Source organism: Anomaloglossus baeobatrachus, chromosome 1 (genome assembly GCF_048569485.1).
Source record: "Anomaloglossus baeobatrachus isolate aAnoBae1 chromosome 1, aAnoBae1.hap1, whole genome shotgun sequence".
Taxonomy (NCBI): domain Eukaryota; kingdom Metazoa; phylum Chordata; class Amphibia; order Anura; family Aromobatidae; genus Anomaloglossus; species Anomaloglossus baeobatrachus.
The window spans coordinates 794,739,983-794,884,161 of record NC_134353.1 but is presented as its reverse complement, the minus strand read 5'-3'; the positions used below and the strand labels follow the sequence as shown (position 1 = coordinate 794,884,161).

General features: G+C 44.0%; 1 protein-coding gene across 1 annotated transcript; it reads right to left on the bottom strand.

Annotated features, from left to right (window-relative positions):
* Positions 1-59,435: 59,435 nt before the first annotated feature.
* Positions 59,436-133,996, bottom strand: PGGT1B (protein geranylgeranyltransferase type I subunit beta). The gene is made up of 9 exons (XM_075324996.1): positions 133,783-133,996; positions 112,738-112,856; positions 99,565-99,632; positions 91,713-91,864; positions 88,741-88,873; positions 81,787-81,832; positions 65,372-65,556; positions 64,318-64,426; positions 59,436-63,823 (listed from the first exon to the last, which is right to left on the bottom strand). Exons 1-9 carry the CDS (start codon positions 133,905-133,907, stop codon positions 63,642-63,644), a joined length of 1,119 nt encoding a protein of 372 aa, XP_075181111.1. The 5' UTR covers positions 133,908-133,996; the 3' UTR covers positions 59,436-63,641.
* Positions 133,997-144,179: the final 10,183 nt, after the last annotated feature.

Genomic DNA, 144,179 nt, shown 5'->3' with positions numbered 1-144,179 from the left:
AGGGCCCGCACCGCTGCAGTTGCGAATAAAACTTCAAGGATGGATTTTTCAAAAAATAATCCAACACAATACTACAAGCAAGATATACTACAAACAAGGTATTAATGCAAAAAGTATTAAAAGGACTTTACACTCATGACTTTAGTTAGGGGTTGAATATCCTGCTCAGTTAGGGCCTCTTCAACTATACTATGTGTGCGAATGCTGTGTTTGTTGTTCCAATTTTCTATCATTAAAAAGCTTCATTGAAATGACACGTCATCATATATATGACCCTGTATGGAGCTGAAATGCTTCTATTAACGGTGGGAACCTCAGCAGAAATCCAAACATATTTTCAGGGAAAAAATAAAGATTGAAGTACAGACCTGAAAAATGCTTGAGTAAACACACTAGTATTCACAGCTCCTCGACAACTTAGCCATGAGAACACAGGTTTAGGGACGTATGCCTGCACCCATCCAACAGTTTTAGGCCTCCTTCAAACGTGTGCACACAAACCGCACATGTAGCACGTTCAGTTTTGTCCATCTACGTGACCATCTGTGACGCCCTGGCCGGGCCAGGTAGTCACAGGTAAGCCCCTACACAACACCGTTCCCTCACAAGGTAACATCAGCCGAACATAAACCCTAGTCACCCCCCCTTAGGGAAAGATACACACCAGTGGGCATGGCCAGGCGGTTGGTGCACGCCCACCCGGGGGTCCAGACAGCCCGGGGCGGGAAAAAGTAGCAGATCTGTTTAAGTGTTTTGAGTTCAAGGTCAGGCCTGTGTGTCAGGCCTGAAGCTGACTGACAGGTACTAGGGTTGGAGCCCTGGTGCCACTGGCTAGGAGGCAGACGGCGGTCTCCATCTGCAGGAGCCGGGAAGATGGCTCGGTGGAACCGAGGTGGACCGGGACAGGGTAGTAGCCCGCCGGTACCGACCCGGGGAACCGACTCGGAACACAGGGGGGTGCTCTGACCCTGAAGCCAGGACTAGGTGCGACTGGAACTGGTTAATTAACAGATTGAGGCCAGGACTAGAGGTCCTGTGCCACCCAAAGTCCCTCATAGAAGACAACAGCCCACCGAGGGGGATAGAAGGTCACCACCAAGGCCCATAGATCCCACGGGCCAGCGTCTGTGGGTACAGCTCCTTAGGCCACATCCAGCCAGGAGCGAACTCCTGAAGTTTCACACACAGGCAGTCCACCTTACTAAAACAGTGCAGGAGAAAAACAGAGACCACCAGCCGGGTGGAGGACCAGAACGCAGCCGGCTGCGGACACCGACCACCATCACCTTGGTTTACCAGAGACTCATGTGTTTTCTTAACACTAAGTACACCAGCACTCTCTGAGGTCGCCCTTCTCCCTGCACCAGCCCAACGGGTCCCGGGGCCACCATCCCTGCCCACGGAGGGGTTAACAACCTGCTGCACAACATCTCCCCCGGGTGCCCCGTAACTGCAGCGGTGGTGTCCAACCTCACCACACACCGTGGGTGGCGTCACAAACTTAATACGGCTCAGCCCGTACATATACATCCTACATCCCCCCATTTCATTCGGAGTGTCCGCAGGACCCCCGGGTACGCAGACCCTCAAGCCACCACCCTGGAAGGTCCGGATCCGAGCAGCGGCAGGCTGCTGGCACGGGGGCGGCACACATCCGTGTGTACATGTGTGTCATCCGTGTGCCATCCATGTGTACATGTGTGCCGCCTGTGCTACACGTACCGGGAATAAAAATGTATGACACCGAAATTAATGTTTTGGGTTTTTTTTTAATCTAACTGAAATTAATGGTTTTTATGCGTTAAAGATGTGCAAAGATAGATAGAGAGAGAAAATGAATAGATAGATTGTACAGCTATTACAAAATAAATAAATAATTAAAAAGGGAAAAAAACGACATGGTGTCCCCCACATTTTTTTTTTAATAACCAGCAAAGGTATAGCAGACAGTTGTGTGCTGATATAATCAGACTGGGAAGGACGATGGTTACTGGGCTCTTCCAAGCTAAAAATACCAACCCGCAGCAGCTTTAGAAGCGGAGCTTCACGACATGCTACAATTCTGACACTTCGCCTCGACTCTTCCCGATGCTCTTGTGTAATGGTTTTCATTGCCCTGGTGTTGGCAATGGAAAGGTGTCTATGAGACACTCCCAGTACTAGACCAGTAATACAAAAAGAAAAAGACACACAACACACACACACACACACACACACAAAAATACTTTATTAAGATGAACACTAGGGTGACCGGATCTCATAAGGGGGGGGGGAAATGTCGGAATCTTGTTCGTCTGGCCCCCACAAAACGATTCCCCTTTCCAGATATTGAGATAGCCAAAATTTGAGCTCCATCAAACGACGTTAACCCGTGCCGCTCGTCGCTCAAAGTTTGAAAAATCCAAATTTTTGGCCAAAAAGCTGACATATGGAGCCATAACTCCAGAACGGTAAATAATAAAAACACGCTTAATATCTCAAAAGAAAGCTAATGTTGTTATTCAAAATTTATATGGTACACACAGGGTGCATGTAATTTCTATTTTAGGGATGGTGATTTTATGCGTCCTATTGGAGCAAATGTTAGGAAGAGAATTGCTACACCTAGCTTTCCGTCACCATATCTTGGAAATTGTGTTAAGAGGCGTATTCGACACAAAAATGGGATCAACCACTGGACCTCATCCAGACATTTTCAAAAGATTCCTCACTGTGTGGCCCAAGATAGACAAAGGAAAATAGGACACAGGTATCAGTGACAATCTAATACAAAAGCAGCTAACTCCAGAAGTCATTGCAAATGTTACTGCTGAATTCGAGACCAAATTAACTGAGAGCCACCCCAGAGATGACTACAAGGAGCTGTTGCAGTTGGTTCTCGTATTTGTTGGATCACTACACGGCAATGTTGTGGGTTTTAGAACTCCAGGAGCCATTCATCACGCTAGGTGGATGGCAAAGGCTATATACTGCTTAAAAATGTTCATTTTTCGTCGTCAATTTAAGCTGTCTAAAGAAGAAGAAAGTTCTGTGCGTGCCATTTCTGTTTTCCTAGTTAAAATTTATTGTAAAGCTTGGTTCAATGCTCCAAAAGCTCATCTTGCGCCAAAGCAAGATTTAGGTATTTTGCATAGTCTGTTAGACTATAAAGAATGTGACAACGACATTGCAGAAATAGCCCTGACCAAATTTTCGAACCATTTGTGGTATTTGAATGCAGAGTTGGTGGGATTATCGTTTTTTGATCCCACCATTACAGACGATGAAAAGTTGTTAATGGCTAATAAATTGCTCCGTAGCACAGATGAACCATCAGAGCACGCTAGGGTTGTAAATCCAAAAGTTAGGAAAGAAAAATTAAAAGAGGTAGTTGATGGAGGATTGGTAAATTTACTTACCAAAGAAACATTTACATTCTTTGACCGATTTAATATAAAAACATATTTCCTAAGACAAAATCCAAACACCTGGCCTCAAAATAATGACTTCCAAGAAGGATTGAAAATTGTCAAAACATTAAAAGTAGTTAATGATATGGCTGAGCGTGGTGTTAAATTAATAACCGACTTTAACGACCTTCTGACAAAAGATGAAGAACAAAAGCAATATGTCCTGCAAGTTGTAAGCAAATGCCGAGCATTATATTCTGACGTTTCAAAAACTACTTTAACAAAAGCTCTAGAATAGATTAGATAACTATGTAAAATTATCAACTCCTGTAGGTACTACGTCTGTATCTTTTCTGTGTCTGTTTTGTATGTATTATATACCTCATTTTTATATTTTAAAATAAAAAATGTCATTAGACTTATCAGTATTACTTGTTTTTTTGTTATATTTCTACTTTAAACTCAAATATACCAAAAAAAACCAAATTTATCACTTAATAACAAAATATACGAAGTATGCTCCTAGTGGTACCAGGTCACGTTCTTGGGGCTAAAAGCTGTTGTAACTCAATTTGACTTAAAATATCAACAATTATGTATAAAATATAAATTTTGAAGAACAACTTTAGCTTTCTTTTGACATATTTAGCGTGTTTTTATTTTTTACCGTTCTGGAGTTATGGCTCCATATGTCAGCTTTTTGGCCAAAAATTTGGATTTTTTCAAACTTTGAGCGACGAGCGGCACAGGTTAACGTCGTTTGATCGAGCTCAAATTTTGGCTATCTCAATATCTGGAAAGGGGAATCGTTTTGTGGGGTCCAGACGGACAAAATTCCGACATCAATTTTTTGCGGTCACCCTAATCAACACTCCCCAAAACTTTCCCTCTTTCTCCACTTTATTACAAATAAAAAAAATTGCATAAACACCCCAAGTATGCCATAGTCCAGGGAATCCATCATAGTCCACGAAAACTGTTGTAGTCAACAAATGGAAACCTAAAAAACACAGAAATAAATCAATTAAAAATTGCAAAAAAAGTCACGCAGGTTTGATGTAGTCCAGCGATTCCGACAAACAAAGTCTATGGAGCATCTTTCTGATGCTCCATAGACTTTGCTTTCAGGGACTTCCAGGTGATGCTGCGCTGTGCAAGATCCAGCGCCTCTGAAGGGTGGTGACATCAGTAATGTCACCAATCTTCAGACTTTACAGGTGACGCAATGCTGTTCATGACTCGGCCTCTCTGTGGAAGGATTTTTTTGTTTTTTTTAATCGTCTGAACGTATATCTTACCATCATATAAAGATAAACACTGGACAATAAACAACGATTGAAAGTATCAAAAAGGATAAAAATCAAAGTCGGATATCCAGGTTTTCTATGAATGCAATAGCATTATCATTTACAATATAAAAATCATTCTTGTCACCATGGTAGGATCTAAGGGGGCTTTCCTCAACATGATGAAGGGTAACGTTACTGATGTCACCACCCTTCATAGACCCTGAGTCTCATGCAGCGCAGCATTACCCAGATGTGCCTATAAGCAAAGTTTATGTAACTGTCGATGGGATGTGATGGAGCCACTGCGCCACGAGACTCAAGTTTACATTGTATGGAGGGGCATAACTAAGCAACTACCTGGCCGTCTCTAGAGCCTCTGGTGGTGAGGTTAGGCTAGGCTACTGGTAGTCGCCAGGTACCACTCCAGGGCAGTCCCCGGGTGTGCAGTAGCTGACTGGAGAGTGTGAGTGCAGAAAATGTACCGCTGAACCAAAAAACATGGGCAGACAAAAGACAAAACAAGGATGGGACGAACAACACAGGTGCAGAAAACAGACATGTACTAAAGAGGAGAGGTCAGAAACAAACAGGAGGTAAGCCAGGGTGAAAATGGGCAAGACGAAGCAGAGACAAAAAGGAACTGAGAAAAAAAAATTATTCAGCTCACCCGTATATGTATCCGCTCAGTTCAGGTGGGATGCAGGATGTCCACCGGACAGGCAGGTCCGTAGAGGCAATAGCAAGGAGACAGGATGGGACTCAGCACCAATTCCAGGATAGCAAAAATATAAATCCAACGAAAAATATATAAAAGTGTAGAAACTTTATTCAATGATTAAAAATCCAAGAAAAACATCATCGGTTCCATGAAAACATCATGGCTTGACGTGTTTCGGACAGTTGGAATATAGATAAGTCCTTAATCATAAGCATAAAAATACACAGTGGAACCAAACATATAAAGCTTACCATGGAGAATGAAGGGCTGACAAAAGGTGGGTGTAGTCCCAGGAAAATGCAAATGAGCACATGATGGGATTTAACCCTTGCATAGAAGGTAAATACCTGTTTGGATGTGGAAGAAAAAAAAAAAAAATTGGAAAAGTAAAGAAAAAGTGAGAATAAAAATATGTAAATAAGAATGTATGTGAATAAGAAGTATTTATGTGCATGAGGTATGTTCGCATGGGACCCATATGGGAGGCTGTGCAGAAAAGCACTAGAAACAAAAAAAGCAGCAAGAATCAAAAAGTAAGGTGAGAACAAGCACCTAAGCAGTAAAATGAAAAAGTAAAATAAAATAAATTAAATAAGAAATGTATATATAGAAACATGAGGAAAAGGAGTGATAATAAGTCACTAAGCTGCCTGTTGTTATATCATCCCAAAATAAAGGGAAAATATGAATTTTATGTTTTGTTTTTTTATATATATTTTTTTATTTATTCATTATCATTATTTCTTAAATGTAGTTGTATATAAACTAATATTATTTGTTATTGATTCATAAAAAGGACGTATTATATGAGCGTCCAAAAATATACATTTATTTATTTGTGTAATTGACGAATAAGGATAATGATTCCATAATATATCAAAATGTATTTTATGTTAGATTCTAGTGTATCATGAAAACTGAAAAAAATTGAATTCTATGGGAAGGTAGTAGACTGTTCATATAGGTGCGTTATATTCGGGGTTAGGGGAAACATTTCTGAGCAATCCCATGCATGAACAGATCACCGTGTGTGGCAAGGAATACTCCTAGAATCTAATTGCAATATGCAGTAAGAACGATCAGGGAAAAGACAGGATCTTATAGGAGATCAACCGTTTTTCTATGAAATGAGTTGCATCTGAAAGTGGGCTAAGGATTGGGACAAAGATTAAATGATCCCATGTGCACAAGGGTGTATGTTAAAATATATAGGTAATAAGATCATAGTTTATATAGGAGAAAAAAAAAAAAAAAAGGGGGGGGGACAATGAAATGTTATCAAAGGTCAGCTTCCTATTCACAAGGTGCGTTATATATGGAAGCATAGGAGCATAGGAGATATATATCTATATAAGGGAAGACATGCACATGATTATATTATATATGCAGACAAATATCAAATAGTGAGAGAAAAAAGAAAAAAGGGGGGCGAGGGGCGGGGGGGGGAAGCAATGAACTAATAAATACAGAACACTGCTATATGTATGGAATGATATGTGAGGAAAATATTAAATATTTTTATCTTTTTGGTTGAAATATTTATTTAATATTTATAGATTTGTATTTTATGTGATTTTAATTTGATTTATTATCACTCCATAATCAGAGATAAAACATATGTGATGAATGAAATATGCATTATTTGTTATATGTAATGTTGGTAGTTAATTCTGAAAATACCTATTTGGAGAAAATTCCAACAAAAAATAAAAATATATTTGCAATGTGGTATGTAGACAACTCAGTGGAACACGTGTGATATAAAAATATATTTTCATTGTTGATCCCTTCATGTTCGTGCTATAATACGTAACGAAGGTCAGAACGATAATTTAGTCCCATTGGGAATCTACTGTCCATCTTAAGGATCCATTTTGCTTCGGTTTGGAGCAAAAGTCGAAACCAATCTCCACCACGTATAGGTTTACATACATATTCAATTCCTGTAATGCTTAGAGTAGAAAAATCCCCTTGATGCATGTCCAAAAAATGTTTTGTTAAACCAGAAACGGAGCGTTTGTATTTATTTTTACCAGTAGTGGGATCAAGATATGATGCTACATTAGTATGCTCGGAGATTCTTCTCTTGAGGGGTCTTGAAGTACAACCAATGTAATCTTTAGCACAAGTGTTACAGGTAGCCTTGTAAATAACATGTGCTGTGGAGCAATTGATAAAAGTTGAAATTTTATAGGTTTTGTTAGCACCATAGGTAATTATTTGGGTCTTCTTCATATACTTGCAAAGGCCACAGCGTGGAATGCCGCATTTGTATGAGCCCTTAGTGTTTAACCAGGTGCCGGAATCAGTATCTGAGGAAGCAAAAAATGAGGAAGGAGATATTAAATTTCCAATCGTTCGGGCCTTTTTAGCAACCACATTTACTCCTTTGGATAGTATGTTGGCCAGATCAGAGTCCTGATGCAGGAGAGGAAGATATTGAAGGAAAATTTCTTTAATTTTAGGGAAGTCTCTGCTGTAAGGAGTTGAAAAAGTGATGCGATTAGAAAAAGTTCTTGATGATGTTTTTGATTGGTCCCTATCCTGTAGCAGATTATCACGAGCTCTTGGTCAGCAAGATTGTTAGCTCTATTAAGAATTTTATTAGTGTATCCCCTATTCCTTAGGCGGATTTCATATTCTCGACTTCAGCTTTGTAGGTCAAATCAGTGGAGCAAAGGTGACGTGCCCTCAGGAATTCGCCCAAGGGAAGGTTTGAAATAGTATGGGCCGCATGACAGCTATGGGCATGTAGGGTGGTGTTCCCACTAATAGGTTTGCGATATAGTTTGGTATGAATCAAACCTGAGTGTGGATCCCCAGACAGCCATATGTCAAGAAAGGGAGCTGAGTTCTGAAATCCCTCCACAGTAAACTTTAAATTCATGGTATTATTGTTAATATAATAACGAAAATCTTCAAGGAGTTCTTTTTGTGGGGTATTTTCGTCGAGCTGCCAGATCATCACCAGATCATCTATGTATCTGGCATACCAGATTATATGACTCAGGAAGGGGTTATCAAGAACATGTATACGAGATTCCTCCCAAGTGACCATATAGAGGTTGGCAAGAGCACAAGAAAAGCTAGCCCCCATGGGGCAGCCCTTTATTTGTATGTAAAACTGTTGGTCAAATCGAAAGAAGTTGTGCTTCAATAAGAAATCACATACTGTAAGAATGTACTCCTTTGTGACCTCGTCCAAGTTGGATTGTTTAGTCAGATGGTAAGAGAGGGCATTAAGAGCATCCGCATGAGGTATACATGAATACAAAGCTTCCACGTCACTTGTCACCCAAAAATAGTTATGTTTCCGCTGTAAATCAGGAAGACATTGTAAAAGGATGCTTGGTATCCTTAATGTAACCGGTTGAGTTTTTTACCATGGGTTGGATCATATTGTCCAGCCAGGCAGACAAGTGGCTGGAAAGCGAAACTGTACTGGCCACAATAGGGCGCATGGGTGGAGGGAAGCGACCTTTGTGGACCTTTGGCAGTCCATGGAAAACCGGACAAATAGGAAAGTCATTAATGAGGTACTCAGTAGTACGTTTATCCAATATGCCGATGCCCTGTGGGTAGATGCTAGAATGTACGGGCTCTCTCCAGATCCTGACTTCCAGGACCTGACTGCAGCCCATACATTCTAGGCTTATCCCCGGCCTGTGTGCTCTGGTGGGCGGGTAAGCAGCACGCTGCGATAAAGTCACACAGAAGAGCTGCAGCAGGTTTACCAGCCTCCTGGACCTGCTGTGTGTGTGTGTGACTCTTCTCTCCCTCACTGCGAGTACTCAACCCATCGCTGCCCCCTCCCCCGCTCAGTGCTGTGTACCCCCTCGTACTGTGTGTACCCCCCAATGCTGTATGTACCCCCCAATGCTGTGTGTACCCCCTCGTGCTGTATGTACCCCCCAATGCTGTGTGTACCCCCTAGTGCAGTGTGTACCCCCTAGTACAGTGAGTACCCCCTAATGCTGTGTGTACCCCTTAATGCTGTGTGTACCCCTTAATGCTGTGTGTACCCGTTAATGCTGTGTGTACCCCTTAATGCTGTGTGTACCCCCTCGTGCTGTGTACCCCCTCGTGCTGTGTGTACCCCCTCGTGCTGTGTGTACCCCCTCATGCTGTGTACCTCCTAGTACAGTGTGTACCCCCCAGTGCTGTATGTACCCCCCAATGCTGTGTGTACCCCCTCGTGCTGTGTACCCCCTCGTGCTGTATGTACCCCCCAATGCTGTGTGTACCCCCTCGTGCTGTATGTACCCCCTAGTGCAGTGTGTACCCCCTAGTGCAGTGTGTACCCCCTAGTGCAGTGAGTACCCCCTAGTACAGTGAGTACCCCCTAATGCTGTGTACCCCTTAATGCTGTGTGTACCCCCTCGTGCTGTGTACCCCCTCGTGCTGTGTGTACCCCCTCGTGCTGTGTGTACCCCCTCATGCTGTGTACCTCCTAGTACAGTGTGTACCCCCCAGTGCTGTGTACCCCCAGGTGCTGTGTGTACCCCCTAGTGCTGTGTGTATCCCCTAATGCTGTGTACACCCCAGTGCTGTGTACTCCCTCAGCGCGGTGTAACCCCTCACTGCTGTCCGTGCCCCCCCTAGTGCTGTCTGTACCCCCTGGGTGATGTCTATGCCCCCCCCAGTGCTGTCCGCACCACCTAATGCTGTCCATGCTGCCACCAGTGCTGTCCATGCCACGGTGAGTGCTGTCTGTGCCCCCCTTATGCTGTCCATGCTCCCCAGTGCTGTGTGCTACCCCTCAGTGCTCTTAACTCGCTACTGCTGTCTGTACCCTCCCACTGCTTTCTATGCTCCCCAGTCCGTGCTCTCCTGTTGATGTCTATGTTCCCCCAGACCTGTCTGTCTCCCTAGTGCTGCCACCCAGTGCAGTGCGTGCTGCCACCCAGTGCAGTGCGTGCTGCCACCCAGTGCAGTGCGTGCTGCCACCCAGTGCAGTGCGTGCTGCCACCCAGCGCTGTGCGTGTCCCCAGTCATGTCTGTGCCACCACCAGGGCTGTCCATGCCCCCTACTGATGTATATGCCCCAGCCCCTCCTGTGATGTATATGCCCCAGCCCCTCCTGTGATGTATATGCCCCAGCCCCTCCTGTGATGTATATGCCCCAGCCCCTCCTGTGATGTATATGCCCCAGCCCCTCCTGTGATGTATATGCCCCAGCCCCTCCCCTCCTGTGATGTGTACTCCCAGTGTCTCCTGTAATTTATACGCCCTGGCCCCTCCTGTGATGTGTATGCCCCCAGCATCTCCAGACAGAGACAAACCTGGAAAAGCAGCTGTGAGAAACAAGATGATCAATATCACCGAACATCACAATCGCACCAAAGAGAAGCAGCTCCGGCCACCACAATAGGGGTGAGTTAATTAATCGTTTGACCAAATATAGCAGGGTTATTTTTCAGGTTGATAATGTTGTGCGGCCCCCAAAGGTTAGTAGGAAATTCCAAATGGCCCCCGGCAGTAAAAAGGTTCCCCACCCCTGTGCTACAGGATAGGGACCAATCAAAAACATCATCAAGAACTTTTTCTAATCGCATCACTTTTTCAACTCCTTACGGCATTCCACGCTGTGGCCTTTGCAAGCATATGAAGAAGACCCAAATAATTACCTATGGTGCTAACAAAACCTATAAAATTTCAACTTTTATCAATTGCTCCACAGCACATGTTATTTACAAGGCTACCTGTAACACTTGTGCTAAAGATTACATTGGTTGTACTTCAAGACCCCTCAAGAGAAGAATCTCCGAGCATACTAATGTAGCATCATATCTTGATCCCACTACTGGTAAAAATAAAAACAAACGTTCCGTTTCTGGTTTAACAAAACATTTTTTGGACATGCATCAAGGGGATTTTTCTACTCTAAGCATTACAGGAATTGAATATGTATGTAAACCTATACGTGGTGGAGATTGGTTTCGACTTTTGCTCCAAACCGAAGCAAAATGGATCCTTAAGATGGACAGTAGATTCCCAATGGGACTAAATTATCGTTCTGACCTTCGTTACGTATTATAGAACGAACATGAAGGGATCAACAATGAAAATATATTTTTGTATCACACGTGTTCCACTGAGTTGTCTACATACCACATTGCAAATATATTTTTATTTTTTGTTGCAATTTTTTCCAAATAGGTATTTTCATAATTAACTACCAACATTACATATAACAAATAATGCATATTTCATTCATCACATATGTTTTATCTCTGATTATGGAGTGATAATAAATCAAATTAAAATCACATAAAATACAAATCTATAAATATTAAATAAATATTTCAACCAAAAAGATAAAAATATTTAATATTTTCCTCACATATCATTCCATACATATAGCAGTGTTCTGTATTTATTAGTTCATTGCTTCCTCCCCCCGCCCCTCCCCCCCCTTTTTTTTTTCTCTCACTATTTGATATTTGTCTGCATATATAATATAATCATGTGCATGTCTTCCCTTATATAGATATATATCTCCTATGCTCCTATGCTTCCATATATAACGCACCTTGTGAATAGGAAGCTGACCTTTGATAACATTTCATTGTCGTCCCCCCCCTTTTTTTTTTTTTTTTTTATATATTATATTATATATTATATATATATATATATTATATATATATATATATATATATATATATATATACTGTTTAAAAAAGTAAAGGGGTCACTAAAATACCATATCCTAGATCTCAAGTGAATGAAATATTCCAGTTGCAAATCTTTATTCATTACATAGAGGAATACGGTGAGAAAAATAAAAATGATCAATGTGAATCAAAATTAATATCCCATGGAGATCTGGTTTGGAATGGTACTCAAAATCAAAGTGGAAAATCTCAAATTACCAGCTGATTCCACTTCAGTGTAAATGCCTCAAGACAAGGAAATGAGGCTCAGTAGTGTGTGGCATCCTCCTGACTGTATGATCTCCCTACAATGCCTGGGCATGCTCCTCATGAGGCAGCGGATGTTCTGAGGAGCGGAATCTCCTCCAAGACGTGGATTGAAGCATCAGTCAACTCCTGTACAGTCTGTGGTGCAATGTGGCATTGGTGGATGAAACAAGACATGATGTCCCAGATGTGCTCAATTGGATTCAGGTCTGGGGAATGGGCAGGTATTAATACCTTCATCATGCAGGAACTGCTGAAACACTTGACCCACATAAGTCCTATCATTGTCATACATCAGAAGGAACCTAGGGCCACTGCATCTACATATGGTCTCACTATGGGTCTGAGGATCTCATCCCAGTACCTAACGCCACTCAGGGTACATCTGGATAGCACATAGAGAGCTGTGCAGCCTTAAAAAGAAATGCTTCCCTACATTATTACTGTTCCACTGACAAACCGGTAATACTGGAGGATGTTCCAGGTAGCAGAACATTGTCCACGGCATCTGCAGACTCTGTCCCATTTATCACATGTGCTCAGTACAAACATGCTCTCATCTGAGAAGAGCATAGGGCGCCAATGTCAAATTTGCCAATCTTGGTGTTCTGGTGTTCTCTGGCAAATGCCAATCCCCCGGAACAGTGTTGGGCTGTAAGCATAACACCCACTTGTAGACATTGGGCCCTCATACCACCCTCATGGAGTCTCTTTCTGACAATTTGAACAGACAACTGGATATTAGTAGCCTGATGGATGTAATTTTGCAGGGTCTGGCACTGCTCCTCCAGTTTCTCCTTCCACAAAGAAAGAGGTTTCAGTCCTGCTGCTGAGTTCTTGTCCTCCTATGGCCCCCATCCTGGTGTACTGGCCTGTCTCCTGGTATCTGCTCCATGCTATGGACACTGTGCTAACAGACACAGCTAACCTTCTTGATACAGCTCGCATTGATGTGCCATCCTGGATCAGCTGCACTACCTGAGCAATTTCTGGGGATGTAGACACCACCTCATGCTTCCTCTAGGGGTGAGAGCAATGGCAAAGTGCAAAAGTGACCAAAAGAACAGCCAAAAAGGATGATAACATGAAAGTGGTCTGTGGTCACAATCTGCAGAATCACATCTTTATAGGGTTGTCTTGCTAATTGCCTATCATTTCTACCTGTTGTATGATCCATTTGCACAACAACAGCAGGAATTGATTCACAATCAGTGTTGCTTCATAACAGGATAGGTTGATTTCACAGAAGTGTGATTGGTAAGGATGTAGTATAGCAGTGCAGTTTTTCCAAGAATGGTGGTGGGACTGTGAAAGGTTTGAGGAGTGGAGGTAGAGCCTGGGCGGAGTTTCAAAGGGGCCTGAAATTTTGCCAGTTTGGGGCACTGAAATTCCTAATGGTGGTCCTGGACACAATTATATAAATTCCAGCAGAGTGCCATGCCATGCTGGCTATGTGGTCTGTGGTCAAAAATAAACTCATAAGCGCTCAGAAAAAGACACATAACAGAGTCGCAAATGTTCCTGTCAGATTATTAGAACAAACTCACCATCAGATATTCAGGTAAAGGGATTAGCCACTTGTTAGTGCAGCTTTCCTCATTACTAGAGCTGGATAGAGATGGTAATTTTAGGTAGGGCTGTGGAGTCGGTAAGACAAACCTGCAACTCCGACTCCTCAATTTCTCTTGCACCGGCTCCACAACTCGGAATCCTACATATATTGCTTATATTTAAGTGAAAAATGAATTGTAGTACAATGTGAACATCAGACAATTAATCATCTATAATCAAGATATTTAGTCAGAACATAAAATATATTTATTGGAATTGGAATACAACTTTAGAACACAAAAAACTTATAAAATGTAAATATGTAATGCACATGGGCAACATCTCAAACAATTTCCGGCTATAGAGGAATTGCCTCATGCACAGTCCATTTTGATGAACGGTTGAATTTTTCTATTTCTTTGAGAGCAAGTGAAAAATTTTGTTGAAATATGGTCAATCTGCTTGCTATAGCAGCCGGAGTGAAATCTTTTTCCTTGCGGCAACGCTTTGCCTGCTCCATGTCATCCAAATACTTGTCAAAGTTAAACACCTCATCTGATAAGGATGAAGATATGGCAGCAGTAGCACTGTCAGGACCCATGTCCTCTTGCACCTGACAGGCCTGTAGGCTACTTATCCTAACTGCTACATCAGTCAGAGCTTCTTTTCCTTTAGTAACCTTTTGATCATAAAGCAGTATACAATGACTTGGGTCCACATAAACAGCTGCCAGAAGAATTTTATTTTCCAATAGCGGTGTCTCTCTCTCCGTTTCATTGAAGCAGAAATGCCATCTGTGATTAAACCTCCTCTTTGGGACAGACAAAATAGCAAGTTCTTCTACTCCCTTATGAAAATGCCACGAGTTAAATCCTCATCTTGTAATTTTTTAGTCACAGTAAATGGGTGATTAAGCAATTTCTTCAATTCAGCAACCTGTGTCCATTGACCTTCATTTAGGATTACATGAGGGTTCGCCATATCTATAAGAAATGGTTTTAGTTCAAGCAATCGCTCAATCATTAAATAAGTGCTGCCCTACCGAGTGGCTTCATTGATACTTGCCCATTTCCGAGCACGTCTCTTCAAGATGGAATAAATTTTAGGGTTTCTAGTGGCAATAACCAATTTCCTTACTTTTCCAATCAGATTTCCAGCATGTCCCTCTTGCAGACTATCTCTTATTGCCAGCTGCAGCGTGTGCACAACACAGCGCATGTGATGAATATGAAAGTGTTTTGAAGCAGCTTCAACAAGATCATCTAATTTTGACGTATAATTTTGCTGTTCTTCTGTTGTAATATCTGTTTGTTCCTCAGTTACATGAACAGCACTGTGGCCTTCCATCTCAAACATACTGAATACTAAATTTTCTTCTAGCGGTTGTTCATTACTCTCATTCATCAGTTTAATTGTACTTATGTTTGAAGCATTGTCAGTTACAATAGCAAAAACCTGTTCTTTTTTGAGTTCATAATCTTGCAGAACTTTTTCCACTAAGGTCTGGAGAAATTGGCTGGTGTGATGAGCTTTAGTATCTTTTACTGCCAGTGTCTTGGTAACAATTTCTTTGTTACAAACATATCGAACATTGATGGCAAAATAGTTCACTTTGTGACGTGTACAGGCATCCATTTTAAGAAACATGAAGCATCTTTTGAGAGTCTTTTTAAGATCTTTGTTTTGTCTAAAGGGCTTCTTCAATCACTAATTTTCTAATACTTTCTCTTTCCAGAGAAACACCAAGTTTGAGGGCCATTTCTCCATTAAGAGCTGTAAACGCTGGTCATACAAATAATGATAATGGTACACCGTTTTTCATAACTAGCTGTATGCGCTGTCTTTTAAACATATCTGCTGTCATGGTTACAGTAATTTTGTCACTTACAAAATATCTTGTTAATGATGTTTGAGATGCTCTTTCCTCCACCTTTGTCTGTCAGGAAGTTCTGGGCACCAGTTTCTTGGTGCTGGTGTTATCTTTCTCAGTTACAGCTTTGAAAACTTCTGGGTGGATGCATTGTAAATATCTTTTTAGATTGGAAGCTCTTGTAGGAGCATTTTTTATCACTGCCCAAGTATGCACTGCTTTTGGCATCACAGCATTTGTTTTCATCTGGCTCACTTGTCATACATTGGCACACAAAATATTTTTCATCTTGAGACTGTGAAATGCTCAAATACAGCTGACTTCATAGGGAGCTTCTTAGACATTTTGTAATCATGTCGCTTAGTGAGACGTGGCCTTAAGATTAGTACTGGCCTTCCTTCTTTCTGAGTGTGTTTACTTTTTACCCTTGCCTGTAGAGGAGGAGCTTCACTGCTGATCAAGTGCAGCACAGACTTATCTCAGCTAAGATAAAGCCTAGTTCCTCAGTCTACATGCATTCACACACAGTGTTTTTGCGGATCCGTTTTTTGCAGTGAAATGCAATGACTCTGGGCATCCCAGCAAAGTCAATGGGTTTCAAGATATGACATTCAGACACATTGTTTTGTGAGGATCCGTTTTTGGGCTAAAAAATGGATCCTCACAAAGAATGAGCATGTCCGTTTGTGTGGCGTTTTTCTAATCTGCTTTTGCTATTGAAAACATTATCTATGAGCTTAAAAACCTTTCAGGTGATGCAGTTTTTTTAAAAAGCTGATCTGCTTTTGCAGCTGAAAAACGTATCCTCAAAAAACGCAGCAAAAACGCTGTGTGTGAATGTAGCCTTAGATCAGGAATAGAACAGCCATTTATAGGACATTTCATAACTTTCCTAAATTCCTATGAAAAAATATTCAGCACATTCTGCATTGAACTACTGTACCCAATTTATTATAAATTATACGAGTCAGTCGGTCTATTTTTTACCGACTCAGACTCCGCCAAAATGAACACAGACTCCGACTCCATGAGGGGGGGAGCGGTGAGGGAGAGCTCAACGGACGACGGCTGTTTCACGCCGACCAGGTGCTTTCACGGGTCCACTTCGAACCCGTTGACGCGCCTAGTTGGCGTGAAACAGCCAAAGTACGTTAAGTTCTCCCTCACCGCTCCCCACTACCTTGCTGTTATCTGTTCTTGTTACTTCATTTTGAACAATAAATCTTGGACTGAAGGCTGAGTGCTCCTTGACTTCTACCTTTTTTGGAGATATTTAAAGCTACTGGTGCTTCTGGAGTCCCTCGAACCTCAAGGTGTAGGATTCTTCAAAGGCTTGCTGTGGTGCATAAACCTACTATTCGGCCACCCCTAACCAGTGCTCACAAGCAGAAATGGTTGCAGTGGGCCCAGACATACATGAAGACTAATTTTCAAACAGTCTTGTTTACTGATGAGTGTCGAGTAACCCTGGATGGTCCAGATAGATGGAGTGGTGGATGGTTAGTGGATGGCCACCATGTCCCAACAAGGCTGCGACGTCAGCAAGGAGGTAGAGGAGTCATGTTTTGGACCGGAAACATGGGGAGACATCTGGTAGGCCCCTTTAGGGTACCTAAAGGTGTGAAAATGACCTCTGCAAAGTATATAGCGTTTCTGACTGACAACTTTCTTCCATGGTACAAAAAGTAGAAACGTGCCTTCAGGAGCAAAATCATCTTCATGCATGTCAATGCACCATCTCATGCTGCAACGAATACCTCTGTGTCATTGGCTGCTATGGGCATAAAAGGAGATAAGCTCATGGTGTGGCTACCATCTTCCCCTGACCTCAACCATACAGAGAACCTTTGGCGTATCATCAAGCAAAAGATCTATGAGGGTGGGAGGCAGTTCATATCAAAACAGCAGCTCTGGGAGGCTATTCTGACATTATGCAAAGAAATTCAAGCAGAAACTCTCCAAAAACTCACAAGTTCAAAGGATGCAAGAATTGTGAAGGTGATATCAAAGAAGGGTACCTATGTTAACATGTAACTTGGCCTGTTAGGATGTTTTAGATTTAAATAGCTTTTTATTTCAGACAATGTGACCTTCTAATGCTGCAAATTCCACAAATGAGCATTTTCAGTTCTTTAAAACATATAAAATGTTTAGAAACTCTACTATGCCAAATAATTTGGAACAGTGCATTTTGAGGGTTTTTTTTTTACATTTTGAGGATTATACGGTTATCATTGGGAGGTTTCTACATTAAAATTCGATTTAATTTCTAACGGGAGATGACTTTTATTAGGCTGACTGTCATTTGCACTGACCATTTAGGAAAATCAGAGAAAAGTATAATTTGCGTAATAATTTGGAACATGGTGTAAAGTGTGTTCTGTATTCTAATTACAGTTCTTCCTAACCTGAATGGCCATGAGCCATCATGTAGTTACTATAGAGTTTTATAAATGCTCTTTAAAGAGATTTTGTCATCATTTTATAGCCATAGCTCTGATTAACGGCCAGGAGCACACTGGAATCCTGAATTTTTATTGTATGTTCAGATTGCTTTAAAAATGTTTTCTTTTTATGCCATAACTTTTCTGACATGAATGCAAAAAACCCCCCTAAAATCAAAGTTTCTTATCAATATGGAGAAGTGAAAACAGTTGCCTGTTCCTCTTGTGCGTTCTGTGATTGTGGTGACCTGCCCTGCTTTTTCCTCCTCCTACATTAGGCTGGGTTTTGCTTTGGTCTAGACATCCTAGCAATAATGAGTCATCAGTAGAATCCTGGTCGCCTGTCATAATTACAGGCTGGCTGGTCCTTTTTCCTCTAGTAATGTCATTGCCACGCCAGAACACTTTGCCATGTATTTATAAGGTTATAAAATAAAAACTTGTGCAGCCATGATGTCCTTCAGCTGTTCCTCTAATTTTACCACCTTCAGTTTCAATATGCTGAGTGGAAGTGCCAGAAAGATGTCATTTTTCTTCTTGTCTTGTATGTGGATCAGATGCTCACTGGAGTTTATTTTATTTTAACAGAAACTGTTTGCAGGAAAACGTACAAGATTTTCCATTTAGGAACTTGCGCTCCCAATGGTCTCAATAAGAAACAAGATGTAATGCTATATTATTGAATAATGTATTTAGAATTATTTTACTCACCTATATATTGTTATGAATTCTACAGATCTTTACAAGCAATATTGTCACTGTCCTCAGTGGGGCTCACAAACTAAATGCCCTATCAGTATGACTTTGGAGTGTGAGAGCAAGGCTGGGGCTACATGGCCACATGACTGGTCCGAGAATCACAAGTTCAAAACATTGTTACCCTTTTGCTCATGACTGTATCAAATACTAAAGTTAGTTAAGTGCTAATAATAATCCTCCCTTGGGGGCATGTGTAGGATGCTGAACTGAGAAGATGCTAATGACTGGAGCTCCAGACGCTGATAGTCATCATCTATTTCAGCACTGCACTGGTCAAATAAAAGATCTCCTGGCTTGGGCCCCAGAGGGTGAAGTCTTCTGTGACCGCTGGCTCCTCTGCAGCAATGCCCACCACAGCACTCAATGCCTTTTTCATCAAAGAGCCGGTGGGCTCTGTCATCCCGGCGCCGCCTTGCCTCATGTCAGTAGCCCTCACTAAGGACAATCCTGCTGGGATTTCTGAGGTATGAGAGGCTTCTGTCCCTTTTGGAGGGAGAAGATCCAGAGGGTTGCCATGCTCTCAGCTCTGAATCTGACTTATCACAGTCAGAGCTGGGACTTGGTGCTTCTGAGCCTGTCTCCAAGGTGATGACCAGACAGAGCCCACAGGCTTGGGACAGTCAGTATGCAGGGATTTCTTTCAGTTGTCTTACTCCACTTCCCCCCAGAACCAAGAGATCATGCCCTGTTAAAAAAGCCCACATTGATGGGACTCATAGAGAAGACTCTGACCTTAGAGGTAATATTCTGAACTCAGATTACATTAAAGTTGTAGGGGCTTGGAGCATGTCCCTGTCACGTAAGATACAGGGAAGTACCAAGCGAATGGGAAAGGGCTCTCTTTACCACCTCAGATAGGTTCCGCACCTATGCGCCGAGCAAGATACCAGACTCTGAAATAGGCCCTAGGTAGGGAACGGATGGGATGAGTGCTTAGTCAACCCCACTAAGCTCTAAAGAACACACAGGAAATACACACAGGTAAAAGTAACTGAATAACTTATCTCCAGATGACTTAGGGAAAGGAACTGCAATAACAAAGTTTCTCCAGATGAATACAAGCTGACTACTTGCACTGAAGACTTGTAAAGGGCTGTTAAGCCTATCATCAGCAGAGAGCAAGGGGGAATGAAAGTATTGGAAGTGCTGATGATTAACACCTGAAAAGGAGGAAATCCACAGGGTCCTAAAGAGAATGGGATTAACACCAAACAAAAAAGGGAAAATCAGAAAGTAGCTTGTGTAGCCAAATGCTGTTACCTTCTACAGTCGTACACTATAGGACTGACTATCAAGCGTGACACACCCGTGACAGTACCCCGCCTTCTAAAAGTGGTCTGCAGACATTCAAGATCAGGTTTATCCAGATGGGAAGCATGAAATGAATGAACCAACCTTGTGGCATTCACATCCAATGCTGGAATCCACATCCCTTCTTCTGGAACCTCTCCAGTGCAACAAGTATTGAAGAGAATGACGTAAAAGCGAGAATCAACAATCTTATCTATTTGAAACTCTAACTTGCCATCAACCATCATTTGGGCCGGTGGCAAAGATGAAGACTCCAAAGGTACCACATACTTTTTGAGCAGTGACCTGTGGAAAACATTGTGGATCCTAAGAACCTGAGGTAACTTCAGACAAAATGCTACTGCGTTAATGATGGTGGTTACTTTATAGGGACCAATAAACCTTGTTCCCAGCTTTCAGGAGCGAATCTTCAACGTAATATTCCTGGTAGACAACCACACAGTCATTCACACTTAGGTCTGGACCTGGCAAGCATTTTTTGTCAGCCATATGTTTGTATCTGATTTCTATCAGCTTCAAATTACTCTGAAAAACTTGCCATACTGAAGAAAGCGATAAGACAAAACGCTCCTCCTCAGGGGACTCTCTACTACCAAAGGTACCAAATTGCGTATACAAATAATATGCACTAATGAGTGCCAGTAGACTCCTGTGGCAACTGTTTAAAGCAAATTTAGCAAATGTAAGTAAGATGCCCAATCCTCCTTGTTCTCAGAGACAAAGCACCTAAGGCAAGTTTTGGAAATTTTCCAAATAAGTTTCCAAATTTTGGTTTATGCGCTTAGTCTGACCATTCAACTGAGGATGGAAGGCAGAAGAGAAATACAACTGCACCACCAGTTGCAGAAAAAAAAGCTTTCCAAAATTTGGAAACAAACTGGGTTCCCCGATCTCAAACACCATCGCAAGGAACCCTGTGAAGCTTCATGTTCTCATTGATGAACACCTGAGCCAGAGTCTCGGCATTAGGAAGTGCCAGTAACACAATGAAATGTACCATCTTACGGAACCTATCCACAACTACTAAAACCACAGTGTTTCATTAATGAAATCCATGTTTAAGTGTGTCCACGGTCTATTAGGGATAGCCAATGGCAGAAGAGATCCCGACGGACAAATAGTACCTAGGAACGTGCGCAAATACTGCAAGCAGACACATGGTCAACCTCATGCTGATGCAAACTCGGCTAACAAAAATGATGAGAAAGGAGGTCCAAGGTTGCTTTACTACCTGGATGACCCATAAGTATAGTATTGTGATGTTCCCCAATTATTTTGCGGCGCAAATTAGGTGGCACGAATAACCTCCCTTAAGGGCAAGAAGCCAGTGCGTCCCCCTGAGCCTCCAGCACCTCCAGGTCTGGGCACAAGGCCGAGAGGGGACCACCCCTTTCTGCAAAATAGGTACAGAGTTTTCATAATCACTACCACCAGGAAAGCTCCGGGATTATGCTTTGAGGTTTTTAAACCCTGTAAGTGAAGCTAAACGCCACTTTACACGCTGCGATATCGGTATCGATATCGCTAGCGAGCGTACCCACCCCCGTCGGTTGTGCGTCACGGGCATATCGCGGCACAATATTGCTTACACCCGTCACGCAGACTTACCTTCCCTGCGACGTCGCTGTGGCCGGCGAACCACCTCCTTTCTAAGTCGATGCGTGTAAAGCGGCCATAAGTGACAGTAAAATTAAACCTGGTAAAAAAAAACCAAAACATCTAGTCTACCTAGGATTGAGATGTTTGGCAGACTCGAGATATGCTTTGCTTATTTATTTATTTATTTTTTTAAATCCCCATCTTACAGGTGTATGTTATGTATTTAAATATTACAGTTTGAACATCGTTTCTACTTTATACTTTTCCTAACGTGTGTGCCACATCAAGTGTTCACCATCATTGTTTTTAACTGTGATTTTATCATACGTTTGTGATTAGATGAGAGAACTATATCCCAATCAAATATGAGTTAAGGCCCAGTCACACACAACGACTTACCAGCGATCCCGAAAACGATGCGACCTGATAGGGAACGCTGGTAAGTCGCTGAGAGGTCGCAGGTGAGATGTCACACTGTCAGACCTTATTAACGATGCAGAAACTATACAGGTCGCAGTAGCGACCTGTATAACAATCTCAGCAGTCACTGTGACCTTGTCCCTGTCACACAGTGTGAAACACAGTTTCCTGCTGAAAATGGCCTGGACCATTCTGCAACGACTAGCGATCTCACAGCAGGGGCCTGATCGCTGGTAGATGTCACACATAAGATCGCTAACGGGATCGCTACTGCGTCACAGAAACCAGCAGCGATCTCGCTAGCGATCTCGTTATGTCTGACAGTACCTTTACTGACATCTACGTCTGAGAACAAGAATATTTGGTGTAATGTTTGTGTCTGCTTAGATCTTAAAAAATGTACATTAAAGCCTGAAATTTAAATGGTTATTCCCATCTCCAAGATCCTATCCTAATGTCTACTAGGTGTAATAATTATAACATTAAAAAATACCTCCAATTAGAAATGTAGTATAGTTCTCCTGATATACAGTTAGGTCCAGAAATATTTGGACAGTGACACAATTTTCGCGAGTTGGGCTCTGCATGCCACCACAATGGATTTGAAATGAAACCTCTACAACAGAATTCAAGTGCAGATTGTAACGTTTAATTTGAAGGTTTGAATAAAAATATCTAATAGAAATTGTAGGAATTGTACACATTTCTTTACAAACACTCCACATTTTAGGAGGTCAAAAGTAATTGGACAAATAAACCAAACCCAAACAAAATATTTTTATTTTCAATATTTTGTTGCGAATCCTTTGGAGGCAATCACTGCCTTAAGTCTGGAACCCATGGACATCACCAAACGCTGGGTTTCCGCGTTCTTAATGCTTTGCCAGGCCTTTACAGCCGCAGCCTTCAGGTCTTGCTTGTTTGTGGGTATTTCCGTCTTAAGTCTGGATTTGAGCAAGTGAAATGCATGCTCAATTGGGTTAAGATCTGGTGATTGACTTGGCCATTGCAGAATGTTCCACTTTTTTGCACTCATGAACTCCTGGGTAGCTTTGGCTGTATGCTTGGGGTCATTGGCCATCTGTACTATGAAGCGCCGTCCGATCAACTTTGCGGCATTTGGCTGAATCTGGGCTGAAAGTATATCCCGGTACACTTCAGAATTCATCCGGCTACTCTTGTCTGCTGTTATGTCATCAATAAACACAAGTGACCCAGTGCCATTGAAAGCCATGCATGCCCATGCCATCACGTTGCCTCCACCATGTTTTACAGAGGATGTGGTGTGCCTTGGATCATGTGCCGTTCCCTTTCTTCTCCAAACTTTTTTCTTCCCATCATTCTGGTACAGGTTGATCTTTGTCTCATCTGTCCATAGAATACTTTTCCAGAACTGAGCTGGCTTCATGAGGTGTTTTTCAGCAAATTTAACTCTGGCCTGTCTATTTTTGGAATTGATGAATGGTTTGCATCTAGATGTGAACCCTTTGTATTTACTTTCATGGAGTCTTCTCTTTACTGTTGACTTAGAGACAGATACACCTACTTCACTGAGAGTGTTCTGGACTTCAGTTGATGTTGTGAACGGGTTCTTCTTCACCAAAGAAAGTATGCGGCGATCATCCACCACTGTTGTCATCCGTGGACGCCCAGGCCTTTTTGAGTTCCCAAGCTCACTAGTCAATTCCTTTTTTCTCAGAATGTACCTGACTGTTGATTTTGCTACTCCAAGCATGTCTGCTATCTCTCTGATGGATTTTTTTCTTTTTTTTCAGCCTCAGGATGTTCTGCTTCACCTCAATTGAGAGTTCCTTAGACCGCATGTTGTCTGGTCACAGCAACAGCTTCCAAATGCAAAACCACACACCTGTAATCAACCCCAGACCTTTTAACTACTTCATTGATTACACGTTAACGAGGGAGACGCCTTCAGAGTTAATTACAGCCCTTAAGAGTCCCTTGTCCAATTACTTTTGGTCCCTTGAAAAAGAGGAGGCTATGCATTACAGAGCTATGATTCCTAAACCCTTTCTCCGATTTGGATGTGAAAACTCTCATATTGCAGCTGGGAGTGTGCACTTTCAGCCCATATTATATATATAATTGTATTTCTGAACATGTTTTTGTAAACAGCTAAAATAACAAAACTTGTCACTGTCCAAATATTTCTGGACCTAACTGTAGCTATATGTCTCTTACCTTATGTGAAGGGCATTGTAGGACTTTAGGTATCCATGGTTACTTCCACCAATATAGTGACAGTTAGTTGCTCATGGTTGTAACCATGGATACCTAAGCTGCAATGTCCTGCACATAAGGTAAGAGATATGGCTATATCAGGAGAACAAGACTACATTTCTAATTGGAGGTATTTACTAATATAATTACTATACCTACTACATAGGATCTTGGAGATGGTAATAACCCTTTACGTTTAAATAGCTTTTTGGCGAAGATAGACTCCCATTAAAGCAGAACTTCAGTTCTCAGGACTGGAATTAAATCTTCCATTACGTTTTAGGATGCAGATCAAAAATAAAATATGTATATAATTCATTTTAACTGCTACTGCATGAAATGGATAGATAAATAGATGCAGAGGTGAAACTATGACAGTCAAAAAGTGTGATCCCCTATCCCTAGATATGTCAAAAAGTGTGCGACCATGACCAGATCAATGCAGGAATAGTGCCCACCAATGCCAGTGCTGTTTTCAGTTGAACATGTGACTGTGGACGCACATTCAGTTAATACAGATTGCAGGACATATGCATGGTAGCTAAAAATCTAATTGCATCATACTGGAGACAGGTTTTGATTCCCGCAATCACCGAGGTAATTGACAGAGTTACCCTGCATAACGATCTCAGACAAGGCTATGCAATTTATAACAATTCATTCTCTGCGTATCATAACAAATGGAGCACTTAGGTTTCTAACAAACAAAATTCTTTGTAGCCTCTGGTCCATGTGCTTAATGTCTGATTTAAACTTCACAATCCTTGAAAATTGAGACTTTTATGCCTGGAATTTGACTTTTATATTCAGCATTTTATCTTCTTTATGTATACATACATGAATTATAAAGTTCTCTGTTGTTTCTTACCCTTTCCAACTCTCTTGCCTCTTTTCCTCTCCTCCCCAATAAAGTGCTCATCTTTCATTCCCATCCCTTCCTCCCTCCCCACCCTTTCTCTTAGGTACAGTCATATGAAAAAGTTTGGGCACCCCTATTAATGTTAACCTTTTTTCTTTATAACAATTTGGGTTTTTTCAACAGCTATTTCAGTTTCATATATCTAATAACTGATAGACTCAGTAATATTTCTGGATTGAAATGAGGTTTATTGTACTAACAGAAAATGTGCAATCTACATTTAAACAAACTTTGACTGCTGCAAAATTATGGGCACCCTTATCAATTTCTTGATTTGAACACTCCTAACTACTATTTACTGACTTACTAAAGCACTAAATTGGTTTTGTAACCTCATGGAGCTTTGAACTTCATAGGCAGGTGTATCAAATCATGAGAAACGGTAATTAAGGTGGCCACTTGGAAGTTGTTCTCCTATTTGAATCTCCTATGAAGAGTGGCATCATGGGTTCCTCAAAACAACTCTCAAATGATATGAAAACAAATATTATTCAACATAGTTGTTCAGGGGAAGGAAACAAAAAGTTGTCTCAGAGATTTAAACTCAGTTTCCACTGTGAGGAACATAGTAAGGAAATGGAAGAACACAGGTACAGTTCTTGTTAAGCCCAGAAGTGGCAGGCCAAGAAAAATATCAGAAAGGCAGAGAAGAAGAATGGTGAGAACAGTCAAGGACAATCCACAGACCACCTCCAAAGACCTGCAGCATCATCTTGCTGCAGATGGTGTCAATGTGCATTGGTCAACAACACAGCGCACGTTGCACAAGGAGAAGCTGTATGGGAGAGTGATGCGAAATAAGCCATTTCTGCAAGCACGCCACAAACAGAGTTGCCTGAGGTATGCAAAAGCACATTTTGACAAACCAGTTACATTTTGGAAGAAGGTCCTGTGGACTGATGAAACAAACATTGAGTTGTTTGGTCATACAAAAAGGCGTTATGCATGGAGGCAAAACAACACGGCATTCCAAGAAAAGCACTTGCTACCCACAGTAAAATTTGGTGGAGGTTCCATCATGCTTTGTGGCTGTGTGACCAATGCCGGCATCGGGAATGTTGTTAAAGATGAGGGTCGCATGGATTCAACTCAGTATCAGCAGATTCTTGACAATAATGCGTAAGAATCAGTGATGAAGTTGAAGTTACGCAGGGGATGGATATTTCAGCAAGACAATGATCCAAAACACCGCTCCAAATCTACTCAGGCATTCATGCAGAGGAACAATTTGTTCTGGAAAGGCCATCCCAGTCCCCAGACCTGAATATCATTGAACATCTGTAGGATGATTTGAAGCGTGCTGTCCATGCTCGGCGACTATCAAACTTAACTGAACTGGAATTGTTTTGTAAACAGGAATGGTCAAATATACCTTCATCCAGGATCCAGGAACTCATTAAAAGCTACAGGAAGCGATTTAAGGCTGTTATTTTTGCAAAAGGAGGATCTAAAAAATATTAATGTCACTTTTATGTTGAGGTGCCCATACTTTTGCACCGGTCAATTTTTGTTTAAATGCGGATTGCACATTTTTCTGTTAGTACAATAAACCTCATTTCAATCCAGAAATATTACTTGGTCCATCAGTTATTTAGATATATGAAACTGAAATAGCTGTTGCAAAAACCCAAATTGTTATGAAGAAAAAAGGTTAACATTAATAGGGGTGCCCAAACTTTTTCATATGACTGTATGATGGTTTACTCACTTGATACGTTAATGTCTACATATATTGCTAACTATTGAGTATCCTGTATAATGTTACTGTTTGTTTTGCATTGATTGTTTGTATGAAAATTCTTTAATAAAAATTATTTTAATCAGAAATGTATTGCAGGGCAGAGAGCCACCAACTCCCTGCACCGCATTCACAATACATGTCACCGGCTACTTAGGGGCTGGCACATGATATCACTGCCATGCACTTCCCTGCTTATTGCTTATTTTTCCAAGCACATAGCAGTGCTATGTTTACCAGTTTAGGAACTTGAAACAACCCTTTTAATGCCATTCTGCATGGCCTCCAACATGTATAAATACTGGCCATTCTCCAGTAAAAATACAACAGGCCTACGTTGAAAGAGTCTAGGATGAGCTTAGATAAATTTGTAACAAAAGATGCAGTCACATTATACACCTCGATTGTATCTTGTAACAAACGGAAAGGAGATCTGCTAACATGTCCTACTTCTTCACAAAGGAAGATCCAGTTTCACATTATACTGTGATGAAGGAGGTCCAGATGATATTTCTTCACTGTAATGTAGGGGGGGGGATAGTGTTAGATAGAGGATACATTCGAAAAGGAATTTGGACAATAAAGAAGCAGCTTTTTATCACAAATAGGATTAGGATCTACCTAGATCTTGATGCAAAAAACAGTGCTTTATTTGCCTAAAACCATCTTTGTGCTAAAAAAAATATTAAAAAAATGACTAAACGTAAGCAAGCTATCCAGCCAATTTAAAGCTGCATGAAAGTGGCAGAGGAGTGTTCAAATCCCATCACGTGAACATCTGCTAGGAGTTTTCTATGTTCTCGCCATGTTTGCTTTGGTTTGGTCTGGGTTCTATGCTTTTCTCCAACACGCCAAAGACATATAGAAGGGAATTTAGATTGTGAGCCCCAATGGGGACAGTAATATTAATGTCTGTAAAGGACTGTGTAATATGATGGTTCTATAATAGTGAGCAACATAAATACACATGAAATAGAAGTAGGTTGATGGTTTAACAACTACTGTGTGTATGATCATCTTTTGAGTGACAATTACACAGATACAAAAATACACATTTTAGTCCATGTTGGTTTAAAGATTCCCATAAGTAACAGACTTTAATTGACAAAGGCGGAGAAGTTCAACAAAAACAATAGCTATTCATATAAAGCTTAAAAACAAATGATCATTTATTTGACCAATCACAGTGTGTTATTTTCTGAAATTAAGTCAGCTATGTTTATGATTTTGTACAGTTGTCGTATGAAAGCTCTTCGTCAAACAAAACATCTTTCAATCATGAATTATCTCTCTTCGAAAGAATATTTCAAAAAAGATTGTCGGTTCACTGCCCAGTATCACTGAATATGTGTGGCCTGGATAAATGTCTGTAACAGCTAATCTAATATATAAAGTGGTGTGTGTGTGTGTGTGTGTGTGTGTGTGTGTGTGTGTGTGTGTGTGTGTGTGTGTCCGGGATTGGCATCTGCACTGTCGCAGCTACAGACACAAAATTTTGCACACACACGTCTGGACCCCGAGAGCATTATAGACTATTTTGTGATGCGAAATTTTAACCCCGCGCGTTCCAATTTACCAATCAATTTTGCCTCTATCTACATAATGGGGAAAATGTGAAACTAAAAGTGTTGGAGGCAAATTGACAGCTGCCAGATGTGAACAAGGGGGACTTAAAGAATGAGAGCGATGGCGCCAAAGAGTATATACCGTACAGTTGCTAAGGTGGGGCCCCGACATGGGATACTCACCACACTCGGGGATATGAACACACACACAAAATGCGCCACACACTACCACGTGCTTGAACACATATACCACCCTCAGCACACATTTCAGCACACTTACACCAACCTCGCCACAAAATCGCTCTAAAACACACACAAGTCTGCTACATATACCACCCTCAGTACACATTTCACCACACATACACCAACCTCATTTGGTGCAACAAAAGAAATGTTTACAACAGGATTTATGCTAACAGGATTTTTGTTAATAGCAGTTATTAACCCGGGCGAAGCCGGGTAGTGTAGCTAGTACGAAATAAAATTTGTAAAGCTGTGACATCCTAATCTTCACTCACCACAGAATCAGTTCAATGGTTCTCCAGCAATCAAGCCACTTTTATCCAATGTTTATGTCACCTTTACAGTCCTTCAAACTGACTATACATGTTGTATGATGACCAACGGCAAACACACAAGCTTTCTGAGAATATTTTTTCGTTCCTGCTCCAAAAGATCTTTCAGCTGATTATAAAATTAAAAATTCAAACATGGACGACTTCATTTCATATAATAATCAACTTATCAGTTGGCTAAAATGATAGTTCATTGTTCTTAATATTTGAAACGGTCCATTTTCATCAGCTTTAGTCAAATATATTTAGTCAATATTTGAAAACCACTAAAATTATGTCCAAGGATGCAGCTCTCAGCTTTCTCCATTCCATAGGTGATATACTGACACGCCAAAAGGTTAAGTAAGGTTATTACTGTAAACATTAAAAATGATCTAAACCAAGTGAGTAGGAGGGAGTTTCAATGAGGAGATGGATTTGGTTCCAGCAGTTTTGGTATTGCTTCTATGTTAGAATATCCCCATATACAGTATATGGCATTCGACAGAACCAGTATGGCAGTTTGTGTAGGACAGGCAGGTCAGTAAGAAGGAGTACAAGTTCTGCCCTTTAGGCTCTGTGCACAAAGTTTTTCTGAAATGTTTCAGTATAAACGTATATTAAATATTGAAGGCACGTTTCATCTTTCTATTGATCTATGCAACATGATTTATTTTCTCTTCATATACATTGTTACTTTCAAAATTCTGCAATTTGCCCTTGACACTTCATTTTCTACTTCGCTAGCAGAGATACTTCTACTTCTACAACAAAGTACAGAAAATGCTGAAAGCCAGAAGACTGAAAGGAAAAACCAAACCAAATGCAAATTAAATAAATGTAGAATAAAATAAATGTAGAATAGACTTGTACAATACTCAATATAATACAAAACCATGCAGAGTACAAAACATTTGAAAGAGGTAATCCTCAAAATAACCTGAACCTTACAGAGGAGAAGCCAAATAACAAGAATGTTACAAATAAATCTCACTCGCCCGGTCATAAAGACACCATGGTGAATGAATTCTTTAAAGAGGATCTTTCACCAGTTTGAACAAGTTAAGGTACCGTCACACTAAGCAACATGGCTAGCAACATCGCTGCTGAGGCACAACTTGCTAGCGATGTTGCTGTGTGTGACATCCAGCAACAACCTGGCCCCTGCTGTGGGGTCGTTGGTTATTGCTGAATGTCCTGGACCATTTTTTAGTTGTTGCTCTCCCGCTGTGAAGCGCACATCGCTGTGTGTGACAGCGACAGAGCTACAACTGAATGTGCAGTGAGCAGGGACCCGGCTTCTGCGGACGCTGGTAACCAATGTAAATATCGGGTAACCAAGAAGCCCTTTCCTTGGTTACCCGATATTTACCTTCGTTACCAGCGTCCGCCGCTTTCAGCTCAGTGCCGGCTCCCTGCTCCCTGCACACATAGCCAGACTACACATCTGGTAATTAACCCGATGTGTACTGTGGCTAGGAGTGCAGGGAACAGGGAGTGTGAGAGCGGCGGACGCTGGTAACGAAAGTAAATATTGGGTAACCAAGGTAAGGGCTTCTTGGTTACCCGATGTTTACCGTGGTTACCAACGTCCGCAGAAGCCGGCTCCCTGCTGCCTGCACACGTAGCAGAGTACACATCGGGTAACTAACCCGATGTGTACTGTGGCTAGGTGTGCAGGGAGCCAGCGCTAAGCGGTGTGCGCTGGTAACTAAGGTAAATATCGGGTTGGTTACCCGATATTTACCTTAGTTACCAAGCGCAGCATGCTTCCACGTGTAGCGACGCTCCAGCGATCCCTGCCAGGTCAGGTTGCTGGTGGGATCGCTGGACCGTCGCTTAGTGTGACATCTCACCAGCGACCTCCTAGCAACTTACCAGCGATCCCTATCAGGTTGTTTCGTTGTTGGGATCGCTGGTAAGTTGTTTAGTGTGACTGGCCTTTAGACTGGCCACATAACAGAATATAGGTAAAACCAGTGAGCTGTCTGAAGACCTTTGCAACCTTATTGTCACAAAACATACTGATTGCATTAGTTACAGAAGAATTTCTAATCTACTGAAGATGCCAGTGAGCACTGTTAGGGCCATAATCCGAAAGTGGAAAGAACTTAATTTCAACATAAATCGGCCACAACCAGGTGCTCCTTGCACGATTTCAGACAGATGAGAGAAAAGAATTATCAGAAGAGTTGTCCAAGAGCCAAGTACCGCCTGTGCAGAGCTCTAGAAAGACCTGAAATCAGCAGGTACAATTGTTGCAAAGAAAAAAATAAGTAATGCACTCAACCTCCATGGCCTGAATGCACCCCTCAAGACCCCATTACTAAACAAAAAGTATGATCAAGTGTTTTTGAGGTTTGCTCAATAACATTTATAGAAGCCTGTGACAAGCAAACAGCAAAGAAAACTAAATTGGTTTCAGAAAAAGAAAATAAAGCTGCTAGAATGGCCCATCCAATCAGGATTTCAAGAGTGTTAGTGTGGAAGAATGAAACAAAATCAGACCTGACCAATGCATGCAATTAGTTTTCCCAAACAGGAGGCGTTTTGAAACGGTCACCAAGAACAAAAGCTTTTGTACGAAGTATTAAATTATTAAATAAATGTCATTAAGCATGTTCAATACTTTTTTCCTGCGTCTTTACTCATTTCTGTGTGGATTAGATAGCTTGTCACTGGCATCTGGTGAGAATTTCATGTCAATAGCACCTTTAGAAATATATTTACTTACAAAATTGGTGACATGGTCAATACTTATATAACATTCTGTACATTATTTTGAGAGAAAAACTGTGGAAAAAGAAGCGCAATAGGGTCTTACCCCAATATATACAGGGTGAGGCAATGAGCAATACTACTCACCAAAGGGGGTTGTGAAAGTCACAACTCCTATAACAGCATGTAACTCCAAGTCCCGGCAGCGGTCCCCATTAGGCAGATAACAGAGAGTAATAGAGGTGGGTTTCAAAGCCGCGCCAAAGACCAACGGATCATGTAAGCTTAAGATTAATGTTGCTTGATTTCATGCACAGGTCAGGTCTACGCGTTTCAGGAGACACAGCTCCCTTCCTCAGGACAAACCAACAAAGAACAACAAATCTTTGTTCAGATTTGTTGTTCTTTGTTGGTTTGTCCTGAGGAAGGGAGCTGTGTCTCCTGAAACGCGTATACCTGACCTGTGCATGAAATAAAGCAACATTAATCTTAAGCTTACATGATCCGTTGGTCTTTGGCGCGGCTTTGAAACCCACCTCTATTACTCTCTGTACATTATTTTGAAACAGAAGCCAAAATGCTTTTTTTTTCTACAAAATTCTTCTTGGTTTAATTAGAAATCAGGATTCAGCATTTCTAGTCAAAACCAGGACTGGAACAATCAAAGGAAAAATATAATAGAAACACATGCACCACTTCTACATTTTTTTTTACCCGCTCCTGGTTTTGGCTTACAAATGCTAAAGTAAAAAAACAAATATTTAAGGTGTGCACAAGGCCTAAGGGTGCATTCACAGGACCATATTTTTAGAGTCACAATTTCCAATATGACCCTGGGTCTCCTGATCTAAATGTACAGCATCATAGGCATATATTAGGATGTTATTTTGGCTTCGGTCCGCCCAGACTCTAAATAAAAGTTCGGTTTGGAACCCAAACTTGACCCCGGATGCCGATCCCCATATAAGTCAATGGTGACCCGCCTAAGTTTGATAACCAGCATGGGAAAAGCAGCAGCTATTGGCTGCAACCCTCAGATGTCAACTTTACTTTGACGGTTTATCAAAAATAGAGGGTGAACCTATGTAGTTTTGTTTTTTTATTTAAAAAAAAACCCAGGCATGGGCTCTGCCCTATTTTTGATAGCCAGCCAAGGAAAAGCAGAAAGCTGCGGGCTTATATTATCAGGGTAGGAGGGCCCATGGTAATTTGGCCCCTCCCAGGTTGAAAATACAGCCCACAGCCACCCCAGAAATTGTGCATCCATTTTTAACTCTATACTTGCTGTTTTTCTATGTTTTTTTTTTTTTTTTTTTTACTACTTGTCGGGTTAGTAATGAAATGATAGACACCTACCCATTACTAACCCCTGGGCTTGATGTCAGCTATCAATTCACAGCTGACATCAACCCCAAAAGTATTACCTCGATTACCACCGCAACAGGGCAATCGGGAAGAACTGGGTATAGCGCCAGAATTGGTGCATCTAATAGATGTACTATATCTGAAGCGGTTGCGGGCAGCTATTTTTAGGCTAGGAAGGGTCCAATAACCATGGACACTCCCAGCCTGATAATACCAGTCTCCATCTGTCTGATTTTCCTGTGGCTGGTTATCAAAAATAGGGGGGACCCCACGCCATTTTTTAAAATTATTTTTGATAACCAGACAAGGTAAAGCTGACAGCTGAGGGTTGCAGCCCACAGATGTCTGTTCTACCTGCACTAGTTATCAAAAATAGGAGGTAGCAAACGTCATTTTTTAAGTTATCTTTAATGTTCACATCAGCATACAGGCATCTTCCACATGCAAAAAAGCTTGTTAACTGGCTACGGGGGTTCTATATACTCTGTATATAACATATAATTGCAATAGCCGTTTTGCCTCGCTCAGAGATATTTTGATGACATATTGCAAAATAGACTCCCTTTTCTCCTCCCCAATTTCTCCCAAATCTTCCACCCACCTTGCATATGCCCCAATTTGTTGCCTCCCAACCGACATGGACAGAAGTCCCCTGTAGACCATCGATATACATCCTGCCGTCCCTCTCTGCGTCCCTAATATATTAATTACACTCTGATTACACATCCGATTGTATAACAATTGGTGTTATTCTGTTCTGCGATTCAAATGCGTGACGTAGCTGCAGGTATTTATAAAACATACTATGTCCCAGTGGGAAGTCTTTTAGCAGTACTTCAAAAGTCTTAAATATGTTTCCATCCATCACTTGGGAGAGGTACCAGATACCAATTCTCCTCCATTGCCCAAATTCTTTAAGGGATAAAAATTCCGGAATGTTGGGGTTGTCCCACATGGGGGTATATCTAGTGAACCCGGTTACCTGTCTCATCTGTTTGATCTTACCTCATACTTTATCTATCAACTGTATAGTAGGATATAATGCAGAGTGTGGACGAAACTTTTCCGCCTCCAGACTTGCCAGCAGAGGACCTTTTCCGATCACATACTGTAATATTTTCCCCGCCGAGGTCTCCAAACCTGTCACACCCCACCCCACCATGTGTTGGCTCTGGGCAGCTAAGTAATAGCACCAAGGATTAGGTAGAGCCAGTCCCTCTTCAGCTTTTGGTCTCTGTAAATATTCTAACCTCATCTGTGGGCGCTTCCTTCCCCAGATTAAGCCTCGGAAAATAGAATTTATTTTATAAAACCTATTTTGTGGTAGCCATACCGGGGCGTTATGGAGCACATAGAGCAGTTGGGGCATTAGTATCATTTTAGCTAAGTTGACACTCCCCACCACCGAAAGGTACAGTTTGGACCAGGCCAGAATCTTTTGTTTGAACTTAAGTAAAAGGGGGGTGAGATTAAGACGTTCATAGTCAGTTTATTGGATATCATAATTCCCAGATATTTAAACTCTGACACCACCTGAACTGGAGCACAAGTCACCACTACATTGGAAGGCGTTTCATCTAGTGGCATCAAAACCGATTTGTCCCAATTTATCGTGAGCCCTGATATCCTTCCAAAGTTAGATATGACCCTCATTACCGCCTCCAAGGAACTCCCTGCATCTGCCAGAAACAATAATAAATCGTCCGCATATAAGGCCACTTTCTCCTCCACACTCCCATATCGGTAACCCACTACACCAGGATTCCGCCGCATCACCGCCGCCAGTGGTTCGATAGCAATAGCAAACAACAGGGGGACAGTGGGCACCCCTGCCTTGTGCCCCTATAGAGAGAAAATCTATCTGACATGCTGCCATTTGCCCTAATTCTTGCCGTAGGAGCAGAGCACAACAGCTGCACCCACCTAATATACACTTCCCCAAACCCCATTGATCGCATCGTAGCCCCACTCTACGCAGTCAAAAGCTTTGGCCGCGTCTAGGGAGAGAATAACCTGCCTCCCCTTATTTTCCACCGGTATCTGCATATTCAGGTACAGTCTCCTAAGGTTAGTTGCCGTGGATTTGATCTGGGTGTATTAGGGATGTAAATGACTTTGGTGAGCCTATTTGCAAGCATCTTAGCCAGGAGCTTTACATCTACCGTCAATAGTGAAATCGGTCTGTAAGAGGCTGGCAAACCCGGGTCTTTGCCTTCTTTAGGGAGTACCACAATTATTGCCTCCTGCATAGACGGCATAAGCTCTCCTCTTTCCAGACATGAATTATATACCTTAAGCAGAACCGGCAGTAAAACCTCCCTATGTTGCTTATATACTTCAGCCGGAAACCCATCTAACCCCGGCGCCTTTTCATTCGCCATATGACTCAGAGCTAGCTCTAACTCTTCTAAGTCAAATGGCTCATCTAGTAACTCTCTAGATTCCCTTGAGAGGACTGGCACCTGAGCTCTGCCTAGAAATTCATCCACCTCCCCCGCCTCCGGGTGCACCTTGACTGAGTATAGATCAGAGTAGAATGTTTCTAGTACTTTTAGGATCCCCGAGGTGTCCGTGACAACTGCCCCATCTACTGACTGTGACCGTGCAATATATGTCGATTCCCTCTGTGCCGCAGCTATCAGTGATAATAGGTGACCCGCCCGTTCTCCATTCTCAAAGGACTGCATGGTTTGGAACATTTTCTTTCTCTCCACTGTCTGTATGGTCAATCTATTAACCATCTTTTGAGCTGCCTTCATCCTAGCTTTTGCCGCCGGCGTGGGGTCTAATATTAAAGCATCTTCCGCCTCGCCCAATTCCTGAAACGCAAGCTGATTCTGCCTTCTTGCCTTCGACTTTACCTTAGATATACCCCCTATATACAATCCCCTCAAGTACGCCTTCATTGCCTCCCAAACCATTCCAATAGATGCTGATCCTTCATTGAACCTAAGGTATTCCCTTAAACTATCACTAATACCCCCCCCCTTCTTCCACTAATTGTAACCAAAAGGGATTTAATTTCCATAAGGGTCTATTTTGGTTTTGTTGTTCCCCCAGGTCTATTTCTACACACAGGGGCGAATGATCCGATACCGTCCTGGGGAAGTATTTAGTACCCACTACCAAACCTTGCATTGCTTCATTGCCCAAGGCCAGATCAATGCGAGACAGGGATGAGAACGTAGCCGAATAACAGGAGTATTGATACACTTCCGGATGCCGAGTCCTCCACAGGTCAATCAGCGCCATTTCTTTAAGTAAATTACCGAATGGTGTACAGTTACCCCCCATTTTTCGTACCTCATGTCTCCCTTTGTCCCAATGTGAATTCGGAATATTATTAAAATCTCCCATTATCATAAAGGGAACCCCCGGAAAGTCTGCCAATAAATTTATCAGACTGTGAAGTAGTTTGCTGCAATATGGCGGAGGGATAGGGATATATAGGGATAGGGATGTATAGGGATATAATTACTACGGCTCTTGTCCCCAGCCTACAGGAAAGACATACATACCGCCCATCTTTATCCACGATGACCTTTAGAAATTCAAACCGTGCGCCTGAGCGTACTGGTATACTGGCCCCTCTAGAGTATACAGAATATGTAGAATGATACCCCTCCCTGAGCCACCTTCTATCCAGTAGATGCAGCTTCTCCGGTGTCATGTGTGTTTCCTGCAAGCAAATTAGGTCAGGTTTTTCTGTGCGTAAAAGTTGAAATACTGCTTGCCTTTTGATGCTAGAGGCTAAGCCCTTAACATTCCAACTAATTAGCTTAATGTGTCCTGCCATATGATTAATTGACAAATTCTCGTTCTCCCAGAGCTCCTTAATAGGCCAAATGAGACTGTCGACCGGCCCACCCTCCCCCTACCCCCCCAATATATACACCCCCCACAACAATAAACATAGTAACACATCGTTGCCACCAGTCCCCTTTGTATCAGGGACGGAGGGCATATGTTTGCCTTGACAAGTCTGCCAGATACCGTGTCCATCTTTTGTCGTGTTTCCTCTTTTACGATGGACAGGGCCCTATCAACCATCAATAACACCAGAACCAGGACCTCCAGAAGGAGGGGCGGACCCCGCCTGTTTGTCGTGCACGGTATCCGGCTGTCCATCTGATCAGTATTGCAGTCCTGCCATATTTTCGCAATGCCCCTTTTTTTTTTTTTAATATTAAGGGGGAAGAACGAAAGCAAGTTATGGGAAAGAAGGGGGAAAAAAAAAGGGAGAAAGAAAGGGGAGGGGAAGTGGGTAAAACAAAGAAGAGAAAAGTAGTATAAGAAGAAGACAGAGGGTGGAATAGGAGGAGCGAGAGGGGAGAAAAAGAAAAAGAAAAAAAAAAAAAGAGGGGGGGGAGAATAAAAATTAATTCAGTATTTATGCATTGCGAGTCCAGTATGAGTTGGAAAGTCCCTTTCCATAGCCAGGATTCTATTTCCTCCCATCCTCAGTGGTGTTTGCAGACCCCTTTCCTCTAGAGTCCATTAAATGTAGATTTAAAAATTTAGATTGCCGAGGTAAACAAAAAAAAATAAAAATGTTTTTTAAAATTTTCAAACAGGAACTCCTCCCCGGCAACCATAGCATAGTATTTTTCCTCTACACCACTGCATGCGATGAGGAGAGGTAGGGTGTCCCCAAAAGTCAGTCTCCAGCTAGCTTCCCCTTCACGACCCTCCCACCGCAAGCGTTCATTGCTATCCAGCCATCTTAGCGCTTCCTTAGTATCCAGGAAAAAGTGCACTATTCCTCCAGCTACCACTCTGAGTTTCGCCGGGTACATCATGGAGTATACCAGGTTCAGTTGTCTCAGCCTTCTCTTGATGTCAATGAACTTGGCTCTTTGCTTTTGCACTTCTATGGAGTAATCTGGAAAAATGGATATCTTGGAGCCATTGATGATCAGGTCCGTGTGTCCTCTGGCATACTTCAGGATATTATCCCTGTCTCTGTAGTGCAGTATTTTGGCCAGGACAGGTCGCGGTGGGTGTCCAGGAGGCAGGGGGCAGGTGGGAACCCTATGGGCTCTTTCCACCGCATATAGAGGGGTGAGATGCTCAGATCCAATTTTACTTTTCAGCCATTCCTCAAAAAATTCAGTTGGGGATGTACCTTCCACTTTCTCTAGAACGCCAATTAATCTCAGGTTGTTACGCCTTGATCTATTTTCAAGGTCATCCGTTTTTGCTAGGAGTGTTGCTATTTGCTGTGCTGCACGCTGCCAGTCTATGTCAGATCCTGCCATGCGGTCCTCCATGATATTGACTCTCTGCTCAACTTCTCCTGGTTTCTCTTTCACTTCATGAAGCTTGTGCCGCATGGATGCCATGTCTTCTCTCAGGCTCCCCAGCTGCAGGGTCACCTCAGTAATAGATGCTCTGCAGAGCATTACTGCTGTGAGGATGTCTCTCAGTGTGGGCTCTTCAGGGATATTCTGTGTCAGCTCTCCTAGCTGTGCTGCCTGAGATCTGGGATTTGTCTCTGCCTTGCAGGCCTGAGCTCCCTCGTTGCTCTCACCCCTCCCTCCTCCTGCACTCAACCCCATGCTGTCTGCAAGTCCCATATTCATCTGCAGCTCACCTCTCACTGTCTCTCTGTGATGGGCACCGCTCTCCTGCCTGGCAAAATGCTCCAGCCGTGTTGCAGCCTGTCTTCTGGTCTCCTCAGCGTCTGCACCATTATTTTTTCTCTGCTCCATGCTGCCCACGGCACCATCTTGATTCTGCTCCTCCACTTCTCCCACCTGCTTTTTCGGCCCCCTCCTTGTCATATCTGTGGCACTAAGCAATGCAATCAGGTCAGGGGGGGGGGGGTCAGAGGGTCGTCCAGCTGCAGCCTGTGACTTCTGAGAGTGTTTTTTGGGTTTCTTCCCTAGGGATTTTCTAGATGCTTGGCAGGAGCTACAGGATCTGCTTCCACTCAAATACTGAGCTAGGCCACGCCCCCAGATTTTATCTAGATGTTTACTGAACACTTTGAACCACTGGAGGCTTCACAAAAGTTTAGAATGTTCAGCCGTGAAAATATATATATATTTTTTTTACCATGAAATTGTTATTTCAAACAAGTAGCTTTTTTTTCGACAAGGGTATCAGGAAAAAATGCACCATAAAATGTATTGTGCAATTTCTCCTGAGTACACAGATACCTCATATGTGGTGGAAAGTAATTGTTTGGGCACACGGCGGGGCTCAGAAGAGAAGGAGCGCCATTTCACAGCAAAATTGGTTGGAATTATTAGCGTACGCAATGTTGCGTTTGGAGACCCCTTGAGGTGCCTAAACAATGGAGCTCCCCCACAAGTGACCTCATTTTGTAAACTAGACCCCCCCATGGCATAAATCTAGATGGGTAATGAGCACTTTGAACCCTCATGTGCTTCATACATTGAGGCATAAAAACAAAAAAGTACTTTTTTTTCAACAAAAATGTTATTTTAGGCTCAATTTTTTAATTTTTACAGGGGTAACAGGATAAAATGGACCGCAAAATTTGTTGGGCAATTTATTCTGAGTACGCTGATACATCATATTTGGCAGAAAACCACTGTTTGGGCGCACGGCAGCGCTCCATAGGGAAGGAGCGTCATTTGACTTTTTAAATGGAAAATTAGCTGGAATCGTTAGCCGCACCATGTTGCATTGCATGGCATTCCATGATTAAGACCTATTCAGGTTGAAACGCGTAGGAAACAGCTCCTCTGTCTTGCCTCTCCATTTTTTGTCTTGCTTGGATGGAATATTAATATTTTTATTACCAATAAAGAAACTGTTTTTTAAGAAAATTCTACTTTCTCCTGAAGTTGCTGGAATTTCTTCCTTTCTTTATTTGTATTTCTTAGTTTACAGGAAAAATAATCAGGACGAACGCACGGATGTGCTGCAAAAAGGGGGGGACTAGGTGGGATGAAAAAAAAAGATGGATGGAGGATGGAAGAGGGCGCAATGGATGCAGGAGCAGCGGAGGATGGGTGAGAGCGCGGCGGATGGAGGAGCGGCGGAGGATGGGTGAGGGTGCAACGGATGCAAAAGCGGCGGAGGATGGGGGGAGGGTGGAAGGGGAGTGGGAGGTGAAATTGGGGATAGCTACCTTACAGAATGGATCTAGATAGCAGGATTGCAGCAAATCCGGGAGGGGGAGAGGTGGGAGAGGGGGCAGAGGATTAAGGGTATGGGAGAGAGCAGGCAGCAGATCAGGGAGGGGGCAGAGGCTGATGAGGGAGTGAGGTGGCAGATGCAGGGGCTCAGCGGCTGATGGGGAGACTGCGGTGGCTGATGGGGAGACTGCGGTGGCTGATGGGGAGACTGCGGTGGCTGATGGGGAGACTGCGGTGGCTGATGGGGAGAGTGCGGTGGCTGATGGGGAGAGTGCGGTGGCTGATGGGGAGAGTGCGGTGGCTGATGGGGAGAGTGCGGTGGCTGATGGGGAGAGTGCGGTGGCTGATGCAGCGGCGGATACAAGGAGGCAGCAGAAGGAAGCAGCGATGTATGTTTCGATACCCGGCTTAAAAAAAAAGCCGGGTAGCGAAACGTACGTCGGGGAATTGGACGGCCGCGGTGCTCTAACTACGCTAGTTCCAGGTAATTATTGCTGTTGGTGGTTTATTGTGGCGGTCGCATTATTTGTTAGACGCATCTGCGTCTAGTACATTGCGGGACACTGCATGTCTGCGGACATGTGGTGGACCGGTCTTTTGCATGCACTTAGTGCAGCTTTAATAGTAGTGGTTGAGCCGCAGCAACGCCCCATAAAGTAACTGGGTTTCGGCACATGATTGATTAATAAGTGACTGGTGGTGCTTGTTTCAGAGTATGAACATCTTGTATTTTGTAATACATGGATTATATGCAATATTTGACACGTGGACACTTTATTATCTAGTAAAATTGGAACAGTATTTCTATATTTATCAAGATGCACTTTATATATGATATTAGCACAAGTCATTTTAAATGTTGTAATATGTGCAATGTAATACCGCTTAGTCCAAAAATATTTTCTTAACTGCAACTATCTTTTTAATTGTGTGGTTTGTGTTTTCTATTTTTTTGACATTAATAAAATATCAAATTTGATTTATTTGGACTGTTGTATACTCCTAATTTTTTGGGGGAAAAAATGCGTATTTCCTTCCATGTGATAAACAAATGTTGCAGTATGTAGCATTTTTCTGAGTCAATTTCATTAGTTTTCAACAGGATAATTTGCAGATGATCAGATTTTGCATAATCAGATTTTTGAGACTTCAGAACACCTGCCTGTGTTCCCATGCTCACAGCGTAGCGTCGTCTTTTATTAACAGAACAAGTTCCATCAGGCAGCTAAACAAGCTTTATCAACCATGCTACCAAATGAACTTCTCTAAAGCTGGGGTCACACTAAACGACAGCGACAACGACGTCGCTGTTACGTCACCATTTTCTGTGACGTAGCAGCGACCTTGTAAGTCGCTGTTATGATCGCTGCTTAGCTGTCAAACACAGCAGCCGAAGGAGCGATCATAACGACAGTGCTGCAACATGTGCAGAGAGCAGGGAGCCACGCACACTGAGCGCTGGCTCCCTGCTCTCCTAGCTACAGTACACATCGGGTTAATTACACGATGTGTCCTGCAGCTACATGTGCAGAGAGCAGGGAGCCGCGCACACTGCTTAGCGCTGGCTCCTTGCTCTCCTAGCTACAGTACACATCGGGTTAATTACATGATGCGTACTGCAGCTACATGTGCAGAGAGCAGGAGCCGGCGCTGGCAGCGTGAGAGTGGCGGAGGCTGGTAACGAAGGTAAATATCGGGTAACCACCTTGGTTACCCGATGTTTACCTTGGTTACAGCTTACCGCAGCTGCCAGATGCCGGCTCCTGCTCCCTGCTCGCTTCATTTCGTCGCTCTCTCGCTGTCACACACAGCGATGTGTGCATCACAGCGGGAGAGCGACGACCAAAAAATGAAGCTGGACATTCAGCAATGAGCGGCGACCTCACAGCAGGGGCCGGGTCGTTGCTGGATGTCACACACAGCGGCAGCGACGGGACATCGCTGCAACGTCACAGAAAATGGTGACGTAGCAGCGACGTCGTTGTCGCTGTGTGTGACACCACCTTAAGAAACCTCAGATTGGCCTCATTTAACATCTTCAAAGCAATTGCCTTACAATGGATACAACAGCAACACAAATAAATGTCAGTCGTAAGAAAAAAAAAAAAAAGGGTGCGTGAAATTGAAACTTTCCCATATTACGATATAGATAACATAGTCCTTATATAATTACATTCTCTGACACTGTACTCCCAAGAGGATATATAAGAATTGCCAAGCACTCAAACTATATACCGTACAATTTTTACCACCAAATAAGTTTATAAAAAATGATTGTGAAGTTTGTATCAAGGTTATGTGATGTGCCCGATTCTAATGACTTCCTGTATAGGTGTATGATTTTTTTGTTTCATTAGATAAAAAATATATTATATATATAAATTACTGATCTGATGTTGAATGGATTTTTTTTTTCCCTATTAAAGGTAAAGAGGAAAAACTCCAGATTGCTTTAAAACCATGCAATTTTTACTCATATTATGTAAATAGGATTTATGAAAATGACTAATTAACGTGAATCTGTCCGGTCCGATAACGCTTTTAACCTGCGGATATAGGGTTAATCTGCAGGATAATAGAGTTATGTGGGTGTCAGGCCACTTGTACACCACTGTTCACTTATAGCTTGATAAAGGCTTTATGCAGCCGAAATGTTTAGGCTATGTGCTCACGGGACTATGTACATGCGGATATATCCGCAGGAATGTCCACAGGTTTACTACAGCTGCTCGCCAGAATCCGCAGCCATCCATTGCTGCGGGATTCCAGCGAAATATCTGTGGTAAACCTGCGGACATTCATGCGCCTTAAATGTGGAACTCCCGGCCCTCTCTCCATAGTGGAGAGGCGGGATTTCCGCAGGTAATTCCGCAGGAATAATTGACATGCAGTTACGTGCGGCTTTGGGACATCCGCAGCATATTCCGCAGTCGCACATTCCGCAGCATGGACACAGCACTCCCCATGTCCCATAGAATAACATTGGGGAGTGTCTGTACTTGCTAAAACCTGCGGATTTATATAGAAAATCCAGATAAATCCACAGGTTATCCGCGGGTACATGGTCCCGTGGGCACATAGCCTTAATGTTATTTGCTCTGTGTATGCTGTAACTTAATAAAGCGATTAATTAGAGGACAATGTCTGGTGCCTTGAATTTTGCACATTTGGCTTTCAGTTCTAGAGGCGTGCCTGGAGCAATGTCACCCCTCACATCACTGAGAGCGGCAGATGTAAGCATGTCCCGGCACTGACTGACAGACTGCTCTGTACTGATTGACTGACAGCCAGAAGTCAATGCCGGGACGTATTTACACCTGCCGTTCTTAGTGCAGCCGGCACCTCTATAATGCTATCAACCTACAGAGTCGTAATATATCTGGAGGTTAAGGCTATGTGCGCACGTGTGCGCTCTGCACCGCACCGAAAATGTGCGCTTCAGAGCGCAGCAGAAAAGCTGCGTTCTGAAGCGCATGGTGCCGGCAGATTCGTGCGCTCTGCCTGCTGCCTCTCCCTATAGACAGCATGCAGAACGCACGAAAAAAGTGACATGTCACTTCTTAGAACGCAGCGATTCGGCAAGCAGCCGAATCGCTGCGTTCTAACATGCCACGTGCACACGGCCCCTGCGCAATCTCCATAGACTGTGCAGGGGACGCAAGACGCATGCAGTTACGCTGCGGTGCAGAACGCAGTGTAACTGCATGTAATACGCACACGTGCGCACATAGCCTAATAGCGTTATTGGACCTGATAGCCTCCCTTTAATTCACTGCAAAGCCAAAAACTATATATTAGGAGTGATTCTTTAAAGGCAATCTGTCACCAGGATTTTGCCCCACCATCTGAAAGCTGCATAATGTAGAGACAGAGACCCTGATTCCAGCAATGTGTCACTTACTGAGCTGTTTGCTGTCATTTTGATAAAATCAATGTTTTCTCTGCTGCAGATATAACAGTTATAAAGAGCTCATGAATATGCTGGACTACCTGGCAGCACACTAAGTAGTCCTCTAATGATAATCTACTGCTGATTAAATAGTAGTTTTATCAAAACTACACAAAGCAGCCCAGTAAGTGACACACCGCTGAAATCAGGATCTCTGCCACTATGTTACGATACTTTCAGATTAGGTGGCAAAAACCTGGTGACAGATTCCCTTCTAAATCCACAATTACAATTCACAAATACAATTAAGCATCATGCCAGCCAGTTCTGACATATAGAAATTATTGGTTTTGGCAGTGTACGTACATACTAGAATTCAGCTAAAAAAAATGAGATGTGTGTAAAGATGCATCGAAAGGATGTGAGGAGACATTTGATAACACAAAGGAAGATATCTATATAGCACAGCGTGAAACAGGAAGCTGAAGTCAAGAATTACTCATCCTGTCACTGGTCACCACAAAACAAGCCTTAATCCACACAAGTGTTTGATATTATGAATTACACACAAGTTATGGGTCTTTATCAGACTCCGAGTGTTGGTCATTAGAGTGGAAAAAGTGATGGGATACATATATTCACCAAGACCTTTACAGGTTAGTAGGATTGTACATGCACCTTTCAGGGTTTGTGCCAACGATCAGGGTTATGTCACGTTCTGGACTTGGACTATTTTCACTGTGTTCTCCCGCGTAGGAGGCGCAAGCATCTCCACAGGGGAAATTGACATGTTGCGAATGGGAAATCCACAGATCAGTTTATTCAGCGTTAAAAAGAAGCACAGTGGGGATATTTCTAATAATCCCATCCACTGTGATGGTACTGTGCTATGCTGCATTTTGGATATAGGGAAACTATGCTGCCAACATGGATCGTGGGCACATATCCTAAGTAACACTTCATACAAAACTGATCTATTGGCCCTGATACATGACAGATGCCTGAGATCTATCCACTGGCATGAATGCAGCAGGATTAAATATCCATTCTGCGTCAGTGAGGATTAGAGGCAGATATGGAGTAACATATTGTATTTTTCATATTGTCAGAGACACCAGATTATAAGAGGCACCTTAGATTGACACAGCAGAAAATGGGGAAAAAAAAAAAAAAAAAGATGTAAGAATTTTTAAAAGGTCACTGGTGGTCTAAGTGAAGAGGTTAAATACTGTAATTTTAGTGGTCTAAGTCAGCAGAAGGGGTTAATATTGTATGTTCCCCTTGTCATACAGGACAGCCATAGGAAGATTGTGAAGCCTCCAGCTGTTATTGTAGAATTCCTGAGCAACGAGAAATAATAAGCAAAATTCTGACAAGGGTGGGGGGGGGGGAAGAGGTGTATTACAACTATTTTATTGATCAAATATTTATTACTATATACAGTAATCTTGGTATACTAGTGGTGTAAATTGTGAATATGAGGTCAAAGAAGCGCAACTCCAGTCTATTCACACCTGCTTGTGAAATTATTGGAAGGTCTCTGTGGTTAGGAATCCCCAAGTGATCAGATCTTTAGAAGTATCCCGTGGACAGGTGTTAATGTCTGTATTGGGCATCAGTATGAGTTTGCAATAAGATTTTAACATTTTGTTTAAATGGAAGCAAAAAAATTAAATATTTAGTCTTACCAGTAATTCGGTTTCTAGGAACCCTCCACGACAGCACCACAGGAGGAACTCTCCACCCTAATAGGGACAGGAAATACAAAAAGAGGTTAAAAGGCTCCTTCCCGCTTCCCTCATCAGTGTTTTTTCAAAGACCACACCGTTCTGAATGGTTAAATCTTTACTTTCAAGAAGTAAGCCTGATAAGTCTGATACCACTTTAGGCAGGAAGGATGGGTCAAGACGAATGACGATCCTGTCTTATAGAATCTGGAGGTACGGTTCTCTGGTCGAAAGTCTGGAGTTCGCTAACTCTCCTTGCTGTGGTAAGTGCTACCAGGAAGGCAGCTTTCCATGAGAGGATCTGTATACTTATAGAGGTGATGGCTCAAAGGGTGGCTGCGTCATCCCTTTGAGAACAGTGTTGAGGTCCCAAGGGGGAGTCAGACTGGGTTGTCTAGGTTGAAGCTTGATAAGAACCTTTTAATCCACTGGTGGTTAGTAAAGTTTACTTCGAAGGAGCTTAAGGCGGAAATCTGTACTTTTAGAGTTCTAGGTTTAAGGCCTAGTTCGAATCAGTTTTGCAAGAAGTCCAGGATCTGTCGTATACAGGGATGGAATGGATCCGGGGGTTTAAATTTGAAAAAGGAGATAAATACTGTCCATATTTTGCCATAGATCACGTTGGTTCCAGGTTTCCTGCTCCTCTGCAGACTTCCGATTATGTTGTTAGAGAGGCCTCTGGCTGTTAAGATGGCGGCTCCGGCAGCCATTTTTTGTCTCTAAGGGTCCGGATGACATAGAGGACCCTGATGGAAAAGTTTGGTGATCTGAGGAAGTGTCAGGGGACCTTCTTAAGCCAAGATGGTTAGAGCTCCGAACCAGCTTCACCTATGGCCACATGGGGGCAGAGTGGTGGTGACGCCTTCTGCCCGGATCTTTTGGAATGTCCTTGCCAGTATGGGAATTGGCAGAAAGGCGTATGCCAGTTGGACGTTCCACGTGTGAGCAAATGCATCTACCGCTAGACACTTGTCTCTTAGATTTAGGGAGAAGTTGTGATCTGGCTTCGTGTTCTGATGGGATGCGAACAAGTCCACTTGTGGTTGGCCCCACTTTTTGGTCAGCATCTGGTAAACTTCAGGATTCAGTGTCCAATCTCGTGGGTGGACGTCTTGCCTACTGAAGAAGTTTGCTTCAATGTTGGCAGAACCCTTCAGATGAAAGGCTGTTAGTGACAATAGGTTTTGTTCTGCCCATGAAAATATTCCTGCAGAGATCTTTTTCAAATCCTCGTGTTTTGTGCTTCCCTGGTGGCGTAGATGAGCAAATGTTGTCACATTGTTAGAGTAGACCCTTACGTTTGACCCTTGGTTTAGGGCTGCTGCTGCCGCCTTGAGGGACTCCTCTACTGCCTTCAGCTCCCTGAAGTTTGAGGAATGACAGCTGATTTCGGCTGTCCAGACTCCCTGAAAGGTTAACTGTGCTACCAACACCCCCCAGCCTGTTGTAACTGATGGTTGCGGGGAACAGATTTGATTTGCGTAGGTTTACCAACCATCCCAGGGGTCAAAGGATCTCGAGGGTTTCTTCTATCTGATCTCAATGCGATGGATGTATGGGCACATGATAGTATGCATCTTGTAGATCTATAGTCGCCATGACAAAATTTTGACGTATCAGAGGGATTGTGGATCTGATGGACTTCGTTTTGAAGCATTTGTAGACAACTTACTGTTTCAGTGGTTTTAAGTTTATTATTAATCGGTGGGAGTTGTTGGGTTTCTTTACTAGAAAGAGGTAAGAATAATGACCCAGTTTGATCTCTGCCGTAGGGACAGGGGAGATCACTCTGGACCTCTGGAGGTCCCGAAGGTTTGCGTAGAGTAGCGCACAGGAGTCCAGTGTTGGCAGGGAGGTTACTTTCAAGCAATGTGAGGGGTAGGTGAGAAAGTCTATCTTCAGACCCTCTTGGATCGTGTGTAGGATGCACTGTTTGGAAGTTATCGACTGACACAGGGGAAGGAATCAGGAAATCCGACCTCCTAACTAGTTAGCGTCATTTGTCCTGACTAGGGGGAGACCAAGATGTTTTTACTCTTATGGGTAGCTCCAGCGTCCGGTTTTACCTTTGCCCTTGTATGCCTGGAAGGATTGGTGGGCTGGTAGATTTTTGGGGGGGGGGGGGGGGGGGGAAACCTTTTCTTTAAGGCTTTGTGCGCACGCTGCGGATTTACCACGGTTTTTGCTGCGGATTTGCTGCAGAAAATGTGTCTAACATTGCTGCAGTCATTCCCCAGCAAATCCTATGGGTTTTAAAAAAATGCTGTGCGCACACTTTTTTTATACCCGCGGATTTTCCGCTGCGGAATTAATGAGCATGTCGCTTCTTTTCAGCAGGTACCTGCGGTTTTTGCCATAGATAAATGGTAAATATCTGCAGGGACCAACCTGCGATAAATCCGTGGCAAACCGCATGCGGATTTCGCTGCGGTTTTGGTGAGAATTTTACCGCGGGTGCGGGATTCTTTAAGAGGGCCCGTGTTTTTCTTAAGAAAAAGGCACTTTCTAGTGCGCACATAGCCTATGGGTTTTTGTTCTGGAAGGGACTTCTTTTTGTCAGCAACTTTTTCAAGAAGTTCACCTAGGGCAGGGCCGAAGACATTCATGTTGAAAGGGAATGGAGCACAGCTTCATCTTAGATGTCACATCCCCACTCCACAGCTTAGGCCTCTTTCAGACGTCAGTGATTCTGATATGTATGTGCTAGTTTTTATACGTACCAAAATCATGGACATATACAGACCCATTAAAATGAATGGGTCTGCGTACACATCAGTGAGTTTTCACTGCCGGTGTCTCCGTGCGGCATACACACGTGTCCGTGTGCTCCACATGGAGACATGTCCATTTTTTTTCTAGCATCACAGATGTCCCATGAACCACACTATGATGTGATCCGTGAAACACGTACCAGAAAAACAGACATTGAAAATAAAAAGCATTTTTAACTCACCTTCTCCAGCAACGCTCTCTCAGGCCTCTGCTGGCTGCTGCGTCGGAGCCGGCTAATTACTGTCATGCGTATTCAATTATGCACGGCACAGCCGACCCGGCAGTAGCTGCTGCGGGGGTCAGCGGCGGCTGGATACACAGCAGAGCCGAAGAGTTCAGCACCACGGACAGCAGGAGCGGGGACAAGTGAGTATACGTCCATGTGCTATCATGAATGACTGATCACGTATCACGGATAGCACATAGACAACCGTGAATCATGGCACACGGAGGGACATATGCGTTTTTAACACATCAGTGAAAAACGTCTGTGTTTACTAGGACCTGCGACTCTGGAGGAGCTATGGGGAGTGATGGGAAAACCTCCCCTAAGTAGTGACCCACCCTGTTTTAGACTTACTGAAGCAGGGACAGTGCTGGGCTTTGCAGAAGCAGAGTGGGACGACCGTTCACCTTCCATACTGGGAACAATGTGATCCTACCTGGAGGTGTCTTCAGGGCCGGGTTCTTCTAGCGAAGTGCCGGACCCACAGTGCAGCGTCCAATTGGGCCCCTCCTCCCTGGATCACAATTGGAATCCGGAGCACACCAAGCGGAGTTTCATTTTCAAATTTGCTGCCATGTCTCGGCCGGGGAGAGCAGAGCGCGGTGAACGCAAGGAACCAGAAGTGACGAGAGTGGAGATTCGCGGTCACTTACGGGAATGCATAGACACGACCCCTGGCACGAGGAGGGAGGTGGTGCCGGAGAGCTCAGGGAGGCCTCCAGCAGGGCGCCTCATCCAGCTTTACCCCATGGGGAGGTGCAGAAGGATGGGGAGAGGTCCCGAATCTAGGGAGACGGGAGCAGCAGTGGAGGAGGGCAGAGCCGACAACCTCAGTTGCCCGGCTAGATAAGGTATAAGAAGGTGGATACTCCGTTCGCCGGCCACGGAGCATCACAGTAACCTCTTCATCCCGATAGGGACAGGAAAAAACACTGACGAGGGAAGCAGGGAGGAGCCTTTTAACCTCTTTATATTTCCTGTCCCTATTAGGGTGGAGAGTGAACCTCCTGTGGTGCTGTCGTGGAGGGCGACTGGAGAAAAGAAGCTAATTGGTGATATCAATGTATTTAAACACTAAAGCCCTGGAGTATTGCAGAGATTGTTGTCCTACTTGTTGCCCTATGGCCAATGACAATACATTTCAACTGTGATACACACTGAAGCACACTGCAGACACCTTCTCACTTAGGGCAGGTGCAAACGACCACAGATTCTCTCATCCGAGAAATTTAGGTTGATTATGCAAATTACACTCTGATCAGACTCTGCTCAGAGTGCGAGCATAAGGTGCTCCCAATGCTCTCGGATGATATGGAGAGGGAAAAAAAAAAGTCTCCACTTTCTCCATTCAATCAGTCTATGGAAATTGGATTGTACTTAATGTCAATTGAGTGCAGTCTGATGGTTTCCATTGACATACATGCGGAGTGTGATTCAAATTTCGGGGAAAACTTGGCCATACAAGTCTGACAAGTGCTCAGCTGCATAGGAAAACACTCAGACCAATGTTAGTCTATGTTTTGTCAAATCACACTCAGACTGGAAATACGCTCATCTGCACATGTCCTTAAGAAAAACAAGAGCCCCACCCTGACAATAACTCACTTTGCAATTTATAAAGGTTACTTACGAGGAGATGATGCCAAAGTGTATTCCTGCCAGCTGGAGGTCTGCTTCCATAGCACACAGTATGGCCCAGATTTATTATGTTTGTGTTTGTGTTTTATTGTCTTGTTTTGTTAATTTTGGCCTTTTTTTTTTTTTTTTGCTCGAAATCCATTTGTGCCTTTTTTAAAGGTACCGTCACACATAACGAGATCGCTAGCGAGATCGCAGCTGAGTCACCGTTTTGGTGACGCAGTAGCGATCCCGTTAGCGATCTTGTTATGTGTGACACCTACCAGCGATCAGGCCCCTGCTGTGAAATCTCTAGTCCTTGCCAAATGGTCCAGGCCATTTTCTTCAAAGGCGACGTCCTGCTGGGCAGGACACATCGCTGTGTTTGACACAGTGTGACAGGGTCACAGTGACTGCTGAGATCGTTATACAGGTCGCTACTGTGACCTGTATTGTTCCTGCATCGCTGGTAAGATCTCACTGTGTGACATCTCACCTGCGACCTCCCAGCGACTTACCTGCGATCCCTATCAGGTCGCATCGTTTTCGGGATCGCTGGTAAGTCGTTGTGTGTGACTGGGCCTTTAGTCTATCTTTTATCTTATGCTAATGAATGCGGGGATTAGTCCCAAGGGTGTTATATCCGACCTCTTAGCATGTTAGCACGCCCTCGTGGGGAATACTAACATGCTATTCAATGCAGCATCGCCAGCTCATTAGCATAAGATAAAAGGTCTTCATGGTAGTCTATGGAGAACGGATCCATTAATGGGTTGCTATTTAAGCTATGTGCGCACGTTGCGTTCTGCCGTTACAAATAGTCTGCAGCATTCTGTCATTGCATGTGCTTTTCAAAACGCTGTGTTTTGGATGCATTGTGAATGCAGAATTCATGCGTTCTGGATGCTTGCTCTGCCATAGACAGAGTGGGAAAATCCAAAACGCACAAAAGTAGTAACATGTTGCTTTTTAGAATGCAGCGATTTGGATCAAAATTTCAGCATCCAAATCGCTGCGCTCTCAAGATGGATTATGCACAATCTTAATAGATTGTGCTGGGGATGCAGGACGCATGCCTTTACGCTGCAGTGCAATATGCAGCGTAAAGGCATGCAAAACGCACACGTGCGACACAGCCTTAGTCATCCATTATTCTTTCATTCGTAACAGATCCATTTTTTTTCTTAAAGGATCTGTTTGAAATGGAAGATAAATTGCAATCCATAGACTCATGTTAAAATAAACAGCTCTCTGCTGGATCCGTTCTAACGGATGATTACAGGACAGGTGAACTCAGCCAAATCAGATTTTACGTGTCATTGTAATCCTGCCTCTGAAGATAAGGAGCCTGATGGAAACTCTTCCTGAAAGGACATGATGAATGAATCTCAGAGGAAGGTGTGAAAACAACAAGAATACTAATTATGTTTTTTTATTATTTAATAAAAATCATGATAAATGGAAAAAAAAATTACCCCAAAAATATACTTGATTTAAAGAATAGGGAATAGGTCATTGGAAAATAACCTACCACCTGAACAGGTCTTGTCATATCACACCCTAGCCCTAGAGGGTTGTGCTCCATGGGTGCAGTATCACCTGCGGGCACAATTAAAGTGCGGATTCTAAGAGCAGAATACAGAAATTCTCAGTGACAGATCCGGTTTAATTATTTCCAGGTTTATGTCTATTTAAAGAGATGAACCATAACTTCCGGTTCTGGAGTAAACCAGGACACTATATAGTATAATGGACCACTTCTTGGTTATAATGTAGACCAATCGAATAAAAACAAGTACTCACAGGCAGCAGCTGTACAATTATATTTATTGTAAAAAATGTATAAATCATTACTACAGATTCATTAACTTGATTAAATAATGTACCTGTAGTAAAATGCAGCGCATAGCACACATTCTGTGGTCAATACTTGGCAATATTGTGCGATGAAGCAGGACATGATCAATGTTTCATAAAAATATTACTATGTGAGACATGCAAAATGCGTTGTTTTCCTGTACAACAGATATTTTATGCTGACCTGGTATTTAGTACAATGAAACAAGTTTTTCTTCTGCAGATATGTCATGAACTATATATAGATATGTTGCTTTGCTCAGAGCTTGCCAGGCTCTGTGATAAATGGTCACCATCTCATAAAGTATTTGCTGGCAAAGATCTTTGTTACAGAGCTTGTCTGACTTTTATTAAAACCAAGTGGAAAGCTCCAAATTGCTAAAAATAACAAAAAGACACTACACAGTACTGTGAAAACGTTTTAGGCAGCTGTGGGGGAAATGCTTTAGGCTATGTGCGCACAGAGTTTTTCGTGGTGTTTTTACCCGTTTTTCGGGTGCGTTTTTGGGCTCAAAACTGCATGACTTTGCTTCCCCAACAAAAATCTATGACTTTTCATTTTTGCTGTCCGCACACAACTTCTTTTTTTTTTTAGCTGCGTTTTTGAGCTAAAAAAATAAATAAAATAAAATATGGACATGTCAATTCTATCCTGTGTTTTTCACCCATGCAATGCATTGGAAAAACGCAGCAAAACGCAGCCAAAAAGTCAGAAAGCCATGATAAAGTTCCTTACCCCCTTTTTCCTAAGTTCTGAATACCTTTCCCTTCCCCTCTTTTTATTGTTTGTTAGTGTGATGCTATTGTTTTGTTATTTTTTTCTTTCCTGTAAAAAACTCTCAAAAAACTTTGATAAAAATTATTGGAAAATAAAGAAGGGAATTTTGTTACTTACCGTAAATTCCTTTTCTTCTAGCTCTTATTGGGAGACCCAGACGATTGGGGTATAGCTACTGCCCTCTGGAGGCCACACAAAGCACTACATCAAAAGTGCAAGGCCCCTCCCCCTCTGGCTATACCCCCCCCGTGATATCACGGGTTCTCCAGTTTTAGTGCCAAAGCAAGAAGGAGGAAGCCAATAACTGGTTTAAACAAATTAACTCCGAATAACATCGGAGAACTGAAAAACCGTTCAACATGAACAACATGTGTACCCGCAAACAACAAAAAAAATCCCGAAGGACAACAGGGCGGGTGCTGGGTCTCCCAATAAGAGCTAGAAGAAAAGGAATTTACGGTAAGTAACAAAATTCCCTTCTTCTTCAGCGCTCTATTGGGAGACCCAGACGATTGGGACGTCCAAAAGCTGTCCCTGGGTGGGTAAAGAAATACCTCATGTTAGAGCTGCAAAACAGCCCTCCCCTACGGGGGTGTCACTGCCGCCTGCAGGACTCTTCTACCTAAGCTGGCATCCGCCGAAGCATAGGTATGCACCTGATAATGCTTGGTGAAAGTGTGCAGACTGGACCAGGTAGCTGCCTGGCACACCTGTTGAGCCGAAGCCTGGTGACGAAATGCCCAGGACGCACCCACGGCTCTGGTTGAGTGGGCTTTTAGCCCTGAAGGAACCGGAAGCCCCGCAGAACGGTAGGCCTCTAGAATTGGTTCTTTGATCCATCGAGCCAGGGTGGCTTTAGAAGCCTGCAACCCCTTGCGCGGACCAGCGACAAGGACAAAAAGTGCATCGGCACGGCGCATGGGCGCCGTGCGGGAAATGTAGATTCTGAGTGCTCTCACCAGATCTAGCAAACGTAAATCCTTTTCATACCGGTGAACCGGATGAGGACAAAAAGAAGGCAAGGATATATCCTGATTAAGATGAAAAGAGGATACGACCTTAGGGAGAAACTCCGGAATAGGGCGCAGCACTACCTTGTCCTGGTGGAACACCAGGAAGGGAGCCTTGGATGACAGAGCTGCCAGCTCAGACACTCGCCGAAGCGATGTGATCGCAACAAGAAACGCCACTTTCTGTGACAGCCGAGAAAAGGAAACTTCCTTCAGAGGCTCGAAGGGCGGCTTCTGGAGAGCAACTAGTCCCCTTTTCAGATCCCATGGATCTAACGGCCGCTTGTACGGGGGCACAATATGACAGACCCCCTGCAGGAACGTGCGCACCTTAGAAAGACGTGCTAGACGCTTCTGAAAAAACACGGATAGTGCCGAAACTTGCCCTTTAAGGGAGCTGAGCGACAAGCCCTTTTCTAACCCCGATTGCAGGAAGGAAAGAAACTTGGGCAATGCAAATGGCCAGGGAGACACTCCCTGAGCAGAGCACCAGGATAAGAAAATCTTCCACGTTCTGTGGTAGATCTTAGCCGAATTCGACTTTCTAGCTTGTCTCATTGTGGCAACGACTCCTTGAGATAATCCTGCAGATGCTAGGATCCAGGACTCAATGGCCACACAGTCAGGTTCAGGGCCGCAGAATTCTGATGGAAAAACGGCCCTTGGGACAGTAAGTCTGGTCGGTCTGGCAGTGACCACGGTCGACCGATCGTGAGATGCCACAGATCCGGATACCACGACCTCCTCGGCCAGTCTGGAGCGACGAGTATGATGCGGCTGCACTCGGATCTGATCTTGCGTAGCACTCTGGGCAAGAGCGCCAGAGGCGGAAACACGTATGGGAGCTGAAACTGCGACCAATCTTGAACCAAGGCGTCTGCCACCAGAGCTCTTTGATCGCGCGACCTCGCCATGAATGCCGGGACCTTGTTGTTGTGCCGGGATGCCATTAGGTCGACGTCCGGCACTCCCCAGCGGCGACAGATTTCCTGAAACACGTCCGGGTGAAGGGACCATTCCCCTGCGTCCATGCCCTGGCGACTGAGGAAGTCTGCTTCCCAGTTTTCTACGCCTGGGATGTGAACCGCGGATATGGTGGATGCTGTGTCCTCCACCCACATTAGAATGCGCCGGACTTCTTGGAAGGCTTGCCGACTGCGCGTCCCTCCTTGGTGGTTGATGTATGCCACCGCTGTGGAGTTGTCCGATTGGATTCGGATCTGCTTCCCTTCCAGCCACTGTTGGAAGGCCAGTAGAGCAAGATACACTGCTCTGATCTCCAGAACATTGATCTGAAGGGTGGACTCCTGCGGAGTCCACGTCCCCTGAGCCCTGTGGTGGAGAAATACCGCTCCCCACCCTGACAGACTCGCATCTGTCGTGACTACTGCCCAGGATGGGGGCAGGAAGGATCTTCCCTGAGACAATGAGGTGGGAAGGAGCCACCATTGTAGGGAGTCCTTGGCCGTCTGGGAAAGCGAGACTTTCCTGTCCAGTGACGTTGACTTCCCGTCCCATTGGCGGAGAATGTCCCATTGAAGTGGGCGCAGATGAAATTGCGCAAAGGGAACTGCTTCCATGGCTGCCACCATCTTCCCTAGGAAATGCATGAGGCGCCGCAAGGGATGCAACTGGCCCTGCAGAAGAGATTGCACCCCTGTCTGTAGTGACCGCTGCTTGTTCAGCGGAAGCTTCACTATCGCTGCTAGAGTATGAAACTCCATGCCAAGATACGTTAGTGATTGAGTCGGTGATAGGATCGACTTTGGAAAGTTGATGATCCATCCGAAAGACTGTAGGGTCTCCAGCGTAGCATTCAGGCTGTGCTGACATGCCTCTTGAGAGGGAGCTTTGACCAATAAATCGTCTAGGTAAGGGATCACCGAGTGTCCCTGAGAGTGCAAGACTGCTACCACCGCCGCCATGACCTTGGTGAAGACCCGTGGGGCTGTCGCCAGACCAAATGGCAGAGCTACGAACTGAAAATGGTCGTCTCCTATCACAAAACGTAGAAAACGTTGATGTTCTGTAGCAATTGGCACGTGGAGATAAGCATCTTTGATGTCTATTGAGGCAAGGAAGTCTCCTCTGGACATTGAGGCAATGACAGAACGCAGGGTTTCCATCCGGAACTTCCTGGCGTGCACATGTTTGTTGAGCCGTTTTAGGTCCAGAACAGGACGGAACGAGCCGTCCTTTTTTGGAACCACAAAGAGATTGGAGTAAAACCCTTGCCCTTGTTCCTGAGGAGGGACTGGGATCACCACTCCTTCCGCTCTTAGGGAGTCCACCGCCTGCAGCAGAGCATCTGCTCGGTCTGGATGTGGGGAGGTTCTGAAGAACCGAGCTGGAGGACGAGAATTGAACTCGATTCTGTACCCGCGAGACAAAATGTCCGTCACCCACCGGTCTTTGACCTGTGACATCCAAATGCCGGAAAAGCGGGAGAGCCTGCCCCCGACCGGCGATGCGGAGGGAGGGGGCTGGAAGTCATGAGGTAGCCGCTTTGGAAGCGGTACCTCCATTTGCTTTCTTGGGGCGCGTGTGAGCCCGCCACGAATCTGAGTTTCTTTGCGTCCTCTGAGTCCCTTTGGACGAGGTAAATGGTGTCTTGCCCGAACCTCGAAAGGACTGAAACCTCTGCTGCCACTTTTTCTGCTGAGGTTTGGTTGTTCTGGGTTGTGGTAAAGAGGAGTCTTTACCCTTGGACTGCTTAATGATATCAGCCAATGGCTCGCCAAACAGTCTATCTCTAGATAAAGGCAAACTGGTTAAACATTTTTTGGAACCAGCATCTGCTTTCCAGTCCTTTAACCACAAGGCCCTGCGCAAAACTACCGAATTGGCGGACGCCATTGAGGTGCGACTGGTAGATTCTAGGACCGCATTGATAGCGTAAGACGCAAACGCCGACATCTGCGTGGTAAGATGCGCCACTTGCGGCACTGCTGGATGTATGATAGCATCCACTTTTGCTAAGCCAGCTGAAATAGCCTGGAGTGCCCATACGGCTGCGAATGCCGGAGCAAACGACGCGCCGATAGCTTCATAGACAGATTTTAACCAAAGGTCCATCTGTCTGTCATTGGCATCTTTAAGTGAAGCGCCATCCTCCACTGCAACTATGGACCTAGCTGCGAGTTTGGAAATCGGGGGGTCTACCTTTGGACACTGTGTCCAGCGCTTGACCACCTCAGGGGGGAAAGGGAAACGCGTATCTTTAGATCGTTTAGAGAAACGCCTTTCTGGGTGAGCGTCGTGCTTCTGGATTGATTCTCTGAAGTCAGAGTGATCCAAGAAAGCACTCAATTTACGCTTGGGATAAAGGAAACGAAACTTCTCCTGCTCTGCCGCTGCCTCTTCTGCTGAAGGGGCTGGGGGAGAAATATCCAACAGCCTATTGATGGCTGAGATAAGGTCGTTTACCATGGCATCCCCATCAGGGGTATCCAGGTTGAGAGGGGTTCCAGGAATGGATTCCTGATCACTCTCATCAGACACATCACAGGGAGACTGATTGCGCTGAGACCCTGAGCAGTGTGATGACGTCGAGGGTCTTTCCCAGCGAGCTCGCTTAGGGTGGCTGGGGCTATCATCTGAGTCATAATCCTCGGCCTGTGAAGCCGGGGACCCCCCTGTGGGCTGGATTAATTCCAAGTGAGGGGGACCTGAGGACAGAGGCCTCGCCGTGCCCAAAGACTGAGCCCCATGCATAGATTGCAAGGTTTCAAGGATTTTTGCCATAGACAGAGACATATTATCAGCAAAAACTGCAAAGTCTGTCCCTGTCACCGGGGCAGAACTTACAAGCGTCTCAGCCTGGGTCACTACCTCTCCTGACTCCGGCTGGCGAAGCAGCACCGGGTCGGAGCATTGCACACAATGGGAGCCTGCTGGTAGATCAGCCCCACATGCAGCACACGCAGTACACACAGCCCTGGCCTTGGCAGCCTTGCGTTTTGAGGATGGCATGTTGCTGCTTCCACAGAGTGATCTGGGAGAGCAGCCAGAAGCGACCTCACAGTGCAAGAAAAACAATATCTATATATCTGTACACAGTACACCGATACACCGTGAGGCACTAGAGGGACCAGCACAGAAAAATCGCTTACCGCCCGCTTAAAAAGCGGGTGTGTGGTCGCCAGATAGCCCCTAGTCCAGGTCTCCCAGAGCCTTGCGTCCTTCCTCCAGCCAGACTGCATGTAATGGCTGCCGGCGTCCTGAGAGGAAGGGGGGCGGGCCCTGGGCGTTCCTGGCTAAGAGCGGGAAGCCTGCTTCCCTCTGTGCCTAGTGTGAGGGCTGGAGCATGTAAATCAGGCTCCAGCCCTCGTCGCTGCTAGCGAACAGCGTCTCTCCCCTACCCTGAATGACAGGGTGGGGGCGGGAACGAATCGGAGCTGCCGGCGTCCTAGGCCCAAAAAGCCGGGGACTCAATTTATAACCGCCGCCGCCGTAAAAGCGCGGACGGCGGATCCCCAGCGCACCACAAGTCACAGCAGCGCCGCCCGGTCCAGAGGGGGTCGGCGCTGCGTTCCCATACACAAAAAATCCCCCAGTAATCTGTAGGGACACTAACTCCAACGTTGCGGTCCCCGGCGCACTACAACACCCAGCCAGCCCGGAGTGTGTCTGTGCCTGCCGGGGACACAGAGTACCTGTATGATGCAGGGCCTGTCCCTGATCGTACTCCTGCTCCGTCTCCATCAGGTTCTAATGGGTCTGTGGATGGAGCCCGGCGTCAGAGCTGAGAGGCCGGCAGGATCCCACTTCCACAGAGCCCTACCAGGGGATGTGGAAGGAAAACAGCATGTCAGGCTCCAGCCCTGTACCAGCAATAGGTACCTCAACCTTACAACACCATCCAGGGGTGAGAAGGGAGCATGCTGGGGACACTATATGTGTCCTCTTTTCTTCCATCCGAAATAGTCAGCAGCTACTGCCGACTAAAATCTGTGGAGCTATGCATGGAATGTCTGACCTCCTTCGCACACAAAGCTAAAACTGGAGAACCCGTGATACCACGGGGGGGGTATAGCCAGAGGGGGAGGGGCCTTGCACTTTTGATGTAGTGCTTTGTGTGGCCTCCAGAGGGCAGTAGCTATACCCCAATCGTCTGGGTCTCCCAATAGAGCGCTGAAGAAAAGTGCTAACATGCTATTTTTTATCAATTAAGAAAATGCATGAACAGAAAAGAGATCTAAATTAAGCGTATGTGCCCATATTGCTTTTTTGTGTGCTTCTTTTCTGCACATGAAAAAAAGCATTGTTTTGGCAGGAAAAAAGCAGAAAAAAAAACGTGCATTTTTTATCATGTTTGCATGTTTTTCACATGCTTTTTTTTTGCCTTCTTGATCGCGGGATTAAGGCTCTGTATCCCCACGATCTCCTCCAGGTCTCCAGCTGATGTTACAATAGGGAACCGACTCTCACGATCTGGAGCGGTGCCCACGCTGCTCCCAGAAATTTAACCCCCTGAATGCTGCGATCAGTGAGATTGCAGCATTCAGGAGGCAGGGAGAGGGATCACTTACCTGTCCCTGGCGACTGGGTCCCTGTAATGCGATCTCAGGGACCCGATCACTGCCATGGCAACCCTGGATTATCATCATGGCTACCCTGGGTTACTGAGCTATGGAGAGCCTCACACACTATGCTGTATGCACGGTGTGTGAGGCGAACTACTGACATATAATCCACCACAGCTATAAAGCATTGAAGTGGATTATAGAAAAACAGGAAAAAAAACCCAACCCAGAATGAATTGACATGCTGCTTCCTTTTTCTGTAACTAAATCTGCAAGGTAAAAAGAAGCAGCATGTGCACAGCAAGTCAAGATTCTCATAGGCTTTGCTGGCATGTGTTTTTCAATGCAGTATTGATTAAAATCTTCAAGGAAAAAAATCATGAAAAATAAGCAACGTGAACATAGCCTAAATAAATATTTTACGTGATTGCCTTTTGCCTTCAAAACAGCAGAAATTCTTCTAAGTACATGTGCACAGTTTGAGAAAACTCATCAGGAAGGATGTTCTAAAAATCTCAGAGAACCAACTACAAATCTTCCGTGGATGTAGGTTTCCAAAAATGTAAGTGTACCTAGAATAATTGATGATTAACCGATATGGTCACCGCAAATATTGATTTGATTTACACTTCTCTTTTATGCATTCACTTTCAATTTTTTTTACATTATAAAGATAAACTATGAACACTTCTTGAAAATTCTTAATTTCCATTTTTTCCACACTTGCCTAAATCTTTTGCACAGTCCTGTATATTTATTATTTTCTATTCTCCACCGCCCCAATGGCTTGAATCCCTCCTCTTCACTGGAACTGGGAACACAGTTGCTATCCTGTATCAAGTTATACCATTTGGGCATATTATGAAACTGGTATACTACCTGTTGTTATTTTAAGTAATCACTGCCATGTTAAACAAACTTTGCACAAATCATTGATACAATAACATAAAAACATAGCAATATATTTCATAAGAGAAGTATTCTTCTTTCTCCACTTATGAGCCACATGTTCCCACAATTCACTAAAAATACACCAAAATATGCCTTGATAAAAATAAGAGAAATGGCCAGCTCCTTCAGGTGTCGGCTGCCTATTGAAGTCTATGGAGAGGAAAGGAGGTATAGTGTAAAGGAAAGGCACACACAGACCCATCCATTGCTCTCTGTTTTATCTCACCCCAGCATTGTATTTCTAACTCCACTGTTTAGTACGGCTATATAATGTCCTCCATGCTGCTGCCTGTGAATATGTGCTACATAAAGACAGAAGCACAACAATCCCTCAGGTCTATGTGCTGTGAATGTAAGAGAGAGAGTATAGCAGGTAGTCTACACCCACTAGCTGAGAGACAACTGAAATTCAGGCTAAGTTCACATGTCCAGTAATCATCAATTAGAATGGATCCAGCAGCAATTCCTTGGCAAAAAAGTTGCGCAGACACAACTTTTTTGTCCATTTTTAGAAAAACGGATTTAAAGGGAATCTATCAGCAGGTTTTTGATAAATCATCTGAGATCAGCATAATGTAGGCAAAGACATCTGAATCTAATGATTTATCACTTAGTTTACTGGCTGCAGCCATTCTGATACTGATATAAATCAAAGATGTAATTTTTGCCATGTAGCAGAGCCCATACAGCTACCCCCCAACCCTACCAGGCTTTCAGTGTACATTTTCATAGACAGAAGCTGCTAATCATAGAAAGGGGAGGAGTCAGAGGTAAGCTCTGAGTCCACTAATGATGAAGCAAGGAAGCTTAAACTAACATTGAGGTAAACAATTACACACTTTGAGATACGAGACACAGTGCTGTAATCTGAATGTCAACCCTTACAGCATGCTGTCTTCAGATTACATGGCAAAAGCCTGCTGACAGATTCCCTTTAAGCTGGATCAGTTTGTTTTTTTTTTTTAAAAAAAACATTGAAGTCTATGGAAAACGTATCCTTTAAGTAGCCATCAGTCTTCTTCCATTTTAAATTGATCCAGTAAGCAAATTCCGAATCCTTTACAAGTGAAAGAAATACAGATGGCTAATTAAGGCTGCTTTCACACTACATTTTTTTAACATGCGTCATGAACTTTTTTTTGCTGTAAAAGCAGATCCTGCTTTTACAGCAAAAAAACGCATGCAAACGCATTTGTTGTTTTGCAGGATCCTGTCACTTTAAGTTTATAGGCGGGCATTGGAGTCATGTGATCAGGAGTCAGTGGAACTGAACGTGAGACTGGGAGCCGGCTTCTGACAGCTGCGGATGCTCGTAACGAAGGTAAACATCGGGTAACTTGATTGGATACCCGATATTTACCTTGGTTACGAGCCTGCTCCCTGCACACGTAAACATCGGGTAACTAAGAGAAGCGCTTTGCTTGGTTACCCGATATTTATCTTGGTTAAGAGTGTCTGCAGCTCTCAGGCGGGGGTGAGAGAGGAGAGGAAGGGGGGAGAGAGACAGAGAGGGACTGATCACCCGAGGCTGGTTTCTGGGCATGCTCAGTAGAGCAAGCAGGATCCTGTCTATCAGCATACCAGCGTTCACATGCGTTTGCGTGCAGTATAGTCAGGATCCAGCAATTTGCAGTATTTGGACGCAGCTCAAAAACGCTACAAGTTTTTGAAAAATGTTAAAAAACTGCAACTCGCTGGATCCTCACTATAACGCACGCAAATGCATGTGAACGCATGTTGACGAGAGTCCATTGCAAATGCATTGAAATGAAAACGCATTTGCACTGGATCCGTTTTTGCGTTAAAAAAAACGTTCAGGATGCATGTTAAAAAAAACGTAGTGTGAAACCAGCCTTACTGATCCATTTTTTTATAGACTCCAATGTTAAGAAAACAGATTTTTTAAAAACAGACAAAAAAAGTTGTCTGCACATGTGAACATAGCCTTAGAGATTGGGCCTGCAGAGGGGAAAACTTAAAAGTCACATAACGGCCACAAATAGTGTTATTCCTCAAGTACACAACCGGACAGTCACCTAAAAGGACAGAAGCTATTTGGCTCCTCCTGCTTGATTTTGTGTTTAGGCTCCATGACAGCAAAAGCCGAGTTGTGATAAAACTGTGGTTATCAGGAATTAACCATATGTTCCACAGTCACCTTTAAAAGTTCACATAACAACTAAGAATTCTGAAATATCTGTGATTCTTACATTTGACGAAAGTCGGTCACAACTTTCTTCCCGATAGGGAAACTTTGAGATCGCTAGCCGGTCGTGGTAGTGTTGGGATTTTATCGCAACTCAAAGGCAACTTTGTCAATGTGAAGGACGTCTGATGCCCCCACATAATCGTAACCGCAAACATTTAGTATATGTAGGACAACATATAAAATAAATTAGATCAGATACACTTGATTTACTTTCCATTGTGCCAGCATTAATCTGACCATGGTTTATAGTCTGCATAATAATTCACATAATGTTATCTGCAGATTGTATAGAACAAGGTCTGTTTGTATTAGTACTCGTGTGTTTTTGTGTTATATGTACCAAATAAAGCCTATACATGATCACAGAAGAACATTTCTAAAGCTGCTGGATGATGAAGTGAGTATTTTTAAATAATACCATGTTATAAAATAGATTTCTATTGAGGTACAGGAGGAGTGGTTGAAGCCTGTTGTACAATGCAGTGCTACTAACCGATGAACACTTTGATCGAATGACTCCAGTACAAAAAAGCACACTTGGTTAATACATGGCTTAGAGGTGGGGATAGGAATCTCCAGCCTAAGTGATGATGGTGGCCATCAGTCAAGTACTGAGGTGCAGATGGTTGGAACTCTTTTCACAGTTCTTGGCTTTCCAGGAGTCGTGGAGCTGCTGGAGATGTTTGTAGGTTGTTAGGCTTACATTCAGTGCTGGGTGGACTTCATTAATACCAGACTCCCCCATCAGAGAAAGGCCACAGATCCCGAAGTATGCATGCAAGGCATCTAGAGAGGAAAAATATAATGTACAAGTATATTACATACACAGAGATCCATGATTTTTCATTTTGTGCTTTTTTTCCACCCTCTATTCCAAGAGCCATAACTTTTTAGCTTTCTTTAACATAGCTCAGCTAGTCTAGTCTCCGGCTGTAGTGCATGGCCAGCTCTTCCCAGCCCCACTCCATGTGATTGACAGGTCTCTTTCTCGTGTGTACATAGGGAGACACCTGTCAATCACTTCTAGCTGCCATGGGCAAAGCCAGCCGGGGGCAGAGACTGAATAGTTGGATCAAAGTATATTTAAACTCTCTGGAGTTTCAGAGAGAAATATACCTGGATGCAATCGTGTAGCCAGGCTCTGATTAATGCTGGTCATCGTTTGGGCACCATGAATCGACTGACCGTTTCCTTTTAAGTTCTCCTTAAGCTAGGACATGTCATTGCATAATTGCACAGAGATACCTACGTGCATAAATGATAGAAATAATGAAAAGTACCTGGATGGCTGTCTGGCCACTTTGCAAAACCACCAACTAGACGGTCTTGGGTAGATAAAATAAAATTTCTGTTTTTCTCAAAATTTGTGAACTTGAAGATGTCTAACAGCTACAATAACCCAAAAAAAATAGACTTAGAGAATAGTAAATGAAGAATAGTAATAAAACACAATTTACAAGTATAATAAAGCAAGCAAAATGAGCAGGCTTGAACTTCAAAGGGAACCTGTCAGGTAATTTATGTGTTCTAACCTACAAGCAGGGTGATGTGTGGCCTAGTAACCCCTTCCTACCCATCCCAGTGTTGTAATAGTGTGTAACGTGCATGTATAATAAAATGTTTTATTACTTACGTATACCCTATGTAAACGAGCAGGGGTTCTAACCCCATGGATGTCGCATTGCCCCGTGGGTGTTTGGATGTTTTCCGTGGTTGAGCGTGATACCATGAATTTACTTGAGCGACGTCCCGTCGCTCCTCGTGATCCCGCGCGTGCGCACTTACCATTCCCGCAGCCTTGTCATCTGTGTGCTTGCTTCTCATATTCAGACGCGCACTGCGCATACTCAGAAGACTCCTGCAGTTCCGGTCATGCGGAGTGCGCGTCTGAAGACGAGAAGCAAGCACCCAGATAACAATGCTTCAGGACTGGTAAGTGCGCACGTGCGGGATCTCCAGGAGCTGACGGTGACGTTGCTCAAATAAATCCATGGTATCATGCCCACAGGGGCATGATACCACAGAAAACATGCAAAGGCCCACAGGGCGATGCGACGCCCATGGGGATAGAGCCCCTGCTCATTTACATAGGGTGCACATAAGTAATAAAACATATTTTTATACATGCACATTACACAATATTAAAACACAGGGATGGGTAGGAAGGGGTTACTAGGCCACACATCAGACACCTACTAAGTTAGAACGCATAAATTACCTGACAGGTTCGCTTTAAGGTGTGGAAGACATTGAAAGACATTGACACTACTCCTATTACTAGCAAGAAAGTTACAGCAAATTATCACATTTAGTTACAGTTATAGAAATCTTTACCGTTAAAGTTGCTCCCACCCAGAAAGAATAGCAAGTGTCAACTGGTTTGTTGGGTCTCCCATGGAAGCCATTTTGTTGCCTCATGATGCACCATCTTCTTATTCTGTTGAGTTCTTTCTCAGAGAAGACATCTTCAAGTTTCCCCATGAGACACAGAGAAGCGATACCACAAAATGTGGACCCACCTATAAGATAACACAAAATTTAATAATAGTTGAAAAAGTGCAGTAAAAAGCATTACTGAACGCACTACTTTTTTATATGGTTCAAAAAATTGAACCATATTCTACACAAAGCATGCATTTCTATGGTTTTTAGTTAAAAGCATATGTGGAGATTTCATCCAGCCCCAGGCAGATTCCCGGGGACCGCAGTGCATGAGCCGCCGATCCCAGTTTGTCGGCCAATAATTTCTCCTGAGACTGCAAGTCCGCGCACACAGCATTCACTACTGAACTCTGCGGTATATGCTGCGGTATATGCAACGAAGGATTACGTCCTGACACTGCTAGAGCCAGGACGTTTTTTTGTGGGCAGAGTTAGCGTGCTCTGTACTCACGCCCTGTTCTTTTGATGAAGCCAACAGTAAGAAACAGTCTTGTTTTACCCTTTGTGATGTTTATACACCAGTCACAGTTTCTTGTATGTGATGTACATACACCAGTCTCAGTGTCTCCTATAAAAAGTATATACAGGTGCACCTCAATAAATTAGAATATCATCAAAAAGTTCATTTATTTCAGTAATTCAATACAAAAAGGGAAATGCATATATTATATAGTCATTACAGAGTGATCTATTTCAAGTATTTATTAATGCTGATGATTATGGCTTACAGCCAATGAAAAAAAACGTTTTCAGAAAATTAGAATAATTACCACAAAACACCTGCAAAGGCTTCCTAAGCATTTAAAATGGTCTCTTAGTCTGGTTCTGTAGGCTATACAATCATGGGGAGACTGCTGACTTGACAGATGTCCAGAAGGCAGTCATTCACACACTGCACAAGGAGGGTAAGCCACAAAAGGTCATTGCTAAAGAAGCTGGCTGTTCACAGCATGCTGTAACCAAACATATTAATGGAAAGTTGAGTGGAAGGAAAAAGTGTGGTAGAAAAAAGTGCACAAGCAACCAGGAGAACTACAGCCTTGATAGGATTGTTAAGATAAGGCCATTCACAAATTTGGGGAAGATTCACAATGAGTGGACTGCTGCTGGAGTCAGTGCTTCAAGAGCCACCACACACAGACGTATCCAGGAGATGGGCAACAATTGTCGCATTCCTTGTGTCAAGCCACTCATGACCAATAGACAACGCCAGAAGCGTCTTACCTGGACCAAGAAGAAAAAGAACTGGACTGTTACTCAGTGGTCCAAGGTGTTTTTTTCAGATGAAAGTAAATTTTGCATTTAATTTTGAAATCAAGTTTCCACAGTCTGGAGGAAGAGTGGAGAGGCCACAATCCAAGCTGCTTGAGGTCCAGTGTGAAGTTTTCACAATCAGTGATGGTTTGGGGAGCCATGTCATCTGCTGGTGTAGGTCCACTGTGTTTTATCAAGACCAAAGTCACCGCAGCTGTCTACCAGGAAATTATAGATCACTTCATGCTTCCCTTTGCAGACAAGCTTTTTGGAGATGGAAATTTCATTTTCCAGCAAGACTTGGCACCTGTCCACACTGCCAAAAGTACCAATACCTGGTTTGATAACCACAGTATCGCTGTGCGTGATTGGCCAGCAAACTCGCCTGACCTAAACCCCATAGATAATCTATGGGATATTGTCAAATGGAAGAAGAGAGACACCAGACCCAACAATGCTGACGGCTGCTATCAAAGCAACCTGGGCTTCCATAACGCCTCAGCAGTGTCACCGGCTGATCACCTCCAGGTCACGCCGCATTGATGCAGTAATTCATGTACAAGGAGCCCCAACCAAGTATTGAGCGTATTTACTACATGTACTTTTTAGTAGGCCAACATTTCTGAGTTTAAAATAATTTTTTTCATTTGGTCTTATATAATATTTTACTTTTCTGAGATAATGACTTTTGAGTTTTCATTGGCTGTAAGCCACAATCATCAACATTAACAGAAATAAATACATGAAATAGATGACTATATAGTATATGTGTTAACCTTTTTGTATTGAATCACTGAAATAAATTAACTTTTTGATGATATTCTGGTTTATTGAGATGCACCTGCAGCAGCGCTGAGAGAGCGGCCTCCGCCCACCCAAGGCTCTCTATAGAGATTGTACATTGACTGTTTGGTGTTAATCACAGCAGGGGGCATGCTGGACTGCCATGCACATGCCAGCTAGACCTAGCAATGTTAATCACCAAATGATCAAGCTTTTAGTCTTCGTAAACAACAGCACAGAGCCTGATAAAAGATGAACAGATGATTTTTGTTTCCTAACCCCTACAGCATGCTGGCATTAGTTTACATAGTAAAAACCTGCTGACAGATTCCCTTTAAGTGGAAAATGCAGAGAGCTGTCAGAGGCGGTCGTTAATGATTTGTGCCCCAGTGCATTCAGGGTGGCAGAACATTATTCAGATAATCATTCATAACCTGTCACCCGGCCAAGGTGTGAAAGTGCAAGGATTTTAGTGCTCATAATCAACACTGAATAAATCAAGAGGTTTTAAAGATTTTGCTTCCATTTCTCTGTAATTTGCATGTCATTAATATATTTATTCATCAAGTGATTTTCACAATTCCACTACTTTTTCTTCCAAGTGTTGCAAATTGATGGTTTGGCCAAGTTATTAAAGCATCAGATTCCCACATTTCGACTTTTTTTTATCTAGCATTCCAAAGACCAACAGCCCAGGATTAATCCTAACATGACAAGGAATAAAATAAGATCAAGAGGAGATTTTTCTCTTACAATATATTACTATATATAAACTTTGAAAGATTCACAACAGATAGGATTCAGATTTCTATTTTGTTGTGTAATTTTACAAATCATATTCAACTACTATTTTTTTTGTCTTCAGCTACTATGCAGAGCTATGTGTCTTCATAGTTGCAGACTTCTATAGTTATATATGTCATTTTGTACTATATGTTGTACATTTAGGTATACAGCTTTGGCAAAAATTATTTTCATGCGTCTTGGCATGCTTTCCAACAGTCTTTCACACTGCTTTTTGATGTGGATGAAGCACCACCACATCAAAACCCTGTCATGGCCAGTCCATTCTCCAGTCCTGAACCCCATTGAAAACCTTTGGAATGTAATCAAGAGGAAGATGGATAGTCACAGCATAAGGTCACCCAAAAGCAGTGTGAAAGACTGGTGGAAAGCATGCCAAGACACAGGAAAAATCATGATTATTCCACAAAATATTGATTTCTGAACTCTTTCGGAGTTAAAACCTTATTAGTATTGTTGTTTCTATATTGTTATGAACTTGTTTTCTTTGCATTATTTGAGGTCTGAAAGCAATGCATTGTTTTATTATTTGGACCATTTCTCATTTTCAGAAAATAAATACAAAATTTTTGCTTGGAAATTCGGAGACATGTCATCAGTAGTTTATAGAATAAAAGAACAATTTACATTTTACTCAAAAATATACCTATAAAGAGAAAAAATGATAAAAACTGACAATTTGGAAGTGGTCTCTTAATTTTTGCCAGAACTGTATATACCTAAATAAATCACAAAATAGGAACACTATTCAAGGGGGGTGGGGGGCGTAGTATTACATTTCCTTAAAGGATTATTCCTATCAAAGCCATTTAATGCTTAGCTACACAATAAAAGCAACTCATTTATTCAGTTTCATGAATTAGAGATGCACATAAAACACCTATGACAAGCTATTTTACTTGAAGCCATCTATACTAATCTGCCATTGTGCAAACAAGATGGAAAATTATAGAATCTTGCATCAGTTTCTCCCCCTCAGGCCGGAGCGTGTAACCTGCGTGAGGTTTTAGTGTTAAGAGTTTTTAAGGTTAAAGGTAGACATAAGTGCATTGAAATCAACGTATAACCTAACATGTTATCCAGAGGAAGGGAAACACCCCATGGGGCAGATAGTAATAGCCCGATATTAGAGGAAAAACTCCTTCCCAACTCCACATACAACAATCAGACTAGTTTCTTGGATCAAGGTCCAATCACAAAATATAGTGCACGGAAATCGGTAATATTATATTTTGCAAGACAGGCGAACCATTATAATATGTGGCAGAGAGTTCCATAGTCTCACTACTCTAAGGGTACCTTCACACTTAGCGATGCAGCAGCGATCCGACCAGCGATCTGACCTGGTCAGGATCGCTGCTGCATCGCTACATGGTCGCTGGTGAGCTGTCAAACAGGCAGATCTCACCAGCGACCAGTGAACAGCCTCCAGCCAGCAGCGACGTGCAAGCGACGCTGCGCTTGCACGGAGCCGCCGTCTGGAAGCTGCGGAGACTGGTAACTAAGGTAAACATCGGGTATGGTTACCCGATGTTTACATTAGTTACCAGCGCACAGCTGTGTGTGCAGGGAGCAGGGAGCCGCGCACACTGAGCGCTGGCTCCTTGCTCTCCTAGCTACAGTACACATCGGGTTAATTAACCCGATGTGTAATGCAGCTACATGTGCAGAGAGCAGGAGCCGCGCACACTGAGCGCTGGCTCCTTGCTCTCCTAGCTGCTGTACACATCGGGTTAATTAACCCGATGTGTACAGCAGCTACATGTGCAGAGAGCCGGAGCCGGCAGCACAGGCAGCGTGAGAGCTGCAGAGGCTGGTAACTAAGGTAAATATCGGGTAACCACCTTGGTTACCCGATGTTTATCTTGGTTACAAGCTTACCTCAGCTGTCAGACGCCGGCTCCTGCTCCCTGCTCGCTTCATTTGTCGCTCTCTCGCTGTCACACACAGCGATCTGTGTGTCACAGCGGGAGAGCGGCTTTGAAGAAAACGAACCAGGGCTGTGTGTAACGAGCAGCGATCTCGCAGCAGGGGCCAGATCGCTGCTCAGTGTCACACACAGCGAGATCGCTAATGAGGTCACTGCTGCGTCACAAAAAGCGTGACTCAGCAGTGAGCTCGCTGTGTGTGAAGCACCCCTTACAGTAAAGAATCTGTGTTTCTGATTATGATTAAACCTTATCACTAAACGTAGTAGATGCCCCCAGGTCAACATCACAGCCCTTGGTGTAAAAAGATCATTAGTAAGGTCTCCGTTAAATCCATATAAATTTGCATATTGTAATATTTCCCCTTAGCCTTCATTTTTCCTGACTAAATAACTAAGTTTATAACTTGCCCTCAAATCACAGTCCACTCATTCCTTTCATAACCTTTGTTGCTCTTCTCTGCACCCGCTCTAATTCAGCTATGTCCTTCTTATACACTGGAGACCAAAATTGTACACAGTATTCTAAGTGTGGTCGCAATATAAGGGTAAAACTTCTACTCATGAGCATGTACGCCTCTTTTAATGCATCCCATTATTTTATTAGCCTTGGCAGCAGCTGCCTGACACTGGTGAGTAAAGTGGAGTTTCCCATCCACCCATACATCCAAGTCTTTTTCAGTGACAGCTTTTCCCAGTGTTTTATAATTTAATATATAATTATACATTTTACTTCTCCTGCCCAAGTGTATTCTCTAAAACTTATCTACATTTCTACATTAAACTCCAGTTGCCATTTCTGAGTCCAAGCCTCCAGATTACATAAATCCCTCTGTTATATTAAATTATCCTCCTCTGTGTTGATTACATTGCAGAGTTTATCATCATCTGTAAATACTGAAATTCTACTCTGTATGTCCTCTACAAGGTCATTAATAAATTGGTTAAAAAGGAGGCCCAGGACTTCCGGTTCCGGCTGAGGTGGTGGTGTAGAAGGGAAGCTCCTGCTACCCCCCGGAGAAAGCATCAGATAGAAGCCCCCCCGAACGAGTGACCACGGTGAAAGTGAGGAAGCAGGGAACCGGAAGAGAGCGGCAATGGAACGGTACCTGCTGCGCAGTGCTGGAGGTGGAGAGGGAACCTGTAGGAGCGGCGACGCTGTGGGCCGGAGTGGAGTGGAGGAAAACAGCATGGTGCCGGAGAGCATGATGGAGGAGGAGCCAGAAACACGGGCAGGAGATGCAGCTAAGCTGTGCCGGAGACAGAGAGAGGAGGACGAGGTAGTGAGTGGGGAAACAGAGGAAAGTGAAACTGGAGAGAAGTGTCAGCAGGGGACAGAAGAGGACGGTCAGCAATGGGAGGAGGAGGGGGACATGGAGGAAGAAGAAAGAAGGGAGGAGGAGAGCAGCAATGAAGGAACAGGAGGGCTGGGAGAGAATATGGAGCCGCAGCACAGGGGAAATGGATCGGGACAATCTCAACAAAAGATAAGTACTGGTTTTATTACCCCTAATAAACGCTGCAAGAAGCACCCAGGCACAGTAGTGTCACAAAATTACAAGCAGCTAGAAGGAGGCAGAGGATCAGTGCAGGTGAGGAGAACTAGAAAGACAGCACCACCTGCAGGACAACACAAGCAACCACAAGAATTTAATGTAGATTATAAAAAACTGGCAGATGAAGTGGCATCCCATCTGTCCAAAGAAATCAAAACAGCTATTGAAACCGCTATACAGACATCATTAGCGGCTATGCAAAAGGAAATAAATGATCAGGCAACCAGATTGATAGAAACAGAGCAGAGAATATCCGAGTCAGAGGAAGCAATACTGACCATGCAAGAGCAAATAGCAACCTTAATGAAGTCCAATGACTACCTGAGGGACAAGGCGGAAGATCTAGAAAACAGATCGAGACGCAACAACTTACGCATAGTGGGACTGCCAGAATCGGTATCAATGGGGCAGTTGGATAACATCTGTGAGCTGGAGCTACCACAGGCCCTAGGCATAAAGGCGAAATTTAGGGTGGAAAGGGCCCACAGAGTGGGTCCACTGAGGCAAAAGGAGGCAAATAAAGCTGAAGGGCAAAATTCAAATAAATTTTCACCAAGAGCCAGACAGGTTATAGTCAAGTACCTCGATTATAAACACAAAGAGGAAATTCTGAAGGCTTTCAGAGATCGGAAGCGACCACTACAATACCAAGGCAATAGACTGCTAATCTTTGGGGACTATTCTGCAGATGTCTCCAAAAGGAGAAAGGAGTTCAGTAAAATCTGTACATTTTTGTACAACAAAAAGATAAAATGCCAGTTGCTGTACCCAGCTATATTGAAAGTTAGAAATCCCAATGGCTCATTTGCATATTATAAAGACTATAAGGAAGCTGAAAACATCCTCATGTCAGAACAAGATAAGAGTCGGATGGAAAGACAAGAGAGAGGACCTAGTGGAGGAGACACCGGTGGAAGAGGATCCCCTACAGGCCCGGGGAGAGATGCAGGACAATCCAAGGGGCGAACATCAGAGGAGGTCAGAGGTGACAGGTGTCGGAGTCCAGCTCAGCGGCACAGCCCCAGGACAGGCCACGGGGACTAGCACTGAATAACCGTCGGATACAGTCCCAGCGGATCTGATTTACTCGGAGTGAGGGTCCCTCAATATCAGGACTAAATCGGATGCTTGGCTATTAGTAAGGTTCTGGCATATCTAATGTTTGTGACATATTGTACTAAGTCTGGTATAATGCTCAAGGATGTTTCATGTTGTTCGGGGGAAAGATTAGAATATATACTTTATGGGGGGGGACCAGGGAGCTCAATGTTTTGGCTAGGAAAAGGGGAAGTCACCAACATGGCGGTAAGCGCCGGAAAGTCTTTGACAGGGAAGACATGTTCTATTGTTATATGTTTTTTGTTTTTGCTATGCTGTTCTATGTTACATTCACAAAAGGGAGGAAGGGAATGTCATTCTAATGGAATTATGCGTGAACGTAGGATAGGTCGTCTCGTTTCCCCCAAGGGTGGGGCTCTAAGGGGTGGACATGGCAAGACCAGGTCATTTAGGCAATCATGGTACAATTAACAACATGGAACGTTAAAGGCTTGAGATCACCCAACAAAAGGGCGATGATACTAAGACACCTGAAGCGGTTAAAAACAGATATTGCCCTACTGCAAGAAACACACTTGGGGAGGGAGGACTTTTTCCGCATGAAGAAACACTGGGTGGGCTCAGTCTATGGGGCAGCAGCGCAAGGCAGGAAAGCGGGCACCATGATTTTAATAAATAAGCAACTAAGTCATGAAGTAGTGACACATGAGGAGGATGATCAGGGGAGGTGGCAGCACTTAACAATTATTAGCCCAGCTGGCAGACTCAGTATCTATAATGTGTATGGACCGAACTCGCAACAGATCGCGTTCCATGATAATATAAAGACCATCATATTATCTGATGAGGAGCCCAACATCATAGTGGCGGGAGACTTCAACACAGTTCCAGACTCGGCTGAAGACAGAGGGAGGAAGGAGGGGGAGATTAGTGCAGGGGACAGGAGTTCAGTCAACAGGGACGTAACATTGGAGGATGTAGGTCTGAAAGATATATGGAGACTAACTCATCCGCACGACAGAGAGTTCACACACTTCTCCCATCCGCATGATAGCTGGTCACGCATAGATCAGATATGGATGTCTCGGGATCTTGTGAATGGAGTACAAAAGTGTATGATTGAAAACATGGTGATCTCTGACCATAGCCCGGTGAGAGTGGACATCAGAGAAAAGTTTAGGAGAGGGTCAGACATTATCTGGCGATTCCCGTCGTTCCTCCTCAGACAAGATAATTTTCATAAGATACTAAAAGAGTGGTGGGAGGAATTCGCAGAGGATAACAAGGAACACAGGGTGACCCCAGTGCTATACTGGGAAACGGCAAAAGCGGTCCTGCGGGGACGCTTGGTGGGGTATGCGGCAATGATTAAAAGGAAGACCAACGAGAATTACAACTATCACAGCGAGGTAGTGCGGATAGCGTATTCAAAGTACTTGGCAGATAGGTCTAGCACGCTAAAAGACAAATGGTTGGAGGCAAAGAGAGGCTTTGATGAGTGGGCCAAAAAAAAGGAACAATTATACTGGTCACACAAGGAAGCCGATCTTCATAGATTCGGTAATAAGGCGGGAAGGATGCTGGCAAATCTGGCAAGAGGTAGTAGAAAAGTAACGGTGATCTCTAAACTGAAAACAAAGGAGGGAGAGGTAACCACAGACCCTAAGGTTATCAACAAGTTGCTGGGGGACTACTATAGAAAGTTATACGGGACAGGAAATAATCACACACCTAATGAGGAAGAATGGTTAAGACAAGCCCAAATGCCTAGCTTGACAGAGGAAGACAGGGGAGCCTTAAATGAAGACATAACAGTGGAGGAGGTGACGAGAGCAATCAGGAAGCTCAACGTCAATAAGGCACCAGGTCCCGACGGTTTTAATAGCGAATTTTATAAGGTATTGAAGGAGCAGATCTCACCGGATCTAACTGCAGTTTTTAACGCAATCCTGGGAGGAGCAGAAATTCCTAGAAATGCCAACATAGCGTATATCAAATTACTCCCTAAGGGAACCAAAGATCTGGATGACCCCTCCAGTTACAGACCCATATCGCTCATCAATCAAGATCTGAAACTAATGTCTAAAATCATGGCTGACAGACTGGCCATTATTTTACCCAGGATAATATCAGACCAACAGGTAGGGTTTATCAAAGGGAGAAATGCAGTAACTAACATTAGAAAGACGATCCTAGTGGTAGACGCGGTTAGATTGGGGCGCACGGAGGGAGGGGCAAGACCTGCTCTAGTCACACTCGATGCTGAGAAAGCATTCGACAATGTCAATTGGAGATGGCTGGACAAGGTGATGGAGGCCACAGGGATTGAAGGCAGAATGAGACTCTACATCAGGGGCTTATACGCCAATTCGGGAGCTAGGGTCCATACCCCAGGCTTCCTGTCGGATGTGTTCCCCCTGATGAGGGGGACGAGACAGGGTTGCCCGTTATCACCCCTGTTATTTAATTTGGCAATCGAGCCACTATCAAGAGTACTACAAGGACAAAACAGTTTCAAAGGGATTAGGATAAGAGGAACAGAAATAAAAACAGCACTTTTTGCTGATGATGTGATATTATATATGGGGGATCCTAACGCGGATTTGCCACAGACTCTTGCCATGATTGAAAAATTTGGTTCACTTTCAGGCTTTAAGTTAAACAAAAAAAAGTGTGAGATCTTGTTTTTAAGGGGATCTCAAGGGATAACAGGTAGAAGCTTGAGAGATGGTTGTCTATGTGGGATACCTATAGCACAGACATCAATCAAGTACTTGGGAGTGCATATAGGAAGATCGGTGGAAGCAATTTATAAATTGAACTATGACCCGCTTATTAAAAAAATCATAACCCAACTAAGGGGGTGGAGGGGTCTGCCCTTACCACTTCTGGCAAGATGCCACCTAGTAAAAATGATGAGCTTTCCTAGGTTGTTGTATCCCTTCCAGACGATTCCGCTATTGTTGAAACTGAAAGAAGTCAACAGACTCAACTCAGCGTATGCAGATTTTATATGGAGGGGGAAGAAACCTAGAATAAAGCTACGTACGCTGATGAAGTCAGTGGAGGAGGGAGGACTCAGTTTCCCAGATGTTAGGGGTTACAACCTCGTGTGCATTATGAGACATGTGATTGATTGGCTAAGAGGAACAAGTAGACACTCAGATTATGGTTTGGAAAATAAATACGCAGCACCATGGGATCTGACGTCTATTCTCCACTCCTCATTGTCTGGGGTTGAAGGCCATATAAAAAATTCAATGATATTTCGGGATACCATGTTGACCTGGAAACTGGTAAGAAGGAAGTTGGGACTTGCGTGGAAGGTGTCTAAATATTTAAATCCCTGGGCAGCCCCAAGCTTCCCCCAGGGGCGAGATAACAAGCTATTTATTAGTTGGAAAGAGAAGGGTATCCAGAGAATGAAGGATGTTATGAATGTGGAAGAGAGAAGGTGGATGACAGGTCGAGAAGTACTCGACAAATACGACCTCAATAACTTTCATATCATTCAGTACGAGCAATTAAAGCATGGAGTGATTGGGGATCTTGGAGAGGTTGGAAGAGAATTGAACAAAAGCCTGATTGATGAGCTCCTGGAATGTGATGCAACGAATGTAAATGTCTCCCAAATTTATCGAACATTTAGGGGAGTGCTCATATCTCGGGAGGATAGTCGCACCCTTACAGCGTGGGGAAAACAACTGAAAGGACAAGAAGTGACAGGAAGCATATTGAAAGGATGGGTTCAAATGCGAAAGCACGTCATCAACGAGGGATGGAGAGACACTCAGTTTAGGATATTACATAGGGCCATTGTGGCCCATAACATTCCGGGAAGAGAGGCGTGGTGTCCCAAATGTCAAAAAGAGAAAACAGACATGTTACATGGGTTATGGGAATGTAAGGTAATTCAAAAGTTCTGGAATCAAGTCAGAATTTTGGCCCAATCAACATGGGGAATATTTTGTAAATTAGAGGTAATGGTGTGGATTTTTCATGTCTTTGAAGGAGGAGTTAGAGGGGGGCCAAATATCCAGGACAAAAGGACATTTGCAATCATTCATGACCTAGCCATGATAGCTAAACGGTGCATCTTAAGACATTGGATACGTAGGGAGACTCCATCTACAAAGGAGGTTATCGACGACTTACACAACCTTCTGAGATTGGAGAAACTAGAGGCGGAAAGGGATAAGGACAAGAAGACAGACAATTTTTTTGGGAGGTGGACAAACTTTATAGAAATCCATTTCACGCGGGGAGAAATAAATGCTTTGGTGACACCTTTCATGCAAACCGAGTGGTACCTTCTGAATGAAATCCAGGATAGCTTGGGGATATTGAGGTTCACCTAGTGGAGACCCAGGAGGGAGGGGGAGATGAGACGTTAAGGTAGACTTAAGATACGACATTGGCACTCAAAATACTAAAGAATGACAAAGGGTTTTAAGGTTTTGTGTTACAAGTGTTTTAGGTAGAATCTTTTGCTCTAATTTGCTATGCATAATTTTCAACTGAAGAACTTTAGGGACTCCCAAGCTGGAATATTACTCTTTTCTATGTCATAACTTGTCAGTTGAATGAACCCATTTTGTAATCATAATTATTTTGTAACGGTTTTATATAAGTTTTATATAATTGAAAATCAATAAAAAAGGTTTTGAAAAAAAAAAAAAAGGAGGCCCAATCCTTAGCCATAGTGGTCTCCTCCTATTTCTAGCGTGTTTATTCCCATACGGTATATTATTATGCGCAGTCCTAGTCAGGATGATTATAGAAAAAAGTGTCCCATTTTCTTTGTATACTTTTCTTTCTCAGGATACCGTCCCAGTTTATGGCACTGACAGCTGCGGTAAGCTGTAACCAAGGTAAATATCGGGTAACTAAGTGAAGTGCTTTGCTTGAATACCCGATATTTACCTTGGTTACGAGCATCCGCAGCTGCTAGGAGCCGGCTCCCTGCACACGTAACCAAGGTAAACATCGGGTAACTAAGAAGCGCTTTGCTTAGTTACCCGATATTTACCTTGGTTACGAGCGTCCGCCGCTCTCAGGCAGGGGAGAGGGGGAGAGAGGGAGAGGAGAGAGGGAGGGGGAGAGAGACTGATCATGACAGGCTGGTTTCTGGGCATGCTCAGTAGAGCAAGCAAGATCCTGTCCATCAGCATGCCAGCGTTCACATGCGTTTGCGTGCAGTATAGTCAGGATCGCGTTTTTGAAAAAAAGTTAAAAAACCTGCAAGTCGCTGGATCCTCACTATAACGCACGCAAACGCATGTTGACGCGAGTCCATTGCAGATGCATTGAAATGAAAACACATTTGCACTGGATCCATTTTTGCGTTAAAAAAAACGTTCATGACGCAAGTTAAAAAAACGTAGTGTGAAAGCAGCCTAAGTTTATCTCTTAGGCTGCGTGCCCACGATGAGTGTTTGCAGCGTTTTAGACGCAGTATAATTCAGCTACGTCCAAAACGCAGTGTTGTACAGTACAATCACAGTGGATGGATTTCTAGAGATCCCGTGCCCACCGTGCTTATTTTTTCTGCAGCAAACACTGACCTGTGGAGCGTCTTTCCAGACCGCAGCATGTCAATTGTTTGCTGTGGAATCACATGCATCCTCCGTAGGGAGAACACAAGCGAGAGACCGCATCGCACTGAACCCTGATCGTGGGCGCGAGCAGCAGCAGTCTCCTGCGGAGGAGATGCGTGGCCCCACAGGTCAGGACCCGCTGCATACAGAACACAGCGAGTCCTGATCGTGGGCACATACCCTTATACGTTAGAAATGCATCTTCCTGAAATGTAGTGTCCTTGTAGCCCTCTACCATGCATGTTATTAAAGGATACATGAAAACTTATTATTTTGTGATCTCTATACCCAAGTGACCCCCAACCCATATCTGGCCTATTGGTTAATATTAGGTCTAGCAGTGCCCCCCTTCTTTTTTTTGGTCTTGATCAATTTGTTAAAAGGTAAATATCCTTTATTGTTGTCACTTTATTTCAGGGTAGTTGAAGTCCCCCATAATGATGACTTCTCCCTGATTCGCAACCTCCTCTATTTGCTTTATGAGGATATTTTCTGCTTCTTCCATTATATTTGGAGACTTATAACAAACCCCTATCAGTATTTTATTATTCTATCTCCTCCCATAGGGACTCTATATTTTCATCAGCCTCACATAATATCACATAGGACGGATTTTAGGAATGATTTTACATTCAGACACACAGCTCCCCCTCGCTTATTTGTACAGTCGTTCCTGAACAGACTGGAGCCCTGTAAATTAACAGCCCAGTCATAGATCTCATCCAACCAGGTCTTCATTAGCCCAACAATATCATGACGCTGGTCCTTTAGGTCCCGTGTCTGAGTTTCCAGATGTACAACGTGCACACATCTCGCACAGCGGAATCCAACCTCAAACTGCCGGTCACAGATTTCACACGTGTGACAAGATATATCCTGGATGGCATTGTCACTAGTGAAGAACATATTACTAATGGGGATTACACAACCTGGGAATATAAATGCAAAACAGTGCTGAACTACAAGTTATTCCCTACTAAACTCCCCGAATCCACAGTCACTGAATCACAAGTCAGACACTTCGGAACAATCACTCGCTCTACCAGATGCTTTAAAGGGAATCAGTCACCAGGTTTTTGCCACCTAATCTGAGAGCAGCATTAGATAACGGCAGAGATCCTGATTCCAGCGATGTCTCACTTACTGAGCTACTTAGTGTAGTTTTGATAAAATCAATGGTTAATCAGCAGTACGTTATCATTACAGGACTACTTAGCGGGCAGCCAGTAGTCCACCATATTCATGAGCTCTGTATAACTGCTAGATCTGCAGCAGAGAAAACAGCGATTTTATCAAAGTGACAGCAAACAGCTCAGTAAGTGACACATCGCTGGAATCAGGGTCTCTGTCTGTAAGTTATGCTGCTCTCAGATGAGGGAGCAAAAACCTAGTGACAGATTCCCTTTGAGTAGTTGTTTTTCCCTTAGCTGCAATGTCTGCTGCTACTTATAAACTCTAATTACAAACTCTCACCTGTAATTAGCACTTCTGAAGCTGCTCCTTGCAGTAATCCTTTATGAATACATCTATACATAGGAATATATAAACAAACACAAATATAGATACAATAAGGTAGAACACCTGTGGGAAACCTATTTCTAAAATGTTCCCTGATGGCAATTGCCAGGAAAAAGAAGGGTTGGACATGTTGGATCTCAACATGCCCTATACTTTGGTCTGGAAGATAACATGTTACCAGAGGTGTCTGACATTGGCCTATTAACTACTCTCTAACGGAAAGCATATAGACGCTCAGAAGAGTGTACATGTGTAGAGGTGGTCCCAAATAAGACAATATAAGGCCAAACTCCGGCTACAATACTTTATCAGATATAAACACTGAGTTGGGTGCAGCATATTAAGAAACCACATACATTTATTAATGTAAAAATTGGATGCAAATGCCAAAAGCAGAATATTATTATATATATATATATATATATATATATATATATATATATATATATATATATATATATTTATATATATATATATATATATATATATATATATATATATATATATATATATATATATATATATATATATATATATATATATATATATATATATATATATATATATATATATATATATATATATATTAGTGCGTCTTCTGCAAAGCTACTTTCCCCTGCTCATACCCTACTGAGCCAGTTTCCTCAGTCTTGTGCCCTTATGTTAGGTTTATGCCATCACTAAATAATTCCAGCTCAAAGATAACCAAGGCAGAAATCCACAGATGAAACTTTGATTTCCGCTTTGGATTGATACTTTGGCTTCCAGTGCATGTAACAAAAGGTATAAAATACCGCATTGTCATGCTAGGTCGGCGGAATGGAAGCCCATTCTATCTAGATAAATTCTCACAAAATCCACCGTGTGAACACATTCTTTATAATTGACCCGACTGATGATTATTCAGATTTTTAGCCCAAGCAAGAATTGCCCCCACAATGAAGTAGTGCATAGAGATGAGCGGACCCATGGATGTTCGATTTCGTGGGTTCGGCTGGACATTAGATAAAGTTCGGTTTGGGACCCAGACTTGACCTGATCCCCCCCCATGGAAGTCACTAATTGGGCAGGGCTTTTCTTTTTTTTGGGGTTCACACTAAATTTGATCATATGGTCGTTTCTCCAGTGTGAGCCGATCAAACACTGCAAGTGGCTCACCCTGGGCTGAGTACCGGGCGTACCCGAGCACAATGATGCTCGCGTGAGTGGTCAGCATACGTAAAGCGCCTGAACTCGGATTTTTCTGTAAAGTCTGTGTTTGATACATCCGCCGAACACCAAACCTTGGGTTCGCTCAACTCTAGAAGTGACCTTTTCAAATCTTCGAAATATCCATTTTACCAGCACAATAGAAAACAATTACGTCACATGTTAGCTCATAACAAAATGGACCAAATTTCAATTAGCCCGGTTTCAAACGGTAATACGGACACAAGTCAGGCAGTGGATCCAATGACCTGAACTGATAGCACCAGAGATACCTATGATCCAGTCATTGTGGATCTTTAGACCCATGACTGGTCTTTAATTTGCTTTTGTGATACGTGCACACAAATGTGCCAGTAATATATACACTCATCTGAGCCTGGCCTTACCCAACCCTAATCTTGCACCATCACTATGCACTAAATAGGACTAAAAAAAAATAAATCTTAATGATATGGTCATTTTTTTTTTTTATTACGCTTCTAAATCTACCAGACCCAAAAAAAATTATGAATGCATAAAAACAAAAGTTCTCAGCCAAGATTATATCATTCAAAATTTATTCTGAATATTCCTATATAAAAAATAAAAAAATCCTCTTACCGTGAGCTTCCAATCCAGCGCCTTGTCCCAGTGCATTTTCATATGACTGTACCGAAAAAAAAAAATCACAAGGTATTTATGTGTAAATCTTGTTCACTTGAACTTTTCACCATCAGTCATTAATAACATTGCCACCAGTCGATCATCGTCTTTACCACAGAAAACCGATCGTTGTACCACAATTGGCTGCCTTCTATATAAATGGGTATGGGGGTCTAAGGCACTGTTCACACTAGTAAAAGGATTTTTCTCAAGAAATTTCTTGAGTCTGACAGATTAGCGCATTTGCGGTCAAAAACGCACCAATAACGCACCGAAAAGCGCATGCGGTTTTACCACGTTTTTGGTGCATTTTTTCCGCAGGTTGGTTTCTGCGTTTTTTACCATTATCTATGACAAAAACCACAGGTAACCTGCAGAAAAGAAGTGACATGCCCATTCTTTTTCTTCAGAAATTCTGCAGAAAGAATTTTGAGAAAAAAAACGCAGTGTGCGCACAGCTATTTTTTTTTCCATAGGTTTTGCTGGGGAATGTCTGCAGAACGATTACAACCATTTTCTCAAGACATTTCTGCAGCAAAAATGCAAAAAAAAAAAAACGGGTAAAAACGCAGTGTGTGAACATGAACAAGGCCTTAGATAGGATGAGTGGCTGGCGGCATGTTAGCAATACAGTATGTGAAGGCACCACCGTCATCTACAGAGATTGCTGCTAAGACACTACTAAACATCACAATGTATACAGTGTATACTAGGAAGTCCGCGGGCTGTTTGCTGCCCACATGTTTTCATACTGTCATATTTTGCTTACTCAATATCTTTTTTAGACACTTTTAGACCCAGTTCACATCACATTTCTATTTTTTCCATGTACATCATTGACATATTTGTAAAATGTACATGCTTGGATACATTTCTGCAAGTAACACACATTTATAATTATATCAGCGAGATACGAGTGGATCGCTTTGTGTAATCCTGCTCCATGGTCCGGGTCACTGGTCTCTGGCCTTATACAGGAGCTGTGCGATTTCCAGAGCTTCCGGGTCCCCAGCGTGGCACTCCATTCACCGATCTGGTGTGTCATCATCCGTGCGGCTGAGTTTGGGATCCCTGACAGTACGGGAATTCATGCAGCTTCTGTCCACGGTCAGAGAGAACTGACCTGAACCACAGGATTAAGCAAAGTGATCCGCTTATCCCTAAGGTCAAACTATTATCCTAGTAAAGTAGCATAAATGGATGGGTTATTGCAGAGGGTTAAAATAATTTTTGCTTCTACAAAAAAAACATAAAAATGTATAAATTTAATGTATGGAAAAAGTAAATCTTTCTATACGCCAAATGAAAAAAAAAAAAAAACAGACAAAAGAACATTGTGCTTATATAGAAGAGGTCAGACATAGCTACAATGATCGTCTGTTAAGGTACCGTCACACTAAGCAACATCGCTGCTGAGGCACAACTTGCTAGCGATGTCGCTGTGTGTGACATCCAGCAACAACCTGGCCCCTGCTGTGAGATCGCTGGTTGTTGCTGAATGTCCTGGGCCATTTTTTTACCTTACGTGCTCCATTGCATTTTCAGCACCCCCTTGTTTGGTCTATTTGGCTATTGTGGTGCATTCTCTCTCTCCCCTTGCTGGACCATTTTTTAGGTGCTGTCCCGCTGTGAAGCACACATCGCTGTGTGTGACAGCGACAGAGCAACAACTGAATGTGCAGTGAGCAGGGAGCCGGCTTCTGCGGACGCTGGTAACCAATGTAAATATTGGGTAACCAAGAAGCCCTTACCTTGGTTACCCGATATTTACCTTCGTTACCAGCGTCCACCGCTCTCACACTGCCAGTGCTGGCTCCCTGCTCCCTGCACAAGTAGCCGGAGTACACATCGGGTAATTAACCCGATGTGTACTGTGGCTAGGAGTGCAGGGAACAGGGAGCCGGCACCCGCAGTGTGAGAGCGGCGGACGCTAGTAACGAAGGTAAATATCGGGTAACCAAGGGAAGGGCTTCTTGGTTACCCGATGTTTATCGTGGTTACCAGCGTCCGCAGAAGCCGGCTCTCTGCTGCCTGCACACGTAGCAGAGTACACATCGGGTAATTAACCCAATGTGTACTGTGGCTAGGTGTGCAGGGAGCCAGCGCTAAGCGGTGTGCGCTGGTAACCAAGGTAAATATTGGGTTGGTTACCTGATATTTACCTTAGTTACCAAGCGCAGCATGCTTCCACGTGTAGCGATGCTCCAACGATCCCTGCCAGGTGACGTTGTATCGTTGTTGGGATCGCTGTTAAGTTGTTTAGTGCGACTGGGCCTTTATTTCGCTCTGAGCACATACTGTCTATACCTTTGTGTGTGCTTGCAGTTTGAGTTTTGGTTTTTCCCTGTCTGTCTTTTAGCGTGAGATTAAGGCCTAAGCCACACGGCAAGAAAAACTGTGCGAGTGGAGTGCGATAAAACATCACTTTCCACTCGGACCAATATTAGCCTATGTGTCAGCGCACATGAGCGATTATTTGCTCAGCCCTGATCCGACCGAGAAAACAACCGCAGGCAGCATGCTGCGATTGTAATGTGAGACTCTTTCTCTCGCACCCATTCAAGTGTATGGGGCGAGAGAAAAAAAAAAAAAACGCACTGCACTTGCGGTACATTGGTGTACCGCAAGTGCAGTGCGAGAATGGCAATAGTCGGCTACGGAGGAGAGAGGGAGATAAATCCCTCCCTCCCCTCCTCAGTGTCGGCCCGCCCCCCACAACTGAGGTCCGCTCGCACAGTCGGACCTCAGTCGCAGGGATACTAGCAAGACATTCGGCGTGAGCCGAGTGTCATGCGAGGATCGCACTAGTGCCCCGTGTGGCCACGGCCTAATCACTCCTCTCGCGGCCCTCCCCAGGAGTAGGGGAGATGGGGTATTAGAACAGGGCTGTCCCGTAGCAGGTGTAGGCTGGCGGTCCAGACCTCTTCTCCATAAGAAACACCTCTGGGATAAGGGACAGCTATGGCCCAAAAGACTGAGGGCTAGTCTATGAGCCCCAGTCCCCGATTATCCCCTTACTGCGCATGACAACTATAGAAATCCTGAAAATATAATCTCTTGGTTGGCATGAAGGAATGAAACTGTCGAAACCGATGGGCTCAGCTGACTATATGTATGGGGCACAAGCCGACTGATGGTTGGGAAAGATATTGATAGCACATGTCCGTTTTCGGACTGAAGACTAAACTTAGCCCAGAAAAGTTAAGTGATGTGCAATTGACACAACCAGATGTACATGACAACATATAAACTTGGTGGAGTTGCTTTAATATGGTTCTACTCTTACTGAATTTTTGAGGCCACATGGCACAATGGAAATAATATAGCGTAGGACCCCCCTATTGAGATTTGCCGTGACGTGGCAGGGGTGGCTGAAAAGGTTGATACATTTTTTTGCTAAACATCTCATTTTTGTATTGTAGTACAGTTGGAATTATTTGTGATTCTGCACTTTTCATTTTTCGCACGCCATTTTTCAAGCAGTGCTGGCTCCCCCCTTCTGATGACTTAGTGGAGGGTATACAGAAAATGTAAACAGGATCTTAACTTGTATGTGTATATACAAGATTGTAAATCCATTTATATATTATTTTACTGTTAGAATATTTATTTGCATTAGATATTATGGAGAGCAAAAAGATAATAAATATCAGAAAATAAACTTTCACTGGGAGATGCTGTTAAAGATATGCTCTTACTACAATGGCTATAATAATGTTACATCCATCAGAAACCCATAATAAAAAAAGTGTCCGCCATACAAAAACAGGACATGCAAAGATGCCCATTCCTCAATGACAATATTTCCATACAACGGAGTGTGGTTTTGCAAATCATGAGGCCACTATTGTTCAAAACATGAGGGACTTGCAAATGACAACCTGGTACAAACATAAGTAACAATACATAGTTCATGAAAAACTGGAAGATCTCACACTGGACCTATTGTTAGATCTGGACATAACACAATGTTTCACAGTGCATATTAATAAAAACCCCATGCAAAACACAGACATTTAGGCAAACCTGTCCAGTGCTGGAAAACAACAGTGCTAACCACTGAGCCACCATGCTACCCATGCCCACTGCTCTGGTTCCTCACCAGTCTTTATATGTCCAGTTCTAACTATGACATCCCGACACGGTCATGCGACTGCTACGGCCCATTAGTCTACCGTGGCCAGGACTACAAAAGATCACTTTATTTAATCATGTCAGTATCTGTGTCTTAAGATATTCTGCTCCCATGGCAGGTAAAGCACAAGAACTTGTAAAAGTAACTTTTCTAGCTTTATTCTTGCATTAAAACAAATAGCCGATTACATGCAGAATCGACAAGTCACAACAGGGCAATCGGGATGAGCCGGGTGCATCTTATTTTGATATACAGCCAAGATAAGCACAGGGCTGGGGGCTGCAGCCTGTAGCTATATACTTTATCTGTGCTGGTATTATAATATGGGAGGACACTACCCCATTTTTTTATTTATTTATTCTTACACCACTATATTTACACAGACAGCGGTCACACAGGCTGGGGGTGTGGTCGGATTGCAACCAATCACAGTGCCGGGACTGCCAGTGGGAGGGAGAAGCAGTGAATATGTAGGAGATTAATGAGCAGCCCCGAAAATAGCGTTACGACCACACAAGAGACTGGTAAGTATAAACCACCTGCTCTAATCCCCCTAACCCTTTCTACCACCATTTTAAAGCACAATATTCGGGTCCCCATAGACTTATATTGGATCGGCATATGACCAGATATTCGGAATTACCTGCTTCAGGACCGCCCACTGTAAATATACATCAGCGCTTGCTGGGCTCTGCGCAGCGCCAATTTATTTTTACGGTCAGCGGTCAGGATCACGACCCCCTGCATGCTGCCATCGCCGGGTTTCCGGTGCAGAACGGTAGTTCTACCCGGAGACATAATCGGGACCTGATTGGATCAGGTCCTGATGATGTTAACCCTTTGCGATCAATAGTGATCGCGGAATATAGAAGAACATAGAAGTTAGAGAGGAGCAATGAGTGCTTGTCTTACCTCTCCCAGCTCTCTTGTTACACAATCACGGGGAAGCCATGGGTTGTCATGGCAGCCGGAGGTCACATGATCACCTCCGGGTCTGCCATGTACGTTGGCCCGTCAGACCCAGCCTGCAGCAGTGTCTAACAGGCGATCTTCAGCCTGACGCTGCCTGTATAATGCATTGCTATGCTGCTGCTGCATGGCTATGCATTATACCAGCGATCAGACTAAGAAAAGTGAAAGTCCCATATAAGAAGCAAGTAAAAAAGTAATAAAAGGAAAAAGAACTTGCAAAAATCATAAAAAAAAAAAAAATGTATACACAAAAATACATTTATATAAAAACAAACATAAAAAAGTGCATGTATTTGGTATTACCGCATCCGGCCCGACCTGATCTATAAAACGGTCATGCTATTTAACTGCTTCAATGAATAGTTTTAAAAAAAGATGCTCTTTCATCATAGCTCCACTGTTTAGGCTCATGAGGGGGTCTTCAAACGTGACATGGCGTCCGCTAAGGATTCCAGCCAATTGGTATTCCTTCCCTTCCGAGCCTCGCCATGCGCCCAAACAATTGATTTCCACCACATGTGAGGTATCAGCGTACTCAGGAGAAGTTGCGCAATAAATTTCATGGTGCAATTTTTACTGCTACTCTTGTAGGGAAAAAAAAGCTACCTGGTTGAATCAACAATTTTGTGGTAAAAATGTATTTTTTTATTTTCAGGGCTCAACGTTATAAACTTCTGTGAAGCCCTCGGGGGGTTCGAGGTGCTCACTACCAACTAGATATATTCCTTGAGGGGTCTAGTTTCCAAAATGGGGTCACTTGTGGGGGAGCTCTACTTTTAAGGCACCTCAGGGGTCTCCAAACGTGACATGGCATCACCTAACAATACCAGCTAATTTTACTTTTAAAAATTCAAAATGGTGCTCCTTCCCTTCCAAGCTCTGCGAAAAAACAGTAGCTTATAAAGGTATCAGCGTACTCAAGAGAAATTCCACAACAAATTGTATGGTGCATTTTTTCCTGATACCCTTGTGAAAATGCAAAATTTGAGGCTAAAGTAACATTTTTGTGGAAAAAAGTAAAATTTTCATTTTTTTCTTCCTGATTGCTTTGGTTAATAAACTTCTTGAATGTGGTTTTCAGCAGTGTGAGGGGTGCAGTTTTTAGAATGGGGTCACTTTTGGGCATATTCTGTCACCTAGGCCTCTCAAAGTCAGTTCAAATGTGAATTGGTCCCTAAAATATTGGTTTTGTAAATTTTGTTGAAAAAATTAGAAATTGCTAATAAACTTTGAACCCTTCTAACTTCCTAACCAAAAAAAAAGTTATTTTTCAAAAATTGAAATGGATGTAAAGTAGACATGTGGGGAATGTGATTTAGTAACTATTTTGTGTGACACAACTCTCTGGTATAAAAATTAAAAGTTGTAAAATTGTGAAATTTCCAAATGTTTCGCCAAATATCCGATTTCACAAATAAATTCAAAAGATATCGTCTTAATATTACCCCTATCCTGAAGTACAATATGTCTTTAAAAAAACAGTCTCAGAATCACCGGGAACCGTTGAAGCGCTCCAGAGTTATAACTTGTCAAAGTGACACTGATCAGAAATCAAAAAAAATGGCCTGGTCACAAAGGCAAAAACAGGCTCTGGCATGAAAAGGTTAATTCCAGTCCTAAAACAATTTTTTTTTTTTTAAATCCGGTTGGAGCCGCCAATTTCGGATATCTGCGGGTTCGCCCATCACAAATCTTCTGTTCTAATAATCTCTACAGACTATTTTATTGTGTTTTTGAACCAATGTCTTTTATTGAAAGCATAGAAGAGAAAACAAAAATCCAGATCTAATGGAGAAAGTACTTACCATGCTTCTTCTAATATATTCTATAGACTTCTCAATATTCATCCCTGACCAGTCGTTGAGCATGTAACAAATGCATGAAGCACAGTACACAAATCTCATGTCGTTCTCGCTTCCCTCAGGCACAGCACAAAAACTGCACAGAAAAGAAATCAGCATCAAGTTATCACCAAAATAATTAACAAAATCCAGATTTTTCCAGGAGGCATTACCCATGGCCTTTGGAGCTCTGCGCACACCTGAACATATATGGATACATATATAGGATCAGAAACAAAGTGCAATGCATGGAGCTGATGGCACAGTTCGGCCCATAGCACCAGTCCATGCAGATATCATTTATTACTGTAACTTAAGAGAAATGAATGCAGACAGTGCTTATTGCGCATTTATTGCATTGTGTAATCGCCGTGTCTGACCGTACAGGGACATGGTCTGATCATACCACATCTCCTGGGCCGGGGAGGAAGTAAACACATAAACATACATTACAGCATGAGGTCACAGTTGATTCTTTTTGTGAGGTAAAACATTTTCCTGACAGTTTTTAAAAAATGTTTTACTTCAAAGAAAGAACAATTTGCGATCCCATGCTGTAATATCTGTATACTTTACTTCCTCCCCGACTCAGGAGCTGTGGTATGATCAGACAATGTTCATTTACAGTCAGACACAGCCATTACACAGTACATAGCAGGGACACATTTATAAGAGTTCAGCACATTGTGAAAAGTATTATTATTCCAAGAGCTATTGAGTAAAATTAACTTTGTTCATGGGAAAACCCCTTTTAAGGGAAGCTGTCAGGTCCTATATGCACCCAGAACCACGAGCAGTTCTGGGTGCATATTGCTAATCCCTGTCTAACTGTCCCTGTATACACTAGCATAGATAAAGATTTCTTTAGAAAAAGTATTTCTAAAGATCTTTTATGAAATGCTAATGAGCGCAGGGACTAGTCACAAGGGTGTTAGTTTCTGCGCTCATTCCACCCTCTTAGCATGTTAGCACACCTACACGGACGTACTAACATGCTAATCAATGCCCATGGCCTAGCGTCATCAGTGGTGACGAGCGAACCTGTGTCCGTTGTCACTGCGTCAGACACCAGGCAGTGCGCATCATCAAGTCACCACACTTCCGGTCATGTGCACTATAAAGCCGGATGTACGCATCTTGGATTCAGAGAGGTCTAGGTGCTCGTGGTTCTGGGTGCATATTGCCCCTGACACGTTCCCTTTAAGGTTTACTTGCTCACCATAGGTATGCCAGTTATTGGAGTTTCCGGTTTTGTTTTGTTTTTTTCCTTCTTTTCATGTATGCTTTACCAACTGTAAGAGAATAAACTCCCCATTCAGCGATTTTCTGGGGAGCACATTTTGAGCCTGTGCTTATACACAGCAGTCAAGCTGAAAACACAGAGCTGCAGTGTATAGCACTGAGCGAAGCAGAGAGAGCCACTAAGTCAGGAGCTGCATCACAGACAATCAATGCAGCCAGGACCAGTGTAAAGAGGCATTCACACTGCCAGGTTTTCATCAATGAAAACAAAAACTCATTTTTAAACTATCTTGCTATGTAAACTGGCTGCCAATCACTCAATGAGTGAGCAATACTCTTGTTCGTTGGGTGAAATGATCTTTTGTGCAGCACAAAAGATCATTGCGGTGACAAATCCTCCTGTGTAAACAGGACTCTTACAGCCGAGAACAATGGCAGCCTATGGGCTCAGAGTGATCTAGTATAGACCGCTCAGTCACATCATTTACTTTGGTCTGCATATGTAAACGGGTATTTAAAAGTTTACTAATGGACGGTCGTATAATGCCGCTGGCTGGTCCATGTAGACGGACCTTTATGCAGAGATATAGATACTTATCACTGTGTCTTCAAGATTAGGTTCTCACTATACATTTCTAATATACAGGGTGGGCCATTTATACAGATACACCTAAATAAAATGGGAATGGTTGGTGATATCAACTTCCTGTTTGTAGGTCATTAGTATAAGGGAGGGGGGAAACTTTTCAAGATGAGTGTTGACCATGGCGGCCATTTTAAAGTCGGCCACTTTGGATCCAACTTTATTTTTTTCAATGGGAAGAGGGTCATGTAACACAAACTTAGAGAATTCCACCAGAAAAACAATGGTGTGCTTGGTTTTACCGTAACTTTATTCATTCGTTATTTACAATTTTATGAAAATTTATAAAATGTGTTCAAAGTGCTGCCCATTATGTGGGATTGTCAATGCAATCTTCTCCCACTCTTGACACACTGATAGCAACACCGCAGAAGAAATGCTAGTACAGGCTTCCAGTAGCTTTTGTTTCAGATGGTGCACCACCACATTATGAGTGTCCGGTCGGAGCATTCCTACATGAACAGTGTCCTAGAAAGTGGATTGGTCATCGTGGGCAAGTTGAATGGCCACCAAGGTCTCCCGATCTGACCCACTTAGACATCTCTTTGGGGTCATCTGAAAGCAATTGCCTATGCTGTGAAGATACAGGATGTGCAGCATCTGAAACAACGGATACTGGAAGCCTGTGCTATATATTTTCTTCTGTGATGCTATCAGTGTGTCAAGAGTTGGAGAAGTGGGTTGCATTGACAATCCAACACAATGGGCAGCACTTTGAACAAATTTTATAAGTGGTCATAAAATTGTAAATAACTAATAAACGAATAAAGTTACATTAAAACCAAGCACACCATTGTTTTTCTTGTGACATTCTCAATCAGTTTGATGTGTTACATGACCCTCTTCCCATTGGAAAAAATAAAAGTTGGATCTAAAATGGCCGCCATGGTCACCACCCATCTTGAACAGTTTCTCCCGTCTCATATACTAATGAGCCACAAACAGGAAGTTGATATCACCAACCATTCCCATTTTATTTAGGTGTATCTATATAAATGGCCCACCCTGTACAGTGAATGAAAACATTAACAACTAAAACGGGGGAACATACCTCCCATCAAGAAGCTGGAGAGCACGTAATCCTGCAAGACATGCCTCCTTATTGACACGGCTCAGATCATCCCCCAATATCAGCAAGCTGGAGAGCGCGGTGTAGGTCATTGCTATGTGGCCACTGTCATACGGATGGTAAATGCCGTGGCCCTGTAGAAGAACAATGTACAAATGAATGATTGATGAACCTGTTGTACTGGGGACAATGGAAAAACAGGGTCTCTAAAGGTACCGTCACACTAAGCAACTTACCAGCGATCCCAACAACGATAGGGATCGCTGGTAAGTTGCTAGGAGGTTGCTGGTGAGATGTCACACTGCAACGCTCCAGCGATCCCACCAGCAACCTGACCTGGCAGGGATCGCTGGAGCGTCGCTACACAAGTTGCTGGTGAGCTCACCAGCAACCAGTGACCAGCCCCCAGCGCTGCGTGGAAGATGCTGCGCTTAGTAACTAAGGTAAATATCGGGTAACCAACCCGATATTTACCTTGGTTACCACCGCACGTGCAGAGAGCAGGGAGCAGCGCACACTGAGCGCTGGCTCCCTGCTCTCCTAGTTACAGCACACATCGGGTTAATTACCCGATGTGTGCTGCAGCTAAATGTGTACAGAGCAGGGAGCAGCGCACAATGCTTAGCGCTGGCTCCTTGCTCTCCTAGTTACAGCACACATCGGGTTAATTACCCGATGTGTGCTGCAGATAAATGTGCACAGAGCAGGGAGCAGCGCACAATGCTTAGCGCTGGCTCCTTGCTCTCCTAGTTACAGCACACATCGGGTTAATTACCCGATGTGTGCTGCAGCTAAATGTGCACAGAGCAGGGAGCAGCGCACACTGCTTAGCGCTGGCTCCTTGCTCTCCTAGTTACAGCACACATCGGGTTAATTAACCCGATGTGTCCTGCAGCTACATGTGCACAGAGCAGGAGCCGGCAGCACAGGCAGTGAGAGTGGAGGAGGCTGGTATCAAAGGTAAATATCGGGTAACCAAGGACAGGGCTTCTTGGTTACCCGATGTTTACATTGGTTACCAGCCTCTGCAGAAGCCGGCTCCTGCTGCCTGCATATTTAGTTGTTGCTGTCTCGCTGTCACACACAGCGATCTGTGCTTCACAGCAGGACAGCAACAACTAAAAAATGGCCCAGGACATTCAGCAACAACCAACGACCTCACAGCAGGGGCCAGGTTGTTGCTGGATGTCACACTAAGCAACATCGCTAGCAACGTCACAAAAGTTGTTCGTTAGCAGCGATGTTGCTAGCGATGTTGCTTAGTGTGACGGGGCCTTAAGCTAAAGCTGATATAAATGTCTTCCCTGGCTATCTATTGCTGATTTAGGGCGCCCACTATGAATGATGTGTCACTGGCTGTCCTGATAAGGTGACCGAGATAGAAAGGAGTCTGAATACCTGCAGAAACCTGACATGTCAATGTATTGTTCATAGTTGTCAGATGTACAACTGATCATACAGAAGGGATGACAACCCCCATCTGTAAAGACACATGGCGGAGCTTTCATGCCTTTATCGAATCAGGGGGCTCCGGGGTGACGTCTGCCTCCCTTGTAATTATCAGGAGAATGTACATAATGCAATATATTTTGGTGTCTGTTTTAGAGTATTGCTATGTCAAACAATAGAAAAAGACATCTAATGACTAAGGGGTGCTTCACACACAGCGAGATCGCTACGGAGATCGCTGCTGAGTCACGTTTTTTGTGACCTCATTAGCGATCTCGCTGTGTGTGACACTGAGCAGTGATCTGGCCCCTGCTGTGAGATCGCTGCTCGTTACACACAGCCCTGGTTAATTTTTTTAATTGTTGCTCTCCCGCTGATAAGCACACATCGCTGTGTGTGACAGCGAGAGAGCAACAATCCTGAATGTGCAGGGAGCAGGAGCCGGCGTCTGACAGCCTGCGGTAAGCTGTAACCAAGGTAAACATCGGGTAACCAAGGTGGTTACCCGATATTTACCTTCGTTACCAGCCTCCGCAGCTCTCACGCTGCCAGTGCCGGCTCCTGCTCCCTGCACACGCTAAGCTAAGAGGTGTGCGCTGGTAACTAAGGTAAACATCGGGTAACCATACCCGATGTTTACCTTAGTTACCAGTGTCCGCAGCTTCCAGACACCGGCTCCGTGCAAGCGCAGCGTCGCTTGCACGTCGCTGCTGGCTGGGGGCTGGTCACTGGTCGCTGGTGAGACCTGCCTGTTTGACAGCTCACCAGCGACCATGTAGCGATGCAGCAGCGATCCTGACCAGGTCAGATCGCTGGTGGGATCGCTGCTGCATCGCTAAAGTGTGAAGGTACCCTGACATGAATGTCCAGACAAATCAAACATCTCATCTTCACGGAGTACTGTAGTCAGGATTGGAAATAAAATTAAAATGCCCTTCAGAGCTGGTTTATGGCAATATTCATCTCTCATGGGTACTATTAATACATATCTGCCTGTATCATAGTGTCACTCTATAACTCCAGCATCTGATCATTCAGAAAATCTGATAATTTGGGAGCTCCAAGTCCCAAGGGGCAAATTTACTTGTTTTTGAGCAGAGCAGTGTTAAAAAAAAACCAAAAACATAAAGAGGAATAAATATCCTCCAAAAATGAATCATTTACTTACAGCAAAAAAGGGCAGCATTTGTACATCGCCAAGGCCAAAAACTAGTGCTCTAGCAGGATGCAGCTTTTGAAAGTGTGTGTGTGATTTGCTCCTCCTGCTCCCGTGATGCCTCCACCTAGTGGGGGCTTAGCTGCATCCTGCTAGAGCACTAGTTTTGGCTTGGGCGATGTGCAACTGCAGACCTTTTTTGCAGTAAGGGGTACTTTGCACGTTGCGACATCGCTACTGCGATGTCGTCTGGGTCAAATCGAAAGTGACGCACATCCGTCGCCGGTAACGATGTCGCAACGTGTAAAGCCTAGAAGCACCGATAAACGATCACAAAAGCGTCGCAAATCAGTGATCTGTGTAGTGTCGGTCATTTTCATAATTTCGCTGCAGCGACAGGTACGATGTTGTTCCTCGTTCCTGCGGCAGCACACATCGCTGTGTATGAAGCCGCAGGAGCGAGGAACATCTCCTTACCTGCCTCCACCGGCAATGCGGAAGGAAGGAGGTGGGTGGGATGTTTACGTCCCACTCATCTCCGCCCCTCCGCTTCTATTGGCCACCTGCCGTGTGACGTCGCTGTGACACCGCACAACCTGCCCCCTTAGGAAGGAGGCGGGTCGCCGGCCAGAGCAACGTTGCAGGGCAGGTAAGTGTGTGTGAAGCTGCCGTAGCGATAATGTTCGCTACGGCAGCAATCACAAGATATCGCATGTGCGACGGGGGCGGGTACTATCGCGCTCAACATCGCTATCATCAGCTAGCGATGTCACAGCGTGCAAAGTACCCCTAAGAGCGGTGTTCAGACTCAAATATTCTACTGTGCCCCTAAAATGGCCTGGTAACGTTAGTACATAAGTCTAGCCCCTCTGCCCTTTAGTGCGAGTTATTGTTGAGGAATTGTTGAGGATTAGTGATGGGCCAGCAGTAAAATGCTCTGGTGGTGCTCATTACTCGAGTCGAGCAAATCAGAATGGTTGGGAGGTTGTCTCAAGTAATGGGTATCATGGAAGTCAATGGCAAACTTGAGCATTTTTCCAGCAGACCATCCCAGGAGGTCTGAGGAATGGGGGGGGGGGGCGCGCGCAGTAAAATCGCTGACATGGATGGAAAAAGTGCTGGGATGCAATGGGAACAGCATGGGACAGATAGACAGATATCTGGACACATCTCTGACTCCCAGGTCACTGCTGAAAACAATGTTGTCAGAGTATTACGCTACTTTTATGGAGTGACAATAAAACATACTAAACTGGAGATTATATTGATTTTGGAGGAAAAATCCTTTCCTGTATACTGACTTGTATGTAAGGCAAATTTAACTAGATAGAAAAACTGCCATCTCCACCACTTAGGCTATTTGTCACGTAAAATGCATTGACATTCTGCTCCTTTTGAAAAATGCAGCATTTTACCATTTCAAATAAGGGGAAAAAAAAAATAGTGTGCATAAGATTTTTCTATTTTTTTCGCAATAGTAAGGAGTGTGACTCCTAGACTGGTAAAGCCTATGCATTAAGTGCAAGCCCTATTGAAAGGAGAGACTGCAATACACCCTGGATTACATGTAGAGGATGGCCTCAAAAAATATTTTTTCCCTATTTGGAAGGAGTGGGACTCCTAGACTGGTAAAGTCTATGCACCCTGTGCAAGGACAGCCAAAACTTATAGAAGGAGGAACTCCCAATACACCTTGGAAGACACAGAGTATGGCCTCAGAAATCATTTACATTTTGAGGGAGTCTTTGGCCAACAACAAGAAGTCCTGGTTTTGAGGCCACTACTGAGGGTACATCAAGGACCTTCTTCAGGTACCCAACTCAGATTTTGCTCCAGTTAAGGTGGGCAGCAGTTCCTCCTGTGCCAGCTCAGGGCATCAGGCAGCCCCAAAACTTCAAATAGATTGAAGCATAAGTCTCTCAACTTACTTATCTCCTTGGAGACCCTTGCCAATGAAAATTCATTAACCATGTGAAGAGAACTTCTCCAACCTGTCAATACAGTCCTTTGTACATTTATTCACACAAGAGGTGCATTTGGGACTTTCTCCCATTGTATTAATGCATGTTTATTTTCTTTGTTTTTACATGGAGTTGAGGCAAATCTGCTCTCTTAATGCATAATTTGATCCTGTGGGTTTTTAGTGTCACTGGGGGCGTAACAACTAATAGGCACATCCACCCGTCAGGTGAACATGCTGACAGGCTGACTGTTCTCAAAATGAACAAGGCCTGGATTGGCCCCGACTTCTCAACCCCAGCGGATGACAGCAGTGGAACATAAAGCCAATTCAAATGTTCTTTTTTTTCCTGGGTATATTCAGATTGCACCCCTTCCCACCCCAAAAAGATTATATGGTTCATGGTTTATTAAGTCTCTTATTTTTAATGGAAGTCAATGGTGAAATTGAGCATTTTTCAGGAAGATTATAAGGAAAAACTAGTCAGTACCCGAGCATCAAAATGCTTGTTAAAAGCACCCTAACACCGAACAGTTCACTCATCACTACAGGTAATACACAGCTGATAACACAATATGCACCAATCGCCATAGGCAATGTCACAGCTGACCTGCTCCTTCTCCCTACACAATCACCTTTCCACATGCTCTTTAGATGCTTTAATACAAAAGATAGGATCTGAGAATCTAGTGCTGCTAAGGTACATGTGGCTTTCCTGAAACTACAGTATGTTAGACTCTAATATAGCCCCAGTGGACAGCGTGAAAATGGCAAGATTCCTATTTTGAGAATAGGCTGTGGGGAGAAATAAGTGGAAAAGGGCGTTATCCAGACAATAGGTAAAGCGGTACAGCTCACCTGATGTGGGTGTGCGAGACACAACACTAATAGTGTTTCCGCATAAGAGTTAGCAGCTACTACAGCTCCACAGGATGGCTAGTCCAACTTATTATTCAAGTATTAGGAGATGCTGGTATCTTGCGCTGTCAGTTATAGTCAAAGAATTTCCAATAAAACGGCATACGAGGATAATGGTGGGGTTTAACCCCAATGCATTTCAAAGTACTAGAACTTCTTCATTAGGAAAACGACAAAAATCTGTGGTTCTCCTGATGAAGTTCGAAATATGTCAATAATAAACCCCACCATTTTCCTCATATGTTGTTTATTGGAATTTCTTTGAATATACAAAAAAAGCAGAGCAGGATACCAGCACATCCTAATACTGGACAATATCAGTTTTTTTGTTTTCATTTTTAATATATAGATTGTGACATGGAAAAAAAAAAAAAAACATTGCCAAACATTTTTGTAAAATACATTTTAAAGGGAACCCGTCAGGTGCAATATGAACCAGAACCACGGGCAGTTCTGCGTGGATATCGCTAATCACTGCCTAACTGTCCCAGCATCTAGTAGCATAGAGAAAGAGATCTTTAAATGTATTTTTTGCTTTTGTTTGTACTGTCTGTCAGTCGTGGTAAATATATGTAATTTTTATGTATTAATAAAGACTTTCCTATTTTTCCACAATTCTTTTTTCCATTGGCTTTCTACTTGGTACCTATATTATAAAATTGGAGAATTTGAAATAAAAGAGATCTTTAGAAAAAGTATTTCTAAAGATCTTTTATCATATGTTAATGAGGTCAGGGACTAGTTGTAAGGGTGTTACTCCCCCTGGCTAGTCGGCCCCCTTAGCATGTTAGTATGTTCCTGTGGGTGTGCTATCATGCTAACGAATGTGCAGCGTCAAAGGATGATCTCACTCACCTCTCTGCTGCCATCGCGTCCAAGTCCTGGATTTCTGCTCAGTGCGCATGATCCTGGACTTTCGGTCATGAGCACTACATGGGTTTGAAGCCAAGACTCGTACAACAGGCAGTCACGCGCACTAAACTGATGCCAGGTGTAAGCATCCCAGCTTCAGTGAGATATAGTGCGCATGACCAGAAGTGCTGGCGACTCTGGATCATGTGCAGTGCGCATCCATCCTCCACCGGCCGCCATCAAGTGTGAGGTATGTGCGTTGTCGCTGCGCATTCATTAGCATATTAGTACACCCACAAGGGCATGCTAGCATGCTATGTGGGCCGACTAGCCAAGGGGACGTACGCCCTCTGGACTAGTTCCTGGCCTCATTACCCTATAAGAAACAATCTTTAGAAATACTTTTTCTAAGGCCCTGTGCACACTAGAAAAAGGATTTTTCTCAAGAAATTTCTTGAGTCTGCAAGATTAGTGCACTTGCGTTAAAAAAACGCACCGAAAAACGCATGCGTTTACCACATTTTTGATGCATTTTTTCTGCAGGTTGGTCCCTGCATTTTTTTACCATTATTTATGGCAAAAAAATGCAGGTACCTGCAGAAAAGAAGTGACATGCTCATTCTTTTTCTCAACAAATTCTGCAGAAAGAATGTTCTTCAAAAAAAAACAAAAAAAAAACCGCAGTGTGCGTACAACTATTTTTTTTCCCATAGGTTTTGCTGGGGAATGTCTGCAGAAAGGTTATAACCATCTTGTCAAGAAATTTCTGCAGCAAAAACGCAAAAAAACTGCAGGTAAAAACGCAGTGTGCGCACAGGGCCTAAAGATCCCTTTATCAATGCTAGTGTATACAGGGACGGTTAGGCAGGGATTAGCAATATACACCCAGAGCTGCTAGTGGTGCTGGGTACATATTGGACCTGACAGGTTCCCTTTAACACAAAAAACTTAAATAAATCGATCATTTTCTAATAACACATTCCCTTTAATCATTCGCCACCTGCTCGGCTTTGGTGGTATTACACATTTGATAGCACACATTAATATTCTGAATAACTCCTACATATGGGGCTTCTTGAATATCTTATATTGTAACTGGACGTTTCCCGCTGCTGCAATGTAAACCTGACAAATTCAAGTTGTTTTGTGAACGGTGAACAGTTTACTGACAAGTGACTTCCAAGTCCTATAAGCAGAACCCCCAGGCTCGAGCTCTGCTTTTGTTTGTAATGAATAACCATTGGGGTCCGGTCGTGACTTCTAGCATTTTTGACAAGCATAGTGCCACATGCTCAGCCATTTTTACTCTCAAATTGGTAAACCTCTGGCAGCCCCCATTATACATCAGTGGTATGTGGGCCCACTACAGCATCATGGCAACAGTTAACAACCCAGCCTTATGAAGATTGAATTCTAATTAGCTTCCTATGGATGATCGGCACTGCGAAGTTCCATGTTGAGGCCTTTACTTCATTTTACAATTCTACTTGTGAACATACCTTTGATGGATTAAATGGTAACCCCAAACAGGATGACCCTCGAAAACCACATCGATCTAGATTGGATTCTGAAAAAAAAAGAATACGAATTTAATTGGTTTGTGTACACACTATTAAAAAAGCAACATTTTCGCAGAGATATTAGACATTTTTGAAACTGGATTTTGTTTGGGAGACTTTGTGAAAAATGACAAAGATCTTCAGAACTGTAATCCTTATGAATACTTTGATTAATATTTATCACAGGTTTGGAAAAACAGAAATATGGGAACATTCAAACAGAGTATAGATATTGTAACCTACAGGCATAGGAAATCCAACATGCTTGATGGTTCTTATCCCCCACCCAGTGCCGAGATCTTCTCTATGGTCAGCAGCTGTCTCCTGAATCCACTGCAGTCATCAACACTCAGCTTGGCCAAATATTTGTGGGCTTTTTTGTGAGAAAGCCACTAATAATTACCTTTGGCAGTGGCTTTGTCTTCTATGACAACAAAATGCCTGTATATTGACGCTGTTGGGTCAGAAGCCATAACACACATCAAATGGCCGGCTGGTCTCACCAAAATGGTCTTGTTCAGATGAATTAAGTCTAAGGGTACAGTCTCACTAAACGACATACAAGCGATTCCGACCACGGTATGGCCTGGTCAGGATCGCTGGTGCGTCGCTACATGGTCGCTGATGAGCTGTCAATCAGGCAGATCTCACCAGCGACCAGCCACCAGCCCGCAGCGACTCGTGGAAACGATGCTGCGCTTGGTAACCAAGGTAAATATCGGGTAACTAAGCAAAATCCTTAGCTTGGTTACCGGATATTTACCCTGGTTACCGCGCACACCGCTTAGCGCTGGCACCTTGCACTCATAGCCAGGGTACACATCGGGTTACTAAGCAAAGCGCTTCGCTTAGTTACCCGATGTGTACTCTGACTGTGTGCAGGGAGCCAGCACTGGCAGCCTGAGAGCGGTGTACGTTAGTAACCAAGGTAAATATCGGGTAACCAAGCAAAGCACTTCGTTTGGTTACCCGATGTGTACCTTTGTTTCCAGCGTCCGCAGCTTCTAGACGCCGGCTTCCTGCTCCTGCACATTCAGATTGTTGCTCTCTCACTATCAAACACAGCGATGTGTGCTTCACAGCGGGAGAGCAACGAGCAAAAAATGAACCAGCACTGTGTGTAACTATCAGCGATTTCACAGCAGGGGCCAGGTCGCTGCTTAGTGTCACACACAGAGATCGCTGAGAGGTCACTGGTGCGTCACAAAACCTGTGACTCAGCGGTGATCTCGCTAGAGATCTTGCTATGTGAGAAGTACCCCTAACTTGTACAGGGGCCTTATGTACAAGAAAAAAAAAAAAAAAAACAAAAAAAAAAAAAAAACACACAACTCAAAATGCTGCCACCCACTCAGCTGTGACTTGGATCCAAGTTTTCGGTGATTGATTACCAATTCTCTTACATCCTATGTATATTTGCAATCTAGATAACCATTTGATTGCAATTTTGAGTTGTCTCTAAGCGGTTTCACCACGTTTACTTGCCTTCAAGTCACTTATTCCATTTTGAGGAAATCAAACATTTTTATTGACAAAAGAAGAAAATTTGAGCGTTTGAGAAAAACGTAAGTGAAAGTGCAGCAACGTGTGTATCGGGAGAGACATTGCCGCGTGGGTAAGGAGAAGCCGGTAGGCAACTACCAAAATTGATTATAGTGATCGGTTTTTTATTTCAAACAATCTTTCCGATCAGTGTGATGGCCAAATATGTCCGGGACATTTATCAATACACGTCATAGCAATCGTAAGGACAACATTGGTAATGGTAGAACAACACCCGATTATTGTAAATTTTAGTGTGTGGAATCTAAATATCTCATCGGTTTATTCCGGGCAGATCCTGCTTTTCCACAAAATACTTGTCTTGGATTCTGTACTACAATCATGTATCGCAATAGAGAAAAGCATCTCTAGAAATATTTCCACGTGGACGACAAACTGGTGTATTGCACAGATGTAAAGGACTAAATGAGGTCAGTGGGTAAAGAACGGAACAGAGGCTCTTTATTGACACTTCAGAGAGAAGTTTAAAGTGTGCATTGTCCGACAATGAGACGTTCTCTTCCATTCCTATTGCTCCCTCTGCACAAATAAAATCCAAAAAGAACATTTGTGCCCAACAATAAGGAATCTATATAACTAGGGATTTTTTAATTGATAAAACAGACTGATCTATTTGTATGAAGAAATACAGTACATGCTGCTCTGTTCTTCTCAACTTTTGTTAATTCTTCATATTAAAGGGAATCTGTCAGCAGGTTTTTGGTAACATATTTGAGAGGAGCATGCCCTCCAATCCCAGCAATGTATCGCTTTACTGGTTTCTGCAGTTTTGATAAAAATCACAGTTAAATCTGCTGCAGATTAACCAGTTCTCTGAATGCTGAGCTCCTGCTGAATGGCTAGCACTTTTGTTTTGCTGCGCTGGGGCCCTGGGCTCAAATGCCACCAACAACAACAGCGGCAAAGCGTTTATATAGGTTTCCGCCAGGTTCTCTGGTTTTCTCCAACACCTCAAAGACCTACTGATAGGGAATTTAGATTGTGAGCCTCAATGTGGACAGCGATGATCACATCTGTAAAGTGCTGCAGCATATGATGGCGCTATATAAGCGAGTAAAATAAATACAACTCTTCCCACACAACTGATTGGCAGTTTTTGTGTACATTGTGAATAGGCAGATAACTGCCAATGAATGGTGGGGTTGGGGTTATAGAGCGTTCATGACTATGGAGGACTACATGGCAGCAGATTCACTAGTCCCTCTAGTAACAATCTGCTGATAAAACAGTGATTTTATTAAAAGCACAGCAAGAAGCACAGTAAGTGACACATTGCTGGAATCAGGTTCTCTGCCCTGTTTGCAGATAAGGTGGCAAAAAGCTGGTGACAGATTCCCTTTAAGCTTTACGATGTGTAAACAATAGTGCTGAGTGAGTGCGCGCCACTCTTTGGTACTTGATCACGTATCGGGGTGCTCAGCAGAGTATCGCGGGTGCTTGGATGTGTCGTCCGTAAAACAACGACCACAATGCACAGGCTTGCTTCTGCTTCACTGCATGTGACCAGACACCCAGGGAGAGCCACTTATAGTCTCTGAATGGCTCTTACTAGGGTTGAAACGTTCGGATGTAGTGGTGTTTAAAAGAAAAAAAAATGCAGGACATTACAGAAGCTTAGGTATCCATGGTTACGACCACTAGGAACTGTCACTATAGGGGTGGTCGCAACGAGGTATCCTGAGCTGTAATGTCCCGCACATAAAGTAAGAGACAAAGATAATTAGGAGAACTCTGCTACAGTCCTAAATGGAGGTATTTGCTAATATTATTACACCTACTATATTTTGGGATATGATCTTGCAGATAGGAAATGTGAATGAGAAAATGTGAATAGGAGACTCCTGACTCTCCCCTGACAAATGATTCTTGGGGAGAGAAGGATCTGGGTTGTTTGACCTCCTATGGCTGATCCTTTAGTTCTTAGGATAGAAGACAATAGCAGAGATGTCAGACAGCGGCTCTTTTATAGAGAACACAGGAGCGTTTGCCTAAGCCAAGCATTCCTGTGTATGGGGGGAGGGGGGGGGGAGATACCTTCCAAAATGTTATACACGTACCGTATGTTGGTGCTTTTACTCCTGTAATGCAGGGTCCCCAACTCCCACTAACAGTGCATGTTTTCAGGATTTCCTTAGCAATGCAGAGGAGCTGGAATCATCACCTATAGAGGTGATTATGTAACGCACCAGCGTCAGTAGCCGGGCTGCTGCTCGGATCCGCTTTGGCTCGAGGGGCCTCCGGACCCGGGAGGGGTCGCGCGGACACTCGAAATAAAAGGGTGCTATTTACAGGGGATTTTGTGTTTAGAGTTCAATGCGTGGTAACATAGAGTACCACCGCTGCTGTTGGGAGCGCCCGGTGGCGATGGGATGGCAGTCAGGTGTTTAACCCCTCTGTGGGTATGGGGAATGCCCCGGGACTCAGTGATGGTGAGAAGGGAACACCATTGGGGAGGAAAGGGTCACTGCATACTCAGTCAAATAACGCTGACACCGACAACTTGTAAACCGAAATTCTGAGCACAGCTGTAGCAGGGAGGGAGCACGCTTGGATCCCATGCCGGTGGTATTGCTTGTTAGCCTGTGACCTTTCCCTCGTCACTTTCTTCACTAGTTGGCCCCTGTAGTATAGAACTAGTCAGGTCCCGCTCACCCATATGGCTAATGGAGTGAGCTTGCTCACAGAGTTTACGCTTGGGATTTTCTGGACTATGTATTGGGAAAGTCCTATCCCCCTCATTGCGCTAGTACCCCGATTTTGGAGCGGGTGGAGGACGAATCTTGAAGTCTTTGCCCTCGTCAGGTAAATTACTAGGACTCTTGAAGCTACTTCCCGGCCTAGGGTGCACGTACCCCACCGTGCCCTGGCCCCTCCCCGAAGATGGCTCAAGGCAGCCGGCTGCCCTCCTTGGCAGTTCCGTGCCCCTTGACACGATCCCCTGCGACCGGGGTTCCAGCCCAACGTCTGCCACCTAGTAACTGAGGAGCCCGGCTCCTAACCTCCTCCAACTGACTTGTGACCTCTCCTCACGAGAGTCACCTCACAACTGACTACTCCTGACACTCCTGACCCTCCCCAACCAACCCCCCAAGTGGGCGGCCCTATTCCCTTCAGGCTACCCATTGGTGTGTCTGGTGGGTGTGGTGCAGAGCATTTCTAGGATTTTTGATTGGCTTGTTCTTAGCAACACCAACGGCCAGGGACCCGTAACCAAGGAGGAGATGGACACCATGCAGAAGGGCAGATTGCACAATGTCCTGTGATGACCTGATAGGCCAGGGCGTCACAATTACATTATCACCTGTGCAATACTAAGGGAATCCTGAGAACATGCCCTGTTGGTGGACCTTGAGGACATGAGTTGGGGAACACTGCTGTAATGTACTATTACCCTGAACCCAGTGTTTTGTATCCTAATCTTCCACAGACCATAAATAGTTTTTAATTTGTCATCAACATAACTGAGGTATTATAATTTTGCAAGACAGAATGTAGTATTGCCATTCCAGTGGCATACAGTGGAGGGGATGGCTTTGAACGATTTAGATGACACAATTGCAGCATTTGATAAGTTTAAACTCACTCTGTAAGCACAGAATGACTGATCAAACCAAGAACAGGAGCTCAGTGCATCATAGCGGGGCCAATCATTTAAATTCAGCTTCCCACCTTCTTGTTTGCCATCTGTCTCCTCCCTTCTCTGGCTTTATCTAGCCACAGCCATCAAATAAAGAAGGGGGGATTGAGGGAATAGAAGCAGGTGAGTTGGGGTGTTGAAAGTGCATTAAACTGATTAGCCCCGCAATGATACATGAGCGCCTGTACCTGGTTTGATCAGTCATTCTGTGCTGACCGAGTCCTTTTAAAGCAGGGGTGGGGAACCTTTTTACTGCCGGGGGCCATTTGGAATTTCCTACTAACCTTTGGGGGCCGCACAACATTATCAACCTGAAAAATAACCCTGCTATAAATATATAATATAATATAATATATATAAACGATTAATTAACTCACCCCTACTGTGGAGGCTGGAGCTGCTTCTCTTTGGTGCGATTGTGATGTTCGGTGATATTGATCATCTTGTTTCTCACAGCTGCTTTTCCAGGTTTGTCTCTGTCTGCTGGAGATGCTGGGGGCATACACATCACAGGAGGGGCCGGGGCGCATAAATTACAGAAGACACTGGGAGTTTATATCACAGGAGGGGCTGGGGCACATAAATTACAGGAGACACTGGGAGTACACATCACAGGAGGGGCTGGGGCATATACATCACAGGAGGGGCTGGGGCATATACATCACAGGAGGGGCTGGGGCATATACATTAGTAGGGGGCATGGACAGCCCTGGCGGTGGCACAGACATGACTGGGGACACGCACAGCACTGGGTGGTAGCACGCACTGCACTGGGTGGCAGCACTAGGGAGACAGACAGGTCTGGGGGAACATAGACATCAACAGGAGAGCATAGAAAGCAGTGGGAGGGTACAGACAGCAGTAGCGAGTTAAGAGCACTGAGGGGTGGCACACAGCACTGGGGAGCATGGACAGTATAAGGGGGGCACAGACAGCACTCACCGTGGCATGGACAGCACTGGTGGCAGCATGGACAGCATTAGGTGGTGCGGACAGCACTGGTGGGGGGGCATAGACATCACCCAGGGAGTACAGACAGCACTAGGGGGCGCACGGACAGCAGTGAGGGGTTACACTGCGCTGAGGGGGTACACAGCACTGGGATGTACACAGCATTAGGGAGTACACACTGCATTAGAAAGTACACACAGCATTAGGGGATACACACAGCACCTGGGGGTACACACTGTACTAGGAGGTACACACAGCACGAGGGGGTACACACAGCACTGGGGGGGTACACAGCACGAGGGGGTACACAGCACGAGGGGGTACTCACTGTACTAGGGGGTACACACTGCACTAGGGGGTACACAGCACGAGGTGGTACATACAGCACGAGGGGGTACATACAGCACGAGGGGGTACATACAGCACGAGGGGGTACATACAGCACGAGGGGGTACATACAGCACGAGGGGGTACATACAGCACGAGGGGGTACATACAGCACGAGGGGGTACACACAGCATTGGGGGGTACACAGCACTGAGCGGGGGGGGCAGCGATGGGTTGAGTATTCGCAGTGAGGGGGAGGGAGAGTCACACGCACACAGCACAGTTTCGGGAGGCTGGTAAACCTGCTGCAGCTCTTCCGTGTGACTTTATCGCAGCGTGCTGCTTACCCGCCCACCAGAGCACACAGGCCGGGGATAAGCCTAGAATGTATGGGCTGCAGTCAGGTCCTGGAAGTCAGGATCTGGAGAGAGCCCGTACATTCTAGCATCTACCCACAGGGCATCAGGCAGTGGGATTTAAAGGGCCGGCAGCCGGTAAAAGCGCGGCTGCCACCAAAGCACAATGGTCCCCGGGAATGTGCCCGGGGGCCGCATAAAAAGTCGTCACGGGCCGTATACGGCCCGCGGGCCTGTGGTTCCCCACCCCTGTTTTAAAGGGAATCTGTCAGCAGGTTTTTGCTACTTCATCTGAGAGCAGCATCATGCAGTAAGAAAGACCCTGAATCCATCAATATATCACTTTGTTTAGTGGGTGCAGCAGGTAGTTCTTAGCTGTAGGATGAAGCAGAGTTGAGAAATGTAACCCTGACCAATTGTCCATTGAGTGTAAGTTGCTTTTCAGAGGAGGGGGCATAGTTAAAAAATAAACCCCTTTAACCCATTAACCCCCCCCCCAAAAAAAAACAAAAAAAACCCAAAACATTTAATCCTTAAATGAGAAATATTGGAGCCCTGAACAGGTCAAAATTATAGCAGACTTACTGAACGTCCCTTTTGACTTTGCTGTGGTTTAGGTGAGGGAACGAGTCAGCGACTTATAAAGAGAATGCCATGTATAAATTGTATTACTGGCTCTAGAACGAGGAGCCATAAATCAGGGATAATTAAAACGCAGTGACACGTTCCTGCAGGAGTGGGGACACCTGAAGAGGGGGCGCACCGGTCACTGTGTGCTGACTCAGGATCTGAGCCTAAGTCTGTGCTCTGCGCTCAGCGTGTTAACTCCAAGAATGACTGCAAGACATCGGTCATCCGCAGACTGCGGAGTCAGCTCAATTTATTTTGCTCACCTATTCATTCTCCTTCAAGAAAACTCAATTTAGGCGTCTCGGCTGCATTGACTTGTATGTAGCAATGCCAGCAGCAGAAACGGATGCAATAGCATTAAAATGACATCCAAGTGACAACTATCACCATCAGCAACTTCATTGTACCTTTGAAACAAAATCTTTGTAAAAAGAAGCCGGTGTAGCAATGATCTGGCTTTTCTAACTCCTGGGGATCACATCAAATTATACATTACTGCCCCAAGGGAAATGTATCATTACACCGGTGCGATATGCTGACAGGCTGGTTCCCTGTTCAATAACATGTGACCGGATCTTGCCGCGAGTCCATAGGAAATGCATTGAAGTAAAACGCATTTGTGCCGGACCCAGTTTTGCGGCAAATTACCGCTGATGTGAGCGCGGCCTAATGGAGGTCCAATTGGGAATATGCTGTTGGGTAGTAAGGCTCGTATAGCAGTGACCAGGAAAAGCGGTAATGTCTTCACACTCGCTCAGTGCCTTGGGTCACACAACCATGTAGTATTATATTTTTTTGTAGACATTAAAATGTATCACTACGAGATTATTATTTTGTTCCTCTGAGGTTAGGTTCACACGACTGATTTCTCCAAATAATGGAAAAACGGTGGGATGACTTTGACCAGATTGGCATCAGCTTTTTTGTGGACACAAATAAAAAAAAAATGAAAAGGCTCGTAACTTTCTCCATTCTGTAGACTTGCATTACCCAGTTTGAACCAACACTCAAAATCAAAATCAAACAGTTTTCCATCATTTCTTCGGACTGGTTAATCCTAAAGAAAAATAATAAAAAAAACGGACACATACACAGACCCCTAAAATATCAAAAGTCCAAGTGTCGTCTGTGAAAACTAAGGAGAATAAGGTTTATGGCACACCTGAAACTATGGGTGCTCAAGAAGGGTTTCTAGAATCATAGAATATTAGAGTTGGAATGGACATCCTGGGTCATCTAGCCCATTCCCCTGCTCAAAGCAGGATTCACTAAATCATCCCAGACAGATGTCCGTCCACCTGTGCCCCATTTCCTTGGCTGCCTCATCTCTGCAGGCCCATGCCCCCGTTGACTATCGCGGCAGGCAGTTGCAGGGGCCACAGATCATGTCAGCGATTTATGTCAGATGATTAGTTTGCCGGCGCTGCGCGTGCAGAGTCAAGCTCTCTGTGCACAACGTTTCCAACGCAGCCGTAGCCGTCCGCCAATCAGAGGTAAGCAGCTGAGGTCAGGTAGTTTCCATTGGAGGAATAATTGTGAACAGAGCGCTTGACTCAGATCGCAGCGCCAGCAAAACAATCATTTGACAAAGTGCAGAGAGTGGCTGCGGCTTCTGCACCGGCCTCGATAATCAACAGGGGCATGGGCCTGGGGGCCGCACAAAGCAGCCTATGGTGGCTCACCTGATTCTATAGGTTTTCTATGGGATTCAGGTCTGGAGAAAGTGCAGGCTATTCCATTTGAGGTACCACCATCTCAAGCAGCTGTTCCCTAATGATGCAACCTTTGTCGTCCATGAAAATAAAATTAGACCTGTGTTCATGCAGAGGCACAATGACTGGATTAATGATGTTATTACTGAAGTACAGGTTTGTCACTGTATCATTCACAAATTGTAGGGCACTTCTGTATTGACTAGACACACCTGCCCACACTAACACCACCACCAAAGACTCCTCTGGTGACAACAGTGGCTGATGCATATCGCTTTCCTTGACGCCTCCAACACCATTGGTGGACATCTTTTCTGCTCAGCACAAATCGACTTTCATCAGTGAACAGCACTGAGGCCCAATGGGTCCTCCTCCACCAATACGATGAAGCCTGTGCCTGGTGGTGTGGTTAGGTACCTTGCAGTTCGTCTAGCACGCATACCACGCTGATGTAAACAATTCCGAATGGTCTGATGGGACACTTAGTGCCTCTCACTTCCCTTAAATGTGCCTGGAGTTGTGTAGCATTCATCATCTGGTTCCGATGGACATTGTTCACAATGAATTCTTGGGTCTGTGACCATCGATGCACATATGGCTTCAGGTAATAATTTATATATATGCTTGCCAGCAATGATGTGATATGCTGTTGACACATCTATTTTGATATGTCTATGTGGGATATCAGGTCTATGAGGCCGGTATACATATATGCCCACAAGTAATAGATGTGTTCCGGTGGCACATATTATAGTGTCTCTACTATGGGCTTCACACCATATGGGGCCGGCATAGCATATTTATAGGGTATATTCTATGCACTCTGCTGCTGTTATATACACCATAGAATAGACTATTGATATATTTGGTGTTCTAATTTAGATAATAGGAGTACTTATTTATTGTTAATGGTGACCATATCTCAGCGGCGTCTGATTATTATATCAGACTTGTTTGCATATTTAGTGTATTATACATCTATATGCTACGCAGATTTTTTGTACTAGTCTATACAATAATGTGCAATTGATTGTCTGCATTCCCATTTAGCTACTCTTAGTAGTGCGATTCATTCCCCTTATAGCTGAACGGTTGTAGCTTGTGCATATAGACAATAATTTAAAATTACTTTATTTTGTATAATATTTAATAAACTTTCTATGGATTCAAAGTTTTTGTGTACCTTGTTATATGTAGGTTATTATTATTGTTCCCAATGAAGTGGTTATCAGTGTGGGATGTGGCCAAAGGGTGTCCACTTCTCTGCCTTTCTGTGATTCTTCAAGTCTCTCTGTTACAACCTTGTGATGACACTGTAAGCTCATTGGCCACTTCAATATGAGAACATCCTGTGTGAGCCTCACAATGGTGCGGTACTGCTGATCAATTGTTAGGTGTCGTCTTGTGATGTGAAAATGTCAAAATGTGAACACCATGAGGAGGAGGAATGTTTAAATACCAACTCTAATTGAATCCCAAAATGTATTGGCTGATTCATGGGTGAAACACACCCTTTGTGAATATTGCCATTAAGCTCCTTGTTAGAAAACAGAAACTTGTACAAAAATACTAACACATTGAACAGTTGGACAAGTGCAACCAAAAGTTTAAGGCTATGTGCGCACTGGGAAATGGAATTTTCTTGAGAAAATTCCGCATGCTCTTAAAGATTACCGCACCCGCGGTAAAAAAAACGCGGCAAACCGCACCCGAAAACCGCATGCGGTTTGCCGCGGTTTGACCGCGGTATTGTTCACGGTATTGCCGCGTGCGGGTTGGGATGTGCTTTATTACATTCAATGCAATAAAGCACATTGAAAAAAAAAAAAAAAGTCATTTAATTCTGAGATAGTAGATAGATAGACAGACAGAAGAATAGATAGAGGGATAGATAGATAGATAGATAGATAGATAGATAGATAGATAGATAGATAGATAGATAGATAGATAGATAGATAGATAGATAGATAGATAGATAGAGGACAGATCGCTGCATTTCCCACGGTCGGCAGTGAGTTCACATTACCGGCCGTGGGAAATGACCGGTAATTACCTCTGCTGTCTGCTGCATTCATTCAGCGCTGTGTCTGTGACAGTCGCGGCTGGATGTAAGCAGCGCAGGACCTGTGGATTACGCCGGAGCTTTGGTACGGGACGGGTTAATAAAATGGTGAACGAGGCTTGGTTTGTTTTATTTAAAATAAAGGATTTTTCGGTGTCTGTGTTTTATTCACTTTACTTACAGGTTGATCATGTCAGCTGTCACATAGACGCTGCCATGATCAAGCCTGGAGTTAATGACGGTGATCCACCATCATTAACCCCTTGTATTACCCTGCTGCCACTGCTACACGGCGGCAGGAAGAGCCGGGGACACTCCGGTGCTGCTGTATAATGCATGCGACAGTCCCGGGGCAGCTGCGGCTGATATTCTCGGCTGCGGGAGGGGGAGTGAGGCGGGGGACATTAACCCTGCCCCTCGCCCTCCCCAGCCTGAGAATACCGGGCCGCCGCTGTGTGTTTACCTCGGCTGGACGGTAAATATACAGCGGAGCCCACGTGGTTTTTTTTTTATATTTCCGTTTTCTTTCTATGTGTCTGTGTCTGTGTTCTATGTGTCTGTGATGTGTGTGTGAGTGTGCTCTGTGTGTGTTTACTCTCTGCACGGCTTCCTCTTCCTGTAATGACATCACTTCCCTGCAAAACCGCAGACAGGCGATGTACATTACCGGAGGTAAACCGCGAAATACCGCAGGGAATAACGCAGGAAAACGCACAGAATTTGCTGCCTGCGTTATTCCCTGCGGGATTTCATGATTAACATTGGAGTCAATGGAGTGAAATCCCGCAGTGATGTGCGGAAAAGAAGTGACATGCACTTGTTTTTGCTGCGGGATTCCCGCAGCAAAACATGCAGCTGTCAAATTCCGCCCAGTGCGCACAGGATTTTTTTTCTCCATAGGATTTGCTGGTGATTCACTGCAGAGATGTTATGAACATTTTCTGCAGCGAAACATGCAGCAAATCCGCGGCAAAATCCGCGGAAAATCCGGTAAGTGCGCACATAGCCTAAAGAAGGTTACATTAAGTTCCCCTGATATGGTTAGAGGGGATCAATCTGAAGCTTCACCCAAAAGCAAAGTACCTATAAAATGATACATATTATATACACAAGAGATATATATATATATATATATATATATATATATATACATATATACACACACACATACATATATATACACACATATACACACACACTTTTATACACATATAATGGTAACTAGCACTCTGAAATCTGACCGATTTCAGAGTGCTGCTGGTCTTCAACTTTTACCCCACCTTAAAAAAAAGGGATCCCTTGCACAAGCCTCCATCAACCAAATCAGTTGCTGTTAGAGGATAAGAGGATACAGATTATAGACAGATGGGGGACACAGAGATAAATAAACATATATTGATATCTATTTTCCGGGCAGATGCTCCTGATGACTCTTTGAAAACATCTCCATCTTCAGGAATCTCCATCTCCTTCATCATATAGTGAAGCTTGTTGAGTATCTGATAATTTGTTAGCGCTATATAAAAATTAATAAAGATTTGCATGTATGATTGTACCACATCTACCTAAGTTGCACTGACACCTAGGGGTCGTGCAAGGTATAACATGTCCACACCAAAAAGTTCCACACCTCTGCTATGCAACGCATGGAGGGCAGTTTTCTTTTGCATTCAGGACACTGTATCTAGGCGTCTCTTAAAGCCGTATGTATACAATTAAAACGCATACACATTAAATAGATTGCAAAGCACCAACAAACTTCGCCAACAAATCTAATGTGTGTGAGGGCATTAAAACAACGGTATACGTTATTAAAATGACATTGCTTTTAGTGCTATAGAAAAGCAACAATCAAAAGTGATAATAATGACTTACTGTCTTCAGTGGGAAGAATCTGGAGGGAATATATCCACTCTATTATTTCAGCTTTGTTCACAACATGCAAGGAGTCCAACATGTCCAGTCCAGACAGAGCGAAAAACGCAATCGTCAACCTAAGAAGACAAATAAGAAGAGTGTCAGAGCAATATTGTATCCCTGAGTACACTAAAGGTGCAAATCCTCCCATGGAGACAGGACAACAGAGTTATCACAGGCCAGAAAACAAGTCATTTCCAATTATTCACTGCCACTGTATGGTTAGTAAGCTTAAAAAGAGGTATTCCCATCTCCAGGATCCAATCCCAACAAGTAGTAGGTGTAAAAATACCGTATTTTCTGACGTATAAGACCCCCAACTTTTCCAGTTAAAATATAGAGTTTGGGATATATCGTATATACTCGAGTGTAAAGACCCAGTCACACTAAACAACTTACAAGCGATCCCAACAAAGATACAACCTGATAGGGATCGCTGGTAAGTTGCTAGGAGGTCGCTGGTATGATGTCACACTAAGCGACGCTCCAGCGATCCCACCAGCAACCTGACCTGGCAGGGATCGCTGGAGCGTCGCTACATGGGTTGCTGGTGAGCTTGTCACACAGGCAGATCTCACCAGCAACCAGTGACCAGCCCCCAGCGCCGCGTGGAAGCGATGCTGCGCTTGGTAACTAAGGTAAATATCAGGTAACCAACCCGATATTTACCTTGGTTACCAGCGCACACTGCTTAGCGCTGGCTCCCTGCACACCTAGCCACAGTACACATCGGGTTAATTACCCAATGTGTACTCTGCTACGTGTGCAGGCAGCAGGAGCCTTCTGTGGACGCTGGTAACCACGGTAAACATCGGGTAACCAAGAAGCCCTTACCTTGGTTACCCGATATTTACCTTCGTTACCAGTGTCCGCCGCTCTCACACTGCCAGTGCCGGCTCCCTGTTCCCTGCACTCCTAGCCACAGTACACATCGGGTTAATTACCTGTACTGTGGCTTCAGTTGTTGCTCTCTCGCTGTCACATACAGCGATATGTGCTTCACAGCGGGAGAGCAAAAACTAAAAAAATGGCCCAGGACATTCAGCAACAACCAGCGACCTCACAGCAGGGGCCAGGTTGTTGCTGGATGTCACACACAGCAACATTGCTAGCAACATCGCTGTTATGTCACAAAAGTTGTTCCTTACCAGCAATGTTGCTTAGTGTGACATGGCCTTAAGGCGACCCAAGTAATATTTATTCCCCATTGTTTAGTGTTACCCCTGCTGTAATGTCCCCATTGTTTAGTAATGTCCCCTGCAGTAATGTGCCCATTGTATAGTAATTTCCCCTGCTGTACTGTCACCTGCTGTAATGTCCCCATTGTTTAGGAATGTCCCCTGCAGTAATGTGCCCATTGTATAGTAATTTCGCCTGCTGTACTGTCACCTGCTGTAATGTCCCCATTGTTTAGGAATGTCCCCTGCAGTAATGTGCCCATTGTATAGTAATTTCCCCTGCTGTACTGTCACCTGCTGTAATGTCCCCATTGTTTAGTAATGTCCCCTGCAGTAATGTGCCCATTGTATAGTAATTTCCCCCAGGGTGGATTGATTTAAATCACGCCGATTTAAATCATGATTTAAATCACGATTTAAATCAAAAGATTTTTTTCTATTTAAATCGGATCGATTTAAATCATGATTTTAATCATGATTTAAATCACTGATTTAAATCAAAAGGTTTTTTTTAATATAAATCACGATTAAAATGCAGAAAGATACTGCAACCATAGCTGATGCCACAGAAGTTTGGAAAGATTTAGAAGGTTCTCTAGATCTCTTGAACCTCTCAAACAATGTAAAGGTTGCAATACAGCACCGCAAGGACCAAGCATTAAAAGAAGAACACTATTTAGCCAATATCTTGCATCCCATCTACAGAGGGAAAAAATTATCTGAGGCGGAAATCAACTCTGCAATGGAGTGGCTCGCCAATACTAACCATGACATTGTGGCAACTGTGCTGAAATTGAAGTGTGAATCTGCACCATTTCAAAAATACATGTTTGCAGATAACGTCGTTAATGAACTAAAACCACTGGACTGGTGGAAGTCGCAATCACTTGTTCTTCCAGCAAAGATAATAAATCTAGCTACTCAGCTACTGACTGCATCGGCTTCATCCGCAGGAGTAGAGAGATTGTTTTCTTCATTTGGTTTTGTGCACACAACAGTCCGAAACCGCTTAGGAACTGCTAAAGCAGGACAACTGGTTTTCCTATTAAAAGTCCTAAATAAACAGTAGGCTTAAAGGACTGATGTATTCACTGAAGATGTTTGCTTACTTCAAACGTTAGAGATAGGCTATTGCTAAAAAGTACTAAAGGCCCCGTCACACTAAGCAACATCGCTAGCAACATCGCTGGTAACGAACAACTTTTGTGACGTTGCTAGCGATGTTGCTGTGTGTGACATCCAGCAACAACCTGGCCCCTGCTGTGAGGTCGTTGGTTGTTGCTGAATGTCCTGGGCCATTTTTTAGTTGTTGCTGTCCTGCTGTGAAGCACAGATCGCTGTGTGTGACAGCGAGACAGCAACAACTAATGTGCAGTGAGCAGGGAGCCAGCTTCTGCTGAGGCTGGTAACTAATGTAAACATCGGGTAACCAAGAAGCCCTGTCCTTGGTTACCCGATATTTACCTTTGATACCAGTCTCCTGCTCTCACTTCCTGTGCTGCCGGCTCCTGCTCTGTGCACAGATAGCTGCAGCACACATCAGGCAATTAACCCGATGTGTGCTGTAACTAGGAGAGCAAGGAGCCAGCACTAAGCAGTGTGCGCTGCTCCCTGCTCTGTGCACATTTAGCTGCAGCACACATGGGGTTAATTAACCTGATGTGTGCTGTAACTAGGAGACTGGGGGCTGGTCACTGGTTGCTGGTGAGCTCACCAGCAACTCGTGTAGCCACGCTCCAGCGATCCCTGCCAGGTCAGGTTGCTGGTGGGATCGCTGGAGCGTCGCAGTGTGACAGCTCACCAGCAACCTCCTAGCAACTTACCAGCGATCCCTATCGTTGTTGGCATCGCTGGTAAGTTGCTTAGTGTGACTGGACCTTTACTCTCTGTAGTTCAATTCTGAGTGTTTAATAGTGCAAATAAAAATTATTAGGTTTCATAATCAACTGTTTTAATATTTTTATTTGTGTAAAACAATTAGATTTGCAAAAAGACAAAGTTTTGCTTGTGTACAACTTGATTAAAAAATCTGATTTAAATCAAATGATTTAAATCAAAAAAATCTGATTTAAATCAAAAAAATCTGATTTTTTTGATTTTTTTAAAAAAATCAAGATTTTTATCCACCCTGATTTCCCCTGCTGTACTGTCACCTGCTGTAATGTCCCCATTGTTTAGGAATGTCCCCTGCAGTAATGTGCCCATTGTATAGTAATTTCCCCTGCTGTACTGTCACCTGCTGTAATGTCCCCATTGTTTAGTAATGTCCCCTGCAGTAATGTGCCCATTGTATAGTAATTTCCCCTGCTGTACTGTCACCTGCTGTAATGTCCCCATTGTTTAGGAATGTCCCCTGCAGTAATGTGCCCATTGTATAGTAATTTCCCCTGCTGTACTGTCACCTGCTGTAATGTCCCCATTGTTTAGGAATGTCCTCCTGCTGATTCCCTTCTGTCGATATTCTCACCTGTCCTCCGTTCCCGCGCTGCCTCCAGCTGTTTCTTGCAGTCCGCAGGCACACAGACCCCTCCGTGATAGCGTGAACGGAGAAGCCACTGCAGGATGTGGTCATGGCTTTACTGCAGTTGAATGCTTTACGGCGCCACAAAGCATTCAACTGCAGTAAAGCCATGACGACATCCTGTAGCAGCTGCTCTGTGCACTGGACACTATCACGGAGGGGGTCTGTGTGCCTGTAGACTGCAAAAAAACCTCAAACAGCTGGAGGCACCGCGGGTACAGAGGACAGGTGAGAATATCTTTTATTGTGTGTAAACGACGGCACCGTGCACCGCCGTATATGACAACCCCGGCGTATAAGATGACCCCCCATGACTTTTGAGAAGATTTTCAGGGCTTAAAAAGTCGTTTTACACGCCGGAAAATATGGTAGTAATAATATTAGCAAATACCTCTAATTAGAAATGTAGTATAGTTTTCCTGCTATAGCCAAGTCTCTCACCTCATGTGAAAGGCATTGCAGCATAGGTGACCATGGTTACGTCCACTCATATAGTGACAGTTACTTAGTTGCTGATGGTCATAACCATGGACACCTAAGCTACAATGCCCTGCACATGAGGTAAGAGACATAGCTATAAAAAGAGCTATATTACATTTCTGACTGGAGGTATTTGCAAATATTATTATTACACCTACTACATATTGGGATAGGATCTTGGAGATGGGAATACTCCTTTTAAAACATCTGTGAGTCACATATGTGTGTGGTTAGTGTTTTTCACAGAAAGACCATTATAGTCTATGGAAATCATAGCCAGGACATGGAGGGTATCCGTGTGGAACTCATGTGATGTCCATGATTAACAGTATAATGAATAGAAGCGGTTCATTTACTTATTTCATACGTGAAAATTACCGATAAAATAATGATGGTAAAAACAGAACAAACACTGGTGAAATCTGATCATGAACGCAGATCAAACTCGAAGCAAGAGTTTTACATACAAGACAAATCACAGATGTGTGAATGAGGCCGTGGATTGTCCTTCTGCACAGGCCATTCACAACGTATGGACATTTCAAAACCTCGGATAGAGAATTTATTAACAATGGTGATTCAAACAACTTAAAAAAAAAAACAAAAAAAAAAAAAAAAAACACACAAACATTACCTTTATACTATACTTTAATACATAAAAATGCACCAATTTTCGTTATTGGGCACATTGCTCAATCAATTTCACATAAATTGCCTAGCTGTGCACCAGAAAAGGTACTCAACCAGTTCTGCGCATATAAGGCTAGGTTCACATTTCCGTTGTTCTCCATCAGTCACATGCGTTGCTTGACGCTTGTGACTGATGCGTTGTACAACGGATGACAAGAATAAGAATTCATTGTCTGACTCCGTTGTAAAAGAGAGAGCGATCAGCTGATCGTTCACAATAGCCGGCCGGCTTTTGAGAGCGAACAGATGATCTCCCGGCGGCCGGCTAATGAGAGTGATCAGCTGATCACTCACAGCAGCCGGCCGCTGGGTGATCAGCCGATCGCTCACAGCAGCCGGCCGCTGGATGATCAGCTGATCGTTCAGCCGCTGAGAATGTGTGCGGGGGGCGAAGTGCGGGGTGGGTGGAGCCGAGTGGGGCCATGGAGCTGAGGACGTCAGGAGAGTGAGTGTGTGTGTGTGTGTGTACACATGCCGAGTGCGGGAGAAAGCGGAGCCGATCGGGGAAGTTTCGGGCTCCCTTCAAACATAGCCAGGGTAAATATCGGGTAACTAAGCAAAGCACTTTGCTTGGTTACTCGATATTTACCTTGGTTACCAGCGTACACCGCTTAGCGCTGACTCCTTGCACACGTAGCCAGGGTAAATATCGGGTAACTAAGCAAAGTGCATTGCTTAGTAACCCGATGTGTACCCTAGTTACATGTGCAGGGAGCCAGAGAGAGCATGCGCAGCGAAATCCTACGGATTGCGCTGCTCAAAAAACGTTACAGGGTCCGTTCCTGCTGCCCGGCGGTCAGTCGTTCCATGACTGATCAGTCGGGCGGAGGACGCAAAGCAGCATGATCAGTCACAATCCGCCGCTCATACAAGTCTATGGGAACAACGGAATCCGCCAAACGGATTCTGTTGTTTACCAGAGCCGCAGATTGTGAGTGATACAAATTCACGGAAATGTGAACCTAGCCTAAGGTACATTTCTGCTCTAATTTCTACCAGTCAGACTCCGAGGCGCCCCCTATTCAGATTGGTGGGCTACAGCTTCTGCCCAGGTCAGTTTTAGCTGCAATACTCCGGGATGCAGCATTACAAGTATCTAATCTGTAAATTTTGATGTTATACATTTTTTTTAAAAACAGAGTAATTTGTACAAATATTTTTAATTTTAGTATGTGGACAGTTTTTTAAAAAAAACAAAACACTGATATACACGAGGGGCTGCTGATAAGTCTTTGGTTTTACCCAGAAAGAAGTGAGATAGGATGATGAAACTTTCCATTTATTTCACATACTCTCCACTGATGTCAACACACTTCTTACATCATTATTCCAAGTTCTGTAAAGGCCATTTTACACACAGCGACAATCGCTAACGATATATCGCTGGGGTTACGAAATTCGTGATGCACATCCGGCTTCGTTAGCGACGTCATTGCATGTGACACCAGCGACCGCTAACGATCCGAAAAGTGTCAAAAATCGTTGATTGTTGACACGTCATTCGTTTCCCAAAAATCGTTGTTCCTTCTGGACGCAGGTTGTTCGTCATTCCTGAGGCAGCACACATCGCTACGTGTGACATCCCAAAAACCACGAACAACAGGGTACTTGTGTCCCCCGACAACGAGGTGGGAGTGACGTACATGCGGCGGCTCTCCTCCCCTCCGCTGCAATTGGCGGCCTGCTGTGTTAAGTCGCTGTGACACCGCACGAACCTCCCCCTTAAAAAAAAAAAAAAGAAGAAGAAGAGGTTGTTTGCCGGCCAAAGCGACGTCGTTTGTAAGGTATGTGTGTGTGACGCGTACCAGCAATATTGTTCGCCACGGGCAGCTATTTGTCCGTGACACACAAATGACGGGGGCGGGTGCGATTGCTTGCGACATCGCTAGCGATCTAGCAGCGTGTAAAGCGGCCTTAAGTCCAGCAAAAAGAAGGAATTCGGTTGTGCCTCAAACCAGGCATCCGTAGCAGCCATGGCATCAGAAATGATGTGAAACTTAGTACCCTTGAGGTATTTCTTTAGGTTTGGAAACAGAAGATAGTCGGAGGGAGCTAGATCAGGTAAATAAGGTGGGTGGTCAACCAGCTCTGCCATTTTTGCCGTGGTCGCTTGTGCAGTGTGAGCGGAGGCTTTGTCTTGCAGGAACAAGATTACTTTGGACAGCTTGCTGTGCCTATTGTCCTTCAGAGCTGCCTTCAATTGGTCCAAAAGCTCAATGTAATACCTTGCATTGATGGTGGAACACTTTTGAAAGTAGTCCACTAGCAGCACGCCCTCCTTATCCCAGAACACAGATGCCATTACCTTAGTGGCCAATTTTTGCACCCTGAACTTCTTTGGAGGAGGAGAACGACTGTGTCTCCATTCTTTTGACTGATCCTTGTTTTCAGGGTCATACAAATAAATCTAGGTCTCATCCATAGTGACCAGTCGATCCAGTAAGTTCTTATCAGTCCGGAAACACTGACAAATGGACCAGGAAGTTTTCACTCACATGCTTCTCTGATCTGTTGTCAAACATTTGGGGACCCACTTTGCAGAAGCTTCCTCCTGTCCAAATGTTCATGGCTAATGACACAAACATGTTCACAGGAAATCCCCATGATGTTTGCTATTGCTTTAGCTGAAATTCGTTGATTCTCCAGTATGAGGTTGTGCACAGCATCGACGATCTCCAGAAGAACAACCACTCTCGGTCATCCAGGACGCTCCTCATCATTGGTGCTGAAGTGGCCTGTTTTAAATTTGCCAACCCAGTTCTTAACTGTGGAATATGAAGGGCATTGATCCCCCAATGTCTGTGACATATCACCATGAATATCCTTTGTGGACTTTCCTTGCAGAAACAAGACATTTATCCTCTGCTCTCAGTTGCTGTGAATATCGCATTAGACTCCAGCACTTTATTTTCCCGTGAGCGTAGAACACTGTTGCCATAAGCGACAAACACAAAATTCTGAAAACATATATTAGACACATAAGGCTTTCATGTGATGTAACATTCATTACTATAGAAACAAAAAAAAAAATAAAAAAAATAAATCAAAGTCAGACTCATCACCAGCCCTTCGTATTCTATTAAATCCATACATTCGAGGAAGCATGGAAAACCTGACTTTCCCAATAAATGCCATGACCTGGCCTCTGCCAAAAGTGATGTGTATGAATTTTTATTTCATTTTTTCCATTACAGTAAAACCAGAGCACAGGCTTTAATTAGTTCCCACTGAAGATCTGTTTACACTGAGTGACCGGCAACATGATACGAATCGGTAAACGTTTACTGTTTGGCGGTCATCTGAATGGCTGTTTACACAGGCAGGACAATTGACGACGTGGACACAGATCTAGATCGCTGCTCTACATCCATGTTGCTGACTACAAGCTAAAATGTGACATTTATGAATCTTGGTGCACGGAATTCAAAAATCACATCCGTTTCCTCCAATCTCATCCAGTTTTTCTGCAAAATGCTGTTTGCTAAAGAACTCTTACAGTAATAAAGTGACACTATATATACTGTTTAATAATAATTATAATATACTATTATATTATTTGAAAATCATGAATACACAACATGAAATGCTGAATATGTAATTACAATAACTCATGCTTAATAAGCAGTTAAGTACTGCCAATGACAACATTTTTATGGCTATATACAGTACAGACCAAAAGTTTGGACACACCTCATTCAAAGAGTTTTCTTTATTTTCATGACTCTAAATATTGTAGATTCACATCGAAAACATCAAAACTATGAATGAAAACATGTGGAATGAAATACTTAAAAAAGTGTGAAACAACTGAAAATATGTCTTATATTCTAGGTTCTTCAAAGTAGCCACCTTTTGCTTTCATTACTACTTTGCACAATCTTGGCATTCTCTCGATGAGCTTCAAGAGGTAGTCACTGGAAATGGTTTTCCAACAGTCTTGAAGGAGTTCCCAGAGATGCTTAGCACTTGTTGGCCCTTTTGCTCTGCGGTCCAGCTCACCCCAAACCATCTCGATTGGGTTCAGGTCTGGTGACTGTAGAGACCAGGTCATCTGGCGTAGCACCCCATCACTCTCCTTCTTAGTCAAATAGCCCTTACACAGCCTTGAGGTGTGTTTCGGTCATTGTCCTGTTGAAAAATAAAATGATGGTCCAACTAAACACAAACCGGATGGAATAGCATGCCGCTGCAAGATGCTGTGGTTGCCATGCTGGTTTAGTATGCCTTCAATTTTGAATAAATCACCAATAGTGTCACCAGCAAAGCATCCCCACACCATCACACCTCCTCCTCCATGCTTCACGGTGGGAACCAGCCATGTAGAGTCCATCCATTCATCTTTTCTACAAAGACACGGTGGTTGGATCCAAAGATTTCAAATTTGGACTCATCAGACCAAAACACAGATTTCCACTGGTCTAATGTCCATTCCTTGTGTTCTTTAGCCCAAACAAGTCTCTTCTGCTTGTTGCCTGTCCTTAGCAGTGGTTTCCTAGCAGCTATTTTACCATGAAGGCCTGCTGCACAAAGTCTCCTCTTAATAGTTGTTCTAGAGATGAGGTGTGTCCAAACTTTTGGTCTATACTGTAAGTAGCAGGATTTAGTCGTTCAAGAGGCTTACAAGTCACATCAATTTTAAGTCTATTAGGCCATGGCATACATTGAGTATTTGGTGAGTTTTTTTACTTCAGTATTTTTAGCCAAAACTAGGAGTGGGAAAATAGAGGAAAAGTATAATCGACACACAACACCACTTGTGTATTTTCTTTTACCCACTCCTGGTATTGGCTTGCAAATGCTGAGGTAGAAATAAAAAATAAAATAAAAAAAATAAATAAATAAATAAATCATGAAATACTCAACATGTGCACGTTTCTTACAAAGGTTTTGGTTGGAACATACAGTCATGGCCGAAAGTATTGGCACGTTTGAAATAGTTTCAGAAAATGTACAGTATGTCTCGCAAAAAATTATTGCAATTCCATGGTTTGTTATACATGTTTATTTTTTTGTGTGTATTGACACAACACAAAAAAAAAAAAGGCAAATTGGAAATAATTTTACACATAATTACAAAAATTGGCTGGACAAAATTGTTGCCACCTTTCCAACATTGTGGGTTAACAACCTTGTTTCAATCATGGGATGGTCGTTCAAACTCACCTGTAGCAATTAAACATGTGGACAATATCAAAATCACTCTTGAAACCAGAGAAAAAGGGGAGAAGTTGACTCAATCATTGTATTCTGTGTGTCACACTAAAGGCCCCGTTACACGCAACGACGTATCTAACGATATATCACCGGGGTCACGGATTCTGTGACGCACATCCGGCATCGTTAGCGACGTCGTTGCGTGTGACAGCAAGGGGCAACCACTAACGATGGAAAATACTCATCTTATCGTTGATGGTTGACACATCGTTCCTTATCCAAAAATTGTTGATTGTTGAGCAACGCAGGTTGTTCGTCGTTCCCGAGGCAGCACACATCACTACGTGTGACAACTCGGGAACGACGAACTACAGCTTACCTGCGGCCGCCGGCAATGAGGAAGGAAGGAGGTGGGGGTGGGATGTTACGTCCCGCTCATCTCCGCCCCTCCGCTTCTATTGGGTGGCCGCTTAGTGACGCTGCACAGACTGCCCCTTTAGAAAGGAGGCGGTTCACTGGCAACAGCGACGTCGCTAGGCAGGTAAGTCCCGTGTGACTGCTCCTAACGATATTGTGCGCCACCAGCAGCGATTTGCCCGTGATGCACAAATGACTGGGGCGGGTGCTTTCACCAGCGAGATCGCTGCGTGTAACACCCCCTTAAGCATAGAGAACAGAAAGAGGAGAAAAGACCTGTTTGAGAACCAAAGTTGTAGAAAACTATCAACAATTTCAAGGTTACAAGTCCAAAGATCCTGTTGTTTCTTTGTCCACTGTTCGCAACATAATGAAGTTTATAACCCATGGCACTGCAGCTAATCTCCCTGGATAAGGGACAGCAGAGAAAAACGTAATTACTTACCGGTAATGTGTTTTTTCTGAACCCATGACAGCACCACGAGAGAGGGGATCCGCCCTTCAAGGACAGGAAACCTCCAGAATAAAAAGGGGCGGCACCTCTCCCCGCATCAGTTGATTACCAAGCATGACAGGACCTCCGAAACAAGCAACATCGTTAAAAAACATATCCCGCCACCATAACCGCCCAGTGAAGAGGAGTGAAAAGGGAAGCAAACTAGCAACCCCCAAGTGCAGGGAGGGAATGTAAGGGTGCCGTCATGGGTTCAGAAAAAACACATTACCGGTAAGTAATTACGTATTTTTCCAGCACCCATGACGGCACCACGAGAGAATTACAGAGAGGAAGACCTAGGGAGGGACAACAGTTTGCAGAACCCGCCTCCCAAAGGTGATGTCGGTGAACGACAAATCAAGACGATAGTGATTAAAAAAGGTGGACGGAGAAGACCAGGTTGCCGCCTTACATATCTGCTCGATGGAGACCTCCGATTTCCCCGCCCAGGAAGATGCCATCGCTCGCGTGGAGTGTGCCTTCAAACCAGGAGGTACGTCTTCCCCCCCGGCTGTGTAGGCAACCGAGATGGCATCCCTGATCCACCTCGCCAAAGTGGATTTAGAAGCCTTAAGCCCCTTCCTACAGCCCTGGAAGACTACAAACAGAGACTTATCCTTCCTCCCCTCCGAGGTGTCCAACAGATACCTTTGAAGACAACGCCTAACATCCAGGCAGTGCCATCCCATCTCCTCCGGAGTAGAAGGGTTGGCATAAAAAGAGGGGAGCACTATTTCCTGTGATCGATGGAAGTGGGAATGCACCTTCGGCAAATAGGCAGGGTCAGTACGTAAAACTACTCGGTCCTCAAAAAACTGGGTATACGGAGGAGAAATGGATAAGGCCTGAAGGTCACTAACCCTACGGGCAGAAGTGAGGGCTACCAGGAGAATCGTCTTAAGGGACAGATGCTTGAGAGAGATAGAATCTAAGGGCTCAAATGGGGGCCGTGTTAAAGCTGAAAGGACCAAGTTAAGGTCCCAGGACGGAAGAGGCATGGTTCCCCGAGGCTTAGACCTAGCACAGGACCTAACGAACCTAGATATCCAGGGATTACCAGCCAGGGCATGGTTATACAAGGCGCTCAGTGCGGAGATCTGCACCTTAAGGGTACTAACGGATAGACCCAGTTCCCAACCCTTCTGGAGAAATTCCAGGACAACCGGGACGGAGGGTGGCTTAGTAGGATCCGCACCCGAAGAGGTCAGGAATTTCGCCCAAATACGCCCATAAATGCGAGTAGTGACAGGCTTTCTGCACTGCATCAAGGTGGAGATCAGACCTTGAGAAAACCCCTTAGTGCCTAACAACGACCTCTCAAGAGCCACGCCGTCAGGTGTAACCTGGTGCGCTGTGGGTGGAAGGCTGGCCCCTGGGATAGGAGATCCGGTAGGGCTGGGAGAACCCATGGATCGGTGACTGACAGACGCGTCAGCCAATAAAACCAAGGTCTCTTCGGCCAAAAGGGTGCGATGAGAATCACAACTGCTTGATCCTCCCGTATCTTCCTGAGTACTGCAGGGAGGAGGATGAGTGGAGGGAAGGCATATGCGAGGCGGAAGTCCCACTTGAGCAACAGTGCGTCCACCGAGTGAGGACGATCCCTTGGATCCAGGGAACAGAATCGGGGAACCTTCCTGTTGGCCCGAGTTGCAAAGAGGTCTATCTCGGGAACCCCCCACATCCCCGTTATCCTGTTGAAAACGGACTGATTTAGAGACCATTCGCCCTGGTGAAACTGCGTGCGACTGAGAAAGTCCGCCAAATCGTTCTCCTTCCCTCGGATGTGTACTGCCGACAGGGAACCCAGATGAGCCTCCGCCCGAGACATGATCCTGCTTGCGACGGACATGAGGTGTCTGGAGCGAGTACCCCCCTGGTGGTTGAGATAAGCTACCGTCGCTTGGTTGTCCGACAGAACTTTTACATGTTGACCCCTCAACCATGGCATGAAATGACCTAACGCCTTTTCCACCGCCAGCAATTCCCTTCTATTCGAGGAATTTTGAGCTTCTTCTCCAGACCATCGTCCCTGAATGAAATGAGCGTCCAGATGTGCCCCCCAACCGTAGAGACTGGCGTCGGTGGTTACCACCACGGGCTCTGGCGCTCTCCAAGGCACCCCTCTGCCCAAGTGGACCGGATCTAGCCACCAATAGAGGGACTGCAATGTGCGATGTGTGAGAACGATGAGTCTGTCCAGATGGCCCCCGTGAGCCGTCTGATGCTGTAAGATATTCCACTGCTGGACCCTGGTGTGTGCCTGACCCCATCTGACGGCCGGGATGGTCGCAGTCAGGGAGCCCAGGAGGGACATCGCCCCCCGGAGAGTCAGACGCCGGTGCCTCAGAGTCCGGTCTATCTGGGTCCGAAGGGCTTCCACTTTGGAAGGAGGCAACCGACAGAGTTGAGTGTCGGAGTCCCAAGTGAGTCCCAGAAACAGCTGAACCTTTAATGGAATTAATCTTGACTTTTCCTCGTTGATCAACCAGCCCAGCTCCCGCAGGGAAACTTGCACCTGCCGGAGAAGGGCCGCGCAATGAAGAGCCGAGGCGCCCACGATCAAGAAGTCGTCCAGATAAGGAATCAGAAGGACCTCTCTCTGACGCAGATATGCCGACATTTCTGCTATTATCTTCGTAAAAATCCTCGGGGCGATGGCCAGACCGAAGGGGAGGGCTTTGTATTGGAAATGGCAGACCCGACCGTCGATGTGGAGGGCTATCCTGAGGAAGCATTGGAAGAGAGAGTGGATTGGGACATGATAATATGCATCGCGTAAGTCTATGACAGCCACGTGACAGTGGGGATACAGATATTTCACTATGGACCGCACGGACTCCATCTTGAAGCTGTCTATTTGAAGGAACCGGTTGAGGGCTTTCAGGTTGATGATTGTGCGATAGGACCCGTCGGGCTTCCCTACCAGAAAGAGGGTGGAGTAAAACCCTTCTCCCTGTTCCCTTGAGGGAACTTCCACTAGAACCCTCTTGGAGAGGAGGTGACGGACCTCTGCTTCCAATGCCAGCTGTTCCGCCGGGGAACGACGCAGAGGGGTAACCACGAACCGGAGAGGAGGAGGCCGAAGGAAGGGGAGCCGGAGGCCGGAGCGTATAAGGGCCAGTATCCATGCACTGGAGGAAATCCTTTCCCAGGCCGGAAGGAACTAAGAGAGCCTCCCTCCGACCTGGGAAAGCGAGTCACTTGGACGACTTATTCTGATCTTTTGAGGGGCCCTTGAACATGAACCCCTTTCCCTGAGTCTTTCTATCGGACCAGGTATTCCGATCCCGCGGTCGGGTGGGGCGGCGAACAGGCTTCCTCCGAAAGGACCGCCGTGAAGAAGGAAATGATGGAAAGGGAAAGCCGCCCTTCTTGTCGCTAGCTTTTTCCAGGATGTCATCCAGCACCGGCCCGAACAGAAATTCACCTTGACAAGGGATATTGCAGAGTTTAGACTTAGTCTGCAGATCCCCTGGCCAGCATTTCAGCCAGAGAGCCCTTCTAGCCGCGTTGGAGAGGGATGCCGACTTTGCAGCCAACTTAGTGGAGTCCGCCGAAGCATCCGCAAGGAAGGCCGCCGCCCCCCGCAATTTGGAGAGGGAGGACTCAATCTCCTCCTTAGGTGCTCGGGATCTAAACTGGTCTTCCAGTTCGTCAATCCATATAGTCAGGGATCTACCCGTACAGGTAGCCGCAATGGCGGGTCTTAGTCCTCCGGCAGCAGCTTCCCAGGTATTCTTTAGGAAGTGATCAGCTTTCTTATCTAATGGGTCTTTCAGGGAGCCCATGTCCTCAAATGGCAAGGCAAAATTTTTGGATGCCTTAGCGACAGCCACATCCAATTTTGGCGCCTTATCCCATGTGGAGCAGGAGGCCTCCTCAAACGGGTATTTTCTCTTAAAGGCGCCAGGAACGGAATGCTTCTTATCAGGTCTCTTCCATTCCCGGGCAATTAAGGCTTGTATTTTATCCACCACCGGGAAGGAGCGTCGTTTCTTCTGTTCCATGCCCCCAAACATCCTATCCTGGATAGACTTTTCAGGTTTCTCATCCGTGAGGCCCATGGTGGTCCTCACCGCCTTAACTAACTTCTTCATATTATCGAGTGGGAAGCACTGGCGACCCCCTGAGTCACTATCAGAGGAGGAGCGGGAAGTAGAGCCAGAGGAATCACATTCCCCATCAGACCTATCAGAGTCCTCGTGGACCGGCGAAGGAGCCCGAGAACCCCCAGCACTTTGTGCTCCAGACAGTGATCGGAGGGAGTCCCTGACCTCTTCCCGTATGAGGGACCTGAGGTCGGAGGCAAATCCTGGCTGTTCCTCTGACAAAGTTTGCTGAATGCAGCCTTTGCACAATCTCTTAGTCCAAGAACCAGCAAGTTCTTTACAGCACAAGGCACATTCCTTATGTCTGGATTTAGATAAACACTTCTTAGGTTTACTGCACTCCTATAAAAAAAACAGACAATATGACCGCCATTAAAAGCGGAACATCTGAGGTGCACTCACCCACCGATGCCCAGAGGCTATACCGGTTCAGCAGGGCCCTCATCTGACTTCCGTCCTCTAGAAGGCAGTCTTCTGTCAGGGGGGAGAGTGATGAAGCGGCAAGCGACTGTTTCTTAAAGCCGCGAAACGTACGTCGGGCCTCTTTGCACCACCGGACTCAGGACCCAGGTATAATGTTCTCCATAGTCACCACCTCATTGAGGATTGTTTGAATGCTTTTTTGATTCACTCTCCAGAAAATGCCTGTATGGATTCTTTAGCCTCCCCTACATTCTCCATGGGATAAACTGATTTGGGCTTAAGTTTTCCTGATTATACCTGTTTTTGGTTAAATACTTTGCCTCTCTGCCATAGTATTTCTGATAGATATTAATATATTATGATACAATCCCCCGTTTTTGATGGGGTTGCATGTACTTATACTCCCATAAATTGTCTAATATCATACTATTGCAGACATTGTTTATTATACAGGTTTTGTTTCTGTGCTGCTTTTTATACCTACCCCCTTGCTTACTGGCCAGTGACTTGAGTTCTTTGTCTCTGCTGGGGATTCACTCAACCTACAATAAGGGTATACCCCTGATGCTTATTTGCCAGTGATTTTGGCTACATTATATTATAAACCATATAGACCTATGACTGGTACCGTGTTTCAGGTGAAATCTTCTTTTCCTCATTATCTGCACCTGGCCAATGCGGATTTGGGGTTAAGTCTTTTTCCCTCTCACGGGTATCACATTTACACCTATTTGGTCTATTTAAATTCTCCTCCCTGCTTACATGCCGGTATTTTAGAGATACATATTCCCATCAGAGACAAAATACTCTTTTTCCAATGTTATGGTGCTTTACCAGTGATTTGGGCAAATTTGCCTATATATACTACCATTTATACTATTATCTTTACATTGTGATTATCAACTGCCAGTGAGTTTTGGGCCATTTCGTTTTCTGAATATTGTATTCATTCATCCTGATGCTTACGTGCCAGTGATTCTGGCTTTACTGCTTATGAATATTATCTTCCTGTTGTCCATACCAGGCCATTGTTCTGCCCTTTACCATCTGTTCCTATCCCCTCCTCCTTTTAATCTTTGTATCATCATTGTGAATTTTTGCACTTGCACTTTAAAATTCTATTTAATAAAATCTATGAACTTTTTTCAGCATATTTGCTCGTGTTCTCCTTTCTTTGAAATGCTCTTTGAGCTGCTGTGAACCTGGGGTGGCTCCTCCACCTGGTTCATATTTGTTTCTATGCCTTCTGTGGAATGTTTGATTGTTAATACCAAATGTGTGTATATTTTTTTTTAACCCTTTAATTTTCAATGGGTTGAATGGGGGGGTGATTTGAACTTTTATTTATTTATTTTTAATTTTTCAGAACTTATTAAACTTTTTTATTTTTTATTTTACTAGTCCCCCTAGGGGACTATAACAATTAGCAGTCTGATTGCTCATTCATTCTCCTGATCAGAGCGGCATCGCTCAGACCGGGAGAAATGATCATCTCTTGTAATAAGCAGAAGTCTGCTGTTTCTTACAGGATCTGAGTCATGTGAGCGCAGGAGTCATCACATGACCCTTTGCTACCATGACAACCACCGGATTCACGTGATCACGTCACGCGACTTCCGGTATTGGCCTGTGAGTAACATTATGGCACGATCTCTATTAATAATGGTGCTGTCACATATTAACAGCGCCATTTAAGGGGTTAAAAGGCAAGGGCAGATAGCGATTCTGCTTGTGCCTAGCAGGCACACATGTCAGCTGTACAAATCAGCTGAGATATGCGCAGATCTCCCTCGGCTGCCGGGTTAAGGTCTCCTTCCTCCCTTTGAGGTGGGTTCACGCGGTAATCTGATCAGCAGACATGTGCAGCTAACAGGCCCCTGTTAACTCCTTAAGGCCGCTTTACACGTTGCAATCTCGCTAGAGAGATCGCTAGCGTGCATACCCGCCCCCATCGTTTGTGCGTCACGGGCAAATCGCTGCTCGTTGCGCACAAAATCGCTCGGATCCGTCACACTACTTACCTGCCTAGCGACGTCGCTGTGACCGGCGAACCGCCTCCTTTCTAAGGGGGTGGTTCGTTCGGCGTCACAGCGACATCACTAAGCGGCCACCCAATCGAAGCGGAGGGTCGGAGATGAGCGGGACGAACATCCCGCCCACCTCCTTCCTTCCTCATTGCGGGTGGCCGCAGGTAAGGTGAGGTTCCTCGTTCCTGCGGTGTCACACACAGAGATGTCTGCTGCCGCAGTAACGACGAACAATATCGTACCTGCAGCAGCAACGATTTTTGGGAATAGGGGAGCATGTCAACGATTAACGATTTTGCATGATTTTGCGACCATTTTCGATCGCACGTAGGTGTCACACGCAACGACATCGCTAAAGTGGCCGGATGTGCGTCACGAATTCCGTGACCCCAATGACATCGCTTTAGTGATGTCGCTGTGTGTAAAGTGGCCTTTAGGTCGCATTGTCAAAGCGATCTAACGTGCTCCGGCTGGGATTGCGATGTTCCCATCTGCCATCAGTGGCATTGTGACGCAATCACGGGGCATCAAAGCGTTATCATGACAACGCGGGGTCAGCTGATAACTGTTGATGTCATGACTTACTTCCTGTGAATGCCACAGAGCGCTGGCATTCACTGGAGATCAGCATTTCTGCTGAAGCATTGCTCTGATCAGCTGAAGAGATCAGATAGTGCAGTCCTAAAACCTAGTACTACTAGTAAAGTTTTTAGAAATATAAAAAAAAAAATCTAAAAAAAGTTAAACTGTTCAAATCACCACGATTTTTCCCCATTGAAAATAAAGAAGCTACAAGAAAACATCCCCCCCCCCACATATTTGGTATCGCCGCTTTCAGAAATGCCCGATGTATCAAAATATAAAATCAATAAATGAGAATGCTATGGGTCTCTGAAAATGGCGACAAAAGCACAATTTTTTTTTTTTACAAATTTCTGAATTTTTTTTCACCATTTAGATACAAGTAAAACTCTATAGGTTTGTTACTGACCTGGGGAATCATATTTCATGGTCAGTTTTACCATATAGTGAAAATGATAAATAAAAAAAATAATAAATTGTGCAATTGCACTTTTTTTGCACCGTACTTTGAATTTTGTTTTCAGTTTCCTAGTACAATATAGGGCAGAATGAATGGTGTAGTTCAAAAGTACAACTCATCCTGCAAAAATAAGCCCTCATATGGTTATATCGACTGAAAACTAAAAAAAAAGTTATAGCTGTAGGAAGAAGAGGAGGAAAAAATGAGATCGAATAAATACAGAAAAATCGCTGGGTGAAGGGAGTTAAAATTTACACCACTATAGCTCTCTTACTTAGAAGATAGACTCATTTTTTTGTTTTGCATGAAATAAATAGAATACGTGCTATCGCTTCTCCAGGATTTCTTACTGCCCCTGATATTTCATTTTAAAGAGGTGGTTTACTACTTAGCAGTGCTAGCCACCTTCATATAATGTTCAGACGTCCAGAAACAAGGTTTCTCTTAAATACCTTGTGTTGGCAATATTGCCTATGAGCAGCACTATTGCGGACCACTCACCCCCATTGTGTGACCCCAGGGCTCCGTGACCTCTGAGATCCGGAGATGTCACGTCAACTTCCAGTTGCCCAACATCACCAAGGCCAGCCCCAGGCTCCCTAACTAACTAGTGATGAGCGAGCACTACCATGCTCCGATTGCTCTGTACTCGTATCTAGTGATGAGTGAGCACTACCATGCTCCGGTGCTCTGTACTCGTAACTAGTGATGAGTGAGCACTACCATGCTCCGGGTGCTCAGTACTTGTAACTAGTGATGAGAACGCACTACCATGCTCGGGTGCTCAGTACTTGTAACTAGTGATGAGCGAGCACTACCATGCTCCGGTGCTCAGTACTTGTAACTAGTGATGAGTGGGCACTACCATGCTCCGGTGCTCAGTACTTGTAACTAGTGATGAGCGAGCACTACCATGCTATGGTCTTCAGTATTAGTGATGAGCGAGCACTACCATGCTATGGTCTTCAGTATTAGTGATGAGCGAGCACTACCATGCTATGGTCTTCAGTATTAGTGATGAGCGGGCACTACCATGCTATGGTCTTCAGTATTAGTGATGAGCGGGCACTACCATGCTATGGTCTTCAGTATTAGTGATGAGCGAGCACTACCATGCTATGGTCTTCAGTATTAGTGATGAGCGAGCACTACCATGCTACGGTCTTCAGTATTAGTGATGAGCGGGCACTACCATGCTATGGTCTTCAGTATTAGTGATGAGCGGGCACTACCATGCTATGGTCTTCAGTATTAGTGATGAGCGAGCACTACCATGCTATGGTCTTCAGTATTAGTGATGAGCGAGCACTACCATGCTATGGTCTTCAGTATTAGTGATGAGCGGGCACTACCATGCTATGGTCTTCAGTATTAGTGATGAGCGGGCACTACCATGCTATGGTCTTCAGTATTAGTGATGAGCGAGCACTACCATGCTATGGTCTTCAGTATTAGTGATGAGCGAGCACTACCATGCTACGGTCTTCAGTATTAGTGATGAGCGGGCACTACCATGCTATGGTCTTCAGTATTAGTGATGAGCGGGCACTACCATGCTATGGTCTTCAGTATTAGTGATGAGCGAGCACTACCATGCTATGGTCTTCAGTATTAGTGATGAGCGAGCACTACCATGCTCCGGTGCTCTGTACTCGTAACTAGTGATGAGTGAGCACTACCATGCTCCGGTGCTCTGTACTCGTAACTAGTGATGAGTGAGCACTACCATGCTATGGTCTTCAGTATTAGTGATGAGCGGGCTCTATCATGCTCAGGTGCTCGGTACTCATAACGAGCAGTCAGACACTCGGGTGGGATCGATACGAGCACCCAAGTATAATGGAAGTCAATGGGAAACTCATTTTTTTGAGAGATCTGGAAAAATGCTTGAGTTCCATTATACTCAGTACACGGGTTGAACCTGTCTGAGCGTCAAAATGCTGGTTACGAGTACCAAGGATGGTAGCGCTCGCTCATCAACACTTGGTGCCAAAATCTTCCCTGATAGTCCGGCCCATGGCAATTCTTGAATATGATGAGGTCGTCTCCAAGGCAGAGTGTGTGTCTTCCTCATGATCTCAAGGAGCTGCAGTAGGTTATCCCTAAAACAGTAAGGTATCAGAACCAATAGCACGAAGTAGAAATGGATCTTGTACCTAGGAGCTGAGCTCTCCGTTCATGGTCTATAGGGCGGTCTCCTGAAATATGGAGCACTGTACTCCCCAGTCCTATAGACAATGAAAGAAGCAGTGGTTGAGCATAAACACCTCCGCTCCATTCTACACACGCCATACAAATGCTACAGAGTTCAAGAGCCCCATTGTCAGGATCGCTAGGGGGCCAGGGGTTGGATCTCCAATAATCGGTAAGGTAACTCTCATCATATAGCCGGTAGGGAAGGGGGGAAAGCAGGGCTGGGACATGGGAGGGCAGCCCTGATCACCTAGGGACCTCCGCCATTACCTGCTGGTCTCCAGTGACGAGCACTGCTCGGGGAGAGCTTGGAGACTCCGCTGGAAGTAACGGACATGACGATCCGGTAAGAAAAGTAACCTCTCCCCAAGCAGCTCATCCTCCTCCTCCGCCATCTCCTAATGTGTCCTGACCCACACCTCTTTCCGTACGGTAGATGCTAAAGCCTAATAGTAAGCGGCAGGACCTGCGATGATGTCATGGTCATGTGATCAGTCACGTGAGAGCGCAGTCAGACTCTGCTTCCGGGGAGCGATTGTATTTCATGATGGGAATGTTTGTTGTTCTTTCTCCTATCTCCACACCCTGATTTATCTGATTTATAGTGTGTGTGTATATAAATACTGTGTGTGTGTGTGTGTGTGTGTGTATATATATATATATATATATATATATATATATATATATATATATATATATATATATATATATATATATACTGTATGTATGTGTATATACTATGTGTGTGTATATACTATGTATATACTGTGTGTATATACTGTGTGCATATATAATGTGTATATACTGTGTATATATATATATATATATATATATATATATATATATATACTGTATGTATGTGTATATACTATGTATATACTGTGTGTATGTATGTGTGTATACTGTGTGCATATATAATGTGTATATACTGTGTGTGTGTATATATACTATGTATATACTGTGTGTGTGTGTATACTATGTATATACTGTGTGTGTATATACTGTGTGCATATATAATGTGTATATACTGTGTGTGTATATATATACTATGTATATACTGTGTGTGTGTGTGTGTGTGTGTGTGTGTATGTATGTGTATATACTGTGTGTGTATATACTGTGTGTCTATAATTACTGTGTGTGTGTGTATATATATATATACACACACACACACACACTATGTATATACTGTATGTATGTGTATATACTATGTGTGTATATACTATGTATATACTGTGTGTATATACTGTGTGCATATATAATGTGTATATACTGTGTGTATGTATGTGTATATACTGTGTGTATATACTATGTATATAGTGTGTGCATATATAATGTGTATATACTGTGTGTGTATGTATATATATATATATATATATACTGTATGTATGTGTATATACTATGTATATACTGTGTGTATGTATGTGTATATACTGTGTGTATATACTATGTATATAGTGTGTGCATATATAATGTGTATATACTGTGTGTGTGTGTATGTATATATATATATATACTGTATGTATGTGTATATACTATGTATATACTGTGTGCATATATAATGTGTATATACTCTGTGTGTATATATAATATGTATATACTGTGTGTGTATATACTGTGTGCATATATGTGTATATACTGTGTGTATGTATGTGTATATACTGTGTGTGTATATACTATGTATATACTGTGTCAGTATATAGACACAGTATATACATAGTATATACACACACAGTATATACACATACATACACACAGTATATACTTAGTATATATACACACACACAGTATATACACATATATGCACACAGTATATACACACACAGTATATACATAGTATATACACACACAGTATACAGTGTGTATATATACTATGTATATACTGTGTGTATGTGTGTGTATATACTATGTATATACTGCGTATATGTATAATGTGTATATACTGTGTGTACAGTATATACTAGGAAAAAAGTTCCAGGGCAGCACTCAGGGATGAACGGTGCTCAGGTCTATGGAAGGCATCCACAATCAAAATTGAAGAAAAGACCGGGACTCTTCTTTATGAATGTAGATTCTTTTTATTGTACAATTCCATGTACAGGCGTCAAATATTATAACGCATTTCGGCGAAAGCCTTTCTCAAACAAAACATGATTACTGCATCACAATTCCCACTCTAAATAATAAAGGTTCATGGATCTGGTAGGAGCAAACACCCTACTCATTTGCATAATCAAATATATCAATTAACAACTCGATAGAGATACGCCCCCCCTCCCCCTCCCCCACGACAGCACACCGCCTGGAGACAACGCATGCGCTCTGATTTGAGGCACAGAAGATAACGAAATAAAAAATGTAAAGCTTTTCACATATCACCAGGTAAGTGTGGGCAAGTGGGCAATATTTTACATAAGTGTCATAGTATTTAAAAAGAATTCGCTTTTGGATGATCACATTTATATTCATTATAATACTAAAGACTAACCAGAGATCACAATTAATTAATGTGCAAAAATGTCAGTTCAAAAAGTACATATAGATTGGTAAAAATATTTATACACATATGTGTATGTACATACAATCAGGGCATACATATCCATATATGTAGAAAAATTGATAAATAAAACATTCATAAAAATTCACTAAATTAGTGATAAAAATGCTGTGTATTAATACATAATAAGTGGAAGAAATTTCTTCGTTATTAAAAGGGGAGGTGAGGGGGTGGGTGCAAAAGATATCCATCTAAAGATATCTAATAAAACATGAGATGTTAATGATAAATTTATAAAACTGATACTAAAAATTGTGTAAAAAGGTGTAAAAATATGGAGGTGTTACCAGTGCCTTCAATACAGCGAATCTCCGGGCAAATGACGTCACGAGGGATTTCCCTCTACCCGTAATCCGCAAAATGGCATCGGTGCGCTCTGCCTGACACAGCAGGATTCTACTGCGCATGCCCGCGCAATTAGTGATTTCAGCTGACTTTTGAGGCGGTAACTGGATATATATGAAACTTTGGACAGAGGTAAACATGACCCCCCGAGGAAGCCTACGCGAAATGCACATAGGGGCACAGGAACCCACATTCTCAGACTGTGTGTAACATGGGTGAGTGTTGTTTTTGAACAACTAGCATCATAATCTTACGCCGCACTGACATACCATTGCGGAGACACTAATTGTGCTGTTATATTTTCTTATGATGGCTAAAGCCTGCTTTACACGTTAAGATTCTGCATACGATATCATATGCGATCGTAACTGCCCCCATCGTATGTGCGGCATGTTCAATTTTGTTGAATGTGCCGCACAAACGATTAACCCCCGTCACACGTACTTACCCGTCCATACGACCTCGATGTGGGTGGCGAATGTCCACTTCCTGGAGTGGGAGGGACGTTCGGCGTCACATCGATGTCATGCGGCAGCCGGCCAATAGAAGCGGAGGGGCGGAGATGAGCGGGACGTAAACATCCCGCCCACCTCCTTCCTTCCGCATTGCTGGCCGGGAGCCGCAAGACACACGTTCAAATTATGAGGAATGTGCGACGTGCGTGCGATGAACGTTTTACCGTTCAATCTCACGTAGCTGTTACACACTACAATGTACCTTACGATGCCGGATGTGCGTCACTTACGACGTGACCCCGCCGACACATTGTAAGATATATTGCAGCGTGTAAAGCGGGCTTTAGAACTACTGCAGTGAGTTTGCATATCTTTCACCGCACTGGTACATCATTATGGTGATATCTATTGTGCTGTTATATTCACCTATGCTATTTTAGATCTACTGCTATGTGATTGCATGTCTCACCTTGTGGGTACATATGAGTTGCGTGTACGAGCCTTGAACCTAATTTTGATATATAATTCATCCATTGGGTGGACATGATTTAATTATTTATATACTATGTCCTTTACCTTAATATATTATATATACTCCATGCCCGCATATGGATGTTCTGTGACATTATATGGGTTCTGCTCGTTCTTTGCGATCCATGTGTTATCTACATCGGTTATATGTATAGAATTACGTTTCATTAATTACACGTAGCCCAGTGGAGATATTTTCTCCTCCCATTATACTATCTGAAAATGTGGTTTCCACAATTGTTCGATTCTCTGCACTTTGCACCCTAATCTGTTTTTTAATCGTTTTGTCTTGCATATATGTTCAATAAAGAATTTTGATATTTTTACAAATGTGGATATATGGCTCCAATTCTTGTATAGGTTAAAAATGTTTAGGGGAGCCTTTCCCAGAAAACCTTATGGTTTATTGAGGTCTAGTCCCTGGTCTACACTTTCAAATCCAGGAATTGACTATAGCTGTTGTCGGATATGTGTTCTAATGTGTATATACTGTATGTATGTGTATATACTGTGAGTGTATATACTATGTATAAACTGCGTATATGTATAATGTGTATATACTGTGTATTTATGTGTATATACTGTGTGTGTGCATATACTGTGTATATACTGTGTGTATGTATGTGTATATACTGTGTGTTTATATACTGTGTATATATGTGTATATACTGTGTGTGTGTATATACTATGTATACACTGTGTATGTATACTATGTATATACTGTGTGTATATATACTATTTATATACAGTGTGTATGTATGTGTATATACTGTGTGTGTGCATATACTGTGTATATACTGTGTGTATGTATGTGTATATACTGTGTGTGTGCATATACTGTGTATATACTGTGTGTATGTATGTGTATATACTGTGTGTGTGCATATACTGTGTATATACTGTGAGTATGTATGTGTATATACTGTGTGTTTATATACTGTGTATATACTGTGTATATATGTGTATATACTGTGTGTATGTATACTATGTATATACTGTGTGTATATATACTATTTATATACAGTGTGTATGTATAATGTGTATATACTGTGTGTATGTATGTGTATATGCTGTGTGTGTATATACTATGTATATACTGTGTATATATACTATGTATATTCTGCATATATGTATAATGTGTATATACTGTGTGTACAGTATATACTATGGATATACTGTGAGTATTTATGTGTGTATATACTGTGTGTGTATATACTGTGACTGTGGAGACCCGCGTGTCTGAAACGGTGCCTTCCCCTCCTCCCACCAGTCCCCAAATGAAAACACGGCCAGGCCTAGATGGGGTGAAAACAGGTCGGTAACAGTTTATTAATTTCATAGGTAGAGAAGGGCCCTTCAATGTCATTACGAGCTTGTCGCCGTAACCTTGTCTGCGACCGACAGGCAAACAGCCAACGAGCGGTTACGACCTTTGCCCCTCTTCACCTTTTCTGCCACGGAGGATCGTGTGTAACGCCTACACAGGACTCCGACCCCCACCCATCACCTTGAGGGCCTGATCCACTCCATGCTGTATCCCAGACAACAAAATGTCTTGACCAATGTCCGTAAGGTGCACTCCGTCTGATCTTAAAAATGTGGAGTTATCGCCTTCCAACTGGTGGTGACGAACCACGATACCGCATGTTCCTCTCAGAAATTTTGCCATCCTTGCATTAATCTTCCTCCTTGAACGCTCTATGGCTTTTGCATTTATTGCTCCGTGCCATACGGCTCGTGGTACTATCTCTGACCACACCAATACTGTATCCGGGAAGAGGTAGGTAAAACGTTCCATGTCCGTCTTCATAACTGTTAGTAATTCGACCGTACTGCGTTTCACCAAATCATTGCCACCAGCATGTATCACCAATACTAACGGCCCCATGGCCGTCCTGGAGATATCGACCATCTCCGGGAAAACCTGTTGCCATCGTAGCCCTCTGATGCCTCTCCAGTTGACCTCTACGTTTTTGAAGCCCAGGTTCTTTCCTCCTGGTCGATTCATGGCCCTTTTAGCTGCCAAGTCAATATAAGAATGACCAACTACCCAGACTGACGGTCTGCAGTCGCCTGTAATAGATAAACGTGTTATTTCAGCAAATCCGGTCTTATATATCTGGCAAAGCAAGCGGACTTCCAGCGACCCATTCACTGGACTTCAGCCTCCGTTACTCCTGCCCTAGCAGCCTCAGTGGCTGCCCCGATTCGGAAAGAATGTGTCCCGTATTCCTTCGGATTCTCCCCAGCTTTCGCTAAGCACCACTTAAACATTGCTTGAAAATGATACTTCATAAGCGGGGACCCGTCCGTATGGGAAAGAAAAAATCTGCTTGCGTGTCTTATCAGCGCGTAGTGTTTGACTATTTTTAGTGGGCACACTGGGCCGTCTGTTGAGTTAACCAGGACCCACGTGCCCCTCCCGGTGGGGTCGCATTTGGATTTACGCACGCGACTGCGCAGGGTGTTGCTGGATATGACTAAATCCTCGTTGAGTAACCCGCCTTCAGATGCTGTTTTTGAGCGCGGTAATAATTTGCTAATGCGCAGCGCGCCGAAAAAAACGATAGCGAAGGCTGCTGATATGAGGGTCACCTCATATTGAGACCTGCATACTGAGAGGGATATTGCAATAATGTCGTGTAGTAATTTCAATGACATGTGGCGACAACATTCCTGACTTGGTTGAAGCCTTTTCCAGCCTTTAATGGCTTGTTTAATGAAAAAGAACTTAGTCACGTCTACCCACCCTGCTAGTTGAAAAAAGAAGGCTATCCCCGATAAATGCCGTTGTGCTGACGTGCCCAACGCCCCTCGTTCTTTAAGCCAAACTAAAAATTCCGTCGTCACTTCGCTTCTTGTGCGGTCGCACTTATGAACGGACCTACCCTGGATTAGTGAACACCACTCTTCCCAAGCCTTACCATAGACCTGCCAGGTATCCGGCGTAACGGAGGCACGGATTAAAGGCATCAGTGATTGGCTACTGTGTCCCATAGGGATGTAGGACACGGGACACCTGTTGGTTGCACCTTTGGGAGATGGTCTGTGAAGGCCTGCCAATCGGAACATAAAAGAGAATTAATGAGTTTATCATCTATGTCCGCCGATAGTCGAGCTCAACACCAGATGTTGTGTCTCAGGCATAGTAGTGCAAGCCTGCGTAACAGAGCCAGTTAGCCAGTAAGGGCAGCGACGCAGACGACATGTGATTTAAGCTCTTTGCCGTTATCAGATTTTTTGTTGGAAATCGAATGTTTGAGTTTTCCAGCTGATGACCCCATAACTCTACGGACAATACTATTGTGAAAATTTCTAGTAGGGCTGGATCACTCCCCCAGCTTGATGTGGCCCACAGATCCAGCCAGCTGCCGGTACACCACTGGTTCTTGTAGATTGCTGCGAAACTCTTTTTATTACATCCTCCTACAGTGAGACCTAGGTCTGTGCTTGACGTCTCTTTAGCCATGACACAGGTATGGCCATTGAAGGATTGAAGGAATGTTTTCCAGAATAGAAAGTCTGCCTTCAGTGAGCGAGTGAGCCCGATTCTATGGCCTGGTTGGGAAATGCCCTTTGTTGCTAACGATAATTGCCGAGAGAAGGCCCTGCCGACCGGCATTACGTGGCAGGCGAATGTCAGCAGACCCAGCAAGGACTGCATCTGTTGGAGGGTAACCTTTTTTGCCTCGCACAAACCCTCCAAGATATGCAGTGTTCACTGAACTTTTTTTGCTGGCAGGCGAAAAACCATTGCATTAGTGTCTATCTCGATGCCGAGGAACGGCATAACGTTACAGGGGCCGAGTGTTTTTTCGGGTGATAGCGGTACGCCGAAGTGCTGAGCTATAAATTTAAATTTTGTGAGGAGGATGGAGCAGAGTTTTGAATTTACGGGGCCGACGAACAAAAAATCGTCGAGGTAATGGATCAGGGAATTGCTGCTTGTTTAGTAACGAACTACCCAGTCCAGGAATGAACTGAACAGCTCAAAGTAGTGACATGAAATGGAACATCCCATTGGCAGACACATATCATAATAATAGTGTTTGTTCACCTTGCAACCTAGCAGGTGGAACCAGTCGGGATGTACGGGTAATAGGCAGAATGCCGACTCTATGTCAGATTTAGCTAGCAGGGCACCGGGCCCCGCTGCTCAGACTAAAGCCTGCTTTACACGCTGCAATGTATCTTACAATGTGTCGGAGGCGTCACGTCGTAAGTGACGCACATCCGGCATCGTAAGGTACATTGCAGTGTGTGACAGGTACGTGCGATTGCGATTGAACGTTAAAACGTTCATCGCATACACATCGTACCTTTCTCTAGAATTGACGTCAGATTGTTCATTGTACCGGGGGTAGCACACATCGCAGTGTGTGACACCCCGGGAACGATGAACAGATCTTACCTGCGTCCTGCGGCTCCCGGCCAGCAATGCGGAAAGAAGGAGGTGGGCGGGATGTTTACGTCCCGCTCAGCTCCGCCCCTCCGCTTTTATTGGCCGGCTGCCGCGTGACGTTGATGTGACGCCGAACGTCCCTCCCACTCCAGGAAGTGGACGTTCGCCGCCCACATCGAGGTCGTATGGAAGGTAAGTACGTGTGACGGGGGTTAATAGTTTGTGCGGCATGTTCAACAAATTGAACGTGCCACACATACGATGGGGGCGTTGCAAATCGCATACAATATCGTATGCGAAATTGCAACGTGTAAAGCAGGCTTTATTATACTGCTTTGTCAAAAGGACGCGTATGTTACCGATGCTTCTTCTGGGGGGATTCCGTCGTTAACCGATGCGCCTTTTGGGTGGGACAGATGATGGATTAGCCGATACTTCCCGGGTTCCTTTTTTGGAATAATGCCTAATGGGGAGATTCTGATATTTTGAAAAGGAATTGATTGAAAGGGGCCCACCATTCGGCCTAGGTTAACCTCATTTTGGATTTTTTGGTGCAAGATGTCGGGGAATTCATGAGCGAATTTTAGGTTATTTGCCAGGGTTGGTCTTTTACTAAGTTTGAAGGGGATAATGAAACAGTGTGTAAAGCCGGAGTGCAATTGCCTTGCAGCTTCTTTATTAGGGTAGAGATTTAACCAGGGGGCCATTGCGTTTACGCTCAACGGGGTTCTACCCTGTAGGCACCCTGTTTGCTGGACGGGTACACCTTGCTGCTGGGTGTCCTCCTCCAGAAGCAGAGCAGTCGTGTCTGTACCTGCACGACGCATGGGAACAGCAATTTCCCTTGTTAAATAGCCAGCAGGCCCCATTTTTTGATACGACCACTGAATGTTGGCCTGCAGCTGCAGGGTAGTTAGTGGTTGTAGATGAAAAGGGGGGCTACTTCTGTGACAGCATTAGTCTTAACCACACGTCTGTCGCTTTAACTACCCAGCCTAGGTTGGGTTGCAGGGCCAGCCGCCTACGGAACTCCTCGTCATACCACCACCACGCTGATCCGCCATGAGCCTTGTATGAGTTATATATCAGATCCTGATATATACATAGCTCAGAGCAGCGTTCCGGATGCCCATAATACAGCCTAAAGGCTGCTTTACACACTTCAATTTCTCGTGCGATCGCATGTGCGATTGCACCCGCCCCCATCGTTTGTGCAGCACGGGCAATTTCTTGCCCGTGTCGCACAAAGTCGTAAACCCACGTCACACGTACTTACCTTCCAAACGACCTCACTGTGTGCGGCGAACATCCACTTCCTGAAAGGGGGAGGGACGTTCGGCGTCACAGCGACGTCACACAGCGGCCGGCCAATAGAAGCAGAGGGGCGGAGATGAGCGGGATGTAAACATCCCGCCTACCTCCTTCCTTCCGCATTGCCAGCAGCCGCAGGTAAGCTGCAGTTCATCGTTCCCGGGGTGTCACACTGAGCAATGTGTCCTGCCTCGGGAACGATGAACAACCGGAGCACAGAAGGAAGTTTGATTTTTTTGAAAATGAGTGACGTGTCAACGAGCAACGATAAGGTGAGTATTTTTGCTCGTTCACAGTCGCTCATTTGTGTTACACGCTACAATATGTCAAATGAGGCCGGATGTGCGTCACTAACGATGTGACCCGACGACATATCGTTTGATAAATCGTAGCGTGTAACGTGCCTTTAAGACTGCGAAAGCCTGTAGCCAATTATTCATCATCTGCGCTATTTTTGGTCTATTTTTGTCGTATGAACGGTTGTTTTTCCTCCTTTCTTTATCTATCGTCAGTTGGTCGGCAGATAATAAGGACCATATGTCAATATAAGAAAAATACATATAACTCCGGCACTCCTTAGAAAAAAATGCATAAAGTCTCGGGTGGTGCTGAATGTGTTTTTATTAAATCAAGAAATGAAGTCTGTCCCAACGTTTCGGTCTACACCAGACCTTTATCAAGGGATCTATCAGACTGGCAAGATAAACAGAAAACAAAAAACAGAAAAAAGTGAATATACAATAAAGAAGTATTTCATCATAAGGGAAATCATACAAAGGTAAATAAGGGGAAACATAGCATGGTATAATGCAGTATTATAGTAAAAAACATCTTATGGTACAAACGTTTGCAACCGCACATGATACCCTGGAAAAGGGGGTCAAAATAGCACGAAAATACAGACAATGTATGGACATGTGATACCATGGATAGGTGCCGTAACTAGTAAGTAATACATTTGGACATACCTAGAGTATTGTAGAAAATAAACATGCATAAACGGACAACATGTGTAATCGTCAACCGCGTCTAACAGTAGGGTTAGGTGCTATATGAGAGAATGAGA

What these genes read in the sequence shown, in the direction of transcription:
- PGGT1B (XM_075324996.1), bottom strand. Translation starts at nt 133,907, where the DNA reads ATGGCGGAGGAGGAGGATGAGCTGCTTGGGGAGAGGTTACTTTTCTTA. An exon ending in CTCCAGCTTCTTGATGGGAG is followed by an intron (nt 88,874 to 91,712) that starts GTATGTTCCCCC and finishes TTTTCTGTGCAG; the next exon opens with TTTTTGTGCTGTGCCTGAGG. An exon ending in GTGGCCAGACAGCCATCCAG is followed by an intron (nt 63,824 to 64,317) that starts GTACTTTTCATT and finishes TTTCCTCTCTAG; the next exon opens with ATGCCTTGCATGCATACTTC.